General features: G+C 49.3%; 8 protein-coding genes and 1 long non-coding RNA gene across 15 annotated transcripts; 6 read left to right on the top strand and 3 right to left on the bottom strand.

Moving 5' to 3' along the window:
* Positions 1-12,115: 12,115 nt before the first annotated feature.
* On the bottom strand, positions 12,116-19,022 carry SRSF3 (serine and arginine rich splicing factor 3). The gene is made up of 6 exons (XM_069875812.1): positions 18,915-19,022; positions 17,114-17,321; positions 16,196-16,330; positions 14,030-14,068; positions 13,198-13,284; positions 12,116-12,953 (listed from the first exon to the last, which is right to left on the bottom strand). The coding sequence occupies exons 2-6, from the start codon at positions 17,317-17,319 to the stop codon at positions 12,926-12,928; spliced, it is 495 nt and encodes a 164-aa protein (XP_069731913.1). The 5' UTR covers positions 17,320-17,321; positions 18,915-19,022; the 3' UTR covers positions 12,116-12,925.
* Positions 19,023-23,103: 4,081 nt separating this feature from the next.
* LOC138730536 (uncharacterized) lies at positions 23,104-54,182 on the top strand. The gene is made up of 2 exons (XR_011339041.1): positions 23,104-23,276; positions 53,874-54,182. It is a non-coding gene; the product is annotated as an uncharacterized lncRNA (long non-coding RNA).
* On the top strand, positions 23,548-28,909 carry LOC138730528 (parathyroid hormone 4-like). Its single transcript, XM_069875813.1, has 4 exons — positions 23,548-23,657; positions 25,982-26,092; positions 27,392-27,553; positions 28,375-28,909. The coding sequence occupies exons 3-4, from the start codon at positions 27,465-27,467 to the stop codon at positions 28,775-28,777; spliced, it is 492 nt and encodes a 163-aa protein (XP_069731914.1). The 5' UTR covers positions 23,548-23,657; positions 25,982-26,092; positions 27,392-27,464; the 3' UTR covers positions 28,778-28,909.
* STK38 (serine/threonine kinase 38) lies at positions 31,218-54,182 on the top strand. Its single transcript, XM_069875786.1, has 14 exons — positions 31,218-31,349; positions 33,614-33,746; positions 37,189-37,240; positions 37,378-37,500; positions 38,756-38,839; positions 39,384-39,507; positions 41,170-41,324; positions 44,370-44,472; positions 46,207-46,268; positions 47,282-47,399; positions 48,158-48,281; positions 48,995-49,090; positions 49,349-49,443; positions 50,707-54,182. The coding sequence occupies exons 2-14, from the start codon at positions 33,616-33,618 to the stop codon at positions 50,835-50,837; spliced, it is 1,398 nt and encodes a 465-aa protein (XP_069731887.1). The 5' UTR covers positions 31,218-31,349; positions 33,614-33,615; the 3' UTR covers positions 50,838-54,182.
* Positions 54,183-55,131: 949 nt separating this feature from the next.
* KCTD20 (potassium channel tetramerization domain containing 20) lies at positions 55,132-88,026 on the bottom strand. 4 transcript variants are annotated; one of them, XM_069875779.1, is made up of 8 exons: positions 87,955-88,026; positions 63,693-63,892; positions 62,613-62,892; positions 61,184-61,286; positions 60,548-60,668; positions 59,321-59,650; positions 58,853-58,963; positions 55,132-58,261 (listed from the first exon to the last, which is right to left on the bottom strand). In XM_069875779.1, exons 2-8 carry the CDS (start codon positions 63,841-63,843, stop codon positions 57,969-57,971), a joined length of 1,389 nt encoding a protein of 462 aa, XP_069731880.1. In that variant the 5' UTR covers positions 63,844-63,892; positions 87,955-88,026; the 3' UTR covers positions 55,132-57,968. The 4 variants fall into 4 exon arrangements, with proteins under 4 accessions (XP_069731880.1, XP_069731878.1, XP_069731879.1 ...); XM_069875777.1 differs by lacking the exon at positions 87,955-88,026 and adding an exon at positions 75,419-75,639 and having other exon boundaries at positions 59,453-59,650; XM_069875778.1 differs by lacking the exon at positions 87,955-88,026 and adding an exon at positions 72,840-72,939.
* Positions 88,027-89,272: 1,246 nt separating this feature from the next.
* On the top strand, positions 89,273-97,735 carry ETV7 (ETS variant transcription factor 7). The gene is made up of 8 exons (XM_069875805.1): positions 89,273-89,383; positions 92,255-92,375; positions 92,659-92,823; positions 93,502-93,609; positions 94,455-94,646; positions 94,941-95,083; positions 95,232-95,332; positions 96,531-97,735. Exons 1-8 carry the CDS (start codon positions 89,378-89,380, stop codon positions 96,640-96,642), a joined length of 948 nt encoding a protein of 315 aa, XP_069731906.1. The 5' UTR covers positions 89,273-89,377; the 3' UTR covers positions 96,643-97,735.
* A 3,613-nt stretch (positions 97,736-101,348) lies between these two features.
* On the top strand, positions 101,349-109,390 carry LOC138730510 (uncharacterized). 4 transcript variants are annotated; one of them, XM_069875791.1, is made up of 6 exons: positions 101,349-101,628; positions 105,205-105,926; positions 107,257-107,394; positions 107,789-107,850; positions 108,262-108,525; positions 109,265-109,390. In XM_069875791.1, exons 1-6 carry the CDS (start codon positions 101,603-101,605, stop codon positions 109,307-109,309), a joined length of 1,257 nt encoding a protein of 418 aa, XP_069731892.1. In that variant the 5' UTR covers positions 101,349-101,602; the 3' UTR covers positions 109,310-109,390. The 4 variants fall into 4 exon arrangements, with proteins under 4 accessions (XP_069731892.1, XP_069731893.1, XP_069731889.1 ...); XM_069875792.1 differs by lacking the exon at positions 101,349-101,628 and adding an exon at positions 103,795-104,054; XM_069875788.1 differs by lacking the exon at positions 101,349-101,628 and having other exon boundaries at positions 104,898-105,926.
* Positions 109,391-116,024: 6,634 nt separating this feature from the next.
* Positions 116,025-126,280, top strand: LOC138730514 (omega-hydroxyceramide transacylase-like). The gene is made up of 8 exons (XM_069875798.1): positions 116,025-116,678; positions 120,307-120,539; positions 122,028-122,093; positions 123,769-123,981; positions 124,341-124,401; positions 124,481-124,621; positions 125,175-125,274; positions 125,823-126,280. The coding sequence occupies exons 1-8, from the start codon at positions 116,477-116,479 to the stop codon at positions 125,935-125,937; spliced, it is 1,131 nt and encodes a 376-aa protein (XP_069731899.1). The 5' UTR covers positions 116,025-116,476; the 3' UTR covers positions 125,938-126,280.
* Positions 126,281-131,012: 4,732 nt separating this feature from the next.
* On the bottom strand, positions 131,013-135,568 carry LOC138730513 (omega-hydroxyceramide transacylase-like). The gene is made up of 7 exons (XM_069875797.1): positions 135,301-135,568; positions 134,186-134,409; positions 133,719-133,784; positions 132,564-132,773; positions 132,421-132,481; positions 131,705-131,926; positions 131,013-131,183 (listed from the first exon to the last, which is right to left on the bottom strand). Exons 1-7 carry the CDS (start codon positions 135,494-135,496, stop codon positions 131,029-131,031), a joined length of 1,134 nt encoding a protein of 377 aa, XP_069731898.1. The 5' UTR covers positions 135,497-135,568; the 3' UTR covers positions 131,013-131,028.
* Between the last annotated feature and the right edge of the window lie 3,131 nt (positions 135,569-138,699).

Here is a 138,699-nt window from a genome sequence, read left to right on the forward strand (position 1 = left end):
CCCCCCCATTGTGGATATGTGACCCCTTCTCTAGGGATAAAGGGATCCCCCCCTCGGGGATACGGGACCCCTTTGACGCAGGGACCCCGCCCCCCATCAGGGATACAAGACCCTTTTTCTAGCGATGCAGAGACCCCCCTCAGAGATACAGGACCCCCTTCCCAGGGGGATGCTGCGGGGATACAGACCCCCAATAAGCAGATACAGGGACTCTCTAACTGGGGTTATAGGGACCCCCCCACACCCCTAAATGGGGGGATACTGGGATCTGCTTCCTAGGAGGGCAAGGACGTCCTGCTGCCCCCCCAGGGGATGCTGAGACCCCCTCCAGCGGGGAACACAGCGATGCCCTTCCTAGGGGGCTATAGGGACCCCCCCCAACTGGGCTCCAGGGTGCGGATGGAAGGCAGATGGAGGACTCATCACTTGGGGGGTACAGGGCAGACCCCTCCCCACTGGGACCAGGAAGGGGGTGCTCCACATCCCACCCCAGCTTTCCTGCCCACTGGATCTCCAGGGCGAAGAATTCCGGGGTGGCAATGGATTAAGGAAGGGGTGATGCTCTCTCCCTCGCCGTGCCCGCCTTGGAGCCACCTAGGATGATGTTCTCCTGATCCTCAGGTGCTCCCTGACCCTGTCCTGGGCTGCGACAATGCCCCTGGCCTCTCTGGTGGGATTTTATCCCCAGCCTGGCTCCGATCTGATACCGAACCCCTGGCAAAAGCATTTTGGGGAAGATCTGCTGGTCTGAGTCTTGCAGCCACCCAGGCAGGGCTGAGGAAGGAGAAACAAGTCCATGCATGTACCGCAGGAACCTACGGAGAGGATTTAGAGGGATAATCACCTGGAAAAGGCATCCGAGTCCATGGGCAGGAAAGGTCTGAAGTCAGGGCACCTTCTGCCGGGGTAGACGTGAGCAGCTGGAGGGCTCCTGCCCCTCTGCCCACTTGGTGGGTCCTTCCCTGCCCAGTGGAGCAAGAGCTGATGCCCAGAGTCACCTTATCCTGGAGCACGGCGGGTGGAAGCTGCCCAGGCTCCCTGGACACCACAGCTTGGACAGCACGGGTGCAAACGGGATGTCTTGGCTTTAAACAGCTTTAAACTGGAAGGGGGAAGATTTAGACTAGACGATAGGAAGAAATTCTTCATGATGAGGGTGGGGAGGTCCTGGCCCAGGTTGCCCAGGGGAGCTGTGGCTGCCCCATCCCTGGAGGTGTTCAAGGCCAGGTTGGATGGGGCTTGGAGCCCCTGATCCAGTGGGAGGTGTCCCTGCCCATGGCAGGGGTGGAACTGGATGATCTTTAAGGTCCCTTCCAACCCAAACCATTCTATCATCTCACGATGCACAAGGAGATAACAGCACACTTCCAAGTGATAAAGACCAAGTTAACGCCATCCCTTGGGAATGGCAGGTCCCCTCAAAAGCTGGGGTGATGAGCAGGACCCTCGGTGTGCAAAAAACTTGTGCATTTCCCAGCTGGACCAGCAGTTTTCCACTGCAGAATATGCCTGGGCATGTCTGGCTGGAGGTTGCCGTGTGCGCAGCCACGTTTGCCATCACCCGTCTCCCCTCCACGCCCCGGGCTGGGCCAAGGGGCATGTGTTGGTGGCTGCTCATCCCCTCGGTTGTCTACGGGTGGGCACGGTGGGATCATAGAATTGCTAAGTTGGAAAAGACCTTTGAGATCAAGCCTAACCATCCCTGGCCACTACTAAACCAGATCCTCGAGCACCTCATCCACTCATCTTTTAAACCCCTCCAGGGATGGGGACTCCAGCACCTCCTGGGCAGCCTCTGCCAGGGCCCAAGAACCCTTTCTGTGAAGATTTTTTTCCTAAAACGGGGTGGGGAGGTGAAAGAAGGACGAGGAATGCAGAAGCACCTTAAATTATTCTTACACTCTGTAAACGCATCCTGGCAAAGCTGGGGGCTGGACCCCAACGCTCCCGAATTCAGCCTGTCTGTAACACAGGGAGAGGAGGTGGGGAGAGGGAACAGCCTTTCCTCTCGGGGAAGCTGTCACTGATATTTCCACATGGGAATGATTTCAGCTCCTGGTTGCACAGAGCAGCTTTCAGAGCGGTGCTGCTGGGTGCGTCGCTGGGTGCTAGCGGATCCTTTCCTTGCTGAATGCCAGGTCTGCTCCAGCTCTGATTTGCTGGTTTGCTCCCTCTGGATGCAAGGAAGATGGTACTGCAGGAAAACCCAAAGGGATCAGCACCACAGGGGAACCCAAAGGGATCGGCACCGCAGGGAAACCCAAAGGGATTGGCACCGCAGGGAAAACCAAAGGGATCGGCACTGAGTGGGAACACCAAAGGGATCAGGACCGCAGGGGAACCCAAAGGGATCAGCACCACAGGGGAACCCAAAGGGATCGGCACCACAGGGAAAACCAAAGGGATCAGCACTGAGTGGGAAAACCAAAGGGATCAGCACCACAGGGAAACCCAAAGGGATCAGCACCGCAGGGAAAACCATGGATGAAGCAGCATTTACCAATAAAACTCGCTGCTTAAACAGCCCTCAAGGGAACACAAATGTCAAAACCATCGGCTTCTTAAATTAGCACCAAATGTGGAGAGGAAGGAGTGGCCTCACTTGTGCAACCACAGCGAATCCAACCAGCCGTGATGCAACAGTGACGGATTGAAAAAGCGAAGTGATGGGAGATAACAGAGCTGCCCAGCTGATGTGAATATCCCCGAACGCACGGGAGATACATTCCAGGGCAAAACCAGCCAGAAAATAAATCAGATGTAAATTTTTCTCTTGGAAAACTAATCCTCTGGGATTTTGTGGTCCTCGGTGCACCCCGGGAGGGAGAGGGCAGGTTGTTGCAGCCTCGGCTCTTGCCTCTCTTGTTCGTGCTCCCCACACTGGGAGCATCGGAGGAGACCTCAGCGAAGTGGGTTACGGGAAATGGGAAGTGGGGAGAGGAGCGGCGTCAGGGGCTGGGTCAGAGAGTCCATGGTCAGGTCTGCCGTGGCAGCGCTGGGGAAATAAAAAAGGGTGATTAATGCACAAAGGCGGTACAGGAACTGGAATAAATAAAATAACCCTAAAGGTGACTCACGATGCTCAGTCCCAGCGACACAGAGGAGGTCGGAGGCTGGGGAGCAGGACCGGGGCCGAGGGTAGATGGGGGTTTCCTCCTCACCGGTCATAGCCATCCCGTCGGAGCTCACCTCTCCCACCCAGGAGGAGTGTGACCGTGGGAGAATCCGTCCTCACGGATTGTTTGAAAAACCCATCCTAAACCCATAAGCGAAAGGAATATATTAAACAAATGCACATTCCATAGCCTTCCAAGGAACACCTTCCCGGGCCCAGGGGCACTTAAATAGCAAGTGGTGATCCCTGTCTCATCCAGGGAGCCCTCGGGAGCGTTTCCTTCCCGGAGTATCTCCCCAGGTGGGTCCCACAGATGCTGAGGAGAGAGGAAGCCACTACAGACACAAGTGCAAATACATTATTCACGGCAAATAGATTACTGGGTGTGTGACTCAGCCCATCCCCAGCACCAGCGCGGCCGGGATTTCGTCAGGGGAACTTGCCCAGGCACATCGCTGCTGACACCGAGTCTCATCTCTCCAGGGACCCGCAAGAGCCAAGGGGATGTGGGTGGGAACTTCAGCATGGAACATGGGGATGGTTTGAGTTGGGAGAAGAATCCAGAGTGCAGATGTCTCAGCCTTGGGTGAGAAGGTGGAGGATGGGGAATGGCAGAATTGTGGAGCCACGTAAGGAAACAGTGCAGTGCTACAGACCAGAAGAAGTCTGGCTGGAAACTGCCTGGAGGAGAAGGACCTGGGGGTGTTGGTTGACAGCGACTGGACATGAGCCAGCAGGGGCCCAGGGGGCCAAGAAGGCCAATGGCATCTTGGCTTGGATCAGACACGGCGTGGCCAGCAGGGCCAGGGAGGTTCTTCTCCCTCTGGACTCGGCACTGGTGAGACCAAACCTCGAATCCTGTGTTCAGTTCTGGGCCCCTCACCACTAGAAGGATGTTGAGGCTCTGGAGCGAGTCCAGAGAAGAGCAACAAAGCTGGGGAGGGGCTGGAGAACAGGCCTGATGAGGAACGGCTGAGAGAGCTGGGGGTGTTTAGCCTGGAGAAGAGGAGGCTGAGGGGAGACCTCATTGCTCTCTCCAACTCCCTGAAAGGAGGTTGTGGAGAGGAGGGAGCTGGGCTCTTCTCCCAGGTGACAGGGGACAGGACGGGAGGGAATGGCCTCAAGCTCCACCAGGGGAGGTTCAGGCTGGACATTAGGAAAAAATATTTCACAGAAAGGGTGATTGGGCAGTGGCAGAGGCTGCCCAGGGAGGGGGTTGAGTCACCTTCCCTGGAGGGGTTTAAGGGACGGGTGGACAAGGTGCTGAGGGACACAGTTTAGTGATTGATGGGAATGGTTGGACTCGATGATCCAGTGGGTCTTTTCCAACCTAGTGGTTCTGTGATAAATTCAAACTCTGGAAAAATTGGGATTTCTGCCTAGAGGAACAAGCCGAGAGCGGGGGATCAACCACAGGACCCCCATCCAGGCATGGAGAGAGAGCCGAGCACACGGGGCTTGGGGTTCATCCTGCAAAAGGCACCATCCTACACCTGAAAGGGCTTGTGGCCAAGCTGCCAAGGAGCACGACGGGGACTCTTTCCCTCCTGGAGCAGCCTTTGGTGGCAGGAACAGTGCAGGCGGGTGTGAAACCGCTCAGCCGAAGGCGATGGGCACTCACCGGAGGTATAAGAGGCTCGGCTGGGGATGGAGCCCCGAGACAGAGCCCTGCACGCTGGGGCAGTAAAACCCCTCCCTCCTCCACAAGATTGGAATCGCGGAGATTTTCTTTTTGCCTTTTTTTATTATCTCTACTAACAAGCTTTTTTCTTTTAAGTGGGAAACGTGAAGGCTCTTAATGGAACACTCACGCTCCAGCAAAAGTCTAAATGAGCCCAGTGTTCAGCTGAATGGCGTTTATATCCCAGCAAAGGCTGTTTTCCCATCAGCTCTTTGAAGTGCCCAATTAAGTGATTTTATACTAATAGGATTTTCCCAGGAAAGAAAGACAAGAATGACAAAACGCTGAATGCTTGATTAACTCTGCCCCTAAAAGAACTCAGATCGTGTTAATTGACTGTTTCCCTGCCATATACAGCCCTTGTTTGCTCCATTTATGAAGGCATTTTGATGAGACAGGGACCCAGCAGAGTGGAAATAGAGTCCCACCAAGCACAAATGGGGGATGAGACGGTTCCATAAAACAAGGCCTTTGCTTACTGGAAATATTCCTGGATGCGGGAGCGCGGGCTATGAATCGGTCGCTTCATTCGGCCCCTCACTCATTTTCATCCAAGATTGTTTTTAGCCCCATTCATAGTCATTAACGTAATTGCTTCACTGACTTTCCATGAGCAGCTTGAAAGCTTTGTGGGTTTTTTTATTTTTTTTTTGCTGGCAGCACAGGACTTCATTGTTCAGAGCCCGGCGAGGGCGGCAGCGAGTACCTGGCTTCAAACCTCACGCTCTTCGCTTGTCGATTCACCTCATTGACTACGACCCAAGAGCAAAGAGGGACCGTGCAGCTGGCTGGCACCCGCCGAGGGGGCACGGACACCCCGCTGGGAACCGGGAACAACGGCTCCAGCCTTCTGCAAAGCTCCTTGCAGGGTGTAAGGTCCATCCAAAATGTTCACAGGGGCTTATTTTTGCAGGTGGTTCTTCCCCTCAGGGACCTCAGTGAGGGCAGGGGACGCTTCCCGTTGGGATGGCAGCGAGCACAGGGACGACAGGGACTTCTTGGACCAGATTCACAGCATGAGTGGGAGTAAGTGAGCGGAGCGTGTGGCAGAATTTCTGCTCCCTGTGCAGTGTCCAGGGTCTCCAGCACTCGGCTTGGTGTAGCTGGGAAGCTGTTAACTGACATAACTTCTTCCCAACGGGTGACACGTGCGGCACAGCGCTGCTGGCAAGGGATTTGCTGCTCCTCAAGCTGTGGCTTTGCTTGAAATCCACCGGGAGCACGATCCAGCCCTTTATAGCCACGGGTGAGAAGGAGGTGACTACAGAGACCTGTTGACTAATGCTTGCTCACTGCGTGTACTATAAAAACAATCCCTGATTCCACGGAGCGCACTCCACCCGGAGCAGCCAGACGCAAGGATGGGGAGTCTGTCCTTTTGCTCCCACTCACAGAGGCAGAAACATCGAGCTCCAAGCCCACGTCTCTGGGAGACACGTGCCAGCCCGCTCGCCCATCCCAGGAGGCCCCAGGAGGTGTTGGCTCACCGTGTGTCAGTGCCTCCTGGGATCTCCCCGCTCCCAGCGCCCAATCCTGTCGCCCTGGGTGAGGGCGGGCAGGGGTGTGTGAATCACTTCACTGCTGCGCTGGGGGGTGAGGAGTGGGGCTGGGTGTGGGGCAGGGGAAGGGGCAGATGGGCCCCGGGGCACCGTGACTAAAGGGATGCTGGAAATGGCACTGTGGGTGGACGGACAGACGGATGCTGTCACACACAGCGATTCGTGCAGGTGCAAAGTCTTGCGTGGAGCAGAGGTGCTGGGAGGGGACAGCCGTGTACAACTTCCAATAAAGCCATCGGTGATGACAGGACAGCCGCCACCCAGACGCCGGGGCAAGGGTCGATGGCTCTTTCCTTTCCGTGCATTGGTCACGCACAGCAGGATTTCCAGGAGCTGGGGGGAAGGAGCAGCTTTCAGCCCACACTGAACCTGGTTGGGAGGGACATTAGAGATCATCCAGTTCCACCACTCCTGCCATGGTCAGGGACACCTCCCACTGGATCAGGGGCTCCAAACCCCATCCAACCTGGCCTTGAACCCCTCCAGGGATGGGGCAGCCACAACTTCCCTGGGCAACCTGTTCCAGGGCTTCTGCACTCTCATCGTGAAGAAATTCCTCCGTATGTCCAGTCTAAATCTGCCCTTCTCCATTTACACCCATTGCCCCTCATCCTATCACCACAAGCCTTTGTGAACAGTCCCTCCCCAGCTTTCTTGTAGCCCCTTCAGGTTCTGGAAACTGCTCTAAGGTCTCCTCGGAGCCTTCTCTTCTCCAGGCTGAACGACCCCAACTCTCTCAGCCTGGCCTTGTATGGGAGGTGTTCCAGCCCTCGGATCATCTTTGTAGCTTTCTCTGGACTCACTCCAACAGTTCCATCTCCTTCTTACATTGGGGATTCCAGAACTGTCAGTCAGGGAGTTCCAGGTGCCAATAGAAAACACTTTTTGTTTCAGCCTCCCTTGCTGGTTTCTCTCTCTCTCTCTTGTGAGAATCTAGGTTGCACCAGAGAAAGGAAATCCATGAATCTTGGAGCTGCTGGGCAACAGAGGCTGGGAACAGCTTATAAATGTCACCTGCCAGCAGGGATGCTGCGCCAGAGCCCTCCTCATCCTCCTGGAACAAGGCTGGGCTTTTAGATGACCAACTGGAATGTGCCCCAAGGAGAGCAGGAGGGAGATTGTGAAACAGGAAATATGAAAACCTGGAAATACCCACGCAACAGGCCCGAAAAGGTCCCACCAGTCCCCATCAAACCACCTCCTGTTTCTAAATGTGGTGAATATTTAGCTTTGAGTTCCTGAGCAGACGTCAAGCAGGCAGCCACAACTACTGCTGGCAGGAGCGACAGCGCAGCACACCTGAAGCCAGTCGGGAAAACCTCCTCCCCAAAAGCTTATAATGGCAATGGATGGAAAGCTGATGGATCCCGTTCAGCAGCGCCAGGAAGCACGGCACCTCGGCCAGCTGGCAGGTGTTCCGCAGTGACCGACCGCGTTTTAATGCGACAGCAAATAATGTTGATATTAGTCAGAAATGAGGGACTGCAAACATTGTAGAGCAAACACCAACGGCGAGCCGTCCGTCGAAAGGCTGGGCGGAGCGGTGGGGCGTCCTCGCAGAATATTGCTGAATATTCATGGCGAGAGCAGCCTGGGTGGAGATAACGCTGCTCCTCACAGCTGGCAGGAGCGATCTTCCAGCTGGCTCCCCAGTGACACCCCAGGTGACAGGGGGCCCCACCCTGATACCACAGCCCCACCCTGATACCGTCGCTCCCAAGTGGCTCCTGACGGAGCGAAGCGGCTCGCCAAGGGGCTTCGAATCCTGGCCACGGGGAGGCCAGGCAGTAACGGCACTGAAATCGGTGGCTGCCGGAAAGGACACACATTTCCCTCTTTCGACTAGGGTGACTTCCCACAGAAAATCTCATAGAATCATAGAATCACCAGGTTGGAAGAGACCCACCAGATCATCGAGTCCAGCCATTCCCATCAAACACTAAACCATGTCCCTCAGCACCTCGTCCACTCATCCCTTAAACCCCTCCAGGGAAGGGGACTCAACCCCCTCCCTGGGCAGCCTCTGCCAATGCCCAATCACCCTTTCTGTGAAAATTTTTTTCCTAATGTCCAGCCTGAACCTCCCCTGGTGGAGCTTGAGGCCATTCCCTCTCGTCCTGTCCCCTGTCCCTTGGGAGAAGAGCCCAGCTCCCTCCTCTCCACAACCTCCTTTCAGGGAGTTGCAGAGAGCAATGAGGTCTCCCCTCAGCCTCCTCTTCTCCAGGCTAAACACCCCCAGCTCTCTCAGCCGTTCCTCATAAGGCCTCCGACACCTTTGAGGACAGAGCAGAACCACCACTTGCACCAATGTGAAGATCTGTTCAATTAAGAGTTATGTCAGCTCCCAAATAATTAAATAATGAATGAGTGATTCACTTGGGAACATAGCATTCCCATTGCCCAGGCTATGTTGTATTTGTCTGGATCTCGTGCTTATTTTAGTACACATCCCTGTTCGTTTGAAAGGCAGCAACAGAAGGGAGCTAATGGCAGTGCAACTTCAGAAATGAAACAGAAAATCGCGATAGTGGTATTTCTAGGAAGCCAGAACGCTTCCTGCAGGGGCTGGCAGGCGGGGATGCAGCTTGGGCTTCAGCAACAGCTTTGCTGAATGACTGCGAGCAAAACCCGGCTGCATTTTCCCTGTTCTCAGCAGGCTGAAGAGTTGAACAAGAGCCAGCTCCACCTCGGCACTGGGGACACAGCTATCGCCTCGGTGTGCGGGATCCAAGGTCGAAACGGAGCTGCTAGAACTGCACTCCTGCCCTTTGGCCTTCTGTTTGCCAAAGGGGTTGATGCTCCAGTTTTTTTTTTCCTAGCTGAGCTACGTCAGCACCCGAGCAGAATTCATGAGGGCGACTGGATTTCCAGGGTAGGGTTTGAACACGGGGGCAGGGACTAAAATCAGCAGAAACAGGAGGAAGTTTGTCAGATGCTTTGTGGATCTTTACATCAGGAGATATTGTGACATCTCACAGTGATGGGATCACGAGTAAAAGAAAGCAACAGTGGAATTTGAAGCAAGGTGAATTCTGCCCTCAGAAGCAGGAAGACATTCAGAGAGAAACCCGCGCTTCCAGGCAATGCCGCTGCGCCCAGGAAAAGCCCAGGGCACAGTGCAGCGTCCTTCCTGCCCATCTCCTTTGACTCCAAATCAAGAGAAACACAAAGACAGAGCACAAAGCACACAAGTGATTTTCTAACAAGAACCTGTTTGAGCTCTTGGTGTGCAGGGAGCACAGAGCAGCCCAGCTCCAGCGACACGTCCCTGTGGAGGTGAAGCGCAGTGGCTCCTGCTCGGCTTTGTTAGCCCCTGGCGCTCTGTAAGGCTGCGACCGCTCACCCAGGCAAGGCCCTGGTTTGCTGAATCTCTTGGAACATTTCCCATTGGGAGAAAGATTGTATTTAACTTCTCCGTTTTCTGCTTTGAGAGCAAAGCACATTCTTAAAATGATCTCTGCCATAAACAACAGTAGGTGCATAAAAAGAACAAAAAGATCCCTTTTTTCACAAAACCATTTGCTCACAACGCTGGCTGTCAGGTTACGAGAAAAGATCGAACCACACAGAGGGGAAGGAGAGCGTATCATGCGCTCCCGGGATGGTCATCGGAGGAACTCTGTGCTAATCTCCGGATGCTTCTGGTGGGCAAAGGTGGAAGGAGGTAAACTTCTCCCCAGAGGAGAGAGGCAGCTGCACATCTCAGCATGAGTACGAGAGCAGGTCCTGGAACAACTTTCAAAGCAGCAGCCAGAACATATCGCCCCTCACCTGGGCCATCACCAAGGAGCACAAGCCACCTCCTTCTGCCAAGGAACACTGGGGAGCACCTGTCTCCTCTGGCCAGGGCAGGTTGTGTCTCTCCCTGGGTTAAGAATCTTTGGGGAGCGGCGAGGGATGCTGCCTCGGCCCTTCCTGGCCTTAGAAGGGCAACACAAACATTTCTTTTGTCAATTTAATTTCAGAGTAGGCTTTTTGAACAGCACTTCCAGTGCTCCCCTTGCCAGTAGCGCCCCCAGGCTGGTCACCCTCCCAGAGAAGCAAACTGAAAGCCTTAAATCCAAACAACATGTTATTAAAAATAGTTACACCCTGGAGGAGGGGCTGTACACTACCAGTATTTATACATTTCCCATCTTCCTCTACAAGTTGCTAATTTTATTTCCCATCAAATCCCACCTGATTACCTGGTTAACCCATCCTCTGCTGTGGAGCAACAGTTCCAATCCAGCGTAAGGGCCAACTTCTTCATGCAGGTGAGGAAAGTGAGATGAACTCAGAACCCCGACACTGACAAATATTTCAGTTCTGCAGACTCCCTTGCATGTTAAAAATCACAGCCTGCTTCCCCGCAGCATCCACCTCTAGCACTTCAGGTTTCTTTCCCTCCTCTCCCCTCGGCAGCTGACTCTGAGAGCTACTTTTTCCCAGCTGTTCCCTGCCCGCTGCGGAACCACAAGCAGACCCGCCGTGCCAGCAGAGGCTGGCTCCCAGGCAACCAGAATTGCAATCCTTCCACAAATCAAACCCGGGCAGAAGCACATATGAAAAAAGAAGGAACAGAGCTGCATGCAGCACACGGTATCATCTCAGCCCTTAGCTGAGTACAAACGTCTCCAGACCAAGCTCGATTGTGGGAAGGCAGGAGCCCCACCCGGCTGGCAGGGCTGCCCTGACCTCTGCTGGGGAGCTGGGATGCTGCGCAGCATTCCGGCTTTTCCGTCAGAGAAAGCTGCTCAACACAAAACAGCCTCAACCGCCAGCTCTGCGCCAAGGACTGCAGCTCAACTGCACCTTCCAGCAGCAGCCCCCTGCGCAGCGCCAACCACTGCATCATGCTGAGCCAAATCGGGAGCAGAGACAATGCATTTTTGCTCCTTTTAAAGCTCAGCACGCTCCCAGCCTAAGATCATTTAGGGCTGTGTGCGCTTTTTGCCCCAGCTCTTCCTCTCCCGAGACGAGGCTCACACCCCAGCACACAGCTCAGGCCAGAGCTGTTCCAACTCCTACTCAATAGTACAAAGCAGTTGAAGTGCATCAGCTGAAACACTACACCCCAGCAGCCAAGGTGGCCACGCTCTCACCCTTCCATCCCCACCCTCCAGACAGCCTGGAAGTAGTAGAATTTCCTTCCATCACAGCTTTGCCATCACCTCGTCCCCGCCAGTGAAGGAAATTAAACCACAAGGCTGTTCAGTATGATGGGTTTAATCCGAACACACACAACTGAAAACTGATGTAGCTCTTATCTTCTCTCGTATACAGGAAAAAAAGAAAAAGGACCCTTCAGCGGTTTGGGGGGCTTTAACTGCCTTTGAGCCACGCTACGGTTTTACATCCCAAGGGGAACCTTTGTGCAAAGTGTCACATCACCAATCTCAGAACTGACAGATATAAAACACACCATAGCCATTGCTACCAACCCACAGTCAGGATTCAAAACACCCTGCACCTTTGAATCTCCAGCTTGTTTTTCCAAGCATTGTGGAGCTCACATGAGGCAAGCAGACAAGCTTCCCTGAGCTCACCCAGGCCACATCTGTGACCCCAGTATCAGATGCCAGTGACAGAACGCAAGGCCTTGCCCCTCACTATGACACAAGGTGACCTGCAACTCTCCCCGGTGTTAAAGTGGAATGTGGCGAGTGTCCTCGTGCCCTGCACTGCCGAGCACCCTTACTGTGAACAGAGTTGTACCGCAAGACCCAAGTACATATTCCCCAAAGCAATGTACGTAGCAGGTAAATACCAAACAACAAGTTGTAACCAAAACTTTAATCCCAAGGATCTCACAAAAGACATTTTACAAGTGACATGAAAATTCTTGTACAGTAAAGAAATGTTTAATTCTGAACTGTTACAATGTACCATCGCACACACAACCCACCCACTCCAGTGTCAGTTCTGCTGAGTATTTGGTCTATTCAGAGGTTCTGGAATAGAGGGCCATGCAAACAATAGTCTCATGAAGAAGCACTCTAGTCACATGAGGTACAAAATTAACTGACCCTATGGCTAAATGTTATTTCACATAACAAAGCAGCTCAGTTCCAAGTAATGGAATTCGGAACAAGCTCTGCATAAAACAGCAGCTCAGTCATCTCCTTTGCATGCCACTGGCTCCATGTTCCCGACTACTTTGGAGAAGTGTACTAAGAAGCATCTGTGTCCTGTTCTGCACAAACACCATTCACAGCCATGTTTCCGCAATGAGCACGTCTTCATTGCATGCTTTCTCCCAAAGGCTGAATCCCAGCAAAACACACCCCAGCACAAACCCAGAAGCATTCTACCTATGCAAAACACAGCTTACTGTTCAGAGTTCTGTGAGGTGGTACATTGTAAAGTCATTAATATTACAAACAACAATCTGCTTAGAACCATATACAGATTCAGATCTTTACATTTGCAACCTGTTACAAGATACAAGGAACAAAGCAAGTTCAACAGCTAAAACATTTTAAAAATGCACCAAGCTTTATGAAGTTTCAAAACAAAACAAATGTCCTGTACATACTCCTCCTGTCCTCAGCTTTAAGGACTTCCTGTACACAGCTCCTCCTCACAGTCCTATTTCCGCTCATTTGACCTGGAACGACTAAAGAAGAAAAGATGTGTTAGTTCCCAGGTGCCAAGAGCAGTAGATTTTATTTAACCCCCCAGCCCAAACCAGCAGATGACCTGTAAGCCTATAAAAATACCATTGATTTAGCAAGACTGAGTATTTAGGTCTTTGAGGTAACGAACCTTGTAAGACACACTGCCACAGCCTCTTTCAGCATTTCCAACACATGGAAACAATCCTTTTTACAGATTTACTCAAAACTCAAGACTCCTCCTACCTGCGAGACCTGGAAAAGGAACGGGAAGGCTTGTGATTCCTATCCCGTGAGAGTGATCTCTCTCTTCTTCTGTCTCTGGAGAGGGACCTGTTAAAAATTACAGCGCAAGATGATTACAGCAGCAAAACAAAGCTGAACTCACTAGGTTACAAAGCTGTCTGCAGAGTAAGCTACGGTTTTTAGCAGGGAAAACCTGCTGAGGATCATGGAATTGGCCCCTCCTTCAGGTAAGGATAACCGGCCTGAGCCATACAACACAGCTTAGGTTGTGTTGTGAATGGGCACGCATCCCCTTGCAGCAGTTTAAACCTGTTCAGGCTGCCTCTGCTAACACAGCACGTCCACGGATACTCACGCACCCCATACAGGAATGCAGGGCCCCATTCCCTAAGAACACAAAAATTGCCTAAGAGCTCTGGAAGCTTCACAGCCCCTAAGATAACGCTGCCCACCACCACTGCGTCATCATCAACTAACACTGCAGTGTGCGACAACAGATGTTCGCCGTGTTTCATCATCTGTACTTGCGACTCACAGCACGTGGAAGAAAGCAGCACACAGACACAAGCTTAAAAATTGGCAGGAGCCTAGGACAGCTCGAAGTAATTACTCCCATTTTGATTAACCTTCAGCTGACAACCCTGCAATCTCTTAAGAGCTGTGTAAATATATTCACTCAAGGCAAACAGTATGACAGAACCAAACCCCCTTCTCCCTCTTACCCAATTAAAACACGCCCTGGAGTCAATTAACGCAAACAGCCCAAATTGCTCACTTCTTTTTCACCCCATCCTGAACAAAGCAGTCCAGGCTGTCATTAATTCATGCATACCTGCTGCGGCTGCGAGAAAAGCTTCTCCTTCGCGGCGATCTAGAATCAGAAGAAGAAACGTGAGGCTTTTTATCAATTCTTTTAGCATTAATGGGGTGAGGCATTTCCCAACTTGTCAAACTCACTGTTGGGCCAAGAATAACTGGCATCCACCATCCAGTAAAAGGCATGGAAAGATTAGGCAGTAAAACAAAGCTCAGTGTGAACAGCACGTTTCCAACCACGAATTCACTTTAACTAAGAATGCTTCATAGCAGAGTTGTCCAAAGCAACACTTTCCATTTCAACTAAATCCACTGCCCAGAACATCACACCAAAGTCCCACAAGTGGTTCCAAAAAAAAAAAAAAAAGAAAAATAGCACAGACCAAATGTTTTGGAACCCATGCAAGCCAAAAAGGTCCATGACAAGAGTAAGAGATACCAAGTGGAAAAAAGTGAAAATGCGCTCAGTGTAAATATTGATAATGCCATTAAGTGCTACATTAGAATTGCATATTTGTGATTGTCATTTTTAATGCCAGAGTGTGTTTAGACTATTTTCTTAAAAAATAAAAAATAACCTTAGCTCGGCCCAATTCATCCCAAAAAGTAACTGTTTTAAGTTTTGAAAACTGTTAGTAAAACCATTTAAAGGTGATAGGACTTTTCTGGCAATGAAAAGCTAAGTTTGTTAGAGCTTTATTAACAATTTAGTTCGGCATCTCACATGCAAATACACTGTTTTCTACGTTATTGAGTGTAAGAGCTTCCATATCACCCTTAAAAGTTTTCTCAAGCAACAAATGTACGTTACCACTCAATTATGCACAGCCAGCCTTTGATTGAGAAAAGTAATTACTTATAAGCCGCTTACTCCTTATTTTAACCAGCAGTAAACTGTATAAGCAGGAAAAACTTACTAGTTTTTGGTTTCAACAAGCTAGAAATGGTGAGGTGAGGCTGCCGGACTGACTGCCAAGAAGAATTTGCTGAAAAGGTTTTGCCAGATGTTGCGTTGTATTTAGTTGGTTGGCGAAGGGGGTGTTGTGGATTTTTCCTGCTTTTTTGTTAGCCGAAGGCTGCTGCTGTAGTTGTTGTGAAGACATTTGGTAAATAAACAGCTGAGCTGATTGGCCGGGAATGTGTGGGCGGTCGAGGTGGCTGCTGCCGATTTGGTTAAGGTTGGAGAGAAGGCTGAGAGAAAACAGCATGCTCGGGAACCAAAGGGCGGTGCAACCTGACGAGTGGCCATGCCTGGGTCATGTGAAACGACACCAGCCAAGCTGCATGGGGCGCGCTGGTCACATGACGCTGAAAGGGCTAGTTGGCTGGCTAATGCAGACTCAGAGGGTGGTGAGAAGAGACATGATGGTGACTCTGCAACGGGTTCATTTTTATTAATAGATGGACCAAAAAGCATAAAAAAAATGAAAAACAAGCCATCAGTACAACCATCAGCCAACAAATACTCCTAACGTGTTATTTCTCAACAGCAAAAGGGTAAGCTTGAACTCCTGACCTGGGAGGACTTCACTCACCTGCAACAGGTAAGTTCAGTCCTGCAAAAACCACGCTGCAGACTTAAACCGCCAGACCAGCTAGTCTGGGTGCAAGAACGAGTCAGTTACTAAAAATCCTGCTACATCTTAGAGCTGGTTTCAAATTTCAAGTGACAGGATCATCACACGATGTCTTAATTCCAATCTAAGACTAAGGTGCAGAGACTCTAGATGTTCAGAGCAACTGTTAATTGATCTATCGTTAAACAACTGCCTACCTGGAAAGTATTTAAACAGAGTGGAGAAACACATCTGTATGGAAATGCTAAGCTGCTGTATGTCATGTTTTGCCATTATGGAATAAAGGAAAGGAACAGCCTATGCCGAAGTATGGGGAAGAAAGGGAAAGTGTGACTAGAAGATGAGCAGATTTTAGAAGGAAGGAGGGAAGTCCAGGGCTGAGGGCACTGACTACCAACTTGCACAGTCACCTAAGGACAAAAGCCAACATTCAACACTTCACCTCGGTTTTGTGGGGTTTGGGGTCTTTTTTAGCATTTGCCATCTCCAAATTGCGGTCAGATAGATGAACGTTATCCATCAACATGCTTTTAAAACACCTGCTTCTAGGATGCTAAATGATAACAGTGTCAACAACTCTACAAGTGTACTTCAACCTCAGGTACCTGCGACGAGGAGGAGGACTTCTTCTGCGATAGTCATCTCGAGGACGCCTGCCCCAGGATGGAGGTGGGCCACGGTTCCGACTCCGTTTCTCACCATTGGAGAGCTCCACTCGGACACGACACCCACAGAGGGTTCTGGGAAAAGAGACGGACACCGGTTAGCACGTCCAGGGGGACAAGTCTGCATACAGCGGAAAACCTACAGAACGAAGAGAGGGAAAAAGAATAAGCAAAGGGAAAAGGGAAAATATGTTCCACGTATACATATTAGTCAAAGTACACAGTATCTGGAGTCTGGATATCAGACTCCAGCATGACAGACAAAAGGTCTGGCCCCTTCTGAAAGCCCACAGTAGGACACTCTGATCAGATTTGCCTCTTTACTCTAAGACCATCTGAATTTAACTAATATGTACCAAGAGGCCTAAGTCATGTCTAACTTGGGAGCCCAACTCTAACATGGAAAATTAACTGTCCCAATGCTATTCCCACACTATAAAGGCTACTCTTATGCCACTGTACCAGTAAGAGTTGCCTAACAAGTATATCAAGCCCTTGCTTCTGCCAGTTGAAGCTTCCCAATTTAAACTGTATTGCTACCCACAATTTCTCTTATTTTCACCAATCACACAAGAAGCAGAAGTGACAGGACAAGGGGGAATGGCTTCAAATTGTAAGGCAGGAGACTTAGATCAGACCTTACAAAGAAATTCTTCACAGTGAGGGTGGGAAGGCCCTGGAACAGGTTGCCCAGAGCAGTGGTAGCTGCCCCATCCCTGGAGGTGTTCAAGGCCAGGTTGGATGGGGCTTGGAGCCCCTGATCCAGTGGGAGGTGTCCCTGCCCATGGCAGGGGCTTTGAACTCGACAATCTTTGAGGCCCTTTCCAACCTGAACAATCTATGATTCTACGGTTTTACCTTCCATCTAGCTCTCTCACTGCATCAGCTGCATCTCGTGGATCTTCAAACTCTACGAAGGCAAAACCAGGAGGATTCCTCGCCACCCACACGCTGCGCAGTGGTCCATAGTAGCCAAAAGCTCGCTCTAATTCAGTTTTGTTGCCATTGTTTCCAAGGTTACCCACGTAAACCTTGCAGTCCAGCGGACAAGAGTCACGATGCATTCCTAGAACAAAAAATTAAAAGCTGATGTATATTTACCACACTGCAAACATTCATCCATTTACAAGGAAGTGATTGGTGGGATGCTTTTCCCAGAAACCCCAACAGTGATACAATCCGGCATTACAGAAACATTAACCTGTGTGGAAGGGGTCGAGTGAGTGTTCAAAATCCAACACAAAAGCTAGCTGCTATATCGTTACCCCGATTAACACTTGCTAACATGCGAGTCCAAGTCTGAAATGGAAAATGCTATTCCTGCACTAAGAAAGACTTCATACCACTGTACAAGTAAAAACTGCCTAACAGACACATCAAGTCCTTGCTTTTGCCAGCTGAAGCTTCCCAGTTTAAATTGTATTGCTACCCACAATTTCTCTTATTTTCACCCATCAAGCAAGAAGCAGAAGTGATAGGACAATGGGGAACGGCTTTAAATTGGAGGGGGAAACATTTAGCTTAGACATTAGGAATTCTTCACTACTTCAAGGAATTTGGGTTACTTTTATGTTCCACAGCTTTTAAGGGGAGCGTTTCTCGGCGTCCCCGTCCCCATTGTTCTCGGGGCGGGATGCGGAGGGGGAGAAGCAGCGCCATCTCGGGCCGAGGCAGGGCGAGACTGGCGGCCCAATGACACCAAAAATGCCGAAAAATAAACTCTGTAAGACTAGTTTTGGAGTTTTAGAAAGCAGGAACCTTTTAATCAGGCCATGACAACATTGATATCCATCGTGTGCAGCGAGGCAAGAGCTGGGGACAGGGTATATTTCCCACACACCAACACGTATAAGTTTGCCCAAAAATATTATGCATATTCACCTTCCAAGGATTATTTTAATGTTATTATGAACTTCACAACAGTCAAACCTCTCCCTAATTTGAAGCTGGCTCCAGCTCTGACTGACCCTGCATTTGATATGGGGAAAAATCTACTAACGGAGATGATTAGAAAAAAAATCCACATGCTCAGCACAGATCATACTGAACAGAAGACGTTACGTCTACAAAACCCCCACCATTTTAAAACACACGCTATAAAAAAACGTGCTATCAGAGGGTGATTCTGTCCAACTTTCAAAAAAGCAGCTAAATGGTTGAAGTTTAGCTTAGATGAGAACGGTATTATAAAATATAGCAACTGCTTTTTGTATCACAGAAACAGCTTTAAACTGGAAGGGCACAGACTTGGATTAGGCATCAGCAAAAAATTCTTCGCTCCTTCAGGGAGTTTGGGTTACTCGTAAGGCCCACGGCTTAGCAAGGGCGCCTCTCCCCGCGCTGCCCATTGTTCTCGGGGCGGGAGAAGCAGCGCCATCTCCGGCCGGCCCCGCGGCGCTCGGGAACCCTCGAGACCGACTGTGTCCGAGGGCCCATCGCTGCCCCAAGGCGGGCGAAGATATAGCCCCGCCACTCCACGAAGGAACAGCGGCTTCCCAGGCTCCCCGTGCCCCCCCACCCCGCCGCCCTTCGGCCGCCGCGGCCTCGGCGCTACAAAATGGCGGCCGCTCTTTGTCCGCCGCCCCCGGGCCGCGCCGCTTCCACCCGCCCCGGAGCGCGGCCGCCGCCTCCCCGCGCCCTCCGAAGTGAAGCTCCTCACCGATGCTAAAAGGGAGGGTGCGCGAAGGGCGCCCGCGCTAAATTCGTAGCCGACCCGACCCTCCAACGAGACTCCGTCACCGCTTTTCCTCACTGGACAAAATGGCGGAGGCCGCCTACCCGCCCGCCTTTATATAGGGGCAGCGGCGCCCCCACGTGACACCGCGCGACGGCCAATCAGAGGGCGCCGTTCCCTGTGATTGACAACTCGCTTAGTCCCGCCTCTTCCCCCACGAGCGGCGCGCGCGCTTTCTGTTACACCCCCCCCCCCCCCCAACCCCAGCCCCGGTAGAGGCTCCCGCCTCGCCCTCAAACGCTTAAGGATCATCCAGTTACACCCCCTGCCACGGGCAGGGGCATGTCCCATTAGATCAGGCTGCCCAAGGCCCATCCAACCCGGCCTTCAACACCTCCAGGGATGGGGCAGCCACAATTTCCCTAGGCAGCCTGTTCCAGGTACTCCCCACCCTCATCATGAAGAAATTCTCCTTGTGTCTAGTCTAAATCTGCCCCTCTCCAGTTTATACCCACTGCCCCTTGTCCTATCACCACAAGCCCTTGCGAACAGCCCTTCCTCAGCTTTCTTGTAGTCTCTGCATGGGAGGTGCTCCTGCCCTCAGATCATCTTTGTGGCCCAATAATCATCCGGCCATAATCCTCTTTCTGTTTGCTTTTGGCGTTATAAAGAAACTGACTGTGGCTTCATAGAATCAGGAAACGGTTTGGCTTGGAAGGGATCTCAAAGCCCATCCAGTTCCACCCCTGTCCTGGGCAGGGACACCTCCGACTTGATCTGGTTGCTCCAAGCCCCATCCAAGCTGGCCTTGAACCCCTCCAGGGATGGGGCAGCCACCACTGCTCTGGGCAACCTGGGCCAGGGCCTCACCACCCTCATCGTGAAGAATTTCTTTGTAAGGTCTAGTCTAAATCCCCCCTCCAATTTAAAGCCATTTGACTATGTCCTATCACTCCATGCCCTTGTAAAACGTCCTTCCCCAGGTTTCTTGTAGCTCCCTTCAAGGTACTGGGATGTTGCTCTAAGGTCTCTCTAGAGCCTTCTCCAGGCTGAACAACCCAAACAGTCTCAGCCTGCCCTCATAGCAGAAGTGCTTCAGCCCTCAGATCATCTTCGCAGCCCGTATAGCCCACATAACTGTGACAAAAGGCAGAGGTCAGAACAGAGGCAGCTGCATTCTGCCAAAATCCCAGCCTATCTCCACAGCTGGTTTAGGGGATGCCCCAATGCAGCCACATAGCACTTCAGTTATTCAGAGGTCAGCATTTTGATTGTCCTCCAGAAGATGACACCCTAAACCAGCTCTGAGCATCACCATGTGTGCATACATCAGTGCATATAGGAAAGCTGCCTCATGTGACACCCCTTTCTTCCTCATTCCAAGTGTATAAGGCGGTGTATGAAAAAACCCTGCTGCATTGCAGCTGTCTTGTTTTTGCAGTAAGAAAGTGCCATTCGTGTCCAATGTTTACAAGATGTACAGAACTTGCACTTTATCAGATCTTCATAAAAGGAAGGAGACAACATCGACCTTGCAAACAAGCAGATCTACTTCAAACAGGTGGGCCAAGACTGGATTCAAAGGCACCGATGCCTGCACATTGCAGTGGAACACAGTTATCTGTTTTATAACGTGGCCAGACCAGAATCCATGAAGGCACCAACGTAAGTGAAGCGTTGTAAACTGCTGTTATGGTTCCTGAGATTTACATCCCACAAGAAAATCATAGAATAGTTTGGGTTGGAAGGGATATCAAAGCCCATCCAGTTCCAACCCCCCTGCCACAGGCAGGGACGCCTCCCACCGGGTCAGGTTGCTCCATGCCCCATCCAACCTGCCCTTGAACACCTCCAGGGATGGGGCAGCCACAACTTCCCTGGGCAACCTGTTCCAGTGTCTCACCACTCTCATGGTGAAGAAATTCCTCCTTTTGTCTAGTCTAAATCTGCCCGTCTCCAGTTTATCCCCATTGCCCCTCATCCTATCCCCACAAGCCTTTGTGAACAGTCCCTCCCCAGCTTTCCTGGAGCGCCTTTAAGTACTAGAAGGTCGCTATAAGGTCTCTTCCAAGCCTTCTCTTCTCCAGGCTGAACAGCCCCAACTCCTATTCTAGCCATTTTGGTTTGGAAGAAACCTCAGCCATGTGAGCCAGATAGAAGGGATACTTTAGGAGACAGACAGTATTTACTGAACAATACTATCAGCGATAGGATCTCTTAGAGCTGCTCCTCAAGCAAACCTAGACAACATTAGCAAAAATACATCTTTGCTGGCACGATTCCATCTGCAGAAAGGTCTTTTGCTAGGAACTGATCTGCAGGGACAGCATTTCCTTCAGTCGGAAAGTTGACTGCAGTCACCCTTCAGCCAGTGGCTTGTGACCTTCTGGTAGATTCAACCCATTTTCACATCCTGCCAGGAGACTAATCTCAATGAAAGCTATTTTCCGAAGAAAGTGACTTACACTTTGCTGATCTTTAGATAGATTACAACCAGCCTGCATAAGCTTATTCCTGCCATGACTGCTTTTCTGTTTACAAGGTACGAATCCTTGTATTTTATTCCTACATGTTTAAAATGTATAAATCTGTGCACTGTGAAAGCTTTTAGCTGTGCCTCAGACCTTAAGAAAGCGAAACAAGAGACTGTGATTTATACATCACAGACCTGAACTGAGACACACTCGGTGCCCACAGCAGGGGCACAGCATGCCCAGGATTGAAGCACTTAGAGATTATTTAGCAAGAAGTCTGTTTACTTCAATAACATGCCATCTGAAAACTCAGTTCCTCAGCCTTCATCCATATCTTCCCAGGTGTGAGCCTCCTGCCGCTGGTGGGGTCCCTGAGCCCTGTGGGCACGGTGTTGGTCACAGTCTCTGCTCCTGTGCTAGAAGCCCCAAGACCTTCAGGGTGGCACTGAAGCTCCACAAAACCAGGACGCTATAAACCAGGAATCCAGATCAGGTTTTGTCCAATTCAGTCCTTTAAGAAATACTTTCTTGGTCCTACAGACATCAGTGACTGGGCTCCCCTCCGGCCAAAAGCTGTCCAGTCTAGGGACAGGACCTCTGGTTCCTGGGCAACCTCAGGCAGGATTTAGGCTACTCCTGACCTGTTCTCCACTGGCAGGGGCAGACCTGCTCCTTCTCAGCCCTGGGAGCCTCTCCATCATGTTTTTGCTCAGCCCAGGCTCTCAGCAGCCCTCTCCAGGCTCGCTGCAGCACTGTCACACCAGAGGGGAGCTCATACAGGGCATTACAGAAGCAGCACAAGAGACCAGAGGCTTTGTCACAGCTTCACCTGAATTTGTTTTGCATGCAGAAAACATTCCATCTGGAGACTGGGAAGGAAAAAGAGTCAGTCCCCTGCTTGGCTCCAGGCAGGTTTTGCAGGGACGATACTGTGTTCAGAGAGCTGTGATGCTCAGGCACTTCTGTAAATGTGGCTTGAAATCAGAAAATGGAAAATTAGAACAATGAGCCTGACTCACTGCTGTTTAACTTCAATTTTAATCTCCTGGAAGATGGGAGTTCTCCCTGGGATTTCTGCGTGGCAGAAGACTGTCCACCCCCCCAGCAACAGGAGGGTGATACAGCAGAGATGTAAGCACTCAGACCCAGGAGAAACCTGGAGCCTGCTCTCTAGGAGCTGAATTTCATGCCCTTTAAGTGGTCATGGAGGCCATGCTGGTGGTTGCCCTATGGGGCTGCCTGACGTGCGTGTGGTGGGGCACAGCTTTCCGCAGCCTCCGGATCTGCTGCCAGGTGTCATTTCCTCTTCGCGCTCAGGAGGCCACGAAGGGAGAGCAGCCGCTGTTAGCAACTGCCTCCCACCAGCCCAGGGGAACTGCGCTCATGGTCCAAGTGTGGTCAAGCAGTTTCCTCTCAGCTGGGCGGTGGCCGCCGTCCCACATGCGCATCAAGCAGCTCCTGCGAGTTTTACTCCATCTTTTTTTTCAAATGATAGGAAAAAACAAGGTAGATTTTTACATTAGAGAAGCACAAAGCCTTCTGCAACCCCTGCTCCTGTTACTGGCGAAAAACAAACAAAAAAACCAGCACGTTCCCCAGATCTTTCTGTCATAGAATCATAGAATGGTTTGGGTTGTAAGGCACCTCAAAGCCCACCCAGTTCCAACCCCCCTGGATCAGGTTGCTTCAAGCTCCATCCAACCTGGCCTTGAACCCCTCCAGGGATGGGGCAGCCACCACTGCTCTGGGCAACCTGTCCCAGGGCCTCCCCACCCTCATCGTGAAGAATTTCTTCCTAATATCTAATCTAAATCTTCCCCCTTCCAATTTAAAGCCATTCCCCTCATCCTGCCACTACCTGCCCTTGTAAAAAGTCCCTCCCCAACTTCTCCCAGCCCCTTCAAGTACTGGAAGCTGCTCTGAAGCCCACCCGGATCAGGGGTCTCTTGATGCAGTCCAGCCTTTGCCTGATGAAGTATTCAAATCCCAGGCTAGAGGAACCCCTTTGCCCTAAGGAGGCTATTTGCTTTGTACATTTGCTTTGTTTTCTGTTCCCTTCCCCCATTCCTTCTTCCCCCTCAACTGGGCCTCCGGGCTTTCTCTTTCCTTTTTCTTTCATGCTCTGCAGCCCATATTCCTTCCTCCCCCACCTGGCTCCCTGGGGAAGAGGACTGGCAAGCAAAACAAAAGAATCGCTCCCTGGGAAACCTTAATTTGCCCAGCCCTCCTCACTCAAACACTCCCACTGAAAAAGGTGATGGAACAGCAAAAGTACCCTCTATCACCAAGTCCTGCCTTAAAACCAGGAAAAGCCAGAGGGCAGGGAGGGAAGGCTTTGAAGCCACAGTTAAAAACCTTTGATGACTTCAGGTGTGTTTGGAAGGAGGCCCCTCTCCCCCAACCAGGCAACCAAACTCCGATCAGCTGGGTTTGCTGGTTGCTCCCCTGGCAAAACGGGCTCCTAGCGTGTTCTACGCAGTTTGGGGCTTTGGCAGAGATGAATCCACACCAGCTAAAAATATCACCTGGTGATGCTCTTTGTATAATTCCTCCTTGCGAAATTAGGAACGTTCCCATCAGAGTTCAAATTGTTAACGACTGTGTGTGCGGCTGCAGTATAGGCTGAGATTTGTTTTATGTTTTCTTTAGGAATCTTGCAAACTGTGGAAATCAATCCCTGCGAGCATCTCTTCCCTGCCATGCTCCAAATCTTTACGCCGGCTGCTTCTCAAAGATGTATCCTAACTTTGGTGTAGCCTGTCCTCGCACACGCCTCTCAGGGAGGTGTTAAAAAGTCACATCCAAGGTTATGTTGACTTCCTCTAAGTCCCTGGGTGGAAATATCCAGTGGAAGAGCGTGGCCATGGCAATGTGGTTTGACCATTACGGAATGCCTCAAGCACCCACTTACTAATCCCATGTCAGCGTCTCTGGCCTGCCTGCGGTCACTCAAATTAATACAAGATTAATTCTTCCATCGGAGATGCCGGTAACTGCATTTAATGAAAACCCGTTGTATAATGGAGGCTCAAAAAGTTCAAGGATGACTTAGAGCAGATGTTTTGGACATGGCGTTGGCCAACGTTTATTAGTCCTTGAAGGTGTAGCTAAGAAACCTCAGCTTCACAGGTAGATAATTCAGTGTAACTGCTGCCCTGGAAACCAAGCTGTGAAGCACGCCCCAGTTTTACCAACATTTAACAAATGTCATCTTTAATTGGCAATACACTTTGCTGTCTTTAATGAGTGACTCTCCTTAACAATTGGGACTCACGTAATGAAATCAGGAATGCTTACGTGATCACTCTGAAATAGCGGGGCTCCGAATAAGCTGTCATGAAGAATAAACCAAAAAGAATTTGATGATAGAAGCTGCGAGAACAGATGAGGTTCTGTGAGCTCTGCTAATAGGACCTGTCTCCACTTGGATAATGTGTCTGCATCCACCTGCGGGCAGGTTTAATGGGAAGGTACGTCTATATCTGTGTGAAAGGAATTGGTACCTTCTGATTGACACCAAGCAAACTATCTCTTCAATCTTTCCAGGGAGTTTCTCCTTGGAGATGACAAATGCATTCACTTCCTTTCACTTTGAGATATAGTAATCGGTCCTGTTGAACAGACCTATGTTTCAGCCTAATGGTCCAGCCACATCCTGAACATTCAAATTCTGTTGAAACCACCTGGTTAGAGGCTGCAAAGCGAGTACCAAACCTTGCACGGCACCCCATAGGGTTGCAAAGTGTAGCAGATTTGGGCTTTTTGCCTGAGCTACTACTTGTGTTTCACTGTTTAGTCAGGTTCTGCAGTTCCCAAGATTTAAACCAAACGTGCCTGCGGTACAATCAATGGATTTATTTGAAATTTGTACTGAACATGTACTGAACATTTGTACTGAGCAGTGCAGGGTTAGGTTGGACATGAGGAGAAGGTTCTTCCCCCAGTGGAACCGCTCCCAGGGAAGCAGTCACGATGCCGAGGCTGACGATATTCCAGAAGCGTTTGGCCAATGCCAAATTTTGGGGTTGTCCTATGCAGGGACAGGAGTTGAACTTGATGATCTTTGTGGGTCCCTTCCAACTCAGGACACTGTGTGATTAATTCTCGTGGGAGCTTAGCAGCTGCTCAGTTAGATTTTCTCTGAGTAGCTGCTCCGTTGTGCTGATTGTGTGCTGATAGCTGGTGTTGCAGTTCACCAGGATTGTTGATATAGATTCTTCTTACACAGAATTAGTGTCCTAGATGTGAGGACAGCAAAAGAGGGAGATCTCTTTTGTATACAAGAGATATTTTTCTGGATCAACCCTTGAACAACAGGTTTGAACATCCCTTTTCCATCATCTCGGGGCACAGGAACACTGTGCTAGAATAAAGAAGTTCTCACAGAACAGGAGAGACAGCAAAGTGATAACAAACTCTCCGCAAACTCCTTAGTCACAGCTGAACGGAACATTTCAGAATCCAAGATTTATTATCGCTGGAGAGAGCGAGCTGTCTCATTTCACTGACATCGGAGGAAAGGTCTTAGTCACAAAGCGCTGTGGAATCACTCCTATTGTTTCTGTGGTTTCTGGGCAGGTATAAAAGAAGGCGAAAGGCACTCGGTGCAACTGGAACATCACAACAGGACTGACAAGGAGAGGGACCTGTGCAGATCAGAACTTCACCGTGATCTCTACAAGATCATCAGTAAGTATGTAATGGCACTTTTGTAACCGGGAAGTGCTTTTTAGTTAGTTCATTGTTTACTGCTCATCAGGATAGGGAAGTATATCTTAGCCATTATGCCTGAGCAGGAGTTTTATATTAGCATAACCTAAAATACCATACAGCATGTACATATCTACATATTTTTGTGAATGGATCTGTATTTAATACAGAAATATATTCAAATTGAAACTAATACCTATTTGTTCTTTCCTGTCTAGTTTAACTTGAACATATTGTCCAAGGAAATGACTCACAAATTAGTGGAGTAGGCTGATTAAGAACAAGACTAATTTTTACAATGAAAGGTATAATTTGCCTTTCTATCCAGTCATTAACCATTCAGTATTCAAGATAACATATAGAAAAGTCATCTGAGGAGATGCTGAGCTTTTTATTAACACAAATTGCTTCTGCATAAACTAAGTGTTTCTTCAAAAAATGAGTTACAGGTGAACGCACCTTTACATTTTCTTACAGAAAAACTTCAATGCTGCAACTTCTGTTTTGTTGTCTGTTCAGGTTTTGATGTAACAATAAATACAGGATTTGCTAGTTGATAACTAACGGGACAGGCTGGGCCAATCCTAAAGGCAGCGTACTGCCAGGAGGGTCCAAACTGCAGAAATCCTGGTGATAAACCTGGCATACAGGAGCAGTGGAGATGAAAAGATGGGTTGATAGAGGCACATCAGTGCTAGGAGCACATATAGAACTGAATGCACTTATAACTTGGCTGAAAATAATCATGACTCGATTACCTTTTCCAGCTGTCCCTTCCCTAAGCCAGAAAACCACTTATTTCAGAAAAGAAATCCCCTGTCAGCCTAATATCATCCTTGTGCACTGGCAGGTTTGGCTCTTGGCACTTGCACTGGGAAAGGCTGTATTGTTAAAGATCCAGATCCTGGGGCTGTGCCCACCTTTTAACTTGATCTGTGTGGTCCAGTCTCAAACTCCTGCTGAGTTTTGCGGCAGGTTTCTTAGGCAGTGATCCTGATCCATTTAAAGTCAGCTGAGTTTTTATCAGTAAGGTCAGTTCTAAATGAAACAATCTCCTGTGCATGCAGGTGCTCCAGAGTAGGAAGCAATATATTGAGAGGCAATAGGGGGAAAAGAGATATAGGGCTCTTGGCAAGGAAATGTGGAAATGTACTATTTCACCTTTCACTGGGGATGCTACACATCCCCACGCTGGTGTTCTGGGAGGTCTGGGATGATATCCTGTAGTACAGTGCTCCACTTTGACCAGCGTCTAAAGGCTGAAATTCTTTTTGTCAGGTGAAAGACAGAAGAGAGAAAGAAAAATTACTGATTCTACTGTCAGCTTGTTGGCCCGTGGAGCACAAAGAAAATGGTCCTGCCCCAGAGATCTCTGCAGATGGTTGCATTTTTGGCGATTCTTCTTTTTGCCTGTTTTGCAATGTGTCAAGACATTGAAAAGTAAGTAATATCATCCTTTTACTTAATGCTTTGATTTAGCGGGCTGCATTCTCCACTGCTGTCATTTACTTCAGGGGATGGTGGAAGGAAAATTTTGCACACTTGATAGGACAACATTTTACATTGTCCTCCATGCAGTATAAAATCAGATCGGTTGCATTTTTAGGTGCATAATCTGTACCACATTTCAGCTGATGCTCTTAAACACAGCACAGCAAACCATATCAGGAGCTTCAACACAAGCCATGGAAATGGCACACACTAAAATTCCATATTTAGGTTCCCATTCAGATCCAGATCTGCAGTGGGAGTCTGTAGCTGCAGTCAGCTGTTACCTGAACAGCCTGAAATGCAGAAATATTTGCATCCCAGAATTAGCCTGCCTTCCCCAACCATATTTGGCTCAAAATTTTTGATATATCTGAAGAAAATATGGATCTGTTTTCATTTCATGGGCACGACTGATTTCAGCTGAATAACTGCTGATGCAGAGCTCTGGAAGGAAACAAACAACAATCCCAGCAATCCCATCACACTAATGTCACGGAAAAGGGGTTTAACCTGTCAAGGTAACTGTATACCTTTTGGGAATGGCAGTGTTTCAGATTCCCATCCTCTGGGATGCCTCAGTGGCTGCCAGAACCATCCTGCGTGGGAGCACTCAGCACCACAGGGCTGCCTTCCACATCCCAGGAAGGGATCAGACCAATGCTCCCGCCTCAGGGAAACATCCCAGGCAGATGAATACAAATCGCTTTACACAGGAACTTAGATCCAGCTGTGCTTGGTTCCTAACCCACTTTTTTTTTTTCCCATTGCAGCAGAAGGGCAGTGACGGAACATCAGCTCATGCACGACAAAGGGAGGGCGTTCCAAGGGCTGAAGCGCCTGATGTGGCTCCAGAACGCCCTAGGCAGTGTGCACACAGCCAGCAGCAGGGATGTTTCGTTCTCAGATGCCACGTGGGATTCGCAGAAGAGCCAAGAACCCTCAGATCTCTCCAACAGCATCCACAGAGATGACACTTCAAGCCTGATGAAGCAGCTGATGGAACTGATAGGAAAAGAGCAGGGCTCGCCCTCGTTAAAGCAGCTGGATTTGCTGTGGTATGACAAGACCCCAAAGGGTTACTGGAACCCACAAGACCTTTTCGACCTCCTTCAAATCAAGGAGCTGAGCAGCAAGAGCAGTCCCAGCACCCAGCCACAGAACTCTTCCCACTAGTCTCCATCCAGCTCGGTCTCTCCATTGCTTCAGACACACAAAGTTGTAAGGAACAGCTCTAGCACAAAGGGGAACCATAGATCAAACCCATGCCTTTTTTCTCCATTAATTGCTCCTAGCTATTGAGTAAAGCCCACAAAGACCTCTCCCTGGCAGGCAGCCCTAGTGCTGGGATTGTGAGATGGGGGCGCTTCTCCCTTCCCACAGGAGGGTCCTCCCTGTCTGTCACCGACACCTGAAGGTGCTGGTAGCTCTTGTAACCCTTGCAGCCCACATCTAGCTGCAGTTGGGTTTGTTCACCTGCACATCTGCAGCCTCACGGCACAACCTGAAGAGGCAGTTGCTTTTTCCTACAGATTCCCTTCCATTTCACACCCGCCTCCGGTTGTGCCCTGCTCTACAGCAGCAATGACTGTCCCTACATTTTAGGTTTGTTTTTTCTGCTTCTCCAGCATATCTTAAGCCTCCCATCTCTCAGGTTTTCCACGGGGACAGAAGCTGGCAGTGATCCCCACCCTCCCAGCCAGAGCCCTCTACAATTCTTGTTCTGCTGCTGGGAGAGGTGAGAATCGGCTCCCAGAGGCCCTACTTGAGCCTTTTGTTTCGTGCATCAGATTTTTACTGGCCTCATCCCACTAGCTGGGTCTCCTGAAGGAGGAAGCACAGGATTTTGCTGTTCCCCTTTCACATCAAACTGACTGGCTCTGTTTGGGAGAGCCAGGGCCCAGTTTAATTGGAAAACGAGCCTTTCAGAAACTAAATCTGTCACCTGTGTCACATGTTTCCATCATGTAGGAACCATACACGCTGGTTCAGATCCTGAAATTCCTCTGTTGCCGCTATGCATGTGCCAAAGCTGTTTGTGTAATTAACCCCACAAACTCCTTGATGTTGTTGTTAATAAAAACCTTTCTCACCCTCTGCATTACGTTTGCCTTTTTTTTTTTTTTGTAGAAATGTAAATAAATGAAGCAAACCTCACTTTTGCCAAGATCTCCACACATGTGGGACAAGCATGGAATCACAGTTCCATTCCTCAGAGCTCTCTGTGGAAGCTCCACCTCAAATCCTGGAGTTGGTTTTGGTCCCTTCACTGTGAGGACATCGACATCCTGGAGCCCCCATCCCTGGAGGGTTTGACAGGGAGGTGATGGAGTCACCATCTCTGGAGGGTTTGACAGGGGGGTGGTGGAGCCCCCATCCCTGGAGGGGTTTGACAGGGAGGTGATGGAGTCACCATCCCTGGAGGGGTTTGACAGGGAGGTGATGGAGCCCCCATCCCTGGAGGGGTTTGACAGGGAGGTGATGGAGCCCCCATCCCTGGAGGGTTTGACAGGGAGGTGATGGAGTCACCATCCCTGGATGGGTTTGACAGGGAGGTGATGGAGCCCCCATCCCTGGAGGGGTTTGACAGGGAGGTGATGGAGTCACCATCTCTGGAGGGTTTGACAGGGGGGTGGTGGAGCCCCCATCCCTGCAGGGGTCAGACAGGGGGGTGGGGCCAAAGTGCTCTGTGGGCTGAGCCAATGGGTGTGGTCGGGATAAATGGGCGTGGCCTGTGGCTCAGTGGGCGCGGCCACAGGCCCCGCTGGGGTGGCCGGATGCATTGGCGGGCGTGGCCTGTCTCAGTGCGCATGACCAGACATCCTGGTGGGCGGGGCCCTAGAGCAAGGCGGGCGCGGCCTATGGCAGTGGGCGTGGCCTACCCAGCCCGGCCTGCCGGGGGAGGTGGCCGTGGCCATAGAGCCTGGAGGAGAGGGACCTGGGGGGGTTGGTTGACAGCGACTGACCATGAGCCAGCAGGGGCCCAGGTGGCCAAGAAGGCCAATGGCATCTTGGCTTGGATCAGAAACGGCGTGGCCAGCAGGGCCAGGGAGGTTCTTCTCCCTCTGGACTCGGCACTGGGGAGACCAAACCTCGAATCCTGTGTTCAGTTGTGGGCCCCTCACCACAAGAAGGATGTTGAGGCTCTGGAGCGAGTCCAGAGAAGAGCAACGAAGCTGGTGAGGGGGCTGGAGAACAAGAGGATCATGTGAGGAACCTGGTGGTGTTTAGCCTGGAGAAGAGGAGGCTGAGGGGAGACCTCATTGCTCTCTCCAACTCCCTGAGAGGAGGTTGTGGAGAGGAGGGAGCTGGGCTCTTCTCCCAAGTGACAGGGGACAGGACGAGAGGGAATGGCCTCAAGCTCCACCAGGGGAGGGTCAGGCTGGACATGAGGAAAAAATTTTTCACGGAAAGGGTCATTGGGCACTGGCAGAGGCTGCCCAGGGAGGGGGTTGAGTCACCTTCACTGGAGGGGTTTAAGGGCCGGGCGGACGAGGCGCTGAGGGACATGGGTTAGTGATTGATGGGAATGGTTGGACTCGATGATCCGCTGGGTCTCTTCCAGCCTGGTTCCTCTACGATTCTCCGACCCCGGGGGGCGGGGCCGGGGGCGGGGCGGAGCAGGCGCGCTGCCGCGGCCCCGGGTGCGCGTCCCGGCGCGGGGGCTCCGCTCGCCGCGGTCCCGCCCCGCGTTCTCCGCCGCCGCCGCTCCTCGCCGCTCCTCGCCGCTCCCCTCTCTGGGGCTCCGGTAAGCCGCCCCCTCCTGCCCCCGCCGTTCCCCCCCGCCGCCGCGCCCCGTCCCTGCCCCGCGGCGGGGGGAGCCGGGGCCGCGCTCCGCCATCCCCGGGTGCGGCGGGGCTGGGATCCCCCCGTCCGGGCACACTCCCCTCCCCCGTTATTTGCGGGGCTTGGGCTCCTTTTTTCCGGGGCGGTGACGCCGCGGGGCCGAGGGGCTCCGCCCCATCCCCGGTGCCCGGAGCATCCCGGTCCATCCCCGGTGCTGGGAGCCGTCCCGGTCCATCCCCGGTTGCCGGGAGCATCCCAGTCCATCCCCGGTGCTGGGAGCCGTCCTGGTCCATCCCCGGTGCTGGGAGCATCTCGGTCCATCCCCGGTTGCCCGGAGCATCCCGGTCCATCCCGGGTGCCGGGAGCATCCCGGTCCATCCCCGGTGCTGGGAGCCATCCCGGTCCATCCCCGGTTGCCGGGAGCATCCCGGTCCATCCCGGGTGCCGGGAGCATCCCGGTCCATCCCCGGTTGCCGGGAGCATCCCAGTCCATCCCCGGTGCTGGGAGCCGTCCTGGTCCATCCCCGGTGCTGGGAGCCATCCCGGTCCATCCCCGGTGCTGGGAGCCATCCCGGTCCATCCCCGGTGCTGGGAGCCATCCCGGTCCATCCCCGGTGCCGGGAGCATCCCGGTCCATCCCTGTGGGCTGGCTCCAAGCTCTCCCCACAGAGAGGGCACCCGCACACTTACAGGTGTCTGGCACCTTCCAGTCAGCTGCTTCCTCTTCCCTTCCCTTCTCTTTGTTTTCACATCTCCTCCTGTCAGAGAATTCCCTATTCCCCTCTCCGGGAAGCAGGATCCTCAGGCAGGGCTTTCACTCCTCCCTGCTTCGAGCACACCGGGATGTGAGGAACGTGGCCCTGTTACTCAGAGCTGCTCGTCCATCCCCAAAAACTCTCCAGCTGGAGGCTCTTGCCAGCTCCTACACCATTAGCGTCTCCGTGGAGGAGCCTGTGAGCGTAGCAACTCAACGATTGCCATCTGTAAAGGAGGCGATTCACAGACGAGCAGGGACGATGCTGAGAAAAGACCTGCAAAGTGTCAACGGGAAAGAATAATCATGGATCCCTGGCCCAGGTTGCCCAGAGCAGTGGTGGCTGCCCCGTCCCTGGAGGGGTTCAAGGCCAGGTTGGATGGGGCTCGGAGCCCCTGATCCAGTGGGAGGTGTCCTTGCCCATGGGACCCTCCACCCCATGGCAGTGGGTGAAACTGGGTGGGCTTTGAGGTCCCTTCCAACCCAAACCATTCCCTGGTTCCATGATTGCATCACCCAAGCAGCACAAAATTGAGGAAGCGTGTGCCGGACCTGGATTTCCCTGCAATTTCTATCAAGACTTGCAGAACTCGGTTGCTTTTCCTGCAAGTCGCACTGCAGAACCAGGCTAAGGGCTCGTTCTGCACCTGCAATCTTTGCATTTCAGTGTGTTTTAGAAGGTAGAGCTGGGTTGGGAAATGCACCTCAGAGCTGGGAGTGACCTGCTCCAATACACAGTCTGTTGGGGAAGTGTGAGGTACTTAAACTGGGCTTTTCTCACCGTGGCCTTCTGGGTTTTGCCAGGTTTCCATGTGAAGGCATCTAGTCAAAGTGAGAGTGCCTAAAAGCCACAAAACGCCTTTTTTTCTCCCTCAGTTGCGCCGTGATCGAGTGGCTTTCAGGATTTGCATCAATATTGCAGCAGAGGAGACAAGAGGCGACTGAAAGGGTAGTTTCTTTAAAGAGCTTCAGGGTTACATCCCTGGAGGTGTCCAAGGCCAGGCTGGATGGGGCTTTGATCACCCTGATCCAGCGGGAGGTGTCCCTGCCCATGGCAGGGGGTGGAACTGGATGGGCTTTGAGGTCCCTTCCAACCCAGCCCACTCCGTGATTCTGTTTCAGTGCAATATTTCTGAATTTTTTACCATTTCTTGAAAGGAAAATACATACGGAGAGAAATCGACGCTTGCAGCGCTGCCTGAAATTGTGGTTTTTGAGGCGTTGTGTTTCTTAAGTTTCCTTCCCTCTTATTTTCAGATCAAAAATGTTCAAAACAGGAAGTTTGACTTGTACCTTTTATTTTGTAAGGCTCGTCCCCCCTCAGACCTGGTGTTGCCAACTGAGCTGTCAGTGCTTGTTGTTCAAACCTTAACTCTGTGATTCAGCCCCATTTCATTGATTGCAGCTCTCGTTTGATGGTTATTTGTCATTTACAGCGTTAAAATGCTCCCTCCCTTTCCCTTTCCCAACAGCCATGGCAATGACGGGCCCGACGCCGTGTTCGTCCATGAGCAACCACACCAAGGAGCGCGTTACGATGACAAAGGTGACGCTGGAAAACTTCTACAGCAACCTCATCGCTCAGCATGAAGAACGAGAGATGAGGTAAAAATCTTTCTTGCTTCCTGTACAAACTGGATAAGAGTCAATCCCAAATGTTGAGGCTCTGGAGCGAGTCCAGAGAAGAGCAATGAAGCTGGTGAGGGGGCTGGAGAACAAGGATTATGAGAAACGTCTGAGAGAGCTGGGGGTGTTTAGCCTGGAGAAGAGGAGGCTGAGGGGAGACCTCATTGCTCTCTCCAACTCCCTGAAAGGAGGTTGTGGAGAGGAGGGAGCTGGGCTCTTCTTCCAAGGGACAGGACGAGAGGGAATGGCCTCAAGCTCCACCAGGGGAGGTTCACGCTGGACATCAGGAAAAAATGTTTCACGGAAAGGGTGATTGGGCACTGGCAGAGGCTGCCCAGGGAGGGGGTTGAGTCGCCTTCGCTGGAGGGGTTTAAGGGATGGGTGGACGAGATGCTGAGGGACATGGGTTAGTGATTGATGGGAATGGTTGGACTCGATGATCCGGTGGGTCTCTTCCAACCTGGTGATTCTATGATTCTATGAATGTTACCTGCACAGCGTTCTCTGGAGCCAGAGAAAACTGGACCCATCTTTGCTAAGCATGTACCAAAACTCCTGGGATTGGCACCTGGATGGGGTTTGGTGCAGGTATCCAGGGGCAGCTGCTGGGTTTGTGAATCCCGCGGTGCTTTAGGATGGAGCTTTTTGAGTGCCTTCTCCTTGCAAATGCAGAAGTGAGACGGCTGTTACCAAGTTTTTTAAACCCCTGTATATTTGAGTATGCAGCTAATGGGAGTTGACCTTGGGATGGGCTTGGGATGGTGTGAGTACAGTTCTGAACTAGAAAGCCAATGTTTACAAGTGTTTATCCTGTTGCCTCTTCCCCTTTTCTTTTCCTGGCTCTAATATTTAAAGCTCATTCCAGAGCATCGGTTTCAGTTTGCGTTAGAATGTGCGATCGAGGCAGCTGATAGAGGGAAGATCATCTTTTCAAAGACACCAAGGGACTCCTGCAAGGATTGTCCCTTCATGCTAACTTCTTATCTGGGTGTTGGCATCTCTTTGAATAGAATAAATAAATAGATAAAGAAATAAATATATAAATATAGCAACCTTCCAGTACCTGAAGGGGCTACAAGAAAGCTGGGGAGGGACTGTTCACAAAGGCTTGGAGTGATAGGACGAGGGGGAACAGGTATAAACTGGAGAGGGGCAGATTTAGGCTAGACATAAGGAGGAATTTCTTCACTATGAGGATGTGGAAGGCCCTGGAACAGGTTGCCCAGAGCAGGGGTGGCTGCCCCATCCCTGGAGGTGTTCAAGGCCAGGATGGATGGGGCTTGGAGCCCCTGATCCAGTGGGAGACATCCCTGCCCATGGCAGGGAGGTTGGAACTGGATGAGCTTTAAGGCCCCTCCCAACCCAAACTGTTCTATGATTTTAGGATTCTGTGATTCTAGGATTCTATCAGTCCAAATGCAACAAGTGATGTAACTGAGAAGCGTTGCCTTTACCTCCCTCTGGCTAGAACCCTCTCATTTGCTGAGCACCCTCAAGCTGCCGCACTGGGACCTCTGACGTTCTCCCAGCTCGCCTCGTAGTCTATAATCATAGTTTCAAAAATGTTTAGTGCTGGCTCGCTGGCAGATCGCTGCCAAACCCCTTCCTCGATCCTGCTAACTACTGTAAAGGCAGGGGGAGCCATTTAGTAATAAACACCGACTTGCATGCATATTTTCTTCAAGGCTTCAAATTAGTAAGGAGAGATGGAGGTCTGATCCAACAGAAGGTATCACTGAGTTCATTCCTTTCTCTTCGCGTAGCTCTGGCTTTTTTATTATGAGCGCAATTGTCTGCTCCCCAAACCTCAGTGGCAGGGTTTTATCTCTTTAGGATCAAGGCGCTGCCTGAACAAACATGCTGGACTTTGAGTTACCTGCTTTTTTTAACAGTAGATGTGTGCGTGGCTGTGTAGTTTGGTGTTTAAACGGTGTTGACAACAGGTTCGCTGAAGCGCGGGCAGGACCTGTTAGGGATATGGGGGAATCGTAGAATCATTAGGTTGGAAAAGACCTTTGAGATCATCAACTCCAACCGGGCCTGTCCACAACTAAACCAGATCCCTGAGCACCTCGTCTACCTGTCTTTTAAACCCCTCCAGGGATGGTGATTCCACTACCTCCCTGGGCAGCCTCTGCCAGGGCTGTAGAACCCTTTCAGTGAAGAAATTATTCCTGATGTCCAATCTAAACCTATCCTGATGCAGCCCTCTTGTCCTATCACCCGGCACTTGGGAGAAGAACCAACACCCACCTCTCTGCAACCTCCTTTTGGGTAGTTGCAGAGATCAATAAGGTCTCTCCTCAGCCTCCTCTTCTCCAGGGAATTTCAGCATCGCTTGCTCACGCTGAGCTGCGTAATTCTGTGCGTGGCAGGAGGCATCTTCTGCTCCTGGAGTCACAGTTTGGAGCGTGGAATAAGAGGAGCAGGCAAAGCTCTCTGGATACTGGAATAAGGGCGAAGCGGTTCCAATGTACCCGATTATGGAAGTGATAAACCAAAATATTATCGCGTCGCAGCAGCTGTGTAGTGGCCCGGGAGGCCGGAAGAGGATCTTGTGAAGAGCGACTTGCGTAAAGGGAAGGAATTTTTTAGTGCATTTGTAACGTTATACCAAGAAAAAACACACAGCAGAGAGAAAAACCCCAAACCACCAAGCCCAGCTCCGCCTGCTGTCAGTGTGGTCGGGTTAGGAAGAAGGTCCCGGAGGGTGATGGTTACAACCATCCCTGATGCCGTTCCTCTCTCTGAAGCCTTGTTTCCTTTTTTTTTCTTTTCTCCCAAATTATTGTACGAAGGCTGTAAATATTTCAGCTCTTTAAGGAGAAGCATGTGAACCGACGTGTTTCATAGAATCATAGAATAACCAGGTTGGAAGAGACCCACCGGATCATCGCGTCCAACCATTTCTTCTGCTCAAATACTTTGAGCTTCTCTGGTGGTAGGAAATGTAAAGTAACTGTTGTCATTTTGCATTTTGGGATGCAGAGAAATGACGGTGTAGATCCCCAGCTGCATTTAAGGAGCCGCTTCTCCCTGGAATAAGCGAGACTTCGGTGCTTAAATATTTATTATGGCTCTGGCCTTAAATGACTTACCCAGATGTCAAAGAGAGAGACAAGAATTGAACATGGATCTCCTCTATCTGTATTTGGACACAACAAAAACGTACTCTTGAATAGGATGTGAAACTCGAGGCGGGTTTAGATCATCAAAATTGGAGGGGACGGGGCTGGAACGGTAAAACTGTAACGTTGGGTTGCTCAAAATTCATCTCCTTCGTGCTTGTTATTACATCTTCCTTTCATAGCGAGCGTAGAGCAGATGTGTTGGGGATGAGCGTGTGGTTAAGAAACAACATTATAGCGATTCAATTTTCAATTCAATAACGATTTATTCTTCTAATTTGTCTCTGCTGTAGACAAAAGAAGCTGGAACAAATGATGGAAGAAGAGGGCTTGAAAGATGAAGAGGTAAGGAATGGGAAAACTACCTTAATGGTTAAAACCAAGTGGTTTTCTTTTATAAGTGGAGATCTGGGATCTTTACTTGGAACTGCTGGGATTCTCTATGGAGAGTTCTCACTCTTGCTTTCTTTCTTAAACTCTAGAAAAGAATCAGGAGGTCAGCTCATGCACAAAAGGAAACGGAATTTCTTCGTCTAAAGAGAACAAGGCTCGGTTTGGAAGACTTTGAATCTTTGAAAGTAATAGGAAGAGGAGCATTTGGAGAGGTAAATCCAGAAATGACTAAACTTATTTTGAAATGACGCTGGTTAAAGAATTGCATCATTTATACAAGGGAAAGATAAATGTTGTCACAACCTCAGATTGATTTTTAGCCAAAGGGTCACGTGTGTCTGGCTTTATGCCAAATCAGTCCGTTTTAAAAAAGTCACGATGTGCCTTAAAGGTAAGGTGAAAGCTGTCAGAAGGGTCTTAGTGGTTGAGCTAAACAAAGGTTTATCATAGAATCATAGAATAACCAGGTTGGAAGAGACCCATCGGATCATCGAGTCCAACCATTCCCATCAATCACTAACCCATGTCCCTCAGCGCCTCGTCCGCCCATTCCTTAAACCCCTCCAGGGAAGGTGACTCAACCCCCTCCCTGGGCAGCCTCTGCCAGGGACCAATGACCCTTTCTGTGAAAAATTTTTTCCTAATGTCCAGCCTGAACCTCCCCTGGTGGAGCTTGAGGCCATTCCCTCTCGTTCTGTCCCCTGTTACTTGGAAGAAGAGCCCAGCTCCCTCCTCTCCACAACCTCCTTTCGAGTAGTTGGAGAGAGCAATGAGGTCTCCCCTCAGCCTCCTCTTCTCCAGGCTAAACACCCCCAGCTCTCTCAGCCGTTCCTCATCAGGCCTGTTCTCCAGCCCCTTCCCCAGCCTCGTTGCTCTTCTCTGGACTCGCTCCAGAGCCTCAACATCCTTCTTGTGGTGAGGGGCCCAGAACTGAACACAGGATTTGAGGTTTGGTCTCCCCAGTGCCGAGTCCAGAGGGAGAAGAACCTCCCTGGCCCTGCTGGCCACGCCGTTTCTGATTCAAGCCAAGATGCCATTGGCCTTCTTGGCCCCCTGGGCCCCTGCTGGCTCATGTTCAGTCGCTGTCAACCAACACCCCCAGGTCCTTCTCCTCCAGGCAGCTTTCCAGCCAGACTTCTCCTGGTCTGTAGCACTGCATTCTGACCTCTGTACAGACAGGGAGAGCAGGAGGGGCACTCGTAGTTGTCTCTTCTGGTGGCCACCTTCAAAGAAAGCGACGTGGACCTTTGGCTTTAGGTGTCCAATTGCTCAATGGGTCATCGCTGTGAAAATGGTTTCATCTCAAAGTTAACAAAACTTGTTTGCTGTTCGTGTGCACTATGTAACGCTTTTGGTTTTATAATCTGATATGGTTTATTAAATGCAAGCCAAGAGCCTGACACCCAAGTTTGTCAAGAGCTGTGGCGCTAATGCTGTGTTTAACTGACATTTTTGCATGCTTCCTAGGTGCGTCTTGTCCAGAAGAAAGATACAGGGCATGTTTATGCAATGAAAATACTGCGTAAAGCTGATATGCTCGAAAAGGAGCAGGTGAGTGGCCACCCTGAGTAGCAATGGTACCTTGCAAAGTCACCTGAAATGTCAGTAGTACTTTTGATGCATAGAGAACAACAAGCATCTGTGGATGTCTGGAGAAGAGAAGGCTCCAAGGAGACCTTAGAGCAGCCTCCACTACTGAAAGGGGCTCCAGGAAAGCTGGGGAGGGACTTTTACAAGGGCCTGGAGTGACAGGATGAGGAGGAATGGCTTTAAATTGGAAAGAGGAAGATTTAGATTAGACATTAGGAAGAAATTGTTCCTGATGAGGGTGGGGAGGCCCTGGCCCAGGTTGCCCAGAGCAGTGGTGGCTGCCCCATCCCTGGAGGGGTTCAAGGCCAGGTTGGATGGGGCTTGGAGCCCCTGATCCAGTGGGAGGTGTCCCTGCACATGGCTGGTGTTTCTGCCCTCCTGCAGAAGTCTGACAACATTGTTTTCAGTATTTGATGCTTTCAATGTAACTTGAATTGTATGTGAAATAAATGCAGGTAATAAAACATAGACTTGTAATTAATTGAATGCATTTATGTATCTCCAGGTTGGCCATATTCGTGCGGAGCGGGACATCCTAGTGGAGGCAGACAGTTTGTGGGTTGTGAAAATGTTCTATAGTTTTCAGGACAAGCTAAACCTCTACCTTATCATGGAGTTCCTGCCTGGAGGTAACGGCCTGAAATCAAAAGACTGCTTTCATTTTGCTGGTGGATTTCTAACCTATTAATTATAACTGTAGTGTGGGACGAGAGTGTGTGTGGTTACAAAAGGTGATGTTTGTGATGTGCATTGTTTTGTGAGGAAAGAAGCTCTCTGCTTTTAGGACCTGGGGGGCTGAGGTCTTGGGGCTGGGCTTGAAGCTGTCTGCTTGGGTCTTGTGGCTGCAGGTGTTTGAAATGTGGCCCTAATCATAGAATAATAGAATTATAGAATCACCAGGTTGGAAAAGACCTCTTAGATCGAGTCCAACCATTCCTATCTGCCACTACACTATGTCCCTGAGCACCTCGTCTCCCCGTCTTTTAAACACCTCCAGGGATGGTGACTCCACCACCTCCCTGGGCAGCCTGTGCCAGTGCCTGATGACCCTTTCTGTGAAAAATGTCTTTCTGATACCTATTCTGAACCTCTCCTGGCACAGCTTGAGGCCATTCCCTCTTGTCCTGTCCCCTGTTACTTGGAAGAAGAGCCCAGCTCCCTCCTCTCCACAACCTCCTTTCGAGTAGTTGGAGAGAGCAATGAGGTCTCCCCTCAGCCTCCTCTTCTCCAGGCTAAACACCCCCAGCTCTCTCAGCCGTTCCTCGTAAGGCCTGTTCTCCAGCCCCTTCCCCAGCTTCGTTGCTCTTCTCTGGACTCGCTCCAGAGCCTCAACATCCTTCTTGTGGTGAGGGGCCCAGAACTGAACACAGGATTCGAGGTTTGGTCTCACCAGTGCCGAGTTCAGAGGGAGAAGAACCTCCCTGGCCCTGCTGGCCACGCCGTGTCTGATCCAATCCAAGATGCCATTGGCCTTCTTGGCCACCTGGGCCCCTGCTTGCTCATGTTCAATCGCTGTCAACCAACACCCCCAGGTCCTTCTCCTCCAGGCAGTTTCCAGCCAGGCTTCTCCTAGTCTGGAGCTGCTCAGGGTTGTTGTGCCCCAAGTGCAGGACCCGGCATTTGGCCTTGTCAAACCTCATCCCGTTGGTCTCAGCCCATGGATCCAGCCTGTTCAGATCCCTTTGGAGCCTCCCGACCCTCCAGCAGATCAACACTTCCACCCAGCTTAGTGTCATCCGCAAACTTGCTAAGGGTGCACTCGATGCCTTCATCCAGGTCATTGATAAAGACGTTGAACAGGGCTGGACCCAGCACCGAGCCCTGGGGACACTGCTACCTCCCCCCTCCCTGTGTGCTGGCTCCCCATGGATTCACAACATAACCAGCTTCCCAGTTTTCACCTTGTGCTTTTAGCTGCCTTGCAGCAGGAGTAACTTTTAAGTCCTTTTTCAGGGGATGTTTGTCCTTGAATGACAATGATACTGTAATTCACTAAAGAAAGTTACCCTGAAAGCCTGTAATATCTGTGAGTAGTGGAACCACAAGGAATGCTTTTTGAGATGATACTGCACAAATGCAATCTGTTTGTAAAGCTCTGTCGCTCCAAGGGTCTGTTTTCATGTGTGATTCAAACGGGTGGTGACACTTGGCCGTTCGCGGCTCCAGGGATGTTTCTGTGCTGCTATTTTGATCTTTAGGCCACCGAGCTGTCTCAGGAAGTTTAATTCAAGTCTTGAGTGGGGTCTGTGTGGGTTTGTATTTACCTTTGCTGTTTGTGGGGTGCCTTCCAGGTGATATGATGACACTGTTGATGAAAAAAGACACTCTGACAGAAGAAGAGACACAGTTCTACATTGCTGAGACCGTGCTCGCTATTGATTCTATTCATCAGCTGGGTTTTATCCATCGAGACATAAAACCAGACAACCTCCTTCTGGATAGCAAGGTACGTGCTAACCTGCTGCCTGGGGAGTAGTAAATAGGTCTTGTAATTTTTCATAGAATCATAGAATAGTTTTTGCTGGAAGGGACCTTAAAGATCATCTAATTCCAACCCCCCTGCCATGGGCAGGGACACCTCCCACTGGATCAGGGGCTCCAAGCCCCATCCAACCTGGCCTTGAACACCTCCAGGGATGGGGCAGCCACCACTGCTCTGGGCAACCTGTTCCAGTGCCTCCCCACCCTCATCGTGAAGGAATTCCTCCTTATGTCTAGTCTAAATCTGCCCCTCTCCAGTTTATACCCACTACCCCTCGTCCTATCACCACAAGCCTTTGTAACTAGTCCCTCCTCAGCTTTCTTGTAGCCCCTTTCAGGTACTGGATGGCCGCTCTAAGGTCTCCTTGGAGCTTTCTCTTCTCCAGGCTGAACAAACCCAACTCTCCCATCCTGTCCTCATATGGGAGGTGCTCCAACCTTGTAGCCTCCTCTGGACCCGTTCCAACGGCTCCATCTCCTTCTTAGGTTGGGGATTCCAGAACTGGACACAATCCTCCAGATGAGGTCTCACGAGAGAGGAGCAGAGGAGCAGAATCCCCTCCCTCGCCCTGCTGGCCACGCTGCTTTTGTTGCAGCCCAGGACACAGCTGGCCTTCTGGGCTATGAGCGCATGTTGCTGGCTCATGTTGACCTGAACTAGGATTGACAGTTGTGAAATAGGATGCTGCTGCTCTTGGTTCTATTCCTTCTAGCTTTTGAGGCCACATCTGCTGTATTGCTAGCGTAAAAAAAAGCTGAGCCAAGCCAGACCTCTCCTCCACCTCCAGCTGTGTTCATACCTCACTGAAACAACTGTCAGAAGAGAGTTCCTAAGCTATTTTTGGCTATTTCAGCTGCAATTTCAAACACATGGTTTCAGTTCTCCCCTTTTAGTCGAAGATGTTTCCTTTTGGGTTCACATCTGGTGTGTTCACACTTGCCAGCTGCTGAGTAGATGATCAGATGTGAAGGATGTAGTTCCATTAGCGAGACTGAACACTGAGGTGCTCTCTCTGATAGAATCATAGAATCACCAGGTTGGAAGAGACCCACTGGATCATCGAGTCCAACCATTCCCATCAATCACTAACCCATGTCCCTCAGCACCTTGTCCACCCGTCCCTTAAACCCCTCCAGGGAAGGTGACTCAACCCCCTCCCTGGGCAGCCTCTGCCAGTGCCCAATCACCCTTTCTGTGAAAAATTTTTTCCTAATGTTCAGCCTGAACCTCCCCTGGTGGAGCTTGAGGCCATTCCCTCTCGTCCTGTCCCCTGTCCCTTGGAAGAAGAGCCCAGCTCCCTCCTCTCCACAACCTCCTTTCAGGGAGTTGGAGAGAGCAATGAGGTCTCCCCTCAGCCTCCTCTTCTCCAGGCTAAACACCCCCAGCTCTCTCAGCCGTTCCTCATCAGGCCTGTTCTCCAGCCCCTTCACCAGCTTCATTGCTCTTCTCTGGACTCCAGAGCTTCCAACATCCTTCTTGTGGTGAGGGGCCCAGAACTGAACACAGGATTCGAGGAGCGGTCTCACCAGTGCCGAGTGCAGAGGGAGAAGAACCTCCCTGGCCCTGCTGGCCACGCTGTGTCTGATCCAAGCCAAGATGCCATTGGCCTTCTTGGCCACCTGGGCCCCTGCTGGCTCATGGTCAGTCGCTGTCAACCAACACCCCCAGGTCCCTCTCCTCCAGGCAGTTTCCAGCCAGACTTCTCCTAGTCTGGAGCTGCTCAGGGTTGTTGTGCCCCAAGTGCAGGACCCGGCATTTGGCCTTGTTAAACCTCCTGCCGTTGGTCTCAGCCCATGGATCCAGCCTGTTCAGATCCCTTTGGAGCCTCCCTACCCTCCAGCAGATCCAGCTTCCACCCAGCTTAGTGTCATCCGCAAACTTGCTCAGGGTGCACTCGATGCCTTCCTCCAGGTCATTGATAAAGACATTGAACAGGGCTGGACCCAGCACTGAGCCCTGGGGACACCACTTGTCACTGGCCTCCAGCTGGAGTTAACTCCATTTCCCACCACTCTCTGGGCCCTCCAGCCAACCAGTTTTCCACCCAGGAGAGTGTGCGCCTGTCCAGGCCAGAGGTGACAGTTTCCGAAGCAGAATGCTGTGAGAAACTGTGTCAAAGGCTTTACTGAAGTCCAGGAAGATCCATCCACAGCCTTTCCCTCGTCCAGTAGCCGAGTCATTTCTGAAGGCTGCCCAGGTTCCCCAATTGCTTCTAGATGGTTGTTGCTGGCAGTTTGCAGAAAGCTGGATTGTTTCAGTATCCTCACCCCAAGTTTGCTTGCTTGGAAAATGCCAAAAGTAAGTAATGACTTTACCCCAACCTGTTGGAATTAGTGATGTAATTCAGCGTGTCTGCATCGAGACTCAGATAAATGTAGGGCTTTGAAAAGGATGGGTATTCTAGATCTCTGTGTAAAAATCACATCTTGGTGGTGCTAGGATGGATCCAATTGCTGAATTTCAGGTGTTTTGGGGTCAATGCACAATTCAGGGACTGCGGCTCCCTCTGGAGATGTCTGCTCTCACCCCGTGGTGGTCAGGAGCTTGCAAGAGCAAAGGTTTCTTGAAGTAAATCGCTACTGGGCTTTCTCTACATTGTAGTGATGAAAAACATAGAATCATGATTCTATGATTTGTCTTGGAAGGGACCTTAAAGATCACCCCGTTCCACCTCCCACTGGATCAGGTTGCTTAGAGTCCCATCCAACCTGGCCTTGAACATCTCCAGGGATGGGGCAACCACCGCTTCCTTCAGGAATTTTAGTATTAATATTCACAATTTTATTTAGTGATCACTGTTAATATTCACAGTTTTAATATTCATTAAGATATTAATTAATAGCTTGATCCCGTGTACACATCCAGTCTTAGGCTAAAATAATGCAAAAAGAGCACATCTTTTTATTTTACGAAGTAAAGGGAAGGGAAGAAGTATAGAAGTTGATATGCTGTGATAATGTGATGCTGTCTCCTACTGGTTTTATAGTTTGGTTTGTTTTTTGTTTCTAGGGCCACGTGAAACTCTCGGACTTTGGTCTCTGTACTGGGCTGAAGAAAGCCCACAGAACAGAATTTTATCGAAACTTGAACCATAGTCTTCCCAGTGACTTCAGTAAGTTACGTGGTGGGGAGGGGATCTGGGTGTGAGCTGCTGGTGCCTGACCTCACGGGTGGAAGCATCTCCCATCTGAGGCTGGTTGGGGGTGTTCAGCCTGGAGAAGAGAAGGCTCCAAGGAGACCTTAGAGCAGCTGCCAGTGCTGAAAGGGGCTCCAGGAAAGCTGGGGAGGGGCTCTGGACCAGGGAGGGCAGGGAGAGGATGAGGAGAAATGGCTTTAGACTGAAAGGGGTAAGATTTAGATTAGGTATTAGGAAGAAATTCTTTACAATGAGGGTGGGGAGGCCCTGGCCCAGGTTGCCCAGAGCAGTGGTGGCTGCCCCATCCCTGGAGGGGTTCAAGGCCAGGTTGGATGGGGCTTGGAGCCCCTGATCCAGTGGGAGGTGTCCCTGCCCATGGCAGGGGTGGAACTGGGTGGGCTTTGAGATCCCTTCCTACCCAAAGCATTCCATGATTCTATGATGTGAGACTAGAAGGCTTCACAATAAGGGGGTCCAACAATCCACATTGCATCTGGAGGTGTCCTGTAGTTCTTGTGTAAAACACCTTTAGAAAAATAATTGCAGTTACTTCAATGGACAAAACCATCTCTGTTTCCAGAAGTTTGACTTTGAAGTATACTCTGCTGTAGCCCTTCTTTGCCTGTGTAACAGACCTCAAATGAAAACTCGGTGTGACTTGGTGGCTGCGGGCTGTATCTCAAGTGTCATTTAAATTACTAAGTGAGAGCAGAGTCTCTCAGAAGAGTCAGTAATTTTATCAAGGGAAATAACTTTGATCATGAAGTTAAAACCCCCTGCGAGCATAGATCGCTAAGGAAAGGCTTGATACAATATTATCAACGTTACATAGGTTTGGAATCATAGAATCACTAGGCTGGAAAAGATCTTGGAGATCATCAGCCCCAACCATCCCTGTCCACTGTTAAATTATATCCCTAAGCACTTCTTCTGCCTGTCTTTTAAAGCCCTCCAGGGATGGGGAGTCCATCACCCAGGGAAGCTGTTCCAGCGCTTGAGAACCCTTTCAGTGATGAATTTTTTCCTAATGTCCAGCCTAAACCTCTCCTGCCGCAACTTGAGGCTGTTCCCTCCTGTCCTATCACCCATCACTTGGGTGAAGAGCCCAGCACCCACCTCACCATGTCCTCCTTTCAGGCAGTTGTAGACAGTGATGAGGTCTCTCCTCAGCCTCCTCTTCTCCAGGCTAAACAACCCCAGATCCCTTAGCTGCTTCTCATAAGACTTGTTCTTCAGTCCCTTCACCAGCTTCGTTGCTCTTCCCTGGACGCTTCCAGGACCTTGATGTCCTTCTTGTAGTAAGAGGCCCATAACCAAACCCGGGGTTTGAGGTGCAGCTAACTAGTTTACTCTGCTGATATGGCTCATCCTCAGCCATGGGAATTCAGATGTGCTTCCACAAATCCAGCTTCCCCGTGGTGGTAACCAGTGGCCGTAGGGGCTGGTGTGGAGCACCTGGGGTATAACGTCTCACCACGACAGCTGAACACCACACGGGCTGTCTGTCCAGCCCTGGGTGCCTTCTCTGATGTCGTGAAGATTTGTAGGGTGGTGGTTTGGGGGTAAAAATGTATGGTTGTGACCAGTAGGATTCAGTCTCGTGGAAGAGGTGCTGAGGGGCATGTTTTAGTGATTGATAGGAATGGTTGGAGTCAATGATCCTGGGGGTCTTTTCCAACCCAGTGATTCTGTAATTCCAATCTCCTTTAGCCTTCCAGAACATGAATTCCAAAAGGAAAGCAGAGACTTGGAAGAGAAACAGACGGCAGCTGGTAAGTACATTTTACCTGGAAATGTTCCCTGAGCTGTTGTTTGATGTGTCGTGTATTGAAAGGACAGGTATTAATCCATTTCAGAGTTCTGAACAGTGCTGAAATAGAGATTCATGCTTTTTCTTCTAAAAAGAGCAATGACTCTGGTTTGTCCTTCATGCCCCTGCTGGGCAGGTGGTGCCGTGTCCCTGGGATAGCGCTGCCGTTGTGATGCTTGGAGAGCTGCTGCCTCCCAGCTCCCAAAACCAGCTCTTAGAATAGAGCCATTAAGGTTGGAAAAGCCCTCTAAGCTCATCCAGTCCAACCACCAGCCCAGCCCCACCCTGCCTGCTAAATCATGTCCCCAAGTGCCACGGCCACATGGTTTTTGAACCCCTTCAGGGATGGAGGCTCCCCCACTGCCCTGAGCAGTCTCTGCCAGGGCTTCACCACCCCATCAGTAAAAAAATCATTCCCAATATCCAATCTAAACCTCCTCTGGTGCAACTTCATAGAATCATAGAATCACCAGGTTGGAAAAGACCCACCGGATCATGGAGTCCAACCATTAACTTGAGGCGGTTTCCTCTTGTCCTAACACTTCTCACCTGGGAGCCTGGCTCCAGCCTTCTTTCAAGAGCTGCAGGGAGCCATGAAGTCTTTCCTCAGCCTTCTCTTCTCCTGACTGAACAGCCCCAGGTCCCTCAGCTGCTCCTCTTAAGACTTGTTCTCCAGACCCTTCTACAGCTTCATTACCCTTCTCTGGACACACGCCATCAATTTGATGATTTTCTTGCCACTTCTAATGTAATGAATGACCTATTCCTAGGTGACAGTGGTCCCTTTTCCCATTTCCCTGTCAGTATTTTAAGACTCCTTCACATGAGCATGTCAATTTTGTCTAAATATCTTGAAGTAAGGCTTTAGATCTTTAGAGGCAGTCTGGTGTGTTCCTCAAAATAACCACTGTTGCACAAATTCCCACGTCTGTACAGTTTTCTCTAAGGATTCTTAACTGATGGCGTTTGTTCCAGGCTTTTTCTACTGTGGGGACTCCAGATTACATCGCCCCTGAAGTTTTCATGCAGACCGGGTACAACAAGCTTTGTGACTGGTGGTCGCTCGGGGTCATCATGTATGAGATGCTGATTGGTAAGGAACAGGCAGGGCACAAATTTGCAACAGGACGTGGGCTGTAGTTATCACAGAATCATAGAATCACCAGGTTGGAAGAGACCAACGAGATCATCAAGTCCAACCATTCCCATCAATCACTAAACCATGTCCCTCAGCACACCTCAGTCCACCCGTCCCTTAAACCCCTGCAGGGAAGGGGACTCAAACCCCTCCCTGGGCAGCCTCTGCCAGTGCCCAATGACCCTTTCTGTGAAATTTTTTTTCCTAATGTCCAGCCTGAACCTCCCTGGTGGAGCTTGAGGCCATTCCCTCTCGTCCTGTCCCCTGTCCCTTGGGAGAAGAGCCCAGCACCCTCCTCTCCACAACCTCCTTTCAGGTAGTTGGAGAGAGCAATGAGGTCTCCCCTCAGCCTCCTCTTCTCCAGGCTAAACACCCCCAGCTCTCTCAGCCGTTCCTCATCAGGCCTGTTCTCCAGCCCCCTCACCAGCTTTGTTGCTCTTCTCTGGACTCGCTCCAGAGCCTCAACATCCTTCTTGTGGTGAGGGGCCCACAACTGAACACAGGATTCGAGGAGCGGTCTCACCAGTGCCGAGTCCAGAGGGAGAAGAACCTCCCTGGACCTGCTGGCCACGCTGTTTCTGCTCAGGGTCAGGTTCTCCAAGCATTTGTTCCTTGCATGGTCTGAGGTGTGTTCTGACCGCTGCGTTGTGGACTTTAGTAACTACAGGAGCTGTTCCTGCTTCATACAAGATCGTATTCTTCTTCCTTTCCAGGTTATCCCCCGTTCTGTTCGGAGACTCCTCAAGAAACTTATAAGAAAGTGATGAATTGGAAAGAGACTCTGACATTTCCTCCAGAAGTCCCAATATCTGATAAAGCAAAGGATCTTATTTTAAGGTGCCAGCCATATGGTTTGCCAGTTCACATAGCGCTCATTTTCTTGTCTTGCACACTGGAGCGTGTGCCTCTCATGGCTTGCATGAGAGGATTAAAACCTGTGCCACGCACTGTTCTGCACGTGCACCAAACGCTGAGCTCCATTGTCAAATACATTTGTCTCTCAGAGGTCGTTTAGTGGTTCCCTAACTAAGCCACGTTAAAAGGAGCTCCCATGGAGCTGCTGGTCTGACAAAATATGAATGTTTCTGCTCTTTGGTTTGTGAGCTTCTCCTCGAAGCAACCAAAATAATTTTGCAGAGCTTGCTTCTTACACTTAGCAATGCTTTGGGTGCATGCACTGGAGCACCCAAACGGATCCCAGTGCATGCTGACTCCTGCTCTTTCATTTATATTTCCAGTCACTTATCTATTCTCAGGACAGAAATATAAAGGTCTAGCTTTTTAGGCTTTATATGTTCTCCTGCTCCACGCTGGTCCTGAAATAGAAAAGGGCGCATTATCCTGTTGTGAAAAAATACCACATCCCAACTGTAGCATTTGACATGACATTCCCGAGCGTAACTGTGTGTGTTGGTTTTGCAGTGGGAGTTCTTAACTTTCTCCATTTAGACGTTAAGAAACCGTAGTAGTATCCGTTCGGCGAGCCGTTCCATTTCTGGATGGAATGCTTTCGTTTTCATTCTTCATTTTCATTCTTCCTTCCATCCCAGATTTTGCTGTGAATGGGAGCACAGAATTGGTGCATCGGGTGTGGAGGAAATAAAGAGTAACCCATTCTTTGAAGGGGTTGATTGGGAGCATATCAGGTAAGATGCTTTGCAGAAAAACAAGCTGCTCTTCTCTGGAGACTGTTTAAAGCTGGGCCTGCTCGACAGAAGGGAGCAGCTTGTCTGGCATTTCTTATGTCTAGGTGTGGGTGAGAGTATTTTGTTCCGTATCTGAAGCTTGCGAAGGTTTAGGTACCTGATCTGATGAGGTTTGATTCTGTTATGAAATGGATAGTGGCTGAATGCTGCTTTCTTCTGCCTTTTAATTCTTAATGCTGAATCTGCTTTTCTTGGCAGAGAGAGACCTGCTGCAATTTCGATAGAAATTAAAAGCATTGACGATACCTCAAACTTTGATGAATTTCCAGAATCTGATATCCTTAAACCAACAGGTAAATGCTTTGATCCTGCACGTAAGCAAGCCTTCCTTCTCCAGTACAAACCCACAACTTTGCTATTATTCACCAGAGGGATCTTATTAGATTCCAGGGTTTTTTTAATCGTGATCCAAAGGTTGGCTGGTGGTCTCGTGGCGCAGGGGTGCGCAAGCTGGAGTTTGGGTTTTGGGAGATGGGATGCCGACTTGGGAATGATACAGGAGCTCTTTGAGGAAGGGGAATCTTTCAGGGGCAGCAGCGCTCCCCGCAAGTTCAGATCCTGGTGGGACCCGTGATCCCAGCACTGCAAGTCCCTCTCGGGAGCAACTGATTCTTGCTGCTGTGTCTGGCACTCAGTATAGAATCATAGAATAGCTTGGGTTCGAAGGGACCTTAAGGATCACCCAGTTCCACCCCTTTGTGATGGGCAGGGACACCTCCCACTGGATCAGGGGCTCCAAGCCCCATCCAACCTGGCCTTGAACCCCTCCAGGGATGGGGCAGCCACCACTGCTCTGGGCAACCTGGGCCAGGGCCTCCCCACTCTCATAGTGAAGGAATTCCTCCTTATGTCTAGCCTAAATCTGCCCCTCTCCAGTTTATACCCACTGCCCCTCGTCCTATCACCACAAGCCTTTGTAACTAGTCCCTCCTCAGCTTTCTTGTAGCCCCTTTCAGGTACTGGATGGTTGCTCTAAGGTCTCCTTGGAGCCTTCTCTTCTCCAGGCTGAACAAACCCAACTCTCTCAGCCTGGCCTGGTACGGGAGGTGCTCCAGCCCTCTGATCTTCCTTGTAGCCTCCTCTGGACCTGTTCCAACACATGTACATATAGCAGGGAGGGAGGGAGAGGATGGAGGGAGATGGAATGTTTTGCTGCCAGTCTCTACAAGGTCCAACACCTTACAGCAATTCTTGATTTAGATTAGACATTAGGAAGAAATTCTTCATGATGAGGGTGGGGAGGCCCTGGCCCAGGTTGCCCAGAGAAGCTGTGGCTGCCCCATCCCTGGAGGGGTTCAAGGCCAGGTTGGATGGGGCTTGGAGCCCCTGATCCAGTGGGAGGTGTCCCTGCCCACGACAGGGGGTTGGAATTAGATGATCTTTAAGGTCCCTTCCGATCTAAACCATTCCATGATTCTATGAATAAAATCAAATGCCTACATTTATGGTACTTTTTCTTTAGAAGCATTCCCCCCGCTCCACATCCAGTGTTTTGTATGAAAATAAACCTTGCCATTTTCAAAGGATGATTTTATTTTGTCTGTGTCTTTTCTCAGTGGCGACAAGCAACCATCCAGAGACTGACTACAAGAACAAAGACTGGGTTTTTATCAATTACACCTACAAGCGTTTCGAAGGTCTGACAGCCCGAGGAGCGATACCATCCTATATGAAAGCTGGAAAGTAATCAGTCTATACCTGGGATGACAACTTCTGAGCCGTGGAATCATGTTCTTGTACTTTGGGTTTATACTCGTAAAAGAACTTATTCTTTTTTTAAAGCAAACTTGAGGGCTATCAACTCTTGGAGGACACTTCAGGACCTTTGTTACATCCCCTGGTTCTTCCTGAGGGGTTTTTCTTTCTGCGCCATTGAAAAATTCCACAAAAACATTTGCGTCATCTCTGCTGCGAGCACGTTTTGCTGCTTCAGGAGCAAGAGTTTCAGTTTTTGTTCTCTATTCTTTGCCAGACTCTACAGGCCACTGGGAGACGAGGCGCTTTGACATGCAGAGCGCGCGATGCTCTAGGGGCTGCTCTGCCCGGCCTGCATTAAGTGACAAATTCAACCTGCCAATTCTGCCAGCACCGTTTCCCCAGTGGCAAAGGGCTTCAGTACGGAGGAAACAAAGCAATAATTAAAGCTTGAGATAGAAGACTCTCCAGCAGAAGGACACAACTTGCATTGCCTTAACCTTAGTTTGTTGTGCTGGTTTTTATAATGCTACTTGGAAGCCTCTTCAGCAGCGTTTCTCACCTCTGGCGTGGCGGCCTCCAGCTGCGGAGCACTTTACTTTTGGTACTAAGACAGCGACCCTCAAGCCATTTGATATTTTTTTTCTGTATTAAAAGCGTCTGTGACTCTTGCCTAGACAGTGAGAGGAGAAAGAGGCCACCTCGTCCCGCGCCAGCAGTTCTCAGTTACCGCGTGAAGGGACGGAAACAGTGCGGGAAATAGAAGCTACAGCTGGTGACGGAGGTGGATGTGGAATCGGAGCAGGGAGGGAGGGAAATTCATTTAACTTGATCATTGCTGGGCAACTCGTGTAGGGGGAGTGAGCTGTGCGGCTCCTGTTCCTGCTGGTGCCATCTTTTGGCTGCTTCAAACATCTGCTGTGTGTTCTGTTTAGAGGTGAAGCCTCCTTTTGTGGCCTTGTCGCTCTTGGTTTTGAGAGGAACGTGAGCAGATTCTTCTGTGAATCTTGAGGACAGAAGCTTCCCTGGCTCGCTCTTCTCACGAGTCACTTCTGGACGGTGGAACCCACCCCGTCCCCTCTTGGGTTATTGCCTGGTGCGATCGATAAACATACGCTCAGTTGTGATCAGGTTGCTCTCCAGGAGAGCCCCAAAGTGCCTTTCCTTGCTTAAGCATCTCTTGGAACACGACTGCATTTTGGGAGGGAGGATTCTCCCTTGGCTGAGCTGTCGGGAATCCCTTTCTATGAGCACGAGCTCCACTTTGCGCCTGTTCTCTAGTTACCTCTGCGCTTCCAGGGGCAGGTGGCATTAACCTCGAGGCCTGCCTGGTTCCAATCTTTAATTCACAATTAGCTTTTCTTTTTAAAAATATAATTAAAAATCACGAGGTTTCTAAAAGTATGAATTGGTTTGAACTGTCTTGGATTCTTCCAAACTTCTGTTGGTGCCGAACACAAGAGAGCACAGAGGAAATCCCCCCAGCTGGTCAGAAATTAAGCTCAAACAGTGTTTCAAGGTAAAAGTAAGGCTTTCTGTTACATTTAGTCCTATCTCTCTAGATTAGGAAATGAAAGAAAATGGGTTTGTAGTGAAACTTGTCTTAATAGGTGCTTTTAGGGAGTTTTTAGCTAGATGTCTTTTGAACTGAGTGCCATCCTGAAGGGCTGTTTGGGGGATTGAAAGGACAGGATAGAGCTAAAACGGGGTGATAACTCATTAGCATCCTCTCCCTAACCACCCCTTGTGCTTTTTCTGTCTGTATCCTAGGCGTTTAATGAATTGCCATAAGCAGCTTAGATACCGGTTGGATCCTACAGAGCTGAAATGCAAAAAATAGCCTTAATTAGATGTACCAGGACCCCTGCGGTCAGTAGGGCTTACTCAGAGGAATAAGGGCTAACTGAACTCATGAGTTATAGGATCAGTTTTTTCCTCATCTGGTCAGTAAAATCACCTTCTGCTCCCTTTATATTTTTTATAAAGGACTGATAGCAGCTTCTCGAGTTGCTCCATCTCCTTATCCTGCAGTTTCTTTGAGCCATTTGAAAATGTTGCCTTATAAACCACTGGAAAACTAAGAGGTGTTACTAATATCAAAGCATTTTTTTAAAAACTAACAGCTTAGTTACTGCCTTAAAATTAAAAAAAAAATATCAAAATTATTCAAAGCTGCTGTGGATTAGGAACAAACGATTTTGAGTAGCTGCATTATTGGCTCTTTACTAAAAGGGATTGGTGTTTTTATTTATCAATACCAAAGATCAAACTACACAGTTTTAAGTTGTGATAACTTGCTGTGAAAACCCTACATAGTAATATTTAACGTGTGCTTTTAGTCCATGTGTTTTAAAGTCTTTAGGAACCTCAGACAGGTCACTTTTTGAGTGGAAGGTGAAGTTTTTCAAGGCACACGGAGCAGTTGGGTACCTCATTCCCGTTGTCTTGCAGCAGAAGCTGGATGTCTGAGTACAGTCCTTTTGTATCTCGGATGCATCCTAAATCTGTGTCCTACGACAGCTCTTCATGACCAGGAAAGATGTACAGCCTTGTCTTTCCAGGATCCACGCATCCCCGCTAACAGATAAGGATTTTTGTTCCATCTCCCACCTTAGCCAAACACTTTTGTAGCTGCTGGCTTGTGTGTATTGAGGATTTTATATCTTATAGCTCTTCTTGTTTTTTTTTTTCAACTGCAAGCAGTTGCTGGACTTTGAGGAGCAATTCCAGTCTGAATTTCCAGTGCAGCTGAACAGAGAATCACAGAATGGTTTCGGTTGGAAGGGACCTCAAAGCCCACCCAGTTTCACCCCTACTGCCATGGGCAGGGACACCTCCCACTGGATCAGGGGCTCCAAGCCCCATCCAACCTGGACTTGAGCCCCTCCAGGGATGGGGCAGCCACAATTTTCTTGGGCAGCCTGGACCCTCATCATGAGCAATTTCTTCCTAATATCTAATCTAAATCTTCCCCCTTCCAATTTAAAGCCATTCCCCCTTGTCCTATCACTCCATGCCCTTATAAAAGCCCCTCCCCAGCTTTTCTGGAGCCCCTTTCAGCACTGGAAGCTGCTCTAAGGTCTCCTCGGAGCTTTCTTTTCTCCAGGCTGAACATCCCCAACTCACGCCTAGCGCAAAACTGCACTAAGTGTTTCTTATCACTGTGCCCTGACTCTGCCTTAACCCCATAAGCTGAAAAAGTGGTCTGTAAATATTTAAAGCTGTTACTAGATTGCACTGTAAAACTTGGCAAGTGTATTGTGTGTGCCGGGGGAGCCAACTTTTTATGGAATGATCTTTGCATTGTGTTGTGTAAATAAAATCCTCTTAGTCGACACGGCGGTGGCAGGTGCCTTGTTTTTAACATCTGGGAATCTCTCAGGTTTAGAATCGTAGAATCACCAGGTTGGAAAAAAACCCATCGGATCATCAAGTCCAACCATTCCCATCAATCACTAAACCATGTCCCTCAGCACCTCGTCCACCCGTCCCTTAAACCCCTCCAGGGAAGGGGACTCAACCCCCTCCCTGGGCAGCCTCTGCCAGGGACCAATCACCCTTTCTGTGAAATATTTTTCCTAATGTCCAGCCTGACCCTCCCCTGGTGGAGCTTGAGGCCATTCCCTCTCGTCCTGTCCCCTGTCCCTTGGGAGAAGAGCCCAGCTCCCTCCTCTCCACAACCTCCTTTCAGGGAGTTGGAGAGAGCAATGAGGTCTCCCCTCAGCCTCCTCTTCTCCAGGCTAAACACCCCCAGCTCTCTCAGCCGTTCCTCATCAGGCCTGTTCTCCAGCCCCCTCACCAGCTTCGTTGCTCTTCTAAGGACACACTCTAGAGCCTCAACATCCTTCTAGTAGCGAGGGGCCCTCACGCTTCAAGAGAACTCTTGAAATACATCCAACACTGAACACGTAAATAGAAGCCAGAGCTGCTCCAGAGCTGTTGTCTTCTAAAGACAGAAGAACAAGTGGAGACCATCTTTCCAGGTGCAGCCAAAACCAGCCCTAGCACCTGCTATGGATGCTGCAGAGCCTCTGGGTTTAGTGGTGGTGTCTTGTACCTGTGCTGGGTGCTGGTTTTAGAACGTCACTGCAACAGGCTGGTAAACTCTGAGGTGTTAGTAGCGATGCTACCAACAAGGTCCCTCCCAACCCAACCCAGCTCTGTCTGATGGAAAACCCCCTCCTAAGTCTCTGGGGTCACAAGCCCGGGTTACTGCATGAAGCCTTCCAGGAATCTATCCCCCATCCACCCTTCTACTCCACATTTAAAAGACCAAACAAACCACACATAATTTATACTTTAATACAGAAAAGAAACGATACATCTGTAGGTCGTACACACAACAGGTAATACTTCTGTACATCCAGAGTAAGACAAAACTTGACCTTGTGCCTCAACAGTAGGTGACTGAGAGAGGAGGAAAAGCAAATGCGCACTTTTTCAGATTGATGTAGTGTTCCAGAGGAACTCACTCTACTAAAATCAAACCAAATCCAAAATCAATCTTTAACTAGTTGGGAAAGCCGATCAAGCACAGTGGCTTTTTATAGTGATAGAACTGCATAGAAATCACAGAAGCTGGATACCTCCATCCTAAGCTGAAGGTCCAAATTGATTACACAGAGCACCAATAAGTTCCTACAAGGCCCTGACAACAGCCGGTGGCAGCTGAATTCCTGGGGCCACCTTGGCCGAACCCTCCGAGCAGCCGAGCTGACACTCAGCTCAAGAGCAGACAGGGGTGAGACTGGGTTTGGCTCAACACGGTACTCGGCTGTCAGATCCTGGAAGGTTGTGTCGATAGCAGACGCTTGGCCTTGGATGACTGGACACAGTCCTGTAGGGTAGAGCTCAAGAACTTGCAGAAACTCCGATTTCCAGTCAGCCGGTCACTCCCAATACACATTTACTTAAAATTTACACTGCTGCAAAAAGACACGCACACCAAAAGAAAACCCATAGGGCCTGGGGGTGAGTTCCATCACTGCTGGGCAGACGGTGCCTTTGCTTGAGTTGTGGGAACAGCTCGCTACAAAGGTAGGTAGTGGGTTTGTTCTGGCCCTCAGCTGGAAGATTAATGGTCTGTCTGTCTTCCTTTCTCTACTACAAAAATAGAAATTCATCTAGGGCACTAATGGACAGTGATTGCTCACCTCTCCATGCTGACCCAACGACACACAGGGTGGATTTTTCCAATGCAAGCAGGTGGGCCTGGGCATCTGAACCCCTGGGACTTTCAGGAGGTCCTGAATCACTGCTGGAACTCTTCCTGTAAGCACTTATAAAAAGAAGAAATCTATTTGCTGCACTTAGGAAAGAAGAGAAGAACAGAAACACTGCAAAGAATGCAACCTGTATCCACAACAAATGGGAACTAAAATGTCAGCAAGTACATGTCTTGGCAGAGATTCTGTCACTCTTGACTAAATGACACCTCTAAACCTTCAGGAAAACCTGTGCTTAACACTGTCACGTTACTTACACTGAAAGAACTAAACACCCTCGGCAGCAAACAGTAACAGCAATCTTCAGTGCAAAGTCTATCACGTTTTGCAGACAGATGGAGAATAATAAAAAATTCCCTGCCAAAGAGAGGATTAAACCCCGCAGAGGCAAACTGACACCTACTTCTGTTTTGCCCACCATGACCCAGTATCTCAACACACAAGCGGCAGAGGTTTCAACAGCAGTCAGCTGCAAGAGCAGAATTGACCTGAACTCAATTTTGCAAGGCACCTTCCTCCCTCCTTTTGAATCACGGAATGGTTTGGTTTGGAAGGGACCTCAAAGCCCATCCAGTTCCACCCCCTGTCACGGGTAGGGACACCTCCCACTGGATCAGGGGCTCCAAGCCCCATCCAACCTGGCCTTGAACCCCTCCAGGGATGGAGCAACCTGGGCCAGGGCATCTCCACTCTCATTGTGAAGAATTTCTTCCTAATGTTGAATACATATCTTCCCCTTTCCAGCTTAAACCCACTCCCCTCATCCCTGCCCTCCCTGATCAAGAGCCCCTCCTTCACTTTCCTGTAGTCCCTTTCACTACAGGTGAGATCGCCAGATGGGGAGCAGAGCAGCATGAGAGCCTTTCTTAGGTATAGGTGGTTTTCTCTATCAAAGGCTGTCTCACTATTGGTATTTCTTACCTGACAGACAGCAAAATGGTTCAGCCAGTTCCAAACAGGGAAGAAAGTAGCTACCCTTCTAAGGCAGCAACAACAGAGCGCTCCTCAAGAGAGTCTACAGAAATTTGGACTGCATAGGGTTGATAACACCATGGTAACATACATTATTCAGGTAGCAAACTGTCCTGGGAACCCCTCCACTGGGTTGTTTTGTCTTAGCAGGGATAGAGAAGACAACTGGAAGTCTTTAGCATGCACAGTCACCTCTAGAAAGCTTCTTACATCTATTAGGCTACTAAAGAGACTGACTTCGTTGATAAAATATCAAGTATAGTCTTTTCTTTTTGGCTTTTCCTTCAGCATCATCTACTTGTTATACTGAATTTAATAGAAAATATCCCTAAGACAGTGATTCCATCTTATGGAGAAGTATACACAGGAAATTCCTCTTGATCAGGCATGTGCTGCTTCCTATTACACTAGTTCATCCTTCCCTAGGACAGAGCACTGGATGCACAGCCAGGTGGCAGTGTGAACAGATTCCTCCACACTCAGGACTTTGCTGTTCCAACTGTGCTACATTTCTGCTGGCTGATGAAAGGGCATCATCTGTCCCGCTTTGACGTTCAGTCCTTTGTAACTGATTATCATAAAAGCAAAGCTAAGCGCCTAATGGCAAAGGAAAGCTTTGTCTTGACAGGCCCAGAAATTCCTCTCTCATGTCAAACAAGATATTTCTAAATACTTCCACACTTCTAAAAGAAGTTTAGGTAAAATATTCAGCACCCACCAATCTGGAAGCCTTTGTAGTAGAAACAAAACACATTACTTCTTTTTGTCTGAGATGTTGCTTTTGATTGTACAATTAGGCTATACAGTGTGGCTCTTTATTAACATGCTTGAAATATGATAACGTAGTAAGAGCATGAATGAGGATACAGCACCTTGCAGGAGTCTGTGTTGGAATGAAACTGAGGACTATCCACCCTGAGCCACTTCTAATCTGGTAGATCGTTAACAGCCATTTGGGAGAATGGTGCATTGAGCCTGTCAAGTTCATCTACTTGTGGAGGGTGGTGCATTATAATCTCATGGTCCTCTGAAACATCATCGCCCACAGTGACTAGGTTTGTTAAAGATTTGCTTCGAACGCACTGGAAATCAACATGACGGCTTTTGCCTTCTTCTTTTTCCCATGACATCTGGATGAAGGGCCGTTGAACGTAGTTGTATATCACTTCTGACCGGCCACCGGGCCTCCTCTTCACCTTCTCTTTACAGGTGGGATATCCTGAAACACAGACACACAGTTGCACCACAGACCTGCACAGAGGAACAACAGCATCCCCGAAGAACAGGTTGAAGTGATTATGGTGCCAGGGGGAACTGGACAACGAATGCTCGTATTCATAGTCACAATTATTGGCTTGCAGAAAACTGATCTCTTTACTCCCTGAAAAGAGGGTGCAGTGTTGTGTGCAGTCATACAATCAATGCCTGCACAGCATTAGCTACTTCGTAAGCAGACATAGCTCTCAGAAAAATAAGACAGTCTCCCAGGACAGAGCATAATGTTCTCTAAGCTCCCTAAGGGAATGCTTGGAACAGCGGGCAGGAGCACAATTTTCCTTTCCTGTTTGTCTGGTCCTAAAGAGAGACAAGACTTACTGGTACACGTGACAGATCTTTCATTTTCCCTTAACTTTTAAGCCTCCTGGCTAAAGAGTTGAAGGAAGATGCCCAGTTTCTACTATTTTCATGAAAAGAAATGCTTTGTAAAACAGAGAGCAGAACAGGAAATGTCTAGAGCCCGCAGAAAACCAGGCTTTGCTGACTGTGGATCACCTGTTCTAGAATTTCCTTTGTTGAAGAAATACTTTACCTTCAATGCCAATGCGAATATTTTTCAGGCCCCGTTCTTTTAACACGGCTTTTGCAACATCGCGGTTCTCAATGTACTTGAAGAATCTGTACAGCTTGGAACTGTAAAGGACTTGAGAAACGAAAAGGCAATTAGAATCTACAAGGAGGGACCTAGGACCCATTTTTGACAAGCGCAGCTGTGGGCGTGAGAATAAACAGGCCTGGTTTCTGTTCTTGTCCCTGGCATCGGCTGCACTCCCCTGGGGAGAGGGTAGTGATAGACAGTCTGGAGAGAACGGGTGGTGATGAGTGTGCAAAGCAGAATATTCCCTCACTAGGGAGCCAGGAAAAGGCCGAGGGGGAGGTGGCAAACGAAAGGCAACAATGCGGAGAGTGCTGTCATTACCAATGCAAGCACTGAGACCAAAGCTCTAGGGGCCAGGTATCCTGCTTCTAGCAGCAGCCAGTTCAGAAGGAACGTACAAACCAGGACTCCGTGTGCCACCATCTCCTCCTGGAGGAAGAAGCCTGCTGTTTGGGCAACAGGTCCTTTCCTTACAGCTAGATGGCTGGGTGTGCGCTGAACACAGAACCAGAAGCCTCAGTGCAGAGCCCTTACTTTGTGAGTATTCCTCTCCCATGGGAGGCGGATAATCTTCATCCCAGTCCACGGTGTCTTCATCTGTCAGCACCACAATATGGCATTCCCGCTCCCCTTTCCTCGCACTATCCACCATTATGGGCAGGATTAGCTCCTCCAGGTAGCCGTCGAACTGCTTGTGAGCACCATCATTGGAGAGCTCATGTAACAGAGCACCTAATGAGACACAAATTAGATGACGAGCTTCCTTACACAGTATGAAAATACATCCCAGCTCTACGTTTTCCAGATACGTTCAAAAGCACAGCCTGCATTCTTCAGGCAAATTCCTTAACACATGCTCAGATGCACTAATGGTGTTCAGCTCCAGAACAGGCAAAATCAGATGTGATCGCATTGCAAATGGGATGCAAATTACACCATAGAACCATTACATTAGCATGAAAAACCACCAAGGTCCAGTCAATACAGCAAAACAGAAATAAACTGACTAATTCATTCATTAAAGTACTTGATTTTCCAGCTACAGCCTCTGCCCTTGAAAGCACATTTTCTGCTTCTCTGTGGTCACTCATCAGAGGACAGGACAGGTAATCCCACCCTTTCACAGATTTGCGTAGGTTAAAAGTACTTTCTCTGCCACCATACCAACCAAAAAGCTGCTCCCAATCAGATACCTTCATGACCAGGAACTCTCTACTACGTTGCAGCTTTGGTACCTTTGGTTCCTCCCCTGCGCACGATTCTTTAGCTTAAACTATTCACAGCTCTTTCGTATGTTTTAAATGAAGTTATAACCTTGCTTTTAGCCTTCATTTTGTTTGGCTACAACAGCAAGCTGCTCTTCTCAGCCTCTGTCCCAAGAAGAAACTAGAATTTTTACAATTTCAATTTGCTTTTTTAAACCAAGTGTTTGCATTCCTGCAGGATTCAATCACTTCACTTTGGATTGATGCAGCAAAAATTTAAATACAGTGCGTACTTGAGTCCTAGTGGAGCTTGTACCTTCATGCCTAAACTAAAGCACACGATCAAGAACTGCACTGAATCAGGATCAGAGTGCTCAACACCATGCAGATGTTCTCCTAAGGGTTGATTTCTCTCCACACTTACTTAAATCTTGACATTTGATTGTGTTGAAATCAAAATTTATGCAGAGGTAATCACATGTATCTCGAAGGTCTGGAATGGAAATCCCATCCGGGCAGTTAATGATTCCAGTTTTGTAATAATCCTGCAAATAAAAAGACAGTTTTTGGAGAGAAAAATTAAGAATGTTTTGTACTCTTGATAATTTTTAATTAGTTCTTTGTTTTGTTAACCAGCATTTGGGAGTTACAGAGGCTAAATATAGGTTTGTGAACAGCAAAAACAGCCCTGCTTGTCCAAGGATCTATGACACTGCTGATCCTCTCGGGTCTGATAAACTGTGAGCTCCAGTTAGAACTTTTCCCATGACTTACGGTTTCGTAACATCTCACATGCAATAATCATTTATACACAACCAGGAGGTCAGGACACAGCTCACAACTACAGCAGCATGACATAAGGAAGGTAAAAAGGCAACATGAGCAAATATCTGGAACGATGACTCATACCAAAGTCTATCAATGTTTTTTAAATCACATTGCAAAAGAGTAACGAAAGAACCCGCTGTGGGGGGTGCAGCTGCCTGGGAGACAGCGTGGTTTTGCATGTGATAACCAGACTGGGTTTTTTCTTTTCAATCTGCAAAAAACACCTCCTTACCAGCACAGTCCGGAACATAGCTGAGCTAATTCCTTCTGCGATTTCATATTCTCCCTTCTCATTCGGCCTGGTGAAATTATACTCTCTTCCTGGACCAAACATCCTGAACAGATAGAAATCTGTGTAAGTGCAAAAGTACACTTAAAATGCATTAATTCTAGAGACCAATAGGTGCACTGAGTTTAAACAAATCCAGCAGTGACACAAATACACAGTAACTTGAAATCTATACTCGTGTCTCTTACCCAGTAAGTAAACAACAATCGCTGTCTTGGCTAAGCCCTCCTACAGCTGGACTCTACCTGTCACCACAGCTACGGTACCCTAAGGAACAAGTCACAGCTCGGAGGAAGAGACACTAAATCCTGGGGCAGAAAACACCCTGGCAATAAAGCCCTTTCACTGAGGATACCCAAGGTAACTGCTGCCTGCCTTTTGGTCCCTTGCTTTACACAATGACCTCTGCAAGGGTCAGCAACCCAAGAGAACCTGGCTCCCTTCGGTCAGAGACGGGTGAAAGCGCTGGCAATATTGAAAACGAATGCTTCTTGCCGCATCACAGAATCATAGAATAACCAGGTTGGAAGAGACCCACCGGTTCATCGAGTCTAATCATTCCTACCAAACACTAAACCATGTCCCTCAGCACCTCATCCACCCGTCCCTTAAACCCCTTCAGGGAAGGGGACTCAACCCCCTCCCTGGGCAGTCTCTGCCAGGGCCCAACGACCCTTTCTGGGAAAAACTTTTTCCTAATGTCCAGCCTGAACCTCCCCTGGCGGAGCTTGAGGCCATTCCCTCTCGTCCTGTCCCCTGTCCCTTGGGAGAAGAGCCCAGCTCCCTCCTCTCCACAACCTCCTTTCAGGTAGCTGTAGAGAGCAATGAGGTCTCCCCTCAGCCTCCTCTTCTCCAGGCTAAACACCCCCAGCTCTCTCAGCCGTTCCTCATAAGGCCTGTTCTCCAGCCCCTTCACCATCTTCGTTGCTCTTCTCTGGAATCTCTGCATCAATTGGCTCCAGCCTGTAAGCTACATTACAGGGAGCTGAGTAACTTCTCTTTGGGAGAGTATCAAAAGACAACAGCAGAAGGGGGATGAAGCACTATAATTTCTCCCATTTTACTAAGGTATCAGCTGTGAACAGATGTCCTACTCACTAACAAGGCAGACAAAGAGAAGGGGAAAGTGGATCATGTCTAGCACGCTATTTGAAGGCAGTAGACTGAAGGGAGAATGTTATCTAGAGAACCACCAACTTGCTCTACACACAATCACGTCTTCAAGGCCTCGTTCACAGCCGAGTTTTGAACGAGGTCAACCTTGCTTCGCTTGTGTGTACGGATGAGATTGCAAAACAAACACAGGGGTTTGTTCCATTTTAGCAAACATTTGACCCCTTCAGGAATCCTGAAAACAGTGAAAATCACCCACCTTCCCAGCATAGTATCAGGGTGAGCGGTGAAAATCTGTGGATTCACTGCAAAGCGAGTGCCATCTACCACAAGCGTCACTTTCTCTGGAGCCACTGTTTGTGAATTGTTGCTTGAAGACAAAGCGCAGCATCCATGGCGTTCCTGGGTATTAAAATACTCTGACTGTCTCTTATTTCCATCTTGGAAATGACAGTTGTGCGTGTCTGCCGGAGCAGAAAACACGCTACCGATCTGGGGACTTACTGGACAAGTGCTGTGCCGGCATTCGGAATCTAAACCTGGGAGAGAAAAATATTGCGAGGGTAAGACGTAATTTATCGAAAAACACAATTTCATAGTAACACTTCCTATTGCGATGAGAAAAATGAGTCCTACAACAACAAAGGATGTCAATCTACATAACTGCCAGGGTAAGACTGCATTTTCAAACCAAGCCAGCATTTGGATTTTGGATAAATCGATAAACCACAGTCCTTGTTAAAGCCAGATGGATGCGGTGGGTAAAAAGCAGGAGCACAGGAGTCAAGCAAGAACAGAAATGCAGACAGACACCAAGTCCTGCCACCTACTCTCATGGAGAAGCTGAAACAGAAGCGCACACACCACTAGAGGTGGTTTTATGGAATCACAGTATGGTTAGGGTTGGAAGGGACGTTGAAGCCCATCCAGTTCCAGTCCCCTGCCACAGGCAGGGACACCTCCTACTGGATCAGGTTGCACAAAGCCCATCCAACCTGGCCAAGCCAGCAGTGCCTGATGCCCAGTCCACAGCTGGCACCAGCTCATCAGGACTGTCCAGCTACTTTCAACTTTCCGTGTTCAGGGAAGACCTCAGGAATTGCTGCAAGTTGGCTGCCACGTGATGATCTTGCCGAGACAGCAAGACCCTAAACTCTGCAGTGGACCTCTGCCCTTTTAACCTTTGGCAAATATAATATATGTATATGTACATTCTGTACTCCCCAGTGTAAACTGCCTTGGGATACTGGAATTATTCCAAAACATAAAACCCCTCATTTAAAAAAAAAAAAAGAATTCTCCCTTATAGATCACTGTAAGGTAAAAACATTATCCTTACTCTCAGTCCTGGGAGCTCCAGCAGGGCTGTGTCCTCCTAGCATCATACTACTTTCTTCCAATTCATGAACTGCCACAGTTACATTTTCCACAGAGCACTTGGACTCCAGGTTTCTTGACCAGTTTGTCCCACCAGCACAGTTAACATTCATGCTGGGCCTCCGTGACTTGAGGAGACAGTTGCGTTTTCTAAGAGATGAGCTAGGAGAGAAAAATACCAGGTTGTTAGTTTGGGAATAAACTCCCAAGCACTGCGGCACAAATCCCTGTATCTGGTAGCTCAAGGGATGGGGCAGCCACAGCTTCCCTGGGCAACCTCTTCCAGGGCCTCCCCACACTCATCGTGAACAATTTCTTCCTAAGGTCTAATCTAAATTCTTCTCCTTCCAATTTAAAGCCGTTCACCCTCATCCTATCACTCCATGCCTTTGTAAAAAGTCCCTCCCCAGCTTTCCTGTTGCCCCTTTCATGACTGGAAACTGCTCTAAGGTCTCCCTAAAGTCTTCTCTTCTCCAGGCTGAACTACCCCACCTCTCTCAGTCTGTCCTCACAGCAAAGGTGCTCCAGCCCTCGAACCGTCATCTGGACCCGTTCCAACAGTTCCATCTCCTTCTTATGCTGGAGACTCCAGAACTGGAGACAGGACTCCAGGTGGGGTCTCATGAGAGTGGAGCAGAGGGGGAGCATACCTTGCCTCGCCCTGCCGGCCTCGCTGCTTTTGAGGAGGCCCGGGATATGGTTGGCTCGTGAGTGAAATTATTCTTCCCTGTTCTCACTTCACACTGCTCCTTTGTATCGTCTAACAGATTGTGTTTGCTGTCCCTTTCCCTTATTCTCCTTTTGGCACACGTTTTGTCCTGCTGTTGCCCTGGACAAGAAACAGCTCTCCTGACTTGGCTTGAAAGGCTTTCCTTTCACTCTCAAATATAAAACACCAATTTCCTCATTAATGAATTTTCCCAATTTCCCCCCTGCAGAACAATTGTCCTGTGTCTTTTCCTTGGCTGGATTAAGACCGAAGGGCCTGTCGTTGCCGTCTACAAAGCGTGGCAGAACACTGCCATGGTCAGATAGGAACCAGACAAAATACAGCCCTAATAAAATGACAAAATGCCAAACCCGAGCTGGCGAGTTCTCCAGGCTGAGGCCTTAATGAGCAGCTCTGTGGTAGGTTTTGAGCCCATTGTTACCGGCAGTCACTACAGGCATTTTGTTCTTAATTAGAAATTTAATAAAAGGGATAACAATTCCTTCCTCTCGTTCTGTAAAACCAATGTGAATTTGCCAGCATTATCATATCTGAATATTTTTAGAAAATCTGTTGCTTACACATCGCATGATTGCCATCAGAAGGGAGATTTTTGGCAACACCATGTGAAAAACCACCTACTTTTCCTTTTCCAAGGTTCTGGCTGGCTGCTAAGGAATTGCAACACCCGGAGCCTGCCTGGGTCATTGTGGTTCCAGCAAGCTTAACAGCACAGAGAGCATCACTGCCCACCTTTCCTCTCAACAAACACCCAGCGCTGGCTCAGAAAACCCACTCCAAGTACATTCCTGGCTGCTTCCTTGGACCTGGTTAGGCAGGGAGTTGGATCAATAAGCAGTTCATATTCAGGCAAACAGCAGCTTTATCCAAGGAAACTTGACATTCCAGAACTTTTAGGCTTTTTAAGTCCTCTTTAATATCTCCATCAATGATACAGACAGCAAGATTGCGTGCACCCTCAGCAAGTTTGCAGATGGCACTAAGCTGAGTGGTGCAGTTGTCACACCAGAAGGATGGGATGTCATCCAGAGGAACCTGGACAGGCTGGAGAAGTGGGGCTGTGAGAACCTCATGGGGTCCAACAAGGCCAAGCGCAAGGTCCTACACCTGGGTTGGGGCAATCTCCAATTTCAATACACGATGGGGGATGATGTGACTGAGAGCAGCTCTACAGAGAAGGGGCTGGGGTGCTGCTTGATGAGCTCAATATAAGGCGGTAACGTGCGCTCACAGCTCAGAAACCAACGGTGTCCTGGGCTGCATCCAAAGCAGCGTGGCCAGCAGGGCGAGGGAGGGGATTCGGCCCATCTATTCCTCTCTTGTGAGACCTCATCTGGAGGATTATGCCCAGTTCTGGAATCCCCAGTATAAGGATATTGAGCTATTGGAATGGGTCCAGAGGAGGTTACAAGGATGATGCTAGAGCACTTCCCATAGGAGGACAGGCTGAAAGAGAGTTGGGGTTGTTCAGCCTGGAGAAGACAAGGCTCCAAGGAGACCTTACAGTGACCTTTCAGTACATGAAGGGGCTACAAGAATGCAGGGAAGGGACTTTTTACAAAGGTTTCTAGTGATAGGATGAGGGGCAATGGGGATAAACTGAAGAGAGGCAGATTTAGACTAGACATAAGGAAGAATTTCTTCATCATGAGAGTGGGGAGGCGCTGGAAGAGGTTGCCCAGGGAAGCTGTGGCTGCCCCATCCCTGGAGGTGTTCCAGGCCAGGTTGGATGGGGCCTTGGGCAGCCTGATCTAGTGGGAGGTGTCCCTGCCCATGGCAGGAGGTGGAACTGGATGAGCTCTGAGGTCCCTTCCAACTCAAACTATTCTATAATTCTTTAAGTGATGCCAAATAGCACAAAATACCTACAGACTGAATTTTCACAACAATCAAATTGGGTTTGATTAATGTTGCAATCTTAGTTGATCTGCTTAAGCAGAGTCAAGAGACTCTGCACACCTTCCCACAAGCCCTCGACTACAAGATTTCAGACAGCATTTACAGAACTACCATCAGATATGCAGGGACTACAATGCATGGATTTTCCCTGATCACTTCTCCATTTTCTACTTAATCTGTCAAGTGGGATTTTTAGGAAAAAAGGCCCCAGCTGTCTGACACCTTTTTCCTCTTCTTTTCTATTACATGAAGTTTAGTGCTAGTGAAAGGTGCTAAAACCTGCAGCGATGGGAAATTCAGAAACATGTTCTTCACTATTGTGGTGGCTTTTACAAGCGTCAAACCTGACTTTCCTCATTAAATCTGTGTAAGCTGAGTGTTCAGCCCCGCTGATAATATGACTTGGGGTAAGCTAATGGCATTTTCCTCTCTTCTGTCTCCTCCTGGCATGCCCAAATCCTGCACAGAGTGTGTCAGCAGAATTGAGGGAAATGAGTAAGGATTCTCTCAGCACATCTGGCTGGTACAATAAATACCCCAACCAGTCATTTAATGTGACAAATACACTGCAATCACGCGTACAACCCAGCAGGGAAACCTGCGCGTAAAGACTTCAGACGGCCCTGCTCAAGCCTCACCAGATTATAAATGCCCTGCTTTCCTTTCATGCCTAGGATCAAGGTGAGCTACCTGTGGTGAGAACGAATACCTATAAATAATAATAAGCACTATTCATCTTCAAAGCTTTTAACAAATATTAACTGCTTATTGCTCCTAAGAGCCCTGAGAAGCACTGCAGGGAAGTCTTCTATGAGGGAAAACAGGGACACAGCAAAGGAGCAATCGTATTGAAGAGCAGCCTGGGCCACTAACCAGGCATTATGGTGACTTTTAGCACATTCAGTCCTCAAGCTCCCTGGCTGTTACCCTACGGGCCCACAGGACAAACACTAGCAGGCTACCATCATCTTTGAGGTTTGTTTCCAGCACGTTTCTAGCCTCTGGCAAGCATAAACTGGGCTGGTACCACATAATTGATCACGAGCAGTAAACAAGCGCCCTGCCTTCTCAGCTCACTTCTCAATAACTTGTTTGTACGCTCGGATCCTGAAGGAGCAGGTGGGGACCAGTCTGCAGAGGAGCTAAAGACTTGGGGCTTGTAGCCAGCTGAGATTTTTGGGAGCTGGGAACACAAATATCAAAAGCCCAGTGTCATATTCAGCACTAAGGATCAGAGAAAGAGCTCTTAAATAGGCAGCGATATTTTTTTTTTTACTTGGAAAGGGAATTGGTATAACAGTCAAACCCCAAAATTCCCATCTGACTCTGACCACTGGTTTTGCCTAGCTCAGAGCCAAGGAGGTCCCTCCTCCCTCCAGAACACAACAGAGTTAAAAATGAGCCGTGCAACAAGCATCCCCATTCTCCAAACCATGTGCAATGACCACGGTGAAGGCACCTCTGAGCATGTTTAGAGCCAACACATTTGGTGAGAGAAAAATACAGAAGCGATATTTAAATATCTGTTTTTAAAACACAAATTGGAAATGGAGTTTTATTCTTCGATGCATCTGTGGCACAAAGAATTCATGCTACAAACTTCTTGCAGAAAGAAAGAGGCTGATCCTTGTTCCACATAATTTTTATGATAGAAGGAAATGTACTGGAACCTAAAAAGGCTGGGATGATCCTTCCACACCCTAACAAATATGAGGCACATCCAAACCCACTTCCCAAGGTACACAGGTCTCACCCAGCTACTGGAAGGCGCCGAATGGCTTAATTTGTAGAGCCAGCACAAACAGTGCTGAGCTGCTGGGTTAACAGAAAAATACAAACACAGCAACATGTCCTGCAGAGAAATCTCATCTAGATGCAGGACGTTTTATTAAGAAAAGGTAACAAAAGTGTCATTGCAGACCTGCTGGTTTCTAACTATTTATTGTATTACTTGTTCCGTACCCTCAAGATTCTTTTCCAAGAGCCACTATAAAATCATTTTGGTATCAAGCCCATAGAATCTTACAGAAACTTCTAAGAAAAGCCATTAAAAGCTGAGCTGTCAAAATCCACCGAAGAGTAAAGCCCCTCACTGTAACATCTGACAGCTTACGCACTGCTTCACTGCCGTCTGGCATGACAAAAAGCAAGTCAGAAGTGAGTAAAAATAGTAGAAGTGAGTAAACTTCCTTCACCCTTCATTTGCAAATGGAAAAGAATGACCAGCTCAGAGGGAGGGAATCCAACGTCAGTAATCTTCTCCTCTGCCTAAACCACAGCGTAACCACGATGACTTAAATAAAACTCCAAACAACTCATTTTTAAGGTGACAACACTCCTTTAGATCTACAAAAACATCCCCATGTACAATTATTCTCAGAAATATGAGCAAGCAGGAAACACACACGCAGGGTGTGCCTGACCTAATTCTGCTACCCGCGAACAAGACGTGTTTCTAATACAATTGCACGCCTTTCAAAAACAGTCAGCCTTGCTTTAATTTCTTAAAAAGATATCCTTGAAACATGCCAAAAGTTTCCCTAAACATAAAAGCAGGAAAACAAACCAGCAATTATTGAATTCCTCCTCTGGAGAGAAAAATGGAAATCTCATGGGCTTAAGATAAACAACGGGAAGCATTTCCTGCACGTAAGGATTAGGGAATCAGAACAGGGTATGCCTAAATCCCAACAGGTTGTGCAGTGCAGAGATCACAGTATCAGGGAATGGTTTGGGTGGAAAGGAACCTCAAAGCCCATCCAGTCCCACCTCTGCCATGGGCAGGGACACCTCCCGCTGGATCAGGGGCTCAAATTCCCATTCAACCTACCCTTGAACCCCCCCCAGGGATGGGGCAGCCATCACTGCTCTGGGCAGCCTGGGCCAGGGCCTCCCCACCCTCACAGCAAAACATTTCTTCCCAAGATCCAAACTCCATCTCTCCTCTTTCAGCTTCAAACCATTCCCTCTCATCCTGTCCCTCCACTCCGTGATCAAGAGCCCCTCCCCAGTTTTCTTGGAGCCCCTTTCAGTACTGCAAGCTGCTCTTAAGGTCTCCCCAGAGCCTTCTCTTCTCCAGGCTGAACAAGGTGCTCCAATCCTCAGGTCACCTTTGTGGCCTCCTACAAGGATACCCAAGCCAGGAGCGATCCACTGGCCAAGGCTTCACCGCGCCCTACACGACATGGAACAGGCTGCCCAGGGAGGGGTTTGAGTCACCTTCCCTGGAGGGGTTTAAGGGATGGATGGACGAGGTGCTGAGGGACATGGTTTAGTGATTGATGGGAATGGTTGGACTCAATGATCTGGTGGGTCTTTTCCAACCTGGTGATTCTATGACACGCGGGTCTGTCAGCTGGAGATCAGCCACGCTGAGTGAGCAAACCTGGCCTCTTCCAGGCAGCACCCACCACTCATCCATCCTCCCACAGCTGCCCTGCTCTCGCGCACCCTACACAACTCTGGAATTGGGTAAAGAAGAGATAAAACTTGTTATGAAAAAAACATCATATTGGCAAATAGGCAGCAACCCAACTTTCTATTTTCCATCAAAAATATTTCCTTCTGAATGTCATACACACACTTCCCCGGAGAGAGGGAGGAAGAAGGAAAAAAAAACCAACCACCCCATACTGCCTGTCAGCTCAGTTCAGCAGCATTAAAAATTCCCCAGTACAGGGAAGCATTCCAGAGAATGTGCAGAATGAGAGTAATCCAACCGTTAGAAAGAAAGGCAAAGAGTAAACCTTTCTGCTCTATTAAAGCCTCAGAACAGATCTAGGTTCTCATTCAGTAAATATGAAGGAAATCCCCTGAAAACAGCAGGTTTGAATTCGCATGAATGGAACTGGAGTCAAACCCTGGGAATTTTGGCCTCTTCTTCTGCTCATCTCCACACAGGCAACTTGGGAGCTCCTGAAGATTTTAAAATATAAAATGCAGAAAATATGGAAAGGAAACAGCACAGAAGGGCACTGGAACATAACCTACTCAGCTGTGCCTGCTCTGGTCTTGACAGAGCTTCCTGTTTTACGCTCTGCTTCCATCCCTTCTGCTTTCCCAGCAAGAGGGAAGCAGCACCATTAGGAAACTGGAATAGACAAAAAAAGTATAAAAACTGCCTATTGAAACTCATTTTCAGTGCACATTGTAGAAAAATAGAATTGAAAATGCAAGAAGCTCCCTTTCCTTTCATAAGTTGCTTGGAGTAACCAAAAGCTATGGATCCTCTAACTCCTATCAAACCAGCAGAAGCTGATAAGCCCACACTGTTGGCATTGCACGGTTTTCATGAGAAGACAGACACTTCTAAAGCCATGACACATCCTAATTTAAATCCTGCTGCCTGCTGCTGGCCAAATTCTAGTGTCTCTCCACAGTCTCAGACTCAGAGGGTCTTCTCACTGATTACTGGGTGGTGGGTTGATTTATTTTCCAAGTATTTTTCCAGTTGTCAAGTACAAATCTGTTCCTGACTTCCTACCTCTCTTTTGAGCATAAGGTTTGTCAAGGAGATTAGCTTTTATCCTCTTCCAGACGGTGAAGGGCCAATGCATGAATTGTCACCCAAGCAGGGAGTATGGTGTCACCCAGCTGGCCTGGACAAGTGCACCTTCCAGCACAAGGGGCCGAGCGCCAAGCACTGCTCTGTGCAACAGAACAAAACCAGAGGTGCGCAAGGCAACGTCAGACCTGGCAGCTCTGAGATGGATGATGACAGCACCTGCAGATACGCCAATAGCACAAGAAAACAACACAAAAGCACATTCACCCAAATTGCATCAGATGGCAAACCTACCCAGAGCCTCCAATGTGCTTTTCTCATACTCGCTAACGATCTCGCTTCGCTTTCTGCTATAGGTGCAAATATAAACAGACAATAGAAGGGTGATTTATAAGTTGAACCAGCGTGAGCACATTACAAAAGGCTTTTCCCTTGTTATGAAATAACTCTATCAACATACAGCGGATTCGTTTTCCATCTGGCTTCGAAACATGGATGGAAAATCATGTCCAGAAGGACTGATGCAATGCAAGGACAGCCTGCAAATTCTGGCAGGAGACAGTACGAAGGCTGATGAAATGCTTGATTGTTTTCTCCCATTCTGTACATAGTGCTGCACTGTTAGCAGAGTTTAGACTTACTCATTTACTTGAGTCTTAAAAAAAATGCGCTGTTTCTACACGTGCAATTCAAAACTGCAGTCTGCAATATGGTTTGAATGGTTTAACGCTGCACGTCCCACACTTGGATTGAAAACCCGCGGTTCAGCAAGTTCTCCTGTAACTGCTAGGATCTGGTTTACGCGTTGCAAGGTCACATCGTTGCTGATGGCACCGACCCACAGCAGTTCCCCACACTGACAGCATCATTTCTTTTGCCAACCTATAATTACCAAGAGCAGTACGCAAAGAAAACTTCCTGAGATTTATTAACCCCACTTCTCCAAAACAGGGAAGTTATCCTGTAGCAGCAGCATCAGCTGAAAGAGGTGAACTGCACCCAATAATGTTCTCCCACTGGGTATCTCAGAATTACTGACCAAGGCAACAGGTTAATGCTCTGCCAGGGCTGTTTCGCTCCCCTGTGAGGCTCTGGGTACAGCATTAGAGAGCACAGTCAAACAACCTATTCAGGCTGATTCCACTATTCACACTACTGGACTTAAGACAGTCAGCTGAAAAATTATAGTTGATATATATTTGATCCTCGTAAAAAGCTTAACACTACAGTACTGGCAGCTCTGCTAGTGCTACCTGATTAAAATCAGTCAGAAAGTTCAATAAAGCTGGCCATGCCAACCCAGAATGTGTACCTCCTGTCTAGGCAGAAGGATGGAGTATGCAGGTGTGACCAGGGGAAAACCCTGGTGAAAGATGAGCTGTTGCAAATACAAGCAAGATCATCTTCTGTAGAGACAGGAAAAGCTAAATGTTCCCCTGCTAAAATACAGAATACTGAGCCAAATAAAGTTTTAAGCCAGGTGACAGCTATGAGCTACACTTCATCCTCACCGGTGTTAAATTAAGCTACAAACACTTAAGTACAAGTTTTCAACAGAAGCAACAGGAGCAGGCAGGAGTTTTGCCCTATATTCTCTCTCACCATTTTCTACAAAACTGTTTACTAAGCCTTCAGAAAAAAAACCCAACCATGTTTCAACAAAGCATAGAAGACCTGCCTAAACTCTTCAGGTTTTAAAATGCTCTTTTCTTTCTCAATTATTAGGCAGTGTATTCTAAAATGGTGTCAAAATCACACCAGTTCCTACAGCTGCGCTACAAGATGTCAAGTTTCTAAATATAAGCTATAGTAAAAAAAACCGTAAGGACAAAAGTATTTCTGAGCAGGCTCTAACCCCAAAGCCGATGTACCTGCAGGCACCAGAACTTACAGACATCACCACCCGCATTTCCCATCGCAGCTCTGGAGCAAAGCTTCTGCCAAGCACCCCCTCTCAACCCTCTCTCCTTACTTACTGGCGGCTCATATGGTCTCAGTGCCCTCAGCACCAATATCCCCAAATCCGTCTTTACTAGAGGGAAGCACTAAGTCACAGCAAAGCTTTGAGTTTAAACTGTTTGTGCAGCGATGGTCACTCCCCCAAACCCCAGAAGTCTGATTCATGTAAATATTTCACTTTAAAAGTCCTCAGTGCCACCACCCCCCCCAGCTGATTCCTGAGAAGCTGGAATACACATGGTAACCAATAGCTTTATTTTAAGCCTTCCACTTTCAGCAAAAGCTCCACAAAATCTCTCTCCCCAGATTCCAGGAATCGCATGGTAGAAAAGACACAGTTTTATTAAACCCTTCACGCCGTGTGGTTAAAACACGCTCCTGCCACTCGTCTGCCACACGTCCCTTACGCAGGCAGAAAGGAATCAACTACCAGAATTTGTGAGCAGGTACATAACCGCGTGCACACAGATTCCCAAGTCCAGAAGGCTTTGGACTTTGGCCCAAACAAACTTACAGTAAGTGAGGACAAAATGAGTTATTTTGAGACGTCAATCCCCACGAGATGCGCTGCTAATGGACCCCAATAAAACACACCACGTATTCTCAGCGCTTATAGCGGAGGCATTACACATTCCTGTCACCTGGAAATGCCTCCTCTATCAGTTAAAATATGAAACCAATCTATTCTATCACTCTTAATGCTTTTCCCTAACATATACCTGGACTGCCCAGCGACTGTGCCAAATGCAATTACACCGAATTCAGCACATAGGTATATAATAGGTAATTTTTAATGCAAGCAGAACCTGAAGACATAGGAAAATATTTTACCCTGACTCATGCCAGTGATAAAGCATGTGTGTGCGCTATTACATAGCAACTGATAAATGAAAAAATGCCTTAAGAGATATCTTACTAAAAAACAAACCAATTAATCAAACATAATAAAACCAAGCTGTCACTAATTTACTCACTCACGTCTGCACTGCACACACGTACAACATATTGCAAGCACTTGTTATGTTTGGTTTGGGGGCAAGCTGTGAATTCTTAAATGCTCAATTCTCTAGTCTGGCCAGGGAGGTGCGATAAAGCACCTGCTGCCAGGTAAGGAGGCCGGGGGTGGGGGGTGAAAAGAGAGAGCAAGAGCCGCTGATCACTACAGCACGTCAGCCCACACAAGGTGAGGCAGGTTGCTGTCACTCAGGATGATGAAACTCTCCACCAAGCACGCAGTTTTCAAGATCCAGGCAGCTTGTAGCACTTTCGAAGCATGCAGAAGAGCATTCACCCCTAAAATCTATGAGGGGGAGAGAGCAGGGTACAAATTAGCATTTCAGCTCACAGTTGAGGGACTGAGCACCCCATCACCCCTCCTGCTTCTCTCACCACACAGAGAGCGAGAAGCTGCAGACAGCATCTCAAGCCCAGCTGGACCTGCTGCCATCATCACTGGCAATTCTGACTCGCAATGCAGAGTCCCAACACCAACATGCAGCCTACAGCAAAGATAAACGGCTCTGATTGCTTTTGGGGCAACAACTATCCAGTGTGGAACCTCCTGAGATGAGGATCAGTGTACAAAGAATCAGCGTGCACTGGGGTACATCATGGTTTAACAGGAGGGCATTATTTCACAGCAGAGCACTGATTGAGAGAATACTCAGATGAAAACACGATTCTTCTCCTCACTTACTGAGCTTTCAGCTTCCTACAATATATTAGTTCATGTTTCACCCAGAGCAAAAAGCACCTAATGGCTTTGACTCTTATTTTAGAAGGGCCGGGAGCAGCTTAAACTCCACCTTCCTCCTCTGGAAGGGATCCCAACCAGTAACTGCTAACTCACCTCCTACAATTCCAACTGCCATTCATTTTTAACCAATGACATGGCACCAGCTGGAAAAAACAACAAGAGATGGCAGAGTTTTGAAAGTTCAATGCAGTTACAGTAGCTATTCATCAAAACCCCACCGGGGAAGCAGCACACTGATTAATGAAATGCAATTAAATTTGAAAGTAAATATTTCAGCCTTGAAAAATCAGTTTATCTGTGCTACAGTCCAGAGGAGGTCAGTGCTTACTGATGCACCTAAAGCCTCCTAATTAAGGATAGCACTAAGCGTCTACAACACACAAGGTGAGAGACTGGAGAAGAGTGCATTTTCTGCATTAATAACAGTTTTATCTTTCAGAAATGCAATAATTAAACACCACAAGTGGTAAAATGGCATTTCCTTTGCTTGTCTGCGCCACCTATAAATGGTCTCAGAATGACTTTACAGCACAAAGCAAAGACAGGCAGACATGCCACAGTCAGGGCATATTGACTGATTTTCTAAAAACAACTGAGAGTTTCACAAACAGCTTTTAAAAAGCCAGGTTCACCCCAGGATCTTGGCAGAGAACACTTTGTAACAGGGACATTTGACAGACAGGGAACCATTGAAGTAGAGCACAGCCCTAATGCAATAACCTCTCCACAGCTTTATGACTCCCAGTAAACAGGAGTCGTTTCCCCCTTGCTCATCCCACCCTAGGTACCAGACACGACCAGACAGGTTTCACTTCAGTATCTTGCACAGCACACCTAAACCTGCTTAAAATGCAGCATTTAGCACTGCTCCTCAGGTCCAACGGCAAAGCTGCACAGAAAGGTGTTTTGTCACTATCGAACACGTTCACTGAGGTCTTTCGGAGAGCACCACATCGTACAGCCCCACAAGGAGAGGACTGGCTGCAGCAGGCTGGCAGCCGCAAACAGTGACCCAGCACTGAGTCACAGCAACCTCCTCCTGGCATCCAGAACCACACGGCAGCCACAACTCAGCCTTCTACACCAGCGAAGCCGCACGCTGGTTAATGAAATGCTATTAAATTTGAGAGTAAATATTCCAGCCTCGAAAGATCAGTTTATCTGTGCTACTGTCTGGAGGAGCTCAGTGCTTACTGCTGGACCTGAACAAGCTCCGATCTACCCGTACACCACTGTCCCTGTTTCAGGGCCCAAGGAGGGCCGGCTGAGGGAAACACGAGTGGGAAGAGAGCCCAATGCAGGCAGCCAGCTCCTCCACCCGCAGTGCAGGGCGCAGGGCCAGGCACTGCTGTCACCCATTAAAGGTTCAGCTGCAGTTTGGTCCAGTGTGAAAATCACAGAATCTCTAGATTGGAAAAGACCTCTTAGACCATCGAGTCCAACCATTCCTATCTGTCACTAAACCATGTCCCTGAGCACCCATTTTTTAAATACCTCCAGGGATGGGGATTCCATCACCTCCCTGGGCAGCTTCTACCAGTGCCTGATGACCCTTTCTGTGAAAATTTTTTTCCTGATATCCAGTCTAAACCTCTCCTGGCGCAGCTTGAGGTTGTTCCCCCTTGTCCTGTCCTCTGTCACTTGGAAGCAGAGCCCAGCTCCCTCCTCTCCACAACCTCCTTTCAGGGAGTTGGAGAGAGCAATGAGGTCTCCCCTCAGCCTCCTCTTCTCCAGGCTAAACACCCCCAGCTCTCTCAGCCGCTCCTCATCAGGCCTGTTCTCCAGCCCCCTCACCAGCTTCGTTGCTCTTCTCTGGACTCGCTCCAGAGCCTCAACATCCTTCTTGTAGGAAGGGTCCCAGAAAAAACAAACAAACAAAAAAAACCACCCAGGACAAGGCTTGGCAAAACTCATGTGTTAACACAGGAGATCTGTGCCTAACATTGGTAGGAGGTGGGCTGGGTGGCTATTGGGCAACCCGTATCTCCCCACCACAGCCAGCAGGGCAAGTCACTGGAAGCCAGTGCAGATAAAGCTGCTGCAGCTCCAGCTGCTCCATCTGAGGCTCTCCCTGCATGCAGAGGCACGCACGCAGCGCAGGTTATCAGCAGTGTTTGCAGAAACAAGGGAGCTCTCTGCATCTGCGAGTTGTTTAATTCACATTAAGATAACAAAATTCACATTAACAATAACAAAAAGCAAACCAAACACACGGCCTGCCTCCTAGAGTGCCACTGCATCAGTAAACACCACAAGTAATGCTAAAGTGATCCAAAATAAACAGAAAAGCTTTATTTAGCACAATTGGAGCTCTTCAGGAAAGCACATCTTGATTTATTTTAGGGAGGCAAGAGCAGGGGCTAAAATTTCAGCTGGATAAAGGCAACCATTTGCACTCTGTTGATTCATGTCAGCAGAGAATTTGATATGTGTTTTCAAGAACGGAAAAACATCTTTCTCAAGAGTACAAAACAACCAAGGTTTATGCTGGTGTCCTGGCAGAACACCTCTTGTTTACATGTCTGGATACATATTTCACATGTCAAGCATAGTCATACCACTTTCTAAGAATATTCGATTACATTCTTTCTCATGTGCATAATTCTTTTGTGAAAATATTTGGGTAGCATCATATTTCAGCAAAATTAGCCAGGAACTATAGCTGTATTTTGTGGAAGTTTAAAAAAAGGGAAAATATCACTAAAGAAAAAACAACATCGAAAAAGCAGAGACGAGGCCTATTTCAACTGACATAATGAGGTGTTCGTGCAAAGAAGGTGCCCATTTGGGCTCTGAATAAGGTTGCTCTTGGAAGTGGAAAGTTCTAAAATTGAACAGTATTCCAGAACAGTCCACTCCAGATAATCTTTAATTTGATGGGTAAGCAACCTACTGATTTCTTGTTCAGCATAGAGAAGAGAAGGCTGCAGGGACATCTTAGAGCAGCTTCCAGTACTGAAATGGGCTCCAGGAAAGCTGGGGAGGGACTTTTTACAAGGGAATGGAGTGATAGGACAAGGCGGGATGCCTTTAGAATGAAAGAGGGAAGATTTAGACTAGACATTAGGAAGAAATTGTTCACGATGAGGGTGGGGAGGCCCTGGCCCAGGCTGCCCAGAGCAGGGGTGGCTGCCCCATCCCTGGAGGGGTTCCAGGCCAGGTTGGATGGGGCTTGGAGCCCCTGATCCAGTGGGAGGTGTCCCTGCCCATGGCAGGGGTGGAACTGGATGGGCTTTAAGGTCTCTTCCAACCCAAATCATTCTATGATTGTAGCCAGAACTACAGCTGGTTTTGTGTTTATCTCAAAGACAACAAACAAAAGCAAAGCTAGGATTCTTAAAAACATATTAATTTTAAAGAAACTGTCTTACACGTCTGTCCTTGTGAGGAGCATCCAACTACCCTGCTTAATAATGCAGGAGATAAATTAGCATATTCCAGCAGCAAAGCTCATGCATGACTGTAATGAATCCTTAACAAGAGGATAGACAGGTCTTGCTGTGAAGCCTGCTAATTAATAGTCTATTAATGCACAAAGAAGCTCTCTCTAACCTGAGGATTTCAACTCAATCCTGGTCAGATGTGAGCAAAACCTTGACTTTTTAGAGCTCTTAACATGGATGGCATGAAATGAGCTTGCTATTTTCAATCTGGCTGCCACACAAGACACTCACAAGAAAACCACCATCACTAACAGAACCTTTTGGTGGTAAACCCAGCAGAAAACTCCCATGGGCAAATGTCTCAGCACACTCGACACCAGAGGCTGCATAAGACCTGGGAGGCCGCATCTGTGGGATGTGGCCAGGCAGCCCGAGGGTGCTGGCATCCCCACCATCAGGGCTGCTGCAGCTCTGAGGCCAAGTAAAGCCCTTCTGTCTCAGGGCGGTCAATCTGGCTGGTCCGAGTCCACAGGGGGCTTTGTTTTGAATTGTTATTTTTAATTCAACTGTGACAGCCTCCTAATTAAAGACAGCACTAAGCGTCTACAACACACAAGGTGAGAGACTGGAGAAGAGTGCATTTTCTGCATTAATAACAGTTTTATCTTTCAGAAATGCAATAATTAAACACCACAAGTGGTAAAATGGCATTTCCTTTGCTTGTCCGCACCACCTATAAATGGTCTCAGAATGACTTTACAGCACAAAGCAAAGACAGGCAGACATGCCACAGTCAGGGCATATTGACTGATTTTCTAAAAACAACTGAGAGTTTCACAAACAGCTTTTAAAAAGCCAGGCTCACCCCAGGATCTTGGCAGAGAACACTTTGTAACAGGGACATTTGACAGACAGGGAACCATTGAAGTAGAACACAGCCCTAATGCAATAACCTCTCCACAGCTTTATGATTCCCAGTAAACAGGAGTCGTTTTCCCCCCCGCCCCTTGCTCAACCTACTCTAGGTACAGACTCACCTGCACTTTTACCAAGGAACAGGCTGCGGCAGGGAGGGGGCAAACACGTCCTGAGGCCCCAGTAGAGGGTCTGGAATGGGAGCCGTTCAGGGAACTGATCGTGAGAAAGCTCCTCTCCCACGTGCTGCAGACACATGCCCAAGACATCCCCACCATCAATATTTTTCTCCATTAGTGCAGGATCTGAATCGATGGCTTTCAATCCTACTCAAAAAGGTTTTCAATTGCTGTGCAGTACAACCTAATCCAGAGATAAGCAGCACTAAGGGTGAAAGCTCAAACTTGCCTAGTCCAAAACGACTCAAACGTTAGCTAATTTATATATCACAAGAACAGATCTCAGAAACTCCAGATATGAGTAAAAACTTGTGCTTTTGAGGCACTTCATTGTAAAACTGAATCATTTCACACATATGGATGGATCACCTGATTTCAAGATCACTGAATAATCTTATGATTTTTCATATTTGGCTTGTCTGAAAGGAAAAACGACAAAGTAGATCCTTCAGAAAACAGCCTGAAAAAGATAAAAGATTGTGCTTATACATATTAGAGAAACTCCATGGATGCAACAAATCAAATGTACCAGAAATCGGCACTTACTGTAATGCAAACCATCTCTATTTCTTTTCTGTTCCCTAGTGGCTTCCTGAGCAAAGGTCCAAGAAATAAGGCAAACATTTTAAGTATCTCCAAAGATCCCTTCCCAACACACGCAGCAAAGTCTTTTTCTAAACAACATATTTATAAAAAAGGCCCTTGCTATCGGAAATCTCCCTCTCCGGAGTCTGTATCAGTCACCAACACCTGACAAAGGGCAGGCTTTTCAAAAAGCATGAGACTACCACAGCTTTGCAAGTGCCTGCCAGAACATTGATGTCAATGGATCAGGGAACTCATTCATAACTACCAACTGCAACCGCAGATAACATTCCAGGCCCACGTAACCATTTCCCTGGCTAAAGATTACGCAATGCCATCATTTTTAATCCACTCACCCAGAGGAGGAAGAAATTAAGACAGCTTTCACAAATGCTAAAGCTTCCTTGTTCTGTTCCTCCTCATTAATTGTTGAGTTATGTCAAACTAGCAGAAGAGAGGAACCACACGTTAACAGGGAGAACTGCAATATCCACCCAGCTCATTTCCAGCCCTACCAGAAACTGTTATGGAACAGAGAGCTTAGGGATAGCTTCTCTCTTCCCACCTTGTCCCTACTCATCTCACCTGGAGACGTTTCACCCCAGTTCTCCAAGCTCTGAGAACACCCCAAGTGAGAACTAAGCCACTGAAGTTATAAAACAGGTATCACTTTGAGAAAAACAATGTCAATGATTATTAAACTCAGAAAATCACTTAAGTTAGAGTGTACACCTCCTTGGGACAGCTACCAGGATATCCTATGGCATCATTTGGCTCACCAGTTAGTGTTGGGAAGCATTCCTAGCTGGTACCCCAGCAATGAGCCACGGGGCTGGGCTCCAACAGACTCAGCTACACTTTTTAAACCCAGAATTATATTTACTGAGGAAATCCTTCATTTATTATCATAGAATCATTCAGGTTGGAAAAGACTAGAAGCCCATCCAGTCCAACCGTCAGCCCAACCCCACTGGGCCAGCTAAATCACATCCCCAGGTGCCACAGCCACAAGTTTTCTGAATCCCTCCAGGGATGGAGACTCCCAACACTACCCTGGGCAGCCTCTGCCAAAGTTTAACAACCTTTTCCATTAAAAATTATTTCCTAATATCCAGTCTAAACCTCCTCTGGCACAACTTGCGGCTATTTCCTGTCATTCTATCGCTTGTGACTTGGGAGAAGAGACCAGCACCCACCTGGCTCCAACCTCCTTTCTGGAAGCTGCACCGAGCGATGAGGTCTCCCCTCAGCCTCCTCTTCTCTGGACTAAGCAGCCCGAGATCCTTCAGCTGCTCCTCGAACCCCGGGGCTCCAGACCCTTCCCCAGCTCTGTTCTGCTACTCTGGATGCGCTCCAGCCCCTCAAGGTCTTCCTTGGAGTGAAGGGCCCAGGATTTGAGGTGCATCCTCCCCAGCACTGAGTCCAGGGGGATGATCCCTTCCTGGCTCCCGCTGGCCACCCCATGGCTGATCCAAGCCAGGATGCTGCTGGCCTTCTTGATCACCCAGGCCGCTGCTGGATTGTGTTCAGCCAGCAATATTAAATAAAATAAATCATAGAATCATAGAATAACCAGGTTGGAAAAGACCCACCAGATCATCGAGTCCAACCATTCCCATCAATCACTCAACCATGTCCCTCAGCACCTCATCTACCCGTTCCTTAAACCCCTCCAGGGAGGGTGACTCAACCCCCTCCCTGGGCAGCCTCTGCCAGGGACCAATGACCCTTTCTGGGAAAAAATTTTTCCTAATGTCCAGCCTAAACCTCCCCGGTGGAGCTTGAGGCCATTCCCTCTTGTCCTGTTCCCTGTCCCTTGGGAGAAGAGCCCAGCTCCCTCCTCTCCACAACCTCCTTTCAGGTAGTTGTAGAGAGCAATGAGGTCTCCCCTCAGCTTTCTCAGCCGTTCCTCATAAGGCCTGTTCTCCAGCCCCTCCACCAGCTTCGTTATTGAATATCGCCTCACTGTTTCTGCCTGCCTAATCTGTTTTTCAAAGCTATGTTAACTTGCCATACAAGACCCGCTATCAGGCAGCAGTGATCAAGTACCACGCACCGTTTCTTATTGCTGTCACAAGAGCAGGCTGCCACAAGACTGGCATGTTCTTGCCCTGCTCTGCTGTGACAAGCGTGAGGCACAAGGTTCAGTTCTGCCACATTCATGGCTGCCGAGCTCTATTCCCTTCTGAAAACTCTGATTCAACTACATCCCAACACATGGATTAGGGACGTAGCACTATTTTATGAGAACTGTTAGCCTCTTGCATTCATTTCCCCATTCTCGTTAATACATGCTTTTACCACTGGAAGTATGATGAATAAATTCTAATCCGTATTATTCATCCACAAAGTGCAAAGGCAGACGTGTTACACACAGCCATGCTCTCACTTCTCTGTTTTTACCCAACTTCCCTAAAATCTTTTTGTGGGGGCTTCTTTTGGCTGTTTATTACTTTTAGAGTAAATTGCAGACCAGTTCTCTAGTCACTGACTGTGCGATATGAATGGCCTGGTCTAATTTATAGTTCACAAGTGTGTTACTATATTAGCACATTCAGTAGCAAAACCGATGCAATGACCAAACATTCGCACACTTGGGAGCAATCAGTGGATTCACACCATTTCTAATAGCTGCAGATAATGCAATTGAGGCTGTTCTGAGCGTAAAACCAGGGGAAAATAAACAATCCCAGTCACTGCAGATGAAATTACGGAATGCTGAATGTCAGTGGCTGCAGCCATGGTCAACGCCTCTTCTAAGCCATTGATTTTACTTCCCATTTTCAGGCCTGCGCTCATGAAAGGGCTGCCCTTCAAAAGTCCGAGCTCTCTTCTGTGCCCACAGCAGCACCAAAAAACACACGGCGCAGGATACAGTCCCTGCTTACATCAGAGGACACATTACTAGTGTAAATTAGAAGTTTAACAAGAGACAAGGGGAGAATGGCCACAAAAGCTGCTGAAATGAGTCCCAAGGAAGGTGAGGCTTGTGTTACTTACAGCACCTGTAATTATTTCTCTGTAAAAGACTCCTGAAACACACCCATGTGAAACCCCATTTTGCTCTGCCTTTGTGGTTCTGCTACAATACAACCCAGCCTAGTTCAGTCACCAGCACCGCTGCAAAGGAACTCCAGTCACCAGTACCATGGGTAGGGCATCAAGCCTTGATAAAAAACCCTCCCCACTACTTCAAGACCTGAGACCACAAGAAACTTTCCTCTCCTCTGGCCCCCTGCTATAACCCCCTTCTCTGGAAACTTGGATACCCTTTGACCCACAAACCCACATCTCCTTGGCCTCCTCTCCCACCACACAGACACATCGAAGGCATCACCTTCAATGTGAGCTGCTTGAGCATCCATGGGGAACGTGTGGTAGCAAAATCAGGATGTCAGACTCCGCGGCAGAGATCAACTAGCAACCACTCTCACTCCAAGAGCTGCAGTGGTGAAATTCACTCTGCTAATCTGCCCTCCTCTGCGCTGCAGGCTGGATGGAGGCCTTCCCTTAGGTCCTCCTCATGCAGCAGTGCTTGCCTTCCTTCTCCCCAGGATAAAGGAAGGCAGCACGATGCATGTATAAGCACTCCCTGTTTACCCTGTAGCACGGGGGCTGGATTCATCTCCCCTGAGCTGCCTAGATTACAAGTCTCAGCTTCTCTTTACAGCCACCACTGAGAAACAAGCACTGGAAAGCGATGCAGCTCCTCAGAAAGCAGATGGAGTCAGCGTGGGTTACAGGACAGAGCTGAAATTTGGGTATTTCAAAACTGGGAAGCTGTTAATTAGACAATTCCCACAGTATGGCCTTCCAAAAGCTAGGGACCCAAAACTGTACTAACTTTGGCAAACAGTAGCGTCATGTCATGATGGAATTGGAGGGGATGTTGGGTTCACAAGCCTGAAACCAGAGGGGCTTTCAGCTGCAGCCTGGCTAGTGCCCTGCCCCACAAATAGTTACTGCAATCATGTTGTTTCTAATGAAGAGGTTACTTTTATCAATTTGGTAATTTCTGAACTCATCGCTACCTCTGGTTATGCTATTTAGGAATAAAGCGGAAGAAAAAATGGTGGTGGCTCCCCATCCCTTTATATTTCCCCATAGTGAAGTATTTATTATGCTTCTTTTCCATAGAATCATACAATCATAGAATAACCAGGTTGGAAGAGACCCACCAGATCATCGAGTCCAACCATTCCCATCAATCACTAAACCACGTCCCTCAGCACCTCGTCCACCCGTCCCTTAAACCCCTCCAGGGAAGGGGACTCAACCCCCTCCCTGGGCAGCCTCTGCCAGGGACCAATGACCCTTTCTGTGAAAAATTCTTTCCTAATGTCCAGCCTGAACCTCCCCTGGTGGAGCTTGAGGCCATTCCCTCTCGTCCTGTCCCCTGTCACTTGGGAGAAGAGCCCAGCTCCCTCCTCTCCACAACCTCCTTTCAGGGAGTTGGAGAGAGCAATGAGGTCTCCCCTCAGCCTCCTCTTCTCCAGGCTAAACACCCCCAGCTCTCTCAGCAGTTCCTCATTAGGCCTGTTCTCCAGATACGGGTTAAATCAGCCAGTAATGAACTGATCCTCTAGCTAAATTTACTTTCTATTAAATAATTCATGTAAAAATCAGGAGACCTTTTAGATGGCTGAGGTGGCCTTTATTGGCAGGCACCCATTCAGCATTTTTCCTGTAAAGAAAAAGCTCATTATCCATGCTCTTCTCTGGGATCTTTAAGCAGAACGCAGCAGTCACACAGCCTGTTTCCAAGCTAAAGTTCTAGGGAGGCTCACTTTGCATGTATTAAACAGGATTCTACTTTCTAGTAGAAGGAAGAGTTTCTGTTTGGCAAGAACACCTAGCTAAGAGTGCACAGAGACACGCTATTTCAGGTATTTCTGCAAGCCACTTTTCACAAGTTATTTGGCTGCTGAGTCGGCCTGTCACCGTGCACTGAATTTCATAGCAGGACTGCAACTTTGTGATGCAATTACTAATACAACACCACTGCTACCTGCTGCTTGCAAACAGTCCTTTATAATCACAGCTTTTGGCACCAGGGGCAGATCTGCTGTTAATTGCTATTCAGCACTGAAGTCTTACAGCAAAATTCATTACAAAGGGTAAAGTATTATTTACCTTTCTCTACACCCAAATTTTCTACTTATGGTTTTTCAGGAGTTTAAAGCGGAGTTAATAGCATTGCTTTTAAACAATATTATACTCTGCTTTCTTTGACAATGCTGCCACGCTGTGAGCTAAACACTTGGCTGCCTGTCATGGGCACGTTACAAAACCTCTTGGATTCTGAGAAGGCAAGGCTGAACATGCCACTGCAAAGAGACTGAGTCAGAATCAGATTTATGATCAAACCAGCTAAAGGGGGAGGGTTTCTCAATTCTGATGGTTAAAAATACTTTGGGGAAGAAAAAAAAATGATTACAGCTATGTACAGCTCAGGTAGGGCTACCTCTGGAGCACAGCAAAATAACGTAATTGGAGTACTGCATCCAGTTTGGGAATCCCCAATATAAGAAGGATATGGAACTACTGGAGCAGGTCCAGAAGAGGCTACAAAGATTATCCAAGGGCTGGAGCACCTCTGCTATGAGGACAGGCTGAGAGAGTTAGGATTGTTCAGCCTGGAGCAACCTGATCCAGGGGGTTGGAACTGGATGGGCTTGAGGTCCCTTCCAATCCAAACCATTCTGTGATTCTGTGAATTATATTCTGGGCACATACAGCAAACCTGGCCACATTCATATGGATATATTTCTGTTCACACAATTGCAACCAATGATGAGGTCTTGTATTTTTAAGGTTCTGGAATTACTACTTTATTTTCCACGCAAAGAGCTGTCATGGAACCTTTCTGGAAAAGAGCCCCACAACAAAACCCAAACCACCTCACCACTTTCCCTGCCTGTAGGGAAATCTATCTCAAACAGCTCAAACGTGTTCGCTAAAACTGTTGAGAAGCGTATAAATAAGCATTTTAGTCCTTTCGACTACAACTCCTTCTGGGTAGGAGCCTGCAGCTTGACGGGGCCCAACTTTATACAGAATAATTACAAAACAGAAATGTCCCCAAAAATAAAACCGTATGATCAAAACCTAACAAAAAGATCACTCTTTTTCAGCACAAACCAAACAGAAAACTCATTCTCTTCAACACTAGCAGCAAAAAAAGATCAAAAAGCTTTTCACGTACTGCAAATAAACCTAGCTAGAAACAAGCACCAACTTATCAAGTTCAGCACACACTTATTTTCATGCAAGCACAACTCGCTTCAACCTGTTCCTAATTGCTTTAAGATAAGCTGATGTAAGTCTGGACACAGCCTCCTGCACAGGTTTCCCCAGGGATTAGTCCACATAAACTGCTCCATTTCAATCATAAGATCAGGCCATAGAAACCCCTATAATGTGGATGTTGTTATAAAAAATAAAGATAATTGTGCCAGCAGAAGCAATTGTCGTACAGACTGCTTTGCAAAAGAGCTTCTCTTTTTAGTAACATCAGGACATACAAACTGTAAACAGCACCAGTTAGTTATTTCAGTAAAAGGCGACTGTCTTCATAAACGAAATTGCTCAACTGTGAGTAAAGGCATGTGTAAATCCTGTCTGAAGAACAACTCCTTACAAAATGCTTTGCTTACCAACTATATCACAGGTTTCGAGCCAAATAATTCACTGTTTTGATGCCTACATCACTGAAAATGCTTCTACGAACTTAAGTAGGAGTATTTATAACCCTTGAATCCAGGTGACTCTCAGCAGAGCTGCCTCATGGCCTGGGTACTGCAGTAAACAAGGAATCACCTGAAAGAGGAGGACTGTGCTTCTCTGTTGATCCCCCAGACACCATCTCCTCCCAGTTAAGAGTTCTTGACTGCTGTTAATGCCCACCAGAAGGATTACACCTCTGTGGTGAGGATAAGGCAGGCAGGGAGAGAACAGGAGAATTTTCTGCCTTAAAGCCATGACCTACTGCTACAATGGGATTCAGGTTTGCAGCAAACCTAGCAAAGTAATTCCAACCCCTTTCCCTATACAGGTGTGCTCACAGCAGCTCAGGTTAATGCCCCAAATGGTTAGCATTATTTTTCACCCTTCCCTGAAAAGCCTAAGGTCACTGAAAAGGCAATAAAGAGAGAGGGGACAGTCACCACACAAAAAGGTGCCTACAAGCAGAGGCAGGCTTTCTAGTCATCTCATTTAGATAGGTGCGTGCCCCCCTCTAAGCCCCAGGAAGCCTGGGAGGGCCAGAGCGAGCGGCTTTAAGCCCCATGGAGGGCCGAGAAGGGCCTTATTCCCCGCCTAGTCCTCACACAGAGCCAGAGTGGGGCCCCTCAAGCCCCGTGGAGGGCTGGGAAGGGTCTCAAGACCCCACTAAGCCTCAGAGAGCTGGACCCCCAAGCCCCATAGAGGGCTTGGAGAATCCCTAAAACCCCCTTAAGACTCATGGACAGCCAAAGCTGAACCCCCAAACTCCATAGAGGGCTGGGAAGGCCCCTAAAGCCCACAACTCCCAAGTCCCACAGAGGGCCATGGCAGGGCCCCCCAAGCCTCATGGAAGGCTGGGAAGGCCCCTAAGCACCCCCAAAGCCTCATCAAAAGCCGGATCTGGATCCCCAGTTCCCATAAAGGGCTGGAAGAACCCCTAAAGCTCCCCCCGCAAGCCTCACAGAGAGCGGATGTGGTCCCCCAAAGCAGCACTGGGAAGACCCCTAAGCATGCTCAAAGCCTCACAGAGAGCTGGATTCCCAAGTCATAGAGGGCTGCGAGAACCCCTAAAGCCCCCGTAAGCCTCATAGAAAGCAGATATGAGACCCCCCCAAGCCCCATGGAGGGCTGGGAGGGCCCTTGAGCCCCTCCCAGTCCTCACCGAGAACCAAGAAGAGCATTAATCTCTCCCACCCTCCAGCCAGAACAGGGCCCTCCAAGCCCCATGGAGAGCTGAGGAAAACCCCTAAAGCCCCCCCCAAGCCTCATAGAGAGCCAGGGCAGGATCCCTCCAAGCCCCATGGAGGGGTTGGAAAGTCCCCTAAGCACTCTCAGAGCCTCACAGAGCTGGAGGTGGACCCTCAAGCCCCATAGAGGTCTGGGAGGGCCGTTAAGCCCCCACCAAGCCTCACAGAGGACCGGAGAGGGGCCTCTCAAGCCCCATGGAGGGTCCCTAAGGACCTCAAAGCCTCAAAGAGAGCCAGAGCGGGACCCCCGAACTCCACAGAGGGCCAGGAGGACCCCCTAAAGCCCCCCCCTATTCCTCGCAGAGGGCGGAGCTGCCCCCGCGGCCCCCCAAGGCCTCACTCACCTCGTCCCGGCCCAGGCCGCTCCTTCCGGGCCGCGGGGAGGGGCGGGGCTTCACATGACCACGCCCCCTTCCGGCTACGCCGCATTCCCATTGGTCTCGCCTCCGGGCCACGCCCCCGCTGGCCAATGGGGACAGCGGGAGGGGCGGGGCGTGCCTGGGAGCGTCCGCGGGGGCGCGCGAGTCGCGGCGCAGCGGTCAGTGGCTGTGGAGGAGTGTCCTTCCGCCATGCTGCGCGAACTCATTTGTGCGGGGAAACGTGGGACCGTGGAATCCTAAAATCATTGAATCATTGAACCTTAGAATCATGGAACCATAGAACCATGGAATTATAGAACCGCAGAATCACGGAATCATGGAAATAATAGAATCATAGAATCACCAGGTTGGAAGAGACCCACCGGATCATCGAGTCCAACCATTCCCATCAATCACTAACCCATGTCCCTCAGTGCCTCATCCCCCGTCCCTTAAACCCCTCCAGGGAAGGGGACTCAACCCCCTCCCTGGGCAGCCTCTGCCACTGCCCAATGACCCTTTCCATGAAATTTTTTTTTCCTAATGTCCAGCCTGACCCTCCCCTGGTGGAGCTTGAGGCCATTCCCTCTCGTCCTGTCCCCTGTCCCTTGGGAGAAGAGGCCAGCTCCCTCCTCTCCACAACCTCCTTTCAGGGAGTTGGAGAGAGCAATGAGGTCTCCCCTCAGCCTCCTCTTCTCCAGGCTAAACACCCCCAGCTCTCTCAGCCGCTTCTCTTGTTCTCCAGCCCCCTCACTAGCTCCGTTCTCTTCTCTGGACTCGCTCCAGAGCCTCAACATCCTTCTTGTGGTGAGGGGCCCAGAACTGAACACAGGATTCGAGGTTTGGTCTCACCAGTGCTGAGTCCAGAGGGAGAAGAACCTCCCTGGACCTGCTGGCCACGCCGTGTCTGATCCAAGCCAAGATGCCATTGGCCTTCTTGGCCACCTGGGCCCCTGCTGGCTCATGTTCAGTCGCTGTCAACCAACACCCCCAGGTCCTTCTCCTCCAGGCAGTTTCCAGCCAGACTTCTAGTCTGGAGCTGCTCAGGGTTGTTGTGCCCCAAGTGCAGGACCCGGCATTTGGCCTTGCTAAACCTGACACAAGGATGATGGGGCATGCTCGGGGGCACAGAGACCTCCAGGATCACGGGGGTGCTCGGGGACACGACACGGGGACTCCTCAGGGACACAGGGACCCCCGGGGACACGGGGATGCTCGGGGGCAGAGGGACTCTCGGGGACACGGGGCGGTGCGGGGTCTGGGTCCCCGCGGGGTGTCCCTCGCCGTTCTCCTGCCTCCCGGGGCTTGTTTCGATTTCGTTTCCCGGAAGGTTCGCTCCGAAGCCTCAGCGGCCGCAGAGCCCAGACGGGACCCCCGGGGTGGGAGCAGCTCCTCTCCGCCACCGGGGATGCAGGTAAGAGTCCCCCCTACCCTCAATTAGGGGCTGGAAGATGATGCTCCCCACCTTGACGGAGCCTGGAGCAGCCGGGGGGGCTCCGTCCCCGTCCCCCCTCTTTGGGAACTGAGCTGAAAGTGACTCCTGGCTCGTCCACGCTTTTCTTTCCGCTCTCCTCTCCTTGCTTTCCCCACTCGAGCTCCTCCAGGGACACTATTTCCTCTCGAAGCAAGGAAATGCCAGCTCCAAAACGCCCGGGAAAGCAGCTAAGCAGGAAAAAAAAACCAAAACCAGAAGCGGTATGAAGTACTGAACATTCAGAATGCAGCTCTTGTGCCCTGAGTATTATAGAATCATAAAATAGTTTGGGTTAGAAGGGACCTCAAAGCCCATCCAGTCCCACCCCTGCCATGGGCAGGGACACCTCCCACTGGATCAGGGGCTCCAAGCCCCATCCAGCCTGGCCTTGAACCCCTCCAGGGATGGGGCAGCCACCACCGCTCTGGGCAACCTGGGCCAGGGCCTCCCCACCCTCACAGTGAAAAAATTCTTCCATATGTCTAGTCTAAACCTGCCCCTCTCCAGTTTATCCCCATTGCCCCTCACCCTATCCCTCCAAGCCTTTGTGAACAGCCCCTCCCCAGCTTTCTTGTAGCCCCTTCAGGTATTGGAAGGTTGCTCTAAGGTCTCCTTGGAGCCTTCTCTTCTCCAGGCTGAACAACCCCAAGTCTCTCAGCCTGTCCTCATATGGAAGGTGCTCCAGCCCTCACATCATCCTCATAGCTTCCTCTGGACCCGTTCCAACACTCTTCAGGAGCAAGAAAAAAAAAAAATCAAACATTTGGTTTGGTTTTACTGTAAATCTCATTGTAAGAGAGTAACACTGATATGAGAAAACCAAAACAGCTTTTTGGGGAATTCTAGGCAAAATACACAGCTAAATTCTTTCACTTCTTTTTTTCCTGTAATTTATTACTTAGAATGAATCTGAAACTTTCTGAAACTTTTTTTCTGAAACTTTCTGAAACTGTTTTTGGAGGCTGAGGGGAGACCTCATTGCTCTCTCCAACTACCTGAGAAGAGGTTGTGGAGAGGAGGGAGCTGGGCTCTTCTCCCAAGGGACAAGGGACAGGACGAGAGGGAATGGCCTCAAGCTCCACCAGGGGAGGTTCAGGCTGGATATTAGGAAAAAATTTTTCACGGAAAGGGTGATTGGGCCCTGGCAGAGGCTGCCCAGGGAAGGGGTTGATTCCCCTTCCCTGGAGGGGTTTAAGGGACGGGTGGACGAGGTGCTGAGGGACATGGTTTAGTGATCGATGGGAATGGTTGGACTCGATCATCCGGTGGGTCTTTTCCAGCCTGGTGATTCTATGAAACACATTTCGCATCACCATCAAGCTGTCCGGAGGTTATGCCAGAGTCTCTCTGATTTCTTCATGCCATGCAGCTGCTAAAACAAGCAGCCCCAAGACAGCCTGCTCACCCCCATCCTTCTGGTGGTGACAACCGCACCACCCATCACCGAACTGCTGCCTTTCTCCTGCTGCAACTTGCCCACCTCACAGGGATGCATTCTCCTGGGAAAAGATGGAGCGCTTTGCTCTTATCTCCCATGCTTCTGGCCTTGAGGACACTGGCTTTGTGTTTAAGATGTGTCCGACCACTGTCTGCTCTGCATGAGCTTTCCTTCAGACCTGATTTTCAGGGGTCTCAGCTCCTCGACTGCCAGACATAGTTGAGACCATGGAATGGTTTGGGTTGGAAGGGACTTCAAAGCCCATCCAGTTCCACCCGCTGCCATGGGCAGGGACACCTCCCACTGCAACAGGGGCTCCAAGCCCCATCCAACCTGACCTTGAACACCTCCAGGGATGGGGCAGCCACCACTGCTCTGAGAAGTACTGGCTCCTCTAACCACCTCTGTAAAAGTCTGCCTGAGGGTGCACTGAAGCGCCCAGAGTTGGTGACTCCTTTGGAAAATACCATTTGCAGGCAAAATTGTTAATTTTCATGGGGATGAAGCTGAGAAATTGCTGGGATTCATGTTAATAGGTTTTAAAGGGGAAACATTATCTGCTTGGCTGCCAGTAATATTTCAAGATCTAGATGGGGCTGAAAGCAGGATCTGAGCTCCTTTCTAGCTCGTGCGCTCTGAATGAGAGCCCAGAGGCAGAGAGGAGACTGACAGTGGCGCTGGGGCAACCTCTTCTCCCAGCTCTGATCATCTCATCCTCTCTATGAGGCTGGAGAGGCTCCTTCATGAGCAGTGGGGGAGGTTGGAGGGGCTCCATAATGAGCAATCAGCGAGGGAGGAGTAATTCTTGGCAGGAGAGCCAGATGAGTGGACATCTCCCTAAACCCTGGGAGGACTATTTCCGCTTTGTGTCCAAATGATCACTAAGAACAAAGTTATAGATCTCTTCATACCGCATCTTTGAGACAAAATCCAAGCACTGTTGCCAGCTGTATTTTCACAACACTAAAGAACTGTCCTAAAACCCAGGACATCCAACGAGCATCTGGGGATCCTGCAGAAAGCCAAGATCTTGGCTCCATCTTCTCCTTCCCTGCAGCCATGGGGCAGTGGGGATGGATAACCTGCATCCAGAGCCTGGAGGAGAGCAGGTACCTTCACTAAAGAAAAGAGCTGGAGAAAGATGGGGGGGATCTCTGGCTACTAATGTTGTTTTGGGCACCCAGAGATTCATCCTGGGCAGGTAAACGACGTAGGGAGCTGCAAGAGCTGCAGACAGACATGCTGCTTTGAGAAAGCAATTAGAAACTATCGGAGCAGAGTTTACTGCAGTGGAGGCACCTCCAAAGCAAAGGCAGGACTAGAGCTGGAAATGTCCACCCACTGATGTGTTTGTTTGATCTCTTTTTCCCCAGGGTAAATTGGCAGGCAGTTCTTCCAGCCCCGTTGTCGTTGCAGCTTCGTTACCACCCCTGTCCCTGGCCGGCCACACACCCAGCAGAGAAGGGGAGATCTTCAAGCTTCCAGGCAGGCTGAGTGAGTAGGTGTTGAGCAAGTCAATACTGCCTAAAAAAGGAGCTTCCATGGGGTGGGACATGGTGGGTACAGGTGTGATGTCACACCCAGGGACCATTCCCTGCTGTCAAGGGGAACAAGCTGGAGCAGTTATCAAAGTTCATTTTTTCTCTTTGGGGCTTTTTTTATGGGTGTTTAATATAGAGGGCAAGTCTGGTGATGGAGAAGATTAGCACCCCACCCTGCCCCTCAGCCGTTTTGAGGGTGGAAACTGAGTTGTTTCAGAGGCTGTCCCTGGTTTCAGGAATCCAACCTTCCCTGTGGAGCAAGGATGATGTGATCCACTGGCTAAGATGGGCTGAGAGAGAGTATTCCCTTCAACAAACCGATGAAAGCAAGTTCGAAATGAATGGCAAAGCCCTGTGCTTCCTCACCAAGGATGACTTCAGACACCGAGCTCCGAGCTCAGGTAAGACCGAGTGCAGGGGAGCTGCTGAGGACTATCACAGCACAAGCTGTGGTCTGCTGGGAGGGGCTGGATTGATCCCAGCAGACCAGGCTTTAACTCTCGCTACCCGCTTGAATGCTGGAGACAAGGAGAACCTTCTTCCTTCCTCTAGTCCATCTGGACTGCAAATCATAGAATCATAGAATAACCAGGTTGGAAGAGACCCACCGGATCATCGAGTCCAACCATTCCCATCAATCACTAAACCATGTCCCTCAGCACCTCATCCACCCATCCCTTAAACCCCTCCAGGGAAGGGGACTCAACCCCCTCCCTGGGCAGCCTCTGCCACTGCCCAATGACCCTTTCTGTGAAAAAATTTTTCCTAATGTCCAGCCTGACCCTCCCCTGGTGGAGCTTGAGGCCATTCCCTCTCGTCCTGTCCCCTGTCCCTTGGGAGAAGAGCCCAGCTCCCTCCTCTCCACAACCTCCTGTCAGGGAGTTGGAGAGAGCAATGAGGTCTCCCCTCAGCCTCCTCTTCTCCAGGCTAAACACCCCCAGCTCTCTCAGCTGTTCCTCAATGCTTTGAGATGGGGAATAACCTCTTACTCTGCAGCACAGAAACCTAAGCAACAATGTCCACTGAGAGAGTCTCTACCATGCTATGAAGTCATCTGAGCAGACATTCCTTCCCTACAGGTGATGTGTTATATGAAATACTCCAGCATGTTAAGACTCAAAGAAGAGCTCTGGTGTGCAGTCCTTTGTCCATCTCACCCTTCAGGAAAGCCAGGAGCACAGAGGAAGGTATGATGGAGAGTGGCATCAAGCAGAACCTGCCCTCAGCTACAGCGAGTTGCACACACCTGGGGTTTGGAACTCAACCAGCTAAACCCATCCCACACAACCTGAGCAAGGCAAGCAAGACAGTCCTGGCGATGGCAGCCAGGTCAGACAAAGTCCAGGTCATCAAGGAAGTTTGTAGTGATAGAATCATAGAATGGCTTGGGTTGGAAAGGACCTTAATGATCAGCCAGTTCCACCCACCCTGCCATAAGTGGGGACATCTTCTACTGGATCACATGAAGCAGATCTGGTCAGAATCAGACCTACACAACCAGGTGGATCCATGGTGACCATGCAAGGCTATAGCTGCACTAAGAAGTCTATCTGAAGACTGAGATCTGGATCAGGGAGGGTCAATAGACAGGCAGAGACACAGTCCTGCTGGAGACTACTTCTCCTGTAGCATAGCTGGGGAAGGAGCTGGGGTTGGGCTTAAATAAAGCTTCTGGGCCAACGGATCGAGCAGGGAGAGGCTCTAGTGCTTTCTGGAGCTCTTCTGCTCTCCCAGGTGTAGGGTGATGAGCAGCTTAAGCCCCTGCAATGATTTACGATGTACTCTGGTGCATTCTCCTATTCTAGCCTTTCTTCTCTCATCTAACCTTCACCCTACTTGGTGTCTCCTCAAACTCCCCTGGACCTCCTGTTACTCCTGTCTTAGGAAAATCCCAGGCTCCCCTCAGCACTGTCTGCTTCTGACTGGGCTGGTGACCAACCTGGGCTGTCCTTCCCGGCTTGGTTCAGAGCTTTGGATGATCTCCTTGGACCTGCCATAATGCACCATAGGGTTGGTTTGGTTTTTTTTTCAGGGGCAGACTGTAGAGCTGAGGTTATCCCAGCTGCTCTTTTCTCCTGCCTGGATCATGCAGAACAGCCTGTGTCCTGCAGCCATGTGGAGCCACTGAACCTCTCCCACAACAGCTTGGAGGGCAGCTGCAGGGCAGGTGCCATCTGCTCTTTTCCTACAGCCCCGTCAGCCCCAGTGGATGGGAAAATTGCAGGTAAGTGTGACTTTACAGCCTGGATCCTTGGGGAAATGAGATTGTGCATTGTCCTGTCTGCCCATCTATCTCCATTCCATGTATGTGCTTCCCAACCTTAGTTTCCACACCTGAAATACTGTAGTTCCCACTAGAGTTTTGAGATCTAGCAGTAGAGGTGCTACGTACGACCTCTGGGCTCTTCTCATTTATTATTGTTACTTCCATGTGCAGTCGTGTTACTGACTGACCCTCACTGAAGCATAGAGGTCTTAGAAGGAGCTCTGAGACTATTTATTCTCCATCAATGCTCAGACTGCAGGTTACTGTGGGATTATGTGTACCAGCTCCTCTCCGACAGCCGCTACGAGCCTTACATCAAGTGGGAAGACAAGGAAGCCAAGGTCTTTCGGGTTGTTAACCCAAGTGGACTTGCCCAGCTCTGGGGGAACCACAAGGTAAATGGAGTTGAGAACAAATCTAACATTTCTGCAACGCCCAAGAAGCACCTTGAATGCCCCACATGTGGTCCTGCTGCAGACGGACCTAAGCCATGTGTTGGCACTTGCTTTTACTCAACTGCCCCAAATTCTTTCCTTCTTTCAGAACCGGATGAACATGACATATGAGAAGATGTCACGAGCGCTCAGACACTATTACAAACTCAATATTATCAAAAAGGAGCCAGGGCAGAAGCTGTTATTCAGGTGAGATGAAGCAGATCAGAGAATTGAGCTGCCTGAGACAGAATGGATGGGGTATGGGGTGGTAGTGGGCTCCACGTGTTGGCAGCTGCTTCATCTTGCTGGATCCTTGATAGTCCAGACTGAGCTGAAGTTGCCATCTGTTGGGGTGATGTATGGGAACATGGTCTGTCTTCATAGAATCACAGAATGATTTAGGTTGGAAGGGACCTCAAATCCTATCCAGTTCCACCCACTGCCATGGGCAGGGACACCTCCCACTGGATCAGGAGCTCCAATCCCCATCCAACCTGGCCTTGAACACCTCCAGGGATGGAGCAGCTACCACTTCTCTGGGCAACCTGGGCCAGGGCCTCCCCACCCTCACAGGAAGACATTTCTGCTTAAAATCTTCTGTGTATCTCCCCTCTTTCGGCTTCAAACCATTCCCCTATGTCCTATCCCTGTGCTCCCTGATCAAGACCCCTCTCCAGCTTCTCTGTAGCCCCAGTCTTCTGGGTTTATGGTGCTGTAAGGGAGTTTGGATTTGGTAACAGCCTGGCCCTGTGTTCCTGTACCTTGGGTGTCCCACAGCAGCTGTGCTCATCTTGGAGCTGGAATCAGCCTTCTCGTTGAAGTGTGAAAGCCTGGGCTGCTTTTAGATTTGCAAAACCTTTGTGATTGCTGTTTGCTTTGTTTCAACCCGCTGGGTTTGTGTCCAGTTTCTCTCCTGGGGGAGCCTGGGCTCCAGGTCCCATCCGATGCATTTTTCCAGGGCTACGGGCTAGCAACATGCCCTGGGGCCAGAATCCATCTGCTTTCTTCCATGGAATCCAGCTGGTGCTGCTAGAAATGTCCCTGAGCCCACCAGAGCTGGAAACTTCCTTCCTCTTCCCCAGTGACACCAGATCTGAAATCCAACTCGAGACAGAAGAAGAGGGTGGAAACAAGTCAGAACCTCCTGTTTCCAGTGCTGGCTGCTTCCCTGGGGCTAGTTTGGACTTCAAATGCCAATGCTGGGCTGATGAGTGCTGAGCTTTGTCTCCCTGGGCTTGGGGAACCCTGGGTGCAAAGCAAGAGATCCTCTGCAAAGCCCAGGGATGGCAGATACCCTCTGACAAGCCCCACAGGTCAGCTGGCAAGGGCAAGGGCTCCAGCATTTACAGTCTGGTTTAGGGTTGGCTTTGGACATGCACTTAAAGCTGCTAAAAATGAATTGCAGGTTTTTGAAGACTCCTGGGGAGATCATCCACGAGAAATCCAGCAAACTGGAGCAGCTGGAGAATGAGGACAGTGAGGATTTGAAAGAAGACCCACTGGAGGTTTCACTGTAGGAAGTCTGGGAAGGTGGCACTTGCAGTGTGTCACAGACAGATTCGTGCTCCCCGGGGAAGTGTTAGTGTCTCTCGCATCTCCTGAACACAGAGCCGGTCCTGGACTACAAAACCTGCCCTGAGCCAAAGCTGCGACATCTCTTCAGCAGCAAAACACACTCAAACTGTCCCCCAGCCTAGAAAATACAGGTGAACATGGGGGATGGTCTTCTGCTTGCTTCTCTTCTGTCCTCTAGGAGGGAATGTGGTACTTTTGCTCTGCAAATGTTGATGCTTGTCTTTAAGGTTCAAACTCGTTGGCAAAGACTCCTTCCTTCTTACAGCAAGACATGCTGAGCAGAGAACACCACAGCAAGGGATCTGGGTTAAGTATCTACCAAAGTGCTCTTGCAGAACAGGCTGCTCTGAATCTGACCCATTTCCCTGATTCAAGAATGGACTTAAATTGCAGATTTGCTGCCTGTAACCCTACAGCAGACAGTGAGATCACTCCTGTGATTAAGGGCACTGAAATATCTGCCTGGATTGGGACTGGCTGGAGCTCCACGCTGCAGGGATGCCCAAAGATGTGTCTCATTTTAATTCCTTTCACTCCATGTCATGCTTTTTCTAGTTAAACAGCTAAGTAATGGGGAAAGAAATTAAGTCAGTTATGGATATGACCACATTCGCGTGGTTATTTGCTTTGACTCCAAATCATAGAAGCATAGAATCATGAAATGGTTTGGGTTGGAAGGGATCTCAAAGCCCATCCACTTCCAACACCTCCCACTGGATCAGGGGCTCCAAGCCCCATCCAACCTGGCTTGAACCCTTCCAGGGATGGGGCAGCCACCACTGCTTTTGGCAACCTGGGCCAGGGCCTCCCCACCCTCACAGGAGAACATTTCTCATCAAGATCTCATCTCAATCTCTCCTCTTTCAGCTTCAAACCATTCCCCCTCATCCTGTCCCTGCCCTCCCTCATAAAGAACCTCTCCCCAGGCACTGTTGGTGACCTGGAAGGAATACTCTGTGTGTGTTTTTAAATCCAAAAGTACCCGTTGATATTTTCAGATTGCTTTTCATTGAGGAAATAAAATCCTATGACTGTGTGGAGTTGAAAATCCCACTTCTTGCTATCTGAAGGTCTGAAATGGGAAAATCCAAGCCTTCCTTATTTAAAACCACTCAGATCTTGTCCTCAAGCTCAGCAGCCCCTAAACCAGAGTGCAACAGTCCGAGCTGCTCAGCAGATGGGTGAACACATGGTGTTTTGTAGCTACGTGAACAAGTACAGATAGAGGCTGTGAAGCAGCATCATGTTTCGTGGCTGATAGGAAAGGGGAGTTCCTTCCAAGTTGGTTTTGCACCACTGCAGAAATTCTCCTGCTGCCAGGTATTTTTGCTCTGGACCCTTTCCCAAGTGCAAGTTGCCATCTCAGAGCTGCATTGGCATTGCTTTTGGTACAACAATTCTGTGAACAGGTGTGGGAACTGTCAATCTCATGGGGAGGCTTTGGCAAGGGTTGATGGCTGAGGTTTCCACCAAAATTGAACACTGACAATCTGAAACCATAGTCCATAGAATCATAGAATAACCAGGTTGGAAGAGACCCACTGGATCATCGAGTCCAACCACTCCTATCAAACACTAAACCATGTCCCTCAGCACCTTGTCCACCCGTCCCTTAAACCCCTCCAGGGAAGGGGACTCAACCCTCTCCCTGGGCAGCCTCTGCCAGGGACCAATGACCCTTTCTATGAAAAAATTCTTTCTGATATCTAGTCTGAACCTCCCCTGGTGGAGCTTGAGGCCATTCCCTCTCGTCCTGTCCCCTGTCCCTTGGGAGAAGAGCCCAGCTTCCTCCTCTCCACAACCTCCTTTCCGGTAGTTGGAGAGAGCAATGAGGTCTCCCCTCAGCCTCCTCTTCTCCAGGCTAAACACCCCCAGCTCTCTCAGCTGCTCCTCTTCTTCTCCAGCCCCTTCACCAGCTTCGTTGCTCTTCTCTGGACTCGCTCCAGAGCCTCAACATCCTTCTAGTGGTGAGGGGCCCAGAACTGAACACAGGATTCGAGGTTTGGTCTCACCAGTTCTGAGTCCAGAGGGAGAAGAACCTCCCTGGACCTGCTGGCCATGCCATTTCTGATCCAAGCCAAGATGCCATTGGCCTTCTTGGCCACATCTTGCTGTAATTGGTGTTGCTCCTCCAAAACTACTTTACACCCTTTAACTGGAGCCTGAAGGTGCTGGTGGGCTGCACCTAGTGAGAGGCAGTGATGGAGACACATGGTGGCTGGCTGGGAAAATGTCAACAGCATGACATCTCCAGAAACGTTGGCTGAGAAGTTTCACTTCCAGAAAAATCACCAGCTCGTTGGCAAAATGAAGGTGCTTGATGAGTCAAACGATGGAGGAGAAGGAAATGAGAAACGCTAGTAGGGTAAATAGGCATGGTGTCACAGCCCTTGGGAGGTCCTAGCTGGGAGGGAAGGTCACAATCTCTGCTAGGACAGGGAGCTGGAGGTTATTCAGCCAAGCTGCAGCCTGGGGATGCACCACCCTGAGAAGCTATAGTGAAGCATCCAGATCTCATCCTTCTTTCCACAAAGGGTGCTTTCTGTCTCAGAGAAAACTGAAGTCAGATTTTTCTTGAGGTGAAATTCAGTGGAGAGTCAGACCTGCCCATCCTTGAGGGACAGCATTGTTGGGAAAGCAGAATTTCTTCCTTGGCAACTGTTCCATCCTGGCCTTGCATTGCTCTTGTGATACACTTCCATGGGTTCATTATTCCTGATCTTCTCCTATCAAGATATTTCTTGCCTTGGGTAGAGCTCTGACAACTCTCTAGTCTGCATGGCTTGTTTTCTTGGAGCAGGTGATCATCGGTGACCCTGGCGCTCGTGCTGTGCTGCAGGGAGCACACGAGATGCCCTCTCTTCACCTGCTTTTCCAGTGATGACTAAGGCTCCTGTTGGACTTGGATGGGGATTTCCTCTCCTGCTGGGAAGCTGCCAAGTGCACTCAACCCTTCTTGTTCCACCCAAGCTCCACCAGGGGAGATTTAGGCTGGACATTAGGAAAAAATTTTTCATAGAAAGGGTCATTGGGCACTGGCAGAGGCTGCCCAGGGAGGGGGTTGAGTCACCTTCCCTGGAGGGGTTTAAGGGACGGGTGGATGAGGTGCTGAGGGACATGGTTTAGTGATTGATGGGAATGGTTGGACTCCATGATCTGGTGGGTCTTTTCCAACCTGGTTATTCTATGATCCTATGGTTCTATGATTCATTATGATTCTATGATTCTATGATGTATGACCACAGCTCCAGAGGGATCCTGGAGGGATCTTGGAGGGCACCTTTGCCAGGATGGGCTCTTTCCATGCTCCGAGGAAGCCCTCCTGTCCTTCTTGGGCTAATGTATCTCTTTTCCCTGCAGCAAAGAGAAGCACAAGGGCTGTAAACCTGCTGCTTTCCTGGAAGAGGGACCCATCCCTCTCTGTAAACAGTTAAGTAGCTGCCACTCGTGCCGGGGTGTTTGTTGTGAGGAGGGAAAGCACACAGCCATCAGTAACTTTTGCCGTGGCTGAAGTCCAGGGGCAGTGACATACGGGTGTCCCACACCGATCCTGAAGGTTTGTGGGTCCTTCGTTCCCGGCAGGTCATCACCCATACTTCAGCAGCACCAGGTGTGGTGGTGCTTGAGGCAAGGTGCTGCAAACGCCCGTGCTGTCTTGCACTGCTCATCTGCTGAGGAGAGCAGCTAAAATAAGTCCTAGGGCTGGAGGAAAAGAGGATTTGCTTTGGGAGCTGGTGCTCACCACCTGCTTCAGTCAGAGGCACCGCGCAACTGCATTGAGAGGTTTCCTCCAAGGCCATGTGTTGGCTGTGCTCTCTGTCCAAACCGTGGCTGGTGCAGGGAGCACCTCAACACCCACGTCGTGATACAGATCTGGAACCGCAGATATTTTTGTGCCCAGGTGGCTGATGTTGGCTCAAAAGGACCTTTGTGGCCCACTGCAAAACACAAGTGTCTCCAGCACTCAGGCTGAGGCTTTGGCTAGCCAAATCTTGAAGACCTCCAAGGATGGTGATCCCCAATCCCTCTGGGCACCCACTTGAACTTGTCCCATCCATCCTGATGTCCAACCTCAGCCTGTGGCCTGTCTTGTTCCCAAGAAATCTGGATGATTAGGCTCCTGCATTCCCCTGAGCCCATTGTAGCCTCCTGTACCTTTGCAGCTCCGTGTGAGGAATACCTCTCCCTTGTTTTTTCCATCTTCTGGAGCAAGTTTCTGTAAATAAGCCAGTTATGTGTCCCCATGATTTTAGTTCTGCATTTTCATCCAATGTTGCCAGTCTGAAGATACTGACTTTGGTGCTGTGTGTTTCCTCCACACGACTGTGTTTCCAGTCACCTCATTCTCTTCCAGTACTGATGAGAAAAGAGGAAAAATTTGGATCTAGATCTCTTCCCCCAACTCTGTTAATGGGCTTTGGTTTGTCTTGGGTCTCTTGCAAACACCTTAACCTGAACTATGATTCTGGATCCAGACCTTTATCCAAGTTCAGGATCTTGCTGGTCATGATGTTTTTTGAGTCACTTTGGATATCCTGTCATCAAGCTGTGTCCAGAAATGCTTCTACAAAGAGAAAAAGCCTGCAGGAGGAGGCCATAAGTCAACGCTGATTCCCAGTTTAATCATAAGAAGTCCTTATGAGCAGGGCAAGTCTTTGGACTCAGTCTTGGATGGTCTCCAGTAGCAAGATCTCCAAACTGGAGATGGCCAGACTGTGCCCCATCGCCAGAGTGGATGTGGCTTTTTGTTTTATGGATGTTGCAGAGAAGAATAAACAACAACAATTGATCGTGAAACTTCTCCTCACCCACTGGAATCGACCTGTTTATGAAAGGACGCAGTCATAGGCTGGTTATCACTGTGGACCTTCTGAAGATGGTTTAATTATTTATCGGAAGTAGATGGGGATGCTGAAAAACAAAGCCAGGTAATTCCTAATCAATACCAGACTGATTCATCAGTGTAGGCTGAGGAGAAGCAGAGGGAAATGGACCGGATCTTCTCCAACTATAGGAAATTATGGCATCGAAAGTTTGTAGAAACAGAAAGAAAATAAACCTGGACGGTTTCAGTTGCAAGATGAACTCATTATCAGGAAAAGACCATTTTTATCTGGGAGGAACCTGGGCAGCACATGATCCCAGGTGAAAACAGGAGAAAGTGCAGCACTGCTCAGGTGGGAATCTGGCCAAGGGGTTTTCTAAAGCCAGAGTGCTGGAAACCTGTGCCCAGCAAATGCATCCTCATCCAGCACTGTTCCTGCAAGGTGCAGTGCGAAATATAGCCATCAGATGGCAAAATAGCAATGAGGATGGCAGACAGCAGCCTGCAGGAGGGTGCAGCAGGCACAGGGGTGCAAGGGGGTGGCTGTGGGACCAAAGGGATTTGTTTGGCCCAGGGGCAGATGGTAGATGTTGGGATGTACAGAAGATCAGTCTTGTAGGTTCGGCAGTGGTAGATGCTCTGCCCTCGGGCTATGCTGAGTGAGAGTCATGTGGGTGCAAAGGATTCCAGTTGCGAAGCCAGTCCATGTGTCTGAAGGACACCAGGGTGGGTTTCAAAGACGTTATAACCCAGCCATGCTTGGGGTTCATAGAATCATAGAATAACCAGGTTGGAAGAGACACACCAGATCATCGAGTCCAATCATTCCTATCAATCACTAAACCATGTCCCTCAGCACCTCTTCCACCCGTCCCTTAAACCCCTCCAGGGAAGGGGAATCAACCCCCTCCCTGGGCAGCTTCTGCCAGTGCCCAATCACCCTTTCCGTGAAAAATTTTTTCCTAATGTCCAGCCTGAACTTCCCCTGGTGGAGCTTGAGGCCATTCCCTCTCGTCCTGTCCCCTGTCACTTGGGAGAAGAGCCCAGCTCCCTCCTCTCCACAACCTCCTTTCAGGGAGTTGGAGAGAGCAATGAGGTCTCCCCTCAGCCTCCTCTTCTCCAGGGTAAACACCCCCAACTCTCTCAGCCGCTCCTCATCAGGCCTGTTCTCCAGCCCCCTCACCAGTTAGGCAACAACCTGAGAGCACCACGTCCCAGAGCGGCTGTGGCCAAGTGACAGCCACGACATCCACATTCCTGGAAGCTCCTGGGATGCAAGAGGGGTTATCTGAACACAAACGTGATCTGATCTGGCTCATAAACGTGAGCCAGTGGTGGACCCTGGTGGGTAAGGAGGCCACCAGCATCCTGGCTTGGATCAGCCATGGGGTGGCCAGCAGGAGCAGGGAAGGGATTGACCCCTGGACTCAGTGCTGGTGAGGCCACACCGCAAATCCTGGGTTCAGTTTTGGGCCCCTCGCTCAAAGAAGGACATTGAGGGGCTGGAGCACGTCTGGAAAAGGGAATGGAGCTGGGAAGGTTTTGGAACCCAGGGGTTCTGGGAGCGGCTCAGGGACCTGGGGCTGTTTAGCCTGAAGAAGAGGAGGTTGAGGGGAGACCTCATTGCTCTCTGCAGCTCCAGAAGGGAGGTTTGAGCCAGGCAGGTGCTGGACTCTTCTCCCAAGTGACAAGAGATAGGACAAGAAGAAACAGCCTTGATTTGCACCAGGGCAGGATATTAGGAACAATTTCTTTACTGACAGAGTGGTGAAGCCTCAGCAGAGGCTTCCCAGGGCAGCGGGGGAGTCTCCATTCCTGAAGGGGTTGAAAAGAGGTGCTAAGGGGCATGATTTAGTGTTTGATAGGAATGGTTGGACTCGATGATCCGGTGGGTCTCTTCCAACCTGGTTATTCTATGATTCTATGATTCTATAAAAACCATGTGGCCGTAGCACTTGGGGACGTGGTTTCGCAGTCACAGCGCGGTTGGGCTGGTGGTCAGACTGGACGAGCTTCGAGGGCTTTTCCAACCTCAATGATTCCATGGTTCTATCTGCTTGCTGCATTGAAGCCCTATTTTTCTGTGAAAGTTATGCCTTCTCCCCACAAAAACAACCCAGAAAATCCCATACGTGGCATCACACCCATTAAAAACAATAAAAATTGAACCAAAACCAAACACCAATCAACTGGCTTAGACAGCTGGTTTCAAAGGTCAGCACTTACAGCAGGTGACAGGTGATTTTTATGCTGTTTTGCTGGTATTTGTCATAAGGAAATTGTTTTCTCCTCCAGTGAAACTCACGCCCATTGGTTTTCTGCCACAAGGAAGGTGATAGCGGGGAACCCAGGCGGAAGCGCTGGCTGAACTCTTACCTGAATGGCTGCTAAAAATAGGACTCAACTCAGCCAGGCACTGGCCCTGGGTATAAAAATGCACGTCCCAGGAGAGATTGATAACACTTAGCGCCTGTGGCCGAGGAGCTTGTCTTGACATATTCCCAGAAGGACAGAAATACTGATGGAAAGGTAAATACCAAACAGCAAACAAAGAATGATGTGGTCAATGTACTGGAATCAATTGGGGCAAGATGAGGGCTGTTGCTTTGCTCTAATTACATCTAGTTGAGTTATTAGTTATTGGATGGCTTTGCTGTTGGCTTGGATGTACAAAAATTGTCTTGGATGTACGAAAACTGCCTTGGATGTACAAAACTTGCCTTCTTGATCCAGAAAAGGCCAAGTTGGGGTGGGAGGGCATGCTTGTGCGATGTGATGATGCTGATCTAGACTGAGAGGAGGGTGGTGCCTGACTCCAGGGTGGTTTATACAGCTGAGCCTGCTGGATCTCAGTGATGGTTTCTCATGTGCTGTTCAGTAGTGGAGAAAGTTTGGTTTGGGTCTGGTTTCCTGAAGGGTGAAGTTGGTTTTAGGAGCAGAGGCAGCATAAGACACAAGCACGGTGCTGGTTTTTTTCAATAGTAACATCTCCTGCTTCATTTTACTTGTAAATAAGGAGGAAAAGGGTAATGGGAAAGGCAAGGGCCAGGTGCCCTAAGCTCCGTTAGTAGCCTTAAGCTGGTGAGAGCTCTTGGATGGGCTGCATCATTGCAACATGCTCATCCGATATTGGTAGTGACTAAGGGTGTTAGCAAAAGCCCTCATTGCCCTTGGCTTCTTTGAGGGCTAGAAGCATCCAAGCTTGCTGGGTAATGTGTTTTTTTTTTTAGAGCAGCCAATAATTCAAGGGGAAATACCACAAAATCTGGGTTGTTGATTCATCAGGGAGAAGGTGCTCTCAGCACATAGTTTTTCATCGCGGCATGGGGCTTACGTTGCAATGGGAAGATGGTACCTGGGTGATACCCTTGCTGGATCTAACCCTCTGGATGGTCGCCAGGCTCACAGACGTGCCTGGCGCGTCTCACCCTCCCACAGTTTCACTTCCCTTATCAGTGGTGTCTATACCCATCATAAAACCTTGTGTGCACAGTCGGCGTAAGCAGCGCTCAGATAACAACTGTAAAAGGAGCTGAGCATTTACTGAACGTGAACAGCCTCAGACACGCAAAGCACCCTTGGGTGCCAAAGTGGAGGTGATTCCCATCATGCCCAACCTGACCACACAGCGCCCTGGGGAAAGCAAAACTCAAGCTGAAGGTCCTGTTTTCTTCCACAGCAACATGCAGGCTCTGGCTGTGGAGAAACCTCCGTGGGACGTGGGGAGGCAGCCATCGGGCAAGATCCTCTCGCTGGACAGGCAAGGAGCCAAGAAAGTGCTGGAGATCTACGTCAGGCGCTCGTTGAGCTGCTGTGAAAAGTCACTGATGGCTAAGAAAACTCTTCAGGAGAGAGCTGGAGGGCGAGGGAGGAAGGTAGATGAGCTGCAACGGTCAAGAAGTGACTTCAGCAAGTATTCATGTGCCAAACTTGTCCCCAAGAAGGACCAGGAGGAGAGACCCAAAGCATCGAACCTGGATGGGGCTCTGGATGATGACAGCAAATCCTCCAGAGAAGTCCTTAAAGAGGATCCAGAGCCCAAGAGGAAAAGCACAAAAAACTCTTCCCAGAGCAAAATCCAACGCACCTGGTTCAAAAGTTTCCTAAATTTGCTCCTCAAGAAGAGCCCTGAGGACCAGAAGGAAAATACAAGGCACAAAGCAAAGGAGAAAGATGCAAAAACTTCTCACAGCTCCAAAACAGAAGGGGCTAAAAGACCTGGAGGAAACTCAGGCACATCCCCACCACCAGGCAAAGCCCTGAAGAAGAGACCCAGCCTCAAGAGGGTTTTCTCCTTCAAGAAACACACAGAGGAGGAGCGGGGAGAGGCAGCAGCTGGGGAAAAGGCCAAGCGACCCAGCTGCCTTCCCCTGCGGCATGTCCTGGCGCCAGCCACACCAGGTGAGACCCTCACCACCCCTAACCCAACTCTACTGCCAATGTGAACTCTGCTTAGTTTCTTTTGGGAAAGCTTTAGTATTTAGTGATGATTTCCTGCGTGGCCAGCAGGGTGAGGGAGGGGATTCTGCCTCTGTGTTCCTCTCTTGTGAGACCTCATGTGGAGGATTGTGTCCAGTTCTGGAACCCTCAACATAAGAAGGAGATGCAGCTGTTGGAATGGGTCCAGAGGAGGCTTCAAGGATGTTCAGAGGAGCACCTCCTGTATGAGGACAGGCTGAGAGAGCTGGGGTTGTTCAGCTTGGAAGAGAGAAGGCTCTGAGGCGATCTTAGAGTGACCTTCCAGCACCTGAAGGGGCTACAGGAAAGCTGGGGAGGGGCTATTCACGAAGGCTTGGAGGGATAGGACAAGGGGCAGTGGGTATAAACTGGAGAGGGGCAGATTTAGACTGGATGTAAGGAGGAATTTCTTCACTATGTGGGTGGTGATGCACTGGAACACGTTGCCCAGGGAAGCTGTGGCTGCCCCATCCCTGGAGGGGTTCCAGGCCAGGTTGGATGGGGCTTGGAGCCCCTGATCCAGTGGGAGGTGTCCCTGCCCATGGCAGGGGGGTTGGAACTGGATGATCTTTAAGGTCCCTTCCAACCCAAAGCAATCTATGATTCTATGATTCCATGATTTCTAACCTAAGCGTCATCCTTCCTACACTTTCTTGGGCTTTGGGATAGGTTTTGGGGACTCTGATCTCATCCAGATGCCCCAAGAAAGGGTCAGCCTGCCTGTGCTTTGAGCACACATCATTACTCCAGCTTGTGAGCACAGAAACTTACCTGCTGTAATCATAGAATCATAGAATAACCAGGTTGGAAGAGACCCACCGGATCATCGAGTCCAACCATTAATCACCCAAGCACAGGTTTTCCTCTTCTGGCAAACAAGGATGGTTTAGTTTAAACCTCCATTCAAGACCCGAGATTAAATTTTAAGCCACTCTAGGGCATCAATAAGCTGCTTTTGATCTGCTGTGGGGAAGGGTGCTGGGAGCTGGCACAGCAGGCAGAGCCCTCGGGACAAGCCCATCCTTGCTCCAACCCTTTCCCTGCTGAAAAGCAGGCAGGGGGATTTCTGCAAAGATTCAGAAGGTTCAGGGCAAGTCAGAGCTGCTCGGTTACAATTCAGAGAGTGCAGCCCATCGTTCACCGCTCGTGTGCACTAATCCAGGGTGAAACCAAGCACCATGTGGCTGGAGTCACTGCCACAGCTGCTTTTCCCTTTCAGTCAATGGCTGACAACAAAGAATCCTTGCTTCTAAATATGTGTTTTTCCTCCCAGCAGATGTGGAGCGGCCTGACAGTTACTACACACAAGTGTCTGAAGAGATCGGGCTGATTGTGCAGGGCTCTGACAGCCAGGGGAGCAGAGCACGTGGATATGGGGAGCCACCACGGCCGGCCAGCTCCGATGAAGTCGGTGAGTGTTGCCCTTGCGAGATCTTCATTACTGGCGTGTGTAGAAAAAATACCTATGAGACTTGTCCCCATGCAGAGCCTGCACAGGACCCAAACCCTGCTTCAGTCCTGTCCCAGGGGCTTCTGAGATCCGAAGAAGACTTTGGGGGGAGGTTTTCAGCAGCAGGGTCTGATTTGGGGAGAAAAAAATTCAAAGGCAGGAGTGTGTTCTTCCTGGCCAAGGAAAACAAGGTATTGGGCAAGAGGTGGAAATGGGTTTTGCGGAGATGGTGGTGGAAGCACGGTGCTTGGGGATTTTTTCAGGGAGGGCTGAAGAGGCAGTGCTGTCCTCTTAGATCATCTGAGTGTGCGGCTTGGAGAAAGGGCTGGAGATAATGTGGGATCTCTCTCTGCAGATGAAGCCATCAGGAAAATCGTTGCCCTGCTCCAGAGTGCAGGAGATGAGCTGGACAGGCAGGTGAGAAGAAAGCTGTGGTGGGCTGAGGGTATTTGGGCTAAGCTCTGTGCTGCCCAGGGAGGGGGTTGAGTCCCCTTCCCTGGAGGGGTTTAAGGGACGGGTGGACGAGGTGCTGAGGGACATGGTTTAGTGATGGATGGGAATGGTTGGACTCGATGATCCGGTGGGTCTCTTCCAACCTGGTTATTCTATGATTCTATGATTCTATGTATAGCAACAGCATGGATTTCCCCGGGTAAGCTCTAAATGAAATCAAGGAAATGCCATCTTTTAATTCCCCAGCTGGGTGTGATCATGGTTGTCTGTCTGTCCTCCCTGAACTGCAGTCCTTACGTGGAGTGAAAGCTTCAGCACAAGGATGACACACCAAGTTATTTGCTCATAACGTGTATTCGAATGCTTCTTAAACAGGTGAAGGAAGATGCACGGCTACGGATGTTCTTCAGAGACATATCCTACAACTCCTTCAAGAACTTGGCTGACGCCTACGTCCGCAAGGAAATGACGGCTAGCAGACCTGACATCAACCCCCAGGAGGTCCAGTTTGCCTTCACAGTGCACCTCACTGCCAAGGTGGCAGGCATCTGCAACCAGGCAGTGAACAGGATCATGGGCTTTGGCACCCGCTACCTCGAAGACTCCTTTGCACCCTTGTCCTACAGCAAAATTCTCCAGGTAGGGAGAAGTCCCGGGCTGAGCTTCCAGCAGCAAGTGGGGTCAAATGGTGTAATTTTAAGGTGATTGATAGACCTGGGTGAGTTGCAGTCGTGTAGGCTTGTGCTGGGGAAGTGACTGGGTGATGGATCTTACCTTGTGCTCTTTGTCTTTCCTCCAATATGAGCATGGTTCATGTAAGTACAAGGAGCAAGACTTGCTTTGCTCCCTGCCCACTGTGTCTCCACAGCCAGGAGATCAGAGAATGGTTTGGGGTGGGAGGGAGCTTAAAGATCATCCGGTTCTAACCCTCCCTGCCATGGGCAGGGACACCTCCCACTGGATCAGGTTGTTCGAAGCCCCATCCAGCCTGGGCTGAGAGAGTTGGGGTTGCTCAGCCTGGAGAAGAGAAAGCCCCAGGGACACCTTAGAGCAGCTTCCAGTGCTGAAAGGGGCTCCAGGAAAGCTGGGGAGGGGCTCGTGGTCAGGGAGTGCAGGAACAGGATGAGGGAGAATGGTTTTCAGCTGAAAGAGGGGAGATTGAGATGAGAAATGTTTTGCTGAGAGGGTGGAGAGGCCCTGGCCTAGGTTACCCAAAGAAGTCATGGCTGCCCCATCTCTGGATGCCCCGTGGGGCTGCAACTTGGCGTAACAGCAGATTTCCTCAAGGAGAATTTCCTCCTAAACCCATCTAAAAGACCAAGAGCAAGCAGCTCAGTTTGGAAAGGCACCTCATGAATGTCTCCTTCTGTCTCAGCAGAACAGAGAAGAGTTCAGCACAGACAACTGCGAGAGCCCAGACTGACATCAGCTGCTCCAAAGGGCCCAGGATGCCTGAGAACCCAAGGATGTAGATTTACTGATTTGGGGAGCAGTCCCTGTTGGTGACCTGGATGTGGAGTGAATCTTCTGAGCTGTGGGTGTGAAGTCTTCTAAGGAAAACTACAGCAACAGCCACAGCAGCATGAAATGCTTAAACCACACCTGACTGGGGGCAAAGACTCTGTGAATCAAACAACGCCCAGATTTCACCCTGTATTTGCATTTTAGCTCTTACCAAGTGCGTGTGTTGAACCTTGTGGTTCATTTGTGTTCGTGAATGTGTATTTATTTACCTGCTTTTCTATACGTATCTGTGAATGTACAACATAATTTTTGTAGCTTCTGCTGTCAGCTAAGCGTTCAGTTCAGGAAAAAAAACCACCTAAAATTCAAATAAATTGGTTCCTGAATGATATCCAGACTTGTCTAATGTCTGATGTGTATGGATGTTTTAAAGGGAATAACATTTGCTTTGCTACAGCTGGTGAGGGCTGCTCCTTTCCAGCCAGATGGAAAGTGGCGCAAAGGGAGTTTTGCAGCAGATACTTGTTGCGATCCTGCCAAGATTTTACTATTTATAGCCATTCCCTGTCCAGCAGAAGGACATTTATTAGCCAAAGCAGCTTAATCTGACACCGAGAACTGGGTAAAGCTTGTTCCCAAGTGGCACAGGAGCTGCCTTTGCTGTCGCTCCCTTGAGGACCGAAGGGATTTACGGCTGCCAGGGTCTCACCTGCGAGGTCTAAGAAGATGTGAAATGTCAAAGTGATTAAATCCTAATCACTGGGAATGTTCCCAGCTAATCTTTGCCCAGACCCCTAAGCAGGGCCATGGATTAGGGCAGCTTGGGGCTGGGGGGGATTGCCAGCGCTCAGCACGGTGCCACGGGCAGGAACATCTCCCTTGCCAGCAGGGACATGGTTTAGTGTTCAATAGGAATGGTTGGACTCGATGATCCAGTGGGTCTCTTCCAACCTGGTGATTCTATGATTCTGTGATTCTATGATTGGACCCAGCCTGGTGTGAAGTGGACACCGGTTTGGTGCTTGCAGCGTGCAAGAGGTGGGATGATCTGTGATGCTGGTGGCAAACAAACCTGTGGGTGCCAGGCATGGGCTCACAGTCCTGCATCTACCCAGCATCGCTCTCGTAGCATCCTCTCCTAGAGGACACGATCTTTTCAGTCCTTGTAAAACCCTAAGTAAAAAAAAATGAAAAAGCACAGATCTTGGAAGAAGGAAGCAGCCCTTCCCCTTGCAGGCGAAAGTCCCCTTCCCTGGAGGTGTTTAAGGGACGGGTGGATGAGGTGCTGAGGGACATGGTTTAGTATTTGATAGAAATGGTTGGACTCGATGATCTGATGGGTCTCTTCCAACCTGGTAATTCCATGATTCTATGATCCCCATTTGCAAAGCCTTTAAGGAGACTTCTGGTAGAGACACAAAGGGTTGAATCACCCCAAGGAGAGGGCATACCTTGCAGAGCCTCTTTTTAATTTCACACATGATAATTAGGGCTGTAAAAAACATCAAATCCCACTCCTGGCTCCTGCCTGGCGATGCCAGCAATAAGCACAGCGCCAGCACTGTGTTTCCCTTTGGCTGGGAACCAAACTGGGAGACTTTTATTGCAGGAGAAACTGAAATTGCTCTTGCTTGTTTGCAAACTGTCACGATGTTCCTGTCTTACCTGGAGCCTGTGGGACTGGGCTGGGGCTGTGACTGGGATAGGGCAAGCTGGTGCTTGGGACGTGGTGGTGGCATCACGCGATGCCTCTATTTGCTTTGCATTTGAGCTCACGCGCTGCCAGGTGTGGGTTGGGATTTGCACAAAGCACAAGAGGGTTTTGTCTCCTTGCTGACTTCCCGGAGGATGTAATCTTCTCTTGGCATGTGGAATGTGCCTGTCAGGCAATAAAATGGTCAGAAAAACAACTTGTCTCTCCATTTCCTTCTCCTGTGCTTTTCCCAATGCCACAGCTAAATGAGATATCCTCCTTCTGCAGTTGCTGGACCTTTCACAGAATCATAGCATCATAGAATAACCAGGTTGGAAAAGACCCACTGGATCATTGAGTCCAACCATTCCCATCAATCACTAAACCGTGTCCCTCAGCACCTCGTCCACCCGTCCCTTAAACCCCTCCAGGGAAGGGGACTCAACCCCCTCCCTGGGCAGCCTCTGCCACTGCCCAATGACCCTTTCCATGAAAAATTTATTCCTGATGTCCAGCCTGAACCTCCCCTGGTGGAGCTTGAGGCCATTCCCTCTCGTTCTGTCCCCTGTCCCTTGGGAGAAGAGCCCAGCTCCCTCCTCTCCACAACCTCCTCTCAGGGAGTTGCAGAGAGCAATGAGGTCTCCCCTCAGCCTCCTCTTCTCCAGGCTAAACACCCCCAGCTCTCTCAGCCGTTCCTCATCAGTCCTGTTCTCCAGCCCCCTCACCAGCTTCGTTGCTCTTCTCTGGACTCGCTCCAGAGCCTCAACATCCTTCTTGTGGTGAGGGGCCCACAACTGAACACAGGATTTCCCAACCCATCAGGGCAGCTGGGAAAACAAGGAGAGAATTCTGCACAGCCACATTGGGCTCCTGGTCCCAGATAACCCCACCTGAAGCCAGGATGCTGCTCCAGCCTGGCACGATGGGATGAGGATGGAAGCAGCGACTGCTGCCGTTGGTGCAGCATCCCAAGGCTGGTGGCTTTTGGAGCTCAGCTCCTTTCTTGTGAGCGACTCCAGCCCCTTGGGCTGAATCTCTCGGTTATAAAATTGAGACCCTGATTGCCTGTGGGCAACGAAGATATTAAGAAGGCATTAAAGAAGGGCAAGTTATTAGCCCTGAGGTTTTGATCGGTTTCCAACTGTCAGTATTAGCTTCATCCTTCTCTAAACGCCCTGCTGTGGCTTCAAACAGCTAAGGCAATCATCTCGCCTGAAAATCCCTGGGATCGCGGACACTGGCCATCTGGGCACTGATTCTGCTGCACCCTGCACAGCCCCCTGCCTGCTTGGAGCTCAGCGTGAGCCGGTGGGAGGGGGGGCTGCTTCTCCTGAAAGCATCTTAGGCTGCTTCTTGGATCCTGCATCTCCCAAATCATTAGTCCTCCCTAATCCTGCTTTGCTGAGTGGCGGGTGGGGGGAGGGCGGCTTAGAAAATCAGCCTGGCACTTAATGAGCCAATTAATGCAAAATTCGCTGTCACTAAGAGGATGATGACAAGGTTTCATCTCACGGGAGCATGGCACAGGGCCAGGAAGGATGTTGTCCCTGTGCATGCTCTCCCTGGGACTCGGTACTTGCAGCGGGTGAGATTTTTTTATCTCCCCCTTGAGAAGCACCCCCTGTAATTCATTGCAGGACAGGTTGATTTGTCGGGAATGCTGGGATGTGGCTGTGCAGATCCCCAGGGTGGGTCCCCAGAGCCTGTCCGCTCCTGGGCTTTGAGGATCTCAAGGGGAGCCTGGGATGTCTGAGCATGCCGTGAAGCCCTCGTAGGTCTGAGCTACTGGCTTTTGGGATGCTGCCCTCCCCTTCCCAGGTCAGATATCTCCTATCCTTCCCTGTGCAGGGACACTCATCCTCTTGTCTATCTGGCCTTGCGTCCCCTGCCTCTCTCCTCCCTTGCCTTGGTGTGTGGCTGTGCTGTCTGCTGGGCTTTCTCCTTGTTGGGGACCTTCTTGTGATCACCGTGCGCGTCCCCATGAGCTACTCACCTGTCTTCTTGCAGGGATAATGGCTTTTCCATGGCCAACACACAGTCCCTCACCATCCAGCTCTGGGAATGGAAAATCCCGTTTAATTTGTTGCTTCATGGCAGCTGCAAGGTAAGAAATTATTACAAGGTGCTCAACTCCCTGAAAGGAGGTTGTGGAGAGGAGGGAGCTGGGCTCTTCTCCCAAGTGACAGGGGACAGGACGAGAGGGAATGGCCTCAAGCTCCGCCAGGGGAGTGTCAGGCTGGACATTAGGAAAAAATTTTTCCCAGAAAGGGTCATTGGGCAGTGGCAGAGGCTGCCCAGGGAGGGGGTTGAGTCACCTTCCCTGGAGGGGTTTAAGGGACGGGTGGACGAGGTGCTGAGGGACATGGTTTAGCGATTGATGGGAATGGTTGGACTCAATGATCCTGCGGGTCTCTTCCAACCTGGTTATTCTATGATTCTATGATTCTATGAAAGGAGAACCTGGGGGCGAGAACATCTCCTGGCTCAGCTTGGTCAGGGTTTTTGCACTTATGAGGTGCTCCTGGAGCATCACATTTTGTAGCAAGTCCAGCTTCTACGAGGAAACTGCCTTTGTGCTGTGCACTTGACGACCACGTTCTGACAGGTCCCTTGGGGTCTTTTACACCATTGCCAAAGCTTGGCAGCTGGAGCTGGGCCGGACCAAAGTGATGCAGATGCTGAGTGGAGCAGGAACATCCTCTGCCTCTTCACGCAGTGCCTGTTGAATTCCCTAGGGGCCTGATACACATAATTAGCGGATTTAACACACAGAGAACGTGGAAACAATTCCTTCCAGCATGCAAACACTCAGGCACTTCTCACACACTTGCATGTTTGGACCATTTGCAGTGAGAGTTTCGTGTCTTGCCCTTCTTCTACCTGCAGGTGTTTGCCAGTGCTGGATGAAAGCCCTCTAAATGAAGGAATTTTCTTTCTCAAGGGCTGAAGGAGACAGTGTTAAGAAACCACACAGATCCAAGCTCAGAGATCATCAGAAGGCTGGTAGAAAGGCTGGAGCATGTGGGAGACTCACCCAGCAAGGTGATAATGTAAAAACAACATCAAATACTGGAAAGACAAGCAGCGAGAAGACCGAATCCAGTAAGGTTGTGTATCTACAGTGGGAGGTGGTTACATGCAAATGACCTAATTCCAGCAGTTGTTCACATTCAGGACAGTCTAAATCCCACTTCAATCTATCTTTGAGCTGACAACTTGCTCTTGCTTGTCCTGTCGTTGAGGCAGCAGCCGTGAAAGACGGACTTGGCCGTGCCAGGTGACATTTATCTTGGGCGGCTGTGGGCAAAGTTCAGCTCTTGGCTTGGATCAGACACGGCGTGGCCAGCAGGTCCAGGGAGGTTCTTCTCCCTCTGGACTCGGCACTGGGGAGACCGCTCCTCGAATCCTGTGTTCAGTTCTGGGCCCCTCACCACTAGAAGGATGTTGAGGCTCTGGAGCGAGTCCAGAGAAGAGCAACGAGGCTGGGGAAGGGGCTGGAGAACAGGCCTGATGAGGAACGGCTGAGAGAGCTGGGGGTGTTTAGCCTGGAGAAGAGGAGGCTGAGGGGAGACCTCATTGCTCTCTCCAACTCCCTGAAAGGAGGTTGTGGAGAGGAGGGAGCTGGGCTCTTCTCCCAAGTGACAGGGGACAGGACAAGAGGGAATGGCCTCAAGCTCCTCCAGGGGAGGTTTAGGCTGGACATTAGGAAAAATTTTTTCCCAGAAAGGGTCATTGGTCCCTGGCAGAGGCTGCCCAGGGAGGGGGTTGAGTCCCCTTCCCTGGAGGTGTTTAAGGGACGGGTGGATGAGGTGCTGAGGGACATGGTTTAGTGATTGATGGGAATGGTTGGACTCAGTGATCTGATGGGTCTCTTCCAACCTGGTTATTCTATGATTCTATGATTCTAACTCCTGACGGGCAGCGACCAGTGAAACTTCAATCCAGGGACATTTTGCACAGGGAGGTGGGAATCTCTGCCCTGAGGTATCACACAGGACACAACTCTTGTTATGGGGACCCAGCAATGGCTGGAGAAGCCAAGGAGAAATGGATGAACATCTAGGGTGAAACAGCAGTGCAAAGGTTGCATCAGGATGCTGGGACCATCCTCTGTTTTTCTGCAGTCTCCTGGCCAGGCTGGTTCAGGGAAGGGAAGCTCTCTCCTTCAGCTTGTTGCCATACACATGCCTACGTTAGATACTTATACATGACCTTGCCTGTAACATATGTAATATTCATTACATGGCGGGCATCCTGTATTTATTTGGACAACATAAGTGAAACAGTATTATCAGTATTTAATAAATACATCTGTTCAAAACGGCCTATTTTATTCTGCTAGTTGGCAGCTGAATTAGGTTATTAAGGCTGAAGAGAGAGTGGAAATATACTGAGTTTCTCCCTGTTTTTCAACTATTGCCCAGCTAATGAGGAGAAAATCAGAGAATCATGGAATTGTTTGGGTTGGAAGGGACCTCAAACCCATCCAGTCCCACCCCTGCCATAGGCAGGGACACCTCCCACTGGACCAGGGACTCCAAGCCCCATCCAACCTGGCCTTGAACCCCTCCAGGGATGGGGCAGCCACCGCTGCTCTGGGTAACCTGTTCCAGGGCCTCCCCACCCTCATCGTAAACAATTTCTTCTTAATGTTTAGAGAGCCCAAAGGTGGTTGGACTTTGGTTCAGGAATCCCAGCTTCGGGGAACAAGATGCTGCTGCCGGCATCCTGCTGGTGAGAGCATCCTGGGCGTCCTCAGAGACCAGAGTGCTGCGGGAAAAGAGAAAAGCAAACATAGCTCCTTGTTTTCCCTCCCACAAAGAATATCCGGGAGTCAAGCAAGGACGAAGCCCTTCCAACAGGGAGGAAACACAAGGAATGTTTCCAAGCCTAACCAGCCGTAATACCCTGCATCCACCCCTTGTGTAACACCCGCTGGCTTTAAGTGTCTTATACAAGTCTTTACTCACTCAATGCTGAGCTGTGCCTAAGCTGGGATTGATGAAGAATCCTATTTAGGAAAACACGCTTGATGAGGAAAGCATGAAGCACAGAGGAAATTTTACCTGGATGTTTCCAAGTGTGACGGCACATTAACACAGGGACCACCTCCAGGAGGGCTCCTGGGGCACTTGGTATAAAAGAGGAGCCTTCATTCAGCCCCAATCATCTGAGCTGGCTGTGGCTGAGGATTACAAGAGCTGTTTTGATCAGGGGAAAACTTCTGTTTTTAGCACAGGCAGCAATTAAAATAGCTCGTGAATCCAAACACCTCGGGAAGCTGACACAAAAGGACGCAGAAAATCCATCTTGTGGACTCCTCGACAGCCAGGGATGAGCCTGGAGAAAGCAGAGGAGACAAGAGCTTGAGGTCCACCTGGGGAAGAAGGACAACCCGAGACATTGAGTCGGATACACCAATTTGATCTCGAGATGGCTGAGGAGGATCCCCGGGGTTCGAGCCCCCGTTTCTCACTCTCCTTTTCGGGCAGTGGCTTTCTCGCCCTGTACCAGGTCGGGGTGGTGCAGTCCCTCCTGGAGCTGGCTCCTGAACTCCTCAAGTCAGCATGCAAGGTCTACGGGTCATCTGCTGGCTCGCTCATCGCCGCCGCTGTGGTGTGCGGCATCGGCCTCGGTAAGACAATTATTGCCTGGATTTCCTTACTGTTGATATTTTATTCCAAAATAGAAATAGAGAAGCTAATGCCTTAAAACACTGATGGGGATGTGATCCTAGTGCAATTCCTACCATTCCCAAGGCATAAAAGAACAGATGTTGTCATTTTTGATAGCCACCCTGGGGCAATTCTGGGAGGTGTAAGGTGGAAAAGTCAGTTGTCACTCTCTGAATGTCCTCTCACATGGGTGGGCGGATGCCACATGGGTAAATCTGGATGTACCTGCATTTTATTGGGAGTGCTGTGTCCCAAAGCAAGTCCATGTGGCCACGGTGGATGGATATACCCACATAAAGCCCCCTTGTCCCTTATAGATCAGGTTCCTTGGCATCCTTGGCTACAAAGGGGCATGAGTGGCAGTCACAAAGGCATCAGAGCTGACAGCCCTGTTTGCATGTGCCTTTGGGTTATCCCACTCAACCTGTCCAGCGCAAGGTGCTGTTCCCATTTCCAGAGCATCCTTCTCCTTGGCAAAAGCTCTAGGGTTTATCAGTAGACATGTCTGGGGAAATAACAGTCCCCGCTCCAGCCTGGGACTGGGGTCTCTCTTATTGCTGCAAGAGGGGTTTTACTCTGACCCTCTTTAGACAATGTGGAAACAGCTCCCCTAGCCCTGAGAACATCAATGTGTAGAATTAATTCAGAGCAGTTAATCCACTTTTAAAAATCACATCCTTCCATATTTCCAATTAGTGTCCATGTGTAAACAAGAGTACACAAGATTTAAGCCTTCAAAGGCTGATCCAAGCCCTGCTTCATGCAATTTACATTAGGAGGAGCAAGGGTTTTAGGGTCCAAGTAATTAAGGAGAAAGCAAGGAGGAAACACGCAGTGCTTGAACCTCTGGTGGATGCTAGAACCGCTCTGTTGGAGCTAAAAACAATAAAAACTTTGACCTATTTATTTAAGCAAAATAGAAAGGAACCTTTCTGCCACACGAGGATGAAGTCCTCTAGAAATCACCAAGGGCCCCAAACCCTTCTCCTCTCATCCTTGATGCTGCTTGATGCATGAGGCTGGGGAGGTCCAGCAGGTAGAAATCAGTTATCAGTTACGATAACTGCTCTTGCTGTGGGCATCAGTGCTGAAATGGGGAGCTGCTCTACCGTGGGTGGTAGGCACCATCCCCTTAGAGGTGTGGAGATGATCTTGTGCCCAAAACACCTTCCCCAGGGGAAAGAAAAGACCTTTTGGGTAGTCCTGACTCTGGTTGGGTTTCTAATAAGGAAAACGAATGCGGCACAAAGAATCGTAGAACCACCAGGTTGGAAAAGACCTCTTGGATCATCAAGTCCAACCATTCCTATCCGGAACAAAAAGAGGGTTAAAGGTGTGCTTGACTCCTGATGGGGTGGCCCATGGGGTGGCTGCAGTCGTGTTCCCTGTCCCTGCCCTGCCCTGGGTGAGGAGCTCTGAGCTCTCTGAGCCAGGCTGTCCCCTGCCACCCCACAGGTCACCTCCTGGGCCACGCTCATCACCACAGGCTGGTGCAGGTGGGGACAGTCATGGCATTGCCTGCTAGGGTCAGCCCTCGCTCAGCCTGAGTGAGAGCCCCAGCCAGAGCCAAAGCCCCCAGAGCTGTGGTCAGCTCTGACCTCCTGCCCACAGGCTTGCAGGCAGTTTTTCCAGGAATTCCCCCAGTTTGAGGACACAGAGCAGCCGGACAGTGCCCGACGGGTGCATCACCTGCCTGGGGTGTTTCCATCTCTTCTAGCATCCAGGACCCTGCGTGAACCTGCCAAGCATTAATCGTCACGCCACATGGCCTGAACATCCGCTCAATCATTTATAACCCCTCCTAATACCTGTGTTGCTCCGGTTGCCTTTGGGACACTCCATCTAATCCGTCTGTCTGTCCACGCTTTTAAAGCAATCTCACGAGACAGCCCAGAAACCTTTGCCCTTACAAAGCCCTGGTGCCACAGCAATCATAGAATCATAGCATCACCAGGTTGGAAGAGACCCACTGGATCATTGAGTCTAACCACTACTATCAAACACTAAACCATGTCCCTCAGCACCCCATCCACCCGTCCCTTAAACCCCTCCAGGGAAGGGGACTCAATCCCCTCCCTGGGCAGCCTCTGCCACTGCCCAATCACCCTTTCCACGAAAAATTTTTTCCTGATGTCCAGCCTGAACCTCCCCTGGTGGAGCTTGAGGCCATTCCCCCTCGTCCTGTCCCCTGTCACTTGGGAGAAGAGCCCAGCTCCCTCCTCTCCACAACCTCCTCTCAGGGAGTTGGAGAGAGCAATGAGGTCTCCCCTCAGCCTCCTCTTCTCCAGGCTAAACACCCCCAGCTCTCTCAGACGTTCCTCATAAGGCCTGTTCTCCAGCCCCTTCACCAGCTTCGTTGCTCTTCTCTGGACTCGCTCCAGAGCCTCAACATCCTTCTTGTGGTGAGGGGCCCAGAACTGAACACAGGATTCGAGGTTTGGTCTCCCCAGTGCTGTGTCCAGAGGGAGAAGAACCTCCCTGGATCTGCTGGCCATGCCGTTTCTGATCCAAGCCAGGATGCCATTGGCCTTCTTGCAGCTTTGTGCTGGTGCAGGGTCCCGAGGAGCCCAAGCAGGCACAAGGATGACTCTTGGCAGCATTGAAGAGCCAGACCAGCTTTTTTCTGCAGGAGTTTAACCACCCAAGGTGGGGTTTTCCTCCCCATTTCAGCAAACGGACCAAGCCCTCTCCTCAGGATCAGACTGACTGAGGTTTTCTGCTCCCCTCTTTCCCCATCTCTGCCTAGCCTTTAAAACATGATGCTTCCTGAGCCCTCAGCTGGGGCTTTGCAACTCTGCTCCTTTAATCCATCTTCTGCGACGTGCAGACACATGTAATGACTATTAACACTGGCTGGGAGGTCACTGGAGGAGCTCAGGTGATCAGGCAGTCCCAGCACATGGGAGCAGAGGTGATGGCTTGCAGGAACGCCCTTGGCAGAGGAGGTGGGTGTCTGCTCCTCATCCTCACCTTTGAGCCTCTCTAACTCTAACATGAAGCCTTGGGTTGGCCACATGCAAAATCTGAGGTTGAAGGCAGGAATGTGTTGTGCAAGTCACATTGGCACAGATAACTCAGGGTCTGAACTCGCGTTCCCCTTCCCAGAGCTCTTCAGAACCTTTCCCTACTCCCCGGCCAGGTACATCTTGATCCAAAGGTCTCTGGTGTAGATGAGGATTTCCCCAGCGGGGTCACACTCAGCAATACATTGTCCTAGAACAGGCTGCCTAGGGAAGTGGTGGCTGCCCCATCCCTGGAGGTGTCCGAGGCCAGACTGGATGGGGCTGGGAGCAACCTGATCTACTGGGAGGCGTCCCTGCCCGTGGCAAGGGTGTTGAAATTAGATGATCTCCAAGGTGCCTTCCAACTCAAACCATTCTATGATTCTATGATCATGGGGGTGATCTCCCCTCTTCTGTCCTGCCACAATGTCCCTCATTGAAGCTGCAGATCATCCTGGGGTGATGCACAGGTTGCATGAGGCTTTATTGGTGAGGAGCGTTAAAAATACAAAAAAAATTATAACTGTTAGGGCAGCAGGAAAATTGACTCTCTCTCTATCTTCACTCTCTCCTCTCTCTGCATCAGATGACCTAAAGGAATTTTTCTTTGCCATGGCAAACGAAGTCAGGAAAACCATCCTGGGCCCTCTCTCTCCCAAGTGCAGCTTGCTGGCGAATATCAAGACTGTTTTACAGCGGATGCTACCTGAGGATTCCTACCAGCTGGCGTCGGGGCGGCTGCACATCTCTCTCACACGGGTGGCTGATGGCCAAAACGTCATGGCCTCCGAGTTCAGCTCGAAGGAGGAGCTCATTCAGGTGAAGGAACCTTCCTCTGATGCTGTAGGAAGATCTCTACCTACTGCTTGGGCTGCAGGTACCCAAGCATCAATGACTTCATCTGCACCCAAGATGGGGAGATGGTCAGGAAGCTCTGCCAGGGTGGTGGTCCCACCTCAGATTGCTCCACAAGGCTTGGAGGGAGGGAGGAAGGAAGATGTTGTTAGGATCAGCCAGGCAGGAGGAAAGAGTGCTAACAGAGTAGGTTTGTTTCCAGCTGCAAAAAGCTGATGTGGACGCATTGACCAGCTAAAGAATCATAGAATCATAGAATAACCAGGTTGGAAGAGACCCACCGGATCATCAAGTCCAACCATTCCTATCAATCACTAAACCATGTCCCTCAGCAGCTCGTCCACCCGTCCCTTAAACCCCTCCAGGGAAGGGGACTCAACCCCCTCCCTGGGCAGCCTCTGCCACTGCCCAATGACCCTTTCTGGGAAAAATTTTTTCCTAATGTCCAGCCTGACCCTCCCCTGGCGGAGCTTGAGGCCATTCCCTCTCGTCCTGTCCCCTGTCCCTTGGGAGAAGAGCCCAGCTCCCTCCTCTCCACAACCTCCTTTCAGGTAGTTGGAGAGAGCAATGAGGTCTCCCCTCAGCCTCCTCTTCTCCAGGCTAATAAGTGCTTTAATAAGTTTAACTTAGTAAGTTTAATAAGTAACTTCAATAAGTGCTAATGACTTGGCAAAGAGCTATGTTGATGGTAACACAACCTCTCAGCTTTCTGGACAGGACTCTACTCAGCCAAGTCCCACCAGCAGTAGTTTTCCTCATTGACTCGGCACTTTCCTGGGAGGAAAGAGCTGGACAAAGTATATGTGCTGCGAGACAATAAGCAGCTGAATAAGCACTAAATCAGCTGCTGGGGAAGGAATCCCAGGGTACAACCCTAACAGAGCTGACCAGGAGGTCATGGGATTGCTTGTCCCAGGGAGCCAGTAGAAGCCTGCAAGTCCATGGATATATTGGAGTTCACCTCGTGGTGCCCATCTTCAGTGAACCCAGGATGCTCGTTTCCAGCAGATGAGACTGGTGGAAAATGATTGCAAATGACTTTATCATTGACAAATCTCAGCAGAATGAAAATGCATTGTGAGGATGGTTTGGGTTTGTCCAGAATCCCACAGATGTGGAAAACAACCTCAGAGCTTCACCTTGCCACCACCAAAGGGCAGTGTTTGGACAGTGATCTATAGATATATAAGCCTAATATTGCTGGAAGCTATAAAGATAAAAAAGAAGTGCTATGTCCTTCTCAAGAGAAGTATTTAATTTCGTTGAAATGATATGTTTTTCTCTTCATGAAATCTTTCCTCTTGACACAGTTGAGTGCAAAGTCCAGGTGGTAGCGACAGCCTGGCTGCAGATGATTTGTCAAGCCTCAGTTTGCAGGCACTCAGTCAATAGGTTTTGTTCAGGAGAACTTTGACAGGAACATTTACTTCTCCATTTCCTCTCCTTCCCCAGGCTCTCCTCTGCAGCTGCTTTCTTCCTATCTACTGTGGATTCATCCCTCCATCCTACCGAGGCGTGGTGAGTGACATTTCCAGTAAAACATACACTCCCAGCAGTATGTTCTTGAGTTTGAACTTTCCATTCCCTTGAGCAGAGAGGGATTTACATGTCTAGGCTTCTTCTTTAGTTAATGGAGGAGGATAAGGCTTTTCAGCTTATTCATCCTATTCTGAAGGTGGAATTGCTGTTTAGAGAGCGCTCTTCTGCTTTGGCTAGGAATAGGACCTGGGTGACTTAGATTGTGCCTTGCAGATCTCCACAGTGAAATGAGAGGATGCCCACACTCAGGACTTGGATGCACAATCCAGTTATCCTGGGCAGGATCTGTCTGCAGTGCAGATGCCTCCATTCACTTGGCTGCAGACCTGCATGGCTGTAAGAAGAGAAGGCTCCAGGGAAATCTTAGAGCAGCCTCCAGGACTGAAAGGGGCTCCAGGAAAGCTGAGGAGGGGCTCTTGATCAGGGAGCGCAGGGGTAGGATGAGGAAGAGTGGTTTTGAGCTGAGAGAGAAGAGATTGAGATGAGATCTTAGGAAGACATTTTCTCCTGTGTGGGTAGGGAGGCCCTGGCCCAGGTTGCCCAGAGCAGTGGTGGCTGCCCCATCCCTGGAGGGGTTCAAGGCCAGGTTGGATGGGGCTTGGAGCCCCATATCCAGTGGGAGGTGTCCCTGCCCATGGCAGGGCTTGGAACTGGATGGGCTTTGAGGTCCCTTCCAACTCAACCCATTCCATGATTCTGGGATTCTTTGAAATGTCAAAAGATCATGGGAGGATCATCCCCCAACCATGTGCATATTTGCAGTCTGTGAAACACCACAGTGAACTCAAAATGTTCAGCTTGTTTGGCTCATTGCTAACCCTTGGTGAAGGAGGAGTACAGCAGCATGGTGAGGAAGCATGTGCAGATGGACCGCGGAGCACTGATGGCATCACGACCTGCTTCTGTCAAAGCCCACAAAGCCACGATATCAGATTTGCAGCTGGGATAGAGCTAGGATCTTCCCTTGCCTCTTGTTGCTCCACACCAGCTGAGCCTATTTAGTCCTCAGATGTCCATACCCGGCCGTCAGGTCAGATGTCCAGCTTACCCTGGACAGCAGGGCTTGCCCACAAAGTCCACAAAGTCACTGCATAGGGCTCCTCTGCACTGTTATTTCACAAGCATTTAATTTGATCAACTGCAGTCCTTGCAACCTCAAACCCCACTGAGGTGGGTGGTAAATTCAGATTCCTTTCGGAATGCAGCAAATGACATTTTCCTTGCCCAGTGAGTAATCCTCCAGGGATCTGCAGGCGATTATTAAATGTGAGAGCCCTACTGCTTGAGCTCAGGGCTTGAAATTTATACAACACTACATTCAGCAATGTCTGAATTGGCTGACGAATGCAAAAACAACTCGACAAAGCTTAGCGAATTAAAATAATTATATTTCTCTTTTAATAACCGCTGTGGATTACAGCCCCTGGTCGAGGAGCTGGCTGGGTGCCACAGGCAGGGCAGCAGAAGAAGCTGGCAAAGGCCAGGATAAAGAAAAAGGGGGTGGGAAGAGGTGTCGTTGCAAGTGGGAAGAGAGGATATGCTGGGCTTGGCTGATGGCAGGAGACGTCGCCTTTGCAGCTCCTCGGTTTCCTCTTGGTGGTGCTTCCCTCACACACATCCTCGGAGCCAACCCTCGCTCTGCTCTTCCCCTCAGCGATACGTTGATGGAGGATTCACCGGCCTGCAACCTGTTTCCAGCTTGGAGGAAGCCGTGATCACCGTATCCCCGTTCACAGGAGAGCTCGATATCTGCCCACGAGATTGTCCCGCTATCTTCTTTTGTTTCCAGATCTTCAATGGCAGCATTCAGATCTCCATAGAAAACCTCTGCAGGATTAGCTATGCTCTCTTTCCACCTAGCACCATGGTAAGCCCACCAGATCTTCTTCCCAGCTTTGTTTTAGTTAAAACACATTAATGCTGGACCTGCTTTCCCAAGCTTTGATGTTCAGCAAAATCTCCATCATTAATTAATCAGATTTCAAGGGGAGGGGACAGTACCCATTCTTTTGCTGTGCTTTTTGTGGTGGACGCTTCTAGTGGGGTGGCCAACCTCAGATGAGGTCCACCTTGGTTTGGCATCCTACCAAGGATGACAAAGAGGTTGGAAACCAAACTGCTTGCTGCCTTCCCAGATGGACCATCCAGGGTCTAACAGCCTTGGATAGATCCTGCTGGGGCTTGGATGGAGGGTTCTTTAGTGACCTCAAGCGTTTCTCCTTGCAGGTCTTGAATGACATTTTCTCCCAGGGCTACCAGGACACTGCCCTTTTCCTGTACAGGAACAGTAAGTGTTACCCCAAGACCTGAAGGGCAGCCTGGAAACACACGCGCAGACATCAGCCCCTTCTTTCCATCTCTCACAGATGCCTTTGGCTTCAACTACTTCGACGGCAATTTCCGCTTCGCCAGCATGTGTGGGAAGAACGACTCCACGCATTGTGAACGGATCTACACCGGCCTGTGCAGAAGGGTCCCACAGTGCCTGGCTCCTTGCTTCCTGCCAGGTAGAAGATCTGGGACACTGCTCCCGGGTTTTAAGTATGGCTGGGGTCACTGAGGGCTGCTCTTTGAGAGGAGCAGCGTCCTATTTAAACATTATTCAGTTCTTTATCATAGTAAATATGTCCAGATCTGCAGTAGCCATTCACAAAGAGGCTTTGTAAGAGCGGCTCAAGCCTAGGCTCCAGTATAGAATCATAGAATCATAGAATCACCAGGTTGGAAGAGACCCACCGGATCATCGAGTCCAACCATTCCCATCAATCACTAAACCATGTCCCTCAGCACCTCATCCACCCATCCCTTAAACCCCTCCAGGGAAGGTGACTCAACCCCCTCCCTGGGCAGCCTCTGCCAGGGACCAATGACCCTTTTTAAAGAGTCACCAAGAATCACCAAATTGGAAAAGACCCACCAGATCACCGAGTCCAACCATTCCTATGTACCTACAGTTTGAGCTGCAGCAGGAGTCGCTGGGCAAGAGGAATTGTTGCATTCATTGGGTTATTTCTATTAGCTGGTCTTCATTTACTTCTGTGTTGTCATTCATGGACGTAGGCTTGGCTCTGTGGAGGAAGGAGCAGGTGACTGGACTGCAGGATCCACTCTCAAAGGTCCTGTTGCAACCATACAGGCTGCCGGCTTTTGTCAGGAAGGGGTAAGAACATCTTGATGGAGACATCAAAGCTAGGAGTGATACAAAAACCAGCGGCTGTGCCTTCAGCAGTGGCCAGAGAGCTGAAAGGACAAGGCGTGAGATCAGCACGAGGCACGCGGGCACCTCTGCAAGCCCAGCCTCGATGTGCAATGGGTTATAGCATCCTTCAGAAGCAGCTCTTTGGGAAACACATGGAGTAGACCCCCGGGCAGCGTGGGCTGGTGGCGAGACCCTCCCTTTCTACAGACCATGAGCTGATGCACATCTACTGCATAAATAAGCTCAATGACACACCCCTCCTCTGCAGGAGGATTTGGTATTCCCTGAAAGCAAGCTGTCCAGGAGAGTGGGTATGGCTAGCAGGGACATCATAGAATCACCAGGTAGGAAAAGACCCACCAGATCATTGAGTCCAACCATTCCTATCACAGGAAGCATAGGATTCCTTGGTTGTGAAAAATAGTATTACAACATGCATTTACCACTAATGCCCTCCTGTTTTGCTGTATTTACCAGTCATTAAAGTCTGCCTTATTTTGGTTTTGCAGGGTGAAGAAGCTGTGGGGGTTGCTGGAGGGTATCAGCTCCATGGTAAAACCTTTCCAGAAGCTCCTCAGAACCATGGTGCCTCGTTTGCCTAAGAAAGCGGCAGCCAGGAGGTGAGGTGCTCGGGGATGCGAATCCTCAGCGGAGGGAGGGCAGGGTGCAGAGCAGGGAAACCCCAAGGACCTCATCTGTGGGTCACTAATGCTGAACATGGCTAAAAATCCCAGATTTAGGGTACTCCACATTAAAAATAGCTAAATTTTGTCCCCGTGATATTACTTATTTAGCAGCATTTGAAAGAAGCTATGAACTAGCTTAGTGCTGCTTCCCCGCAGCAATATATTCCTGTTCCAGAGCATTTATCTGCTGGGATCTGTCCTAGCAGGAGATCTGGCATGTTCAAGATCCTGAGAGGTGTTTTGACTCTAAACTCTGAAGGATACAAGGCATTCAACTTGTCACACAGGAAGCTTTCACGCCATGCCTCCCCGAAAGCCTGCTTGCAAGTTACTTCACGTGCAGCCGGCACAGAGCTTTGCACAGACTGATTTCATAGAATTCTAGAATCACCAGGTCGGAAGAGACCCACTGGATCATCGAGTCCAACCATTCCCATCAATCACTAAACCATGTCCCTCAGCACCTCGTCCACCCGTCCCTTAAACCCCTCCAGGGAAGGGGACTCAAGCCCCTCCCTGGGCAGCCTCTGCCAGGGCCCAGTGACCCTTTCTGTGAAAAATTTTTTCCTAATGTCCAGCCTGAACCTCCCCTGGTGGAGCTTGAGGCCATTCCCTCTCGTCCTGTCCCCTGTCACTTGGGAGAAGAGCCCAGCTCCCTCCTCTCCACAACCTCCTTTCAGGGAGTTGGAGAGAGCAATGAGGTCTCCCCTCAGCCTCCTCTTCTCCAGGCTAAACACCCCCAGCTCTCTCAGCCGCTCCTCATCAGGCCTGTTCTCCAGCCCATTCATATCACAGGCAGCTACACAATTCCTCAGCCATGAGAAAGCCCTTCAGGATCAAATGTTCCTGGAGCTACTGGTCCTGGTTGGATCGTTGACCCTGACCCAACTAACCGCCAGCTTGTTCTCTTAGGTAATTATCCTGGATGGGCCCTGGGGGTCTCTGATGCCACGCGGTTCTGCTGCCCCAAGAAGCGGTGGGTGCCACCAGAGCTCGTTTTACACACCGGCATTGCGGCTGGATTTTTATGGAGTATTTTGGGTTTGTTTTGTTGGGGATAATGGCTGATTTTATTTCCAGGGCTGCTGCTGCAGTCCCCTACCCTCCGATGCCTGACCTGCTTGAACTCGTGGCAGAACTGCGGTCTGCACAGGGCACACTGGGCATCTTTCCTTGCGTGCACACACAGCCCAGCTGCTGCTTTCCCCAGCTTTCTCCACTTGCTGATCTCCCACAGCATCCCTCCCTCTGCTTTAATGCAGACGACAGGGCAGGAGTTTGCCAGGAAACATCACATTTTAAGTGCTTGCCTCCCACTCAAAAACTTTTCAGTGAGATTCATCAAAGAGAAAACAGAGAGGGAAAAGCCTTAGGGAGCATCACACTGGGCAGGAACTCATTTTAGCCAGTTTCTTGAAGTTATTTTACCAATGACCTATTCTTGAGCCTCGCACCCTCTTGGAGGCTTGCTCCAGGAGGATGTGGCTGCCCCATCCCTGGAGGTGTTCAAGACCAGGTTGCTTGGGCTTTGGACAGTCTGATCCAGTGGGAGGGGTTGGAATGAGATGATCTTTAAGGTCCCTTCTAACTCAAAGCATTCTGTGATTCCTCCTGCCAGAAGAGACAGGAGCACGTTTGGACCCCTTTGAATTTGCAGCTGTGGAGAAGGATAAAGAAACCTAAAGATTAACCTCCCCCTACTTCAAGATACCACTTTCTTGCAGGCTGCATCTCCTCTTGCACTGGCAGAGCTGACATTTGACAAATACTTCTTTCCATGTGATCTTCTAGAACTCACTGTGGTTCAGGCAAACACACCTCATGTTGCTGGTCTGTACACAGAACAAACTGCCAGCTCTCTTCTCATCCCCAGTATATTTTGTACATTGGAGGCTTTTGTACATTGTGTTGGCTTTACCCCAGCTGAGCATCTCCTTGTTTGTTTATGATCTCCCTGGATCACAACAGCACAAGCTGATTATTTGCATAAGCAGCTTGTTTAATTGCACAAAGGGAAATGGTACAGAGGGAAGATTCATCCAAAGTGCCCTGGAGACTGCAGGCGTGAACGTGGGGAATAGTTGAAGGCAGCCTTGATGTAAACAGTTTCAAAATTAACTATGAATGCTCAGCAAAAGATTAATATTCTGCTATCTCTGGTTGAAATCAATAACCTGGGAATATTTCCTCTGCAATGTGCTTGCTAAAATAAACCTGGATACTCATTTACACTGCATCCAGCAAAACCTGCTCCCACCTCCCCTCCCATCCTGGATGGAGTTACATCTCTCAACCCCTGCACCAAAGCAAGGCTGCTCAAAACCAGCTCCCAAACTGTGATTATGATCCCTCCACAGATCAAAGTGGAAAGGGCACAGAGATTCCTACTGCTCCCTGGGCAGGAGCAGGACCAGCCAGCCTGGTGCTTGCTTTTGCTCACACTGCACTTCATCATAGAATGCTTGGGGCTGCAAGGGACCTTAAAGACCATCCAGTTCCACCCCCTGCCATGGGCAGGGACACCTCCCACTAGATCAGGTTGCCCAAGCCCCATCCAACCTATCCTTGAACATCTCCAGGGATGGGGCAGCCACCACTTCTCTGGGCAACCCATTCCAGGGCCTCCCCACCCTCATAGCGAAGAATTTCTTCCTAGTATCTAATCTAAATCTTCCCCCTTCCAATTTAAAGCCATTCCCCCTCACCCTATCACTCCATGCCTTTGTAAAAAGTCCCTCCTCAGCTTTCCTGGAGCCCCTTTTAGCACTGGAGGCTGCTCTAAGGTCTCCCCTCAGCCTCCTCTATCTCCAGGCTAAACAACCCCAACTCTCTCAGCCTGTCCTCATAGCAGAGGGCATCCCACTCCTCAGATCATCTTTATAGCCCTCCCTTAGACCCCTTCCAGCAGTTCCATGTTCTGCTTTCACTCCAGGCAGACAGCCTCACCTCTGCAACAGCCCTTCCACCAGGTTCCTGGCCTCTTTAGCAATTACCACCACCTCTAGGTGGGATAGAACCGTTTCAGTCAGCCTCAGGTGCTGGCACTACTTCTACCCACATGGGACTTGAAATCCTCAGAAGAAAATTCCTGTATAAGAATTGGACACCCAAATCCACTAAATTTATCTGCAAGCCTCAGACACAAACAGGAGAATAGTTCGAACTCCCCAGTGCATCCCACCTGCCCCTGTGTGGCATGGTGCTTTGCCAGAAAAAGTTAGTAAATCTTTGAGAATTTGAACAAAAAACAGCCGACAGGGAAAATCCAAACTAAAACAGTCACAGCACAGAACACTCCCACTCCAAAGCTGCAGAGACCTGCTAGAGGAAAGTATTTAATGAGTCATCACTGAAATCAGCTGTCTTTTGGTTTATTAATCCCTCGTCTCTTCAAGCAAATACAGCTGATGCTGTCTCCTCTGCGTGAGCTTGGAGGTGGTGACAAAAGGAGGTGCTGCCAGAGGCAATGGATAGAGGCAAAGTTTGGCATCTCTTGGCTTTGAGGAGCTTGTTCACCCCTAGAGAAGCACGCTGGGAACCTCAGCTGCACCCAGTTCAAACCAGCTGCAGTAGATCCTGTCATCAGCCCCAAATGCCTCTTTTAAAGGTGGGTCGTGGAGGTCTGTGGGGGATAAGATGGGCTTGTGGTCCTGCTTGTGTTATTGTTGCTGCAGTGTCCTCTTCAGCTCATCTTGGTAGCAGACTGTGTTGCAAGTTGCTCTTTCCCTCTTTAAAATATGAACTGGGGCCAAGGGCAGCAACGAGGTCAAAACTGCTCTCCTGTAGCTGGCCCTAAAGGGAGTAAAACCACATTGGTCAATCTGACAGGCACTTCTGACTGCTCTTGTGAGGCAAACTGGATTCAAACACCTGATTGTGGCTGCTTCACTCCCTCTTGTTGCCTAGACAGTAACAGGATCATCAGATTCTGATACCCTTAAAATATTGCCCTTGTACTAGTGTCCTATTGCTTGTCCTAGTCTGCATTGAACTTGGCAGAGATGTGAAGCCTGAGGGGGTAGAATAAGAGCTTGGGACCAACCCAAGACAGTAGGAGTTTTCTCTAAAGCTGGATCCCACTGCAGATCTACTGGAAAGGGGAGCTTGATCCATGCCACTGAGCCAAATTAAAACAAACACGAGCGCAATCCTGGCTGTGGCTGCAGGTTCTTTATGCCAGACTCTGCTTCTAGTTTGGATGTTAAGAAGAGTGCAGCTGTCTGGGTAGGCATGTGGATAAAAATGCAAATGTTTGTGGTGGTTAACCAGCTAATCCAGCCTGAACCTAGCTGGTGTGCAGGCTCTACTGCAGCAGCCACCCTCTGGAGACATTGTGACTTGGGAAACCAAGTGTGGGTTGTTTACAGGTTTATACCCTTGCTTATGTGGTAACATCAATAATATTATAGTGTTGTACAGATAAACAGTAAAGCAACCTTTTCCTGGCCTAGAGTATCAGGGCTTTTCCTTCCCAGAACTGAAAAATCTTGTCTGCTGCTCCTCTGGAGGCTGAGAGCCCTGACTGACCTCCTGGTTGCTCTCTGGCCTGACGAATGAGTCTTGATTCCTTCTGCAGGTGAAGCTGCAAAGCAGAGACCAAAAGGCTCCTGATAGCCCAGCCCAAAGAAATCTGTCTCCTATGCTGTTGTTTTCAAAAATTCCACGTAGTCTGTACTGATGAAGCCTTTAAAAAAGCAAGCGTGAAAGCCAATTGCACAACCTAATACTGCATTTCTATAGCGGGTCTCTTCTGATAGGTAGAGTTGGCTTGTTTTCCATGGAAAGGTCTTCTTTGCTTTCATTTTATGTTTGCCATGCTCTTAGTTTTAGATTTGGAATGGTAACAGCCCTGTTCTTTGTTCTTTATAGTCCTCATTTGATGTGGTCCTCCTAGATATAAACAGAACAATATTTGGGTCTTTTTTTTTTTTCACTTTTTCTTTAATATATGTTGCAACATATTATTTTGATTATTTTAAACCATAATCACGTTGGAAAAGTGGTGTGTTTTTTCCCAAGCTGATGAATTCTAAAACTTTGAAAGGCTCAGAAAGAAAAAGAAAATAAATAATAAAATCGCAAGCAACGCTGCACTCTGGTGCATCCTTCTTCGTATTCTGCCAGAAACAATAAGAGGAACTGGAATCTCAGATGCTGAGTGTTCACCAGTTGTCTGTGTCAAAACTGAAAGGGGAGAAGGGATTATATTTCATAGGTTTATCAGCAAACTAGAAGTTTTGGGTTTAAACCTGGCGGATGTTGCTTAAAAATGATACAGGCAGAGGTTTACCCACAGCTCTAAGCAGCTTTTCTTGCTCTGAAGTGTTTCCACAGCAGAAATATTGATTGGACTGGCCCAGCAAACCCAGCTCTGACCACTGAGACACCGTTCCTTCTCTCACCCTTAATGAAATGATGCGTGGGCAGACCCTGCTATTACCTTGCACAAGGAGTAAATGGCTTTCTTCACAGAAAGAGCTACTTCTCCAAAGAGCCCTCCTGACCTGACCGTAGTTTAAGTCCTCAAGTGTCACTCAAAACAAGTTCAGCATGAGACTTCACTAATAACCACTGACCCAAGAGGGCATTCTCTCCCATTCCTGATGTTCTCACCTGCCACAGCCTGTAAAAGCCCAACCAGCCTCTGGGCAAGTGTTATTTAACTAATTAAAGCTGATGGGGTAAAGAAAGAGTTGGTCCTCTACCTTTCTGACGGTGGATTAGGTGTTGTGGGGCTTCATCTTCCTCTTCATACGCTGCCTGAATGGTGTCTGGATTGTTTGGGGTGACATCCTGAGAGTTTGTGGCTCTGGAGTGAAGTTCTCTCGTCTCTGGCTTCCAGTGCAGGGTCCTTTCACCTTTCCGACATGATTTATTAGCCAACGAAAGCATGCAGTCCTCATCAAGGTAATTTATACCAAATTCACCTGGTGGAAAGAGAATCCAGCTCTTGCTGCTTGTTGTTCAACTATCTGGTCTCCAGCAATGTAAGGCATGACTGAAGCTGACTGGAAAATGAGGGGGAGAGATGACTACAGTGCATGGCTAATCGGAGATCTGGTCAGGGATCAAGTATTGCTGCTTTGTGCATCACTGGGTTGTCAGTCTAAGATCACACTGGGCACCTGAGCGCTTCTTCTGTCTGGGTCCTGGGGATGTGCATTCGTTGGAAAGTTCTAGATGCCCAGTGTGGCAGAGAAGAGGGGATCTAACATCATCGAAGGGAAAGGGGTGAACAGGGAGCTTCAGGAAAGACCTGAGAGAGGATGGGACTCAACTAATCCTGGCAATGCCAGGGATGCAGGGATCTCTCTGCCCTGGTCACTCTAGATGCACCAGCAGAATCTTTTACTACCTGTCAGCAAACCGACGTGGCAAGAGAAGCACCTGACCTACCTGTTCCTCGCTCAAAATCACTTACTCAGTCTTTTTAAGAAGGAGACTGTGTCCTGGTAGCCATGGGTATAAAACTGGTCTATAACCTGTAGAGGAAAGACGGCAGTTAGGGCAGGTGGGCCAGCTACAGGGGCACCACGGGTCGGGGTACCTGAAGAAGTAGCTCACTTCATTTGTGGGAAGCCGAAAAATAAACATGAAGCGGCGGATGTTTTTTTTCGTTATGTGTAAAATGCAGTCAGAGATTTGGAAAGTGAAGAAGGCAGCTGAGCAATCTCTGGGGCAGATATCGTATTCGCCCCCGAAACCAGACACGGTGATGGTGGTCTGGGACACAAAGTTGGCTCGCCACATGCCGAGTTCCCCATCCATGTAACGCTAGGAGAGAAAACAAGAAACCTTGAGCCTTCCTCCTTTCTGAGAGAAGTCTGCTGTGTCACATGTACATGCATTTGGGGTTTCTGCCCGACCCAAATGTCTAAACTAGACTGTCCTGCAGCTACAGAACCCCTTCCAGGGAGCACTTTCTCATGTGCTCCAGATCTACACGCACCACCCCGTCCCTTCCAGCAGCAAAATTACTCTTTAGTGCAATTTGGGAAAAGTGCAGCAGAAAGGAGTCGAGCTGACTTCCCTGTCTCTTCTCCCAAGTGACAGGGGACAGGACAAGAGGGAATGGCCTCAAGCTCCACCAGGGAGGTTCAGGCTGGACATTAGGAAAAAATTTTTCATGGAAAGGGTCATTGGGCACTGGCAGAGGCTGCCCAGGGAGGGGGTTGAGTCACCTTCCGTGGAGGGGTTTAAGGGACGGGTGGATGAGGTGCTGAGGGACATGGTTAAGTGATTGATGGGAATGGTTGGACTCAATGATCCAGTGGGTCTCTTTCAACCTGGTTATTCTATGATTCTAACCCCATGGATGGGGTAAGATTGGGCACTTGTGCGAGTGATGAAGCACTGAAAGAGGCTGCCTAGGGCAGTGGTGGAACCTCCATCCCTGGAGAACTTCAAAATCCACGTAGCTGTGGCACTTCAGGACATGGTTCCACAGGCACAGTGGTGTTAGGCTGATGGTTGGACTGGATGAACTTAGAAGGCTTTTCCAACCTTAGTGATTCTATGGTTCTAAGGTCAGTTCTGTTTGCAGTGAGGTCAGGTTGTGGGGCACCTGGGTTCAATTCTTCCCTCTGCAGGCACTGTGTGAACACAGCACCAAGAAACTTCGGTAGCAAATACAGGCATAGACATGCTTAATGCTGACACAGGCCAGATGGGCCCTTAGCCTGACCCAGAATGGGGTCTCCAGACCACAAGGCTACTCACCACCCCACGGTACACAGGAGGGAAAAACCCAAAGAACACTGGGATGAAGCAGCTGCACATCACGGCCTGGGGGTGAGATGGAAAACACACTCGATTATCCAGTGGGTCTGTTCCAACCTGGTTATTCTATGAATCTATGAGGTGAGCAAAGAGCCACAAACACCCGTTGCCTTGGGGAATGGTGGCTCATCTGTGAATGCCAAACTGGGGACTCCCACCTGGGTTGTTGGCACCACTGACTGTTGTGGACCAGAGCATGTCCCATACCCACAGCTAGGGCTGGAGATGTAGGAAGGTAACCTGTGAAATACCTCGTTTTGTTCCCTGCGTGCTCAGGTCCTGTAGATTATTCAGCCAGCAGGGCTGGATTTTTATCATTTTCAGCTTGTGACCCTGTTTGGCTTCAGAGGGTAGTCAGGACAGAAGTTGTGGCATGGACCATCGTGAAGTCCCAGGAATGCTCTCACCTCAATGAGATCCTCCTTCGAGGTAAACTCTGAAACCGTCACACTTCTCCAGTCGTGCACGCGGGTGACGATAATGTGCAGCTTGCCAGATACCAGCTGGTGGGCATTGGTGGGCAGATGTTTGTTTAAGACATCCTTTAAGATTTTCATGGCTTTTCCTCCTCCAAGAAGCCCCACCCAGAAAGACTGTTTCATATGATGGAAGAAAGACTCCCTCACTTCCTCTAAAGAAAAGTAAAGCAATCATTCCACATCCCTTATATTATTATTTAGGTACTTTCTGGGCTACATTTTCACCTCATAAAGGGGCATTTTACCAGGCTGGTAAATGCTCATAGAAAGCCATTATTCTCATTAGGGCTGATGCTCTCATGAGTGGACTCAAATTTTCCTTCCATATTGCAGGTAGCAGAAATATTTTGTTTTCTTTTCCCGTTCTCTCCATTTCCTCCACAAGACGTCTTAAAAATGTGGAGGGATATGGGAGAAAATTGACAGAAAGAACTTGTGTAACATTTTGTCTCATTGGCTCTGCATCTCTGTCCCCTGACGTATTTCTCAGCTCTGCGGCTACAACTTTATTTTAGGTAACAGCAACACTGATCTTCTCCATACTCAATATTATTTTAACCCTCTGTGTTTTGAGAATCTACCAGCAACCTCAAATGCCTATTTAGTGAGGGCACTTCTGTTTTTTGTATTAGAAATACTTACCATTAATTCAAATTAATAAGATGCAATGACTTATTTAGTAACTATATTTAGTCTACTTTCTCTGTGCTTGTTAGTTTACCCATGTCTTCCACTCTAAAAGAAGTCAAGGAAGTAACATTCTGAGGAATTAACCACTAATTAGACTAGATATAAGGAAGAATTTCTTCACCATGAAGGTGGGGAGTGGGGCTTGGAGCCCCTGATCCAGTGGGAGGTGTCCCTGCCCATGGCAGGGGGATTAGAACTAGATGATCTTTAAGGTCCTTCCTAACCCAAACTATTCTACGATTCTGATTCTATGATTAAGGATAATTATAAAAGCAAAGTTCTTTCATAACTCCAAAATTTCCAGACATTCAATCACTTTAGAGACAGAATAAATGGAAGTGCACAGCCCTTACCTATGTCACAGTCACACAATCCACAGGTAGCTACAATCGATCCTGAAGATGCCCCATAGATCCTGGATGCAGATTTCAGTATGTCAGGTGACAATTCCCTCAGAGCAGCTAAGACTCCAGCTTCGTATGCTATCAAGGTACTGCAGCCTCTAAACAGTATCGAGAAAGTTCCTCCCTCATTTCCACTTATCTTCATCACTTCTGCTAACACCAACCTCTCAAACCACAAGAAACCTGCTGCCCAGGACAGATTTGAAGGTTTTTTTTTCCTTTTGCTGCGGCTGTTCCCAGCCTGGTCCTGTTTCTGACCACGCTCTTGCTGGTTTATATCTCTCTGACCCGAATCTCTAAGCCAAACATTCAGTGGGCAGAAGTGGATGGTGTGATGTCTTAATACCTAAGGCCTCTCATTACAACGACTACATTGCAAGATGCTCCTAAGGTGTGGACTTGTTTGCTGAAGACCCAGGCGATGCAGAGGGCTACCTGCCACACTCATGTTCTGGGGAAGCAGCCCAGAAGTAGCCAGAAGGCCTCAGAAGTGAGCCCTTCAGTGAGGAAAGCTGCTTCTCCAAGCTGGTGGGCTGCTTTAGAGGTACCCTGAGGTCCCAGGTGAAGTTTCCAGCCTCTAGTGCGTAGGAATTGGCAAATACTCCCTGAAATACAAGTCTTGCAAGATGCTGCTCAAAACTGTCTTGCCCCATTTGTAACAGGTTATGAAACCCCATCCCAGGGAGCAGAAAAGTTGGAGGAGGTGACCCAATTACTAAAGAAATCACAACCCAAACTGCTCTCATAGTTTCACAACTTAAGGGTTTGGGTTTGCTTTCAAAGGGGTAAAAATACAGAGTCTAGGTAGCGACTAAATCTGCCTCCTAAATGGCTGAGGTTTCATAGAATTATAGAATCATAGAACAACCAGGTTGGGAAGGACCCACCAGATCACTGAGTCCAACCATTCCCATCAATCACTAAACCATGTCCCTCAGCACCTCGTCCACCCGTCCCTTAAACCCCTCCAGGGAAGGGGACTCAACCCCCTCCCTGGGCAGCCTCTGCCAGGGACCAATCACCCTTTCCCTGAAAAATTTTTTCCTAATGTCCAGCCTGAACCTCCCCTGGTGGAGCTTGAGGCCATTCCCTCTCGTCCTGTCCCCTGTCACTTGGGAGAAGAGCCCAGCTCCCTCCTCTCCACAACCTCCTTTCAGGGAGTTGCAGAGAGCAATGAGGTCTCCCCTCAGCCTCCTCTTCTCCAGGCTAAACACCCCCAGCTCTCTCAGCTGCTCCTCTTCTTCTCCAGCCCCCTCCCCAGCTTCATTGCTCTTCTCTGGACTCGCTCCAGAGCCTCAACATCCTTCTTGTGGTGAGGGGCCCAGAACTGAACACAGGATTCGAGGTTTGGTCTCCCCAGTCCTGAGTCCAGAGGGAGAAGAACCTCCCTGGACCTGCTGGCCACGCCGTTTCTGATCCCGGTTTCAGTAGAGAAACAGGTCAATAAAGAAGTAAAAAGGTGGAGAGAAAGGCTGATAAACACAGTACCTATTAATTATCCATCCAGAAATGCAAAGCCTTCTTAGCCTCAGAGCTAGGTGAGCCATTGAGAAAATGGGGAAATGCTATGAGGAAATGCTATGGGGAAAAGCAGCACTGAAAGATGGGCAAGAGCAGAGATAGTTGCTCAACACAAACAATAACAACAACTTGGACAACTTTCAATGAGATACATGGAAATCTACCCAATGATTTCGAGTAAAAAGGTTTCCAAGACCATCCAGGAGATGCTTCTCTCTCTCGGTGCGTGCTGAGGCAGTGCTGGGTGAGTTTTGTGGCTGGATGCAGCCCTGACCTATGCAAGAGGGCTGCAAAACAACCCTGATAAGCACATAGCAGCCATGGTCTTCACTAAACCAGCCCTTTTGTCAGGGCACCGTTGGCATGTGTTAATCAGCCGCAATTCCACATGGGAACACTCTATGTCACCACCAAGGTCCACCCAGGAGCCACGCCACTTAAGCTCTTTGCACAAATCTTGTGTGACATTTGCAGATCCCACTGCTGAACCACAAAGGAAAAACAGACACACGCTCTAACCCCCAAAGACTCAAGGCAAGAGGAAAAAATTGTATTCTATACCTAGTCAAGGGAAAAAATGCACTTGAAATAATTTTCTGCCTGCTCTTGGTGTAGGGATCCCCTAGGAGTTAACAGCAATGAGAAGAATCAAATCCAGAAGCTGCTCCATGCTGTTTATCAGCTGCAAGAGGGATGTGGCATTTGAAACCCACTGGTGAACCACACCAAGGAAGCTCCTGAGATGCCCAGCTTTGATGCTCAACTCCAAGACAAGGGCAAAAACCAAAATAGAGCTAGTCCTACAGAAGCAACAACATTGCCACTGCTCCAAGCCTTGGGCTCAAGCCCTCCTGCCCCAAATCAGCAGCATGGGCGGGAAGCTAGAAATGTGACATTGGACTGATTTCCAAACATGTCTGGGAGAGCTGCTTTACTCAAATCGCACACCAAACCCATGGATCAGGCCACACAGATCATGTTTTACTCCTAATTCCATCTCTGTAGCATTCAGATTGTAAATCCATCTCAGGTGATCGGAGGAGCGACCCAGATAGCAGAAACAATAATTGAGAAATCCTGCTGTGGAAATGCAGAAGCTGTTTCTTGGCTGCTCTCTGGCCTGCACCAAGATGGGACATGGATCAAGTGCTTTCTTGCACCACGCTCTGAGTTTTTGGTCTCTTGTTTTGCCAGGCCAAATGCCCTTATGGTGCTTGGCATGTGTCATATCTCCATCCCTGGGTCAGAAACAGCTCTGAGCAGAGCAGCCTTGCTTCTTTGTCCCCAGGAGGTGTTCAAGAGATGGGTAGATGAGGTGCTTGGGGTATGATTTAGTAGTGGACAGGTATGGTTGGAGCTGATGATCTCAAAGGTCTTTTCTAACCTACTGACTTTCTATGATTCTATGTTTCTTCATCCTAGCTTTGGGAAAAAAAGCCAAGCTCAGCCTTCAGCAAACTCCCCATCCAAGGTGGTCCAGTTCATAAACCACTTCAGGTCACCAGGTGAAACAAAGGAACCCGTGTGCACTCGAACAATGACTGACACTACAGGGGAATACCCAGAATATCCTCCCGCGGCATTAAAACAAACCACGTGCCATCCCAGCAGCCTGGTCAGGACACAGCAAGATGACACATGTTGAGATGTTATCTCAACTCCCCAAGGTGGCATATTTTAACATTGAGCTGATGCCAGATCAAGACGTTTCTCTCACAGACCTTCTGTGGTGACAAAACTGTGACCTCAGGTCTGTGCTGCTCTGGGAATCCAGCAGTGTTCCTAACCCCCACACAAGGTTTCTGATGTGAAGAGAAAGCTTTTCAA

The sequence above is a fragment of the Phaenicophaeus curvirostris genome, chromosome 24 (assembly GCF_032191515.1).
Source record: "Phaenicophaeus curvirostris isolate KB17595 chromosome 24, BPBGC_Pcur_1.0, whole genome shotgun sequence".
NCBI classification, from domain to species: domain Eukaryota; kingdom Metazoa; phylum Chordata; class Aves; order Cuculiformes; family Cuculidae; genus Phaenicophaeus; species Phaenicophaeus curvirostris.

Bases quoted from the DNA above. Each gene is read 5' to 3' on its own strand.
- KCTD20 (XM_069875777.1), bottom strand. From the start codon at position 75,624: ATGCCAGGAGGAGGTTGCTGTGACTCAGTGCTGGGTCACTGTTTGCGG. The intron at 61,287-62,612 runs GTGGGTGATTTT...CTATCTGTTCAG, and splicing joins CCTGATACTATGCTGGGAAG to GATGTTTGGTCCAGGAAGAG. The intron at 58,262-58,852 runs GTAAAGTATTTC...TCTGTGTTTCAG, and splicing joins TATTCGCATTGGCATTGAAG to GATATCCCACCTGTAAAGAG.
- LOC138730514 (XM_069875798.1), top strand. From the start codon at position 116,477: ATGGCTGAGGAGGATCCCCGGGGTTCGAGCCCCCGTTTCTCACTCTCC. The intron at 122,094-123,768 runs GTGAGTGACATT...TCTTCCCCTCAG, and splicing joins CTCCATCCTACCGAGGCGTG to CGATACGTTGATGGAGGATT. The intron at 125,275-125,822 runs GTAAGAACATCT...TTGGTTTTGCAG, and splicing joins CCGGCTTTTGTCAGGAAGGG to GGTGAAGAAGCTGTGGGGGT.
- STK38 (XM_069875786.1), top strand. From the start codon at position 33,616: ATGGCAATGACGGGCCCGACGCCGTGTTCGTCCATGAGCAACCACACC. The intron at 48,282-48,994 runs GTGCCAGCCATA...CTTCCATCCCAG, and splicing joins GCAAAGGATCTTATTTTAAG to ATTTTGCTGTGAATGGGAGC. The intron at 49,444-50,706 runs GTAAATGCTTTG...GTCTTTTCTCAG, and splicing joins TGATATCCTTAAACCAACAG to TGGCGACAAGCAACCATCCA.
- LOC138730510 (XM_069875788.1), top strand. From the start codon at position 105,134: ATGCCCAACCTGACCACACAGCGCCCTGGGGAAAGCAAAACTCAAGCT. The intron at 107,851-108,261 runs GTGAGAAGAAAG...CTTCTTAAACAG, and splicing joins GAGATGAGCTGGACAGGCAG to GTGAAGGAAGATGCACGGCT. The intron at 108,526-109,264 runs GTAGGGAGAAGT...CTGTCTCAGCAG, and splicing joins CCTACAGCAAAATTCTCCAG to AACAGAGAAGAGTTCAGCAC.
- ETV7 (XM_069875805.1), top strand. The intron at 93,610-94,454 runs GTATGATGGAGA...TTTTTTTTTCAG, and splicing joins AGCCAGGAGCACAGAGGAAG to GGGCAGACTGTAGAGCTGAG. The intron at 94,647-94,940 runs GTAAGTGTGACT...ATCAATGCTCAG, and splicing joins AGTGGATGGGAAAATTGCAG to ACTGCAGGTTACTGTGGGAT.
- LOC138730513 (XM_069875797.1), bottom strand. From the start codon at position 135,496: ATGAAGATAAGTGGAAATGAGGGAGGAACTTTCTCGATACTGTTTAGA. The intron at 133,785-134,185 runs GTGAGAGCATTC...TCTCACCCCCAG, and splicing joins CGAAGGAGGATCTCATTGAG to GCCGTGATGTGCAGCTGCTT. The intron at 131,927-132,420 runs GTAAGTGATTTT...TCTTTCCACCAG, and splicing joins CTCCTTCTTAAAAAGACTGA to GTGAATTTGGTATAAATTAC.
- SRSF3 (XM_069875812.1), bottom strand. From the start codon at position 17,319: ATGCATCGTGACTCTTGTCCGCTGGACTGCAAGGTTTACGTGGGTAAC. The intron at 14,069-16,195 runs GTACCTGAGGTT...TTCTGATTCTAG, and splicing joins AGTCCTCCTCCTCGTCGCAG to ATCGCCGCGAAGGAGAAGCT. The intron at 12,954-13,197 runs GTAGGAGGAGTC...TTTCTTCTTTAG, and splicing joins TCCTTTTCCAGGTCTCGCAG to TCGTTCCAGGTCAAATGAGC.
- LOC138730528 (XM_069875813.1), top strand. From the start codon at position 27,465: ATGGTCCTGCCCCAGAGATCTCTGCAGATGGTTGCATTTTTGGCGATT. The intron at 27,554-28,374 runs GTAAGTAATATC...TTCCCATTGCAG, and splicing joins ATGTGTCAAGACATTGAAAA to CAGAAGGGCAGTGACGGAAC.